This window comes from Aethalodelphis obliquidens, unplaced genomic scaffold (assembly GCF_003676395.1).
Source record: "Aethalodelphis obliquidens isolate GAN/ISIS:26980383/991018 unplaced genomic scaffold, ASM367639v1 scaffold28, whole genome shotgun sequence".
Taxonomy (NCBI): Eukaryota; Metazoa; Chordata; class Mammalia; order Artiodactyla; family Delphinidae; genus Aethalodelphis; species Aethalodelphis obliquidens.
Window position 1 is genome coordinate 9,433,715 of NW_020837972.1, and position 121,896 is coordinate 9,555,610.

At 53.5% G+C, this 121,896-nt stretch overlaps 6 protein-coding genes across 16 annotated transcripts in view; 3 read left to right on the forward strand and 3 right to left on the reverse strand.

The window, feature by feature from the left end:
• DRC10 (dynein regulatory complex subunit 10) overlaps positions 1-3,258 on the forward strand; it is an 18,329-nt gene extending 15,071 nt beyond the window's left edge. The window contains exons 4-5 of the mRNA XM_027124655.1: positions 1,388-1,459; positions 2,801-3,258. Coding sequence (XP_026980456.1) covers positions 1,388-1,459; positions 2,801-3,115 — 387 coding nt within the window. The 3' untranslated portion in view covers positions 3,116-3,258. The remainder of the gene's footprint in view (positions 1-1,387; positions 1,460-2,800) is intronic.
• Positions 1-10,292, reverse strand: part of RITA1 (RBPJ interacting and tubulin associated 1) — an 11,411-nt gene extending 1,119 nt beyond the window's left edge. Inside the window, exons 1-4 of one of the 3 annotated variants that reach the window (XM_027124653.1) lie at positions 9,890-10,292; positions 9,577-9,716; positions 8,796-9,161; positions 4,981-6,046 (exon numbers count right to left, since the gene is read on the reverse strand). In XM_027124653.1, coding sequence (XP_026980454.1) covers positions 5,539-6,046; positions 8,796-9,106 — 819 coding nt within the window. In that variant the 5' untranslated portion in view covers positions 9,107-9,161; positions 9,577-9,716; positions 9,890-10,292 and the 3' untranslated portion in view covers positions 4,981-5,538. Of the gene's footprint in view, positions 1-4,980; positions 6,047-8,795; positions 9,162-9,576; positions 9,717-9,889 lie in introns of those variants that run through there. The other 2 variants (XM_027124652.1, XM_027124654.1) reach the window with 2 other exon arrangements.
• A 124-nt stretch (positions 10,293-10,416) lies between these two features.
• On the forward strand, positions 10,417-31,609 carry DDX54 (DEAD-box helicase 54). Of its 3 annotated transcripts, none has more exons than XM_027124649.1 (20): positions 10,417-10,615; positions 13,274-13,403; positions 16,677-16,747; positions 17,349-17,537; positions 17,658-17,707; positions 18,787-18,828; positions 18,954-19,049; positions 19,737-19,858; positions 19,968-20,029; positions 20,107-20,238; positions 21,400-21,610; positions 24,002-24,136; positions 25,110-25,340; positions 25,427-25,500; positions 26,103-26,315; positions 27,449-27,591; positions 27,680-27,793; positions 28,409-28,513; positions 28,812-28,924; positions 30,997-31,609. In XM_027124649.1, exons 1-20 carry the CDS (start codon positions 10,442-10,444, stop codon positions 31,227-31,229), a joined length of 2,640 nt encoding a protein of 879 aa, XP_026980450.1. In that variant the 5' UTR covers positions 10,417-10,441; the 3' UTR covers positions 31,230-31,609. The 3 variants fall into 3 exon arrangements, with proteins under 3 accessions (XP_026980450.1, XP_026980451.1, XP_026980452.1); XM_027124650.1 differs by having other exon boundaries at positions 10,501-10,615; positions 13,274-13,351; XM_027124651.1 differs by lacking the exon at positions 13,274-13,403 and having other exon boundaries at positions 10,505-10,615.
• Positions 31,610-32,831: 1,222 nt separating this feature from the next.
• On the reverse strand, positions 32,832-42,852 carry CFAP73 (cilia and flagella associated protein 73). The gene is made up of 7 exons (XM_027124656.1): positions 42,021-42,852; positions 40,356-40,464; positions 39,345-39,449; positions 38,823-39,023; positions 38,064-38,304; positions 37,641-37,816; positions 32,832-32,909 (listed from the first exon to the last, which is right to left on the reverse strand). The coding sequence occupies exons 1-7, from the start codon at positions 42,074-42,076 to the stop codon at positions 32,832-32,834; spliced, it is 966 nt and encodes a 321-aa protein (XP_026980457.1). The 5' UTR covers positions 42,077-42,852.
• A 6,502-nt stretch (positions 42,853-49,354) lies between these two features.
• Positions 49,355-83,182, forward strand: RASAL1 (RAS protein activator like 1). 7 transcript variants are annotated; one of them, XM_027124658.1, is made up of 22 exons: positions 49,355-51,840; positions 52,333-52,522; positions 56,602-56,658; positions 59,109-59,222; positions 59,381-59,442; positions 64,488-64,617; positions 66,958-67,039; positions 67,183-67,314; positions 69,104-69,192; positions 69,452-69,569; positions 69,703-69,856; positions 70,234-70,298; positions 70,592-70,704; positions 72,766-72,958; positions 75,655-75,792; positions 76,354-76,498; positions 77,705-77,877; positions 78,976-79,113; positions 79,201-79,336; positions 80,072-80,192; positions 81,174-81,250; positions 81,511-83,182. In XM_027124658.1, exons 2-22 carry the CDS (start codon positions 52,458-52,460, stop codon positions 81,648-81,650), a joined length of 2,442 nt encoding a protein of 813 aa, XP_026980459.1. In that variant the 5' UTR covers positions 49,355-51,840; positions 52,333-52,457; the 3' UTR covers positions 81,651-83,182. The 7 variants fall into 7 exon arrangements, 6 of the variants coding, with proteins under 6 accessions (XP_026980459.1, XP_026980464.1, XP_026980458.1 ...); XM_027124657.1 differs by lacking the exon at positions 49,355-51,840 and having other exon boundaries at positions 51,870-52,522; XR_003436708.1 differs by lacking the exons at positions 49,355-51,840; positions 77,705-77,877; positions 81,511-83,182 and having other exon boundaries at positions 51,868-52,522.
• Positions 83,183-83,288: 106 nt separating this feature from the next.
• Positions 83,289-121,589, reverse strand: DTX1 (deltex E3 ubiquitin ligase 1). The gene is made up of 10 exons (XM_027124664.1): positions 121,440-121,589; positions 119,990-120,943; positions 102,177-102,855; positions 87,408-87,469; positions 86,888-87,049; positions 86,524-86,585; positions 85,736-85,894; positions 85,479-85,640; positions 85,299-85,388; positions 83,289-84,592 (listed from the first exon to the last, which is right to left on the reverse strand). The coding sequence occupies exons 2-10, from the start codon at positions 120,246-120,248 to the stop codon at positions 84,368-84,370; spliced, it is 1,860 nt and encodes a 619-aa protein (XP_026980465.1). The 5' UTR covers positions 120,249-120,943; positions 121,440-121,589; the 3' UTR covers positions 83,289-84,367.
• Positions 121,590-121,896: the final 307 nt, after the last annotated feature.

Below are 121,896 nucleotides of genomic sequence, written 5' to 3' on the forward strand. Positions count from 1 at the left end.
ATACCCACCTGTCCTGCAAAGGAAATGAAGGCGCACAGAAACCTCTGGCAAATCTCTTAACTCCCTCTGAGCCTTAGTTTTCACATTTTTAAAATGAAAGTGATTGAATAGGCCTTAATGAGTTGCTATGAGAATTAGATGGGATGATGGGTAGGCAGCTGGTAGCACCTAGTCGGTGCTCAATAAATATCCTTTTTTCATCTGCCTTCTCCATCGTCTCAGCCAGGACCCAGGCCCAGCATGCACCCAGTTTGCTTCCGAATCCCTTTCCTCACAAAGGGCACCCTTTCTAACACTTGTTCTCAGATTCGTTTTTGTTTCACTACACTTTTGAGCATCTAATGGAAGCACCGGACCTCTCCCCCATGAAAAGGCACAGAAGCACATACCCATGGTGGGGGGCAATGCTTGGGTTACAGGCCCCCTGAAGCCAGCCCATCCGTGGTGCCCAAGTTATGACCTCTTGCACTGTAGGACTAAGGAGCTGATTTTTTTTTTTTAATTGAGGTGAAATTCACATAACATAAAATATAACCGTTTAAAGTTATTCAGTGGCACTTAGTATATTCACAATGTCGGACAACCACAACCTTTATCTAGTTCCAAGATATTTTCATCACCTCCAGATAAAACCCTGTACTCATTAAGTAGCTTCTCCACCTGCCTCCCCCCAGTCCCTGGCAACCACTCATCTACTTTTTATCTCTATGGATTTGCCTATGCTGGACTCTTCACGTAAATGGAATCATACAATATGTGGTCTTTCGTGTCTGGCTTCTTTCACTTAGCCTTGCACTTTCAAGGTTCATCCACGTAGCATTTACCAATACTTCACTCCTTTTTATGGCAGAATAGCATTCCACTGTATGTACAGGAGCTGATCTTTTAAAAACAAAATTAGATCACGTTCCTCCACTGTATCTAAATCCACCCAACAGCTTCCACTCTCCCTTACGTTAGAAACCAAACTCCTTCCACTGCTGACACTCCCTCTGTGACACAGCTTCTCACTCTGAGCTCAATGGGACCATTCTCCTCCCCGGCCACGCCATTCCAGCCACACTGGCTCAGTTCCTACTCTTTAAACATCACCAGCTTGTTCCCACCGCAGGGCCTTTGCACCTGCTGCTCCCTCTGCCTACAGTGTTCTGGAGCTGGACTGCTGGCTTCAAATCCAAGCTCCACCACCCATCAGCTCTGTAATCTTGGGCCAAGTGAGTTAGCACATCTGATCCTCCGTGTCCTTGCCTGTGAAATGGAGAACATACCTTGTGATGTGGATTCAGGAGGCGAGGCGTGAGGCAGGGCCTGCTGACGCAGAGCGGGCTGAGTGCTTTTTATTGTTAATATTAGTCCATCACACAATGACTAATTGAATTTTTTTTAGAAAAAATATAAAGTGGAAACGGAAATTGAGAACTGGATCCAGAAATACGATTTGGAGATGAGTGAAAAGCAGGTATCTGTCTGCCTAAGTCTCTCTCAAGTGTGTTTCCCAAGATCCTCTAGGAATGGGGGTGAGGGGTGGAGAAGAGAAGCCCTAGTGTGGTCCATGGTCTATGCCAAGTTCTGGGCCTCTCCAGAGTGGCTTCCCTGCCCCTTCCTTAGGCTCAAGGGTTTGTCTAGCCTGGGGCAGTAAGGGGAGCCATGGGAAAGGAAGGAGCCAGAAGCTGTGAGCCACTAAGATGTGCTTGACACCAGGCCCGAAGATCCTGGCTCCATCTACTGTCAATATCCTAGACTCCCTGTTCCCTCCTGCTCAGCTCCTGCTAGCAGCCCCCTAAGCCGGGACTCATCCCCATGGGGTTCAAGCATTCACCTCCACCACTTCACTGAGGAACTTTCTACCGAGTGTTTAGATGTGCCCGGTGCTGGACTCCAGCGGTCAACAAAGTCCCCATTGTCATCTGGAGGTTCTACTCTAGTGGCACTTACTCGCTGTGTGACCCTAAGCAAGGAACTTGACCTTTCTGAGCCCATTTCTGCATGTGATCACAGTAACACCCACGCTGGAACCATGGTGGGGATTTAACGAGTCACCATTGTCACAGGTGCTTGTACAGCACAGGATCTGGCCTGGAGGAGGTGCTCCAGGGAATAGTAGCCTAAAAACGGGGTGCCCTTAAGCCTCCACCCAGCTCTGTGATAACATCGGTGGCCCACAGCCCCGACTTTGGGGCAGGGAGGCCTGGTGAGCACTGGAAGTGACATAAGCCTCTGAGTGGTCAATGTCAGGTGTGCTGTCTGATCCTGAGTGCTCTATGAAGGGGGAGACTGGAGGCTGTGCTCTTGTTTCTCTGTTCCCAATGAGGGTGGTGGGTGAATGATGGCAGAGACCGAGTCCACTTAGCTCTGTGTTTTCTGGAAGTACTTTTCTTCTGGTAGATGCCTGGTGGGAGCGGGGGGGATGGACGTTGCATCCATCCTGTCATTTAATCCTGGAAATAGCTCCCACCCCTGCTCCTGGGTTTGGAATTGTCCCCATGTTTCAGATGAGGAAAAATGACGGCTTGAAAGGTGAAGCCCCTCGAGATGTGGCTGAGCTGGGATTGGAAGCCCAGCCTGCCCAGCCCACGAGCCGTGTTCTTTCCTCCTTCCTGACCTATTTCAGCTGGGTCCCACCGCAAACTCAGATGGACCGCATCAGCTCTCCCTTTCTCATCTGGGCCTCAGATGCAGAAAGGCTTAGCGTAGGCGGTATTGCTGGGGGCGGAAGCGCCTTCGGGAAGGGTGGGAACAGAAGAGGGTGGCAGGCGGTGCTCTGTGCCTGGAGACACCTACCCCCTGCCTGTCACCCCAGGATGAGTACGAGGAGTTGGATATCATCCACAAGGAGGAGAAGCTGCAGCTGGAGGAGCTGAAGAGACGGCATGACGTGCTGGTGGAAGAGTTCTCCCAGATCCAGGCCGAGCAGGAGATCAACACCAAGAAGAGGCTGGAAGCCGAGCAGGAGATGGTGCACATGGTGCGGGCTGCCATGCTCATCCAGGCCCTGTGGAGGGGCTACCTGGTCCGCTCCATGCTCAGGTCCAAGAAGAGGAAGTGGAGCAAGAGCAGAGGGAAGAAGGACAAGGGCAAGGGCGAGGGCAAGGGCAAGGGCAAGGGCAAGAAATGAGTCCCTCCCCCCAGCCTGCCCAGACCCCTGCCCTCACCAAGATCTTACCTCTCACTCAAGAGCCGGCCTGGAAGCCCCTGGGATGTGGAGCCCTGCGATTCATGGCCTTAACACTTTTTCAAAATTAAAAACCCTTTTAAACCACAGCCTACAAATAAACTTCACTTTACCCAGGGCCATTGGGTGCGTGTCCATGCTGCAGGTGCCGTTTCCACGAGGGGAACACACAGGCTGGGTGTCAGCACGTAACCATTCCTTCCTTTAGCCTTGCTGGGAAGCTGGACCTTGGGCTGCATCTCCCTCGGTCCCAGCCCAGAAGCTGCCATGACTGCGATGGACACATCACCCACCAGGACAGCTGGGTGTGGGTCACAGCTGCCCACAGGGGAGGGCGGGGCAGGCAGAGAACTCCAGGAGGAAGAGGGAGGGTTTCAGGCTGCACTCTGCCCCTGCTCTGGATATCAATTTGCCCACAACCTCTCCCTGGTTTAGCACCGTGAAAGCTCAGGGGTCCTGAGGTCATAAACCAGCAACCTCACATTAGCCTTATTTGGTGTCCAGGTAGTTGAAGAATATATTTTTTAATTCACTACTGGTGTTTTTTTTTTTAAGTCTTTATTGAATTTGTTACAATACTGCTTCTGTTTTATGTTTTGGTTCTTTGGCCGTGAGGCATGTGAGATCTTAGCTCCCTGGCCAGGGATCCAACCCGCACTCCCTGCACTGGAAGGCAAAGTCTTAACCACTGGACCACCAGGGAAATCCCCACTGCCGGCATTTAAAAAATCAGAGGCTACTGCTTAAAAATGACTTTTCTGGAAAAATCTCATCATCCAGATAGCCCGGGCCTGCGTGTCTTCTAAAGGTGAGGAGCGCCCCCTTTGGGTGGCAGACAGGTTGTCCCAGTCGCCACCACTCCCAATTGTCTTCCAGCCATCATGGCCTCAGCGTCAGTCACCCCTTATCATCATACTTGGGCGGTTGCTTCCCTTTTTTAGTACAGTTTGGAGGAAAGAGGTATTTGTGGCCAATGTCTACTAAAACATAGGGGCAAGGGATAAAGGCAAATGAAAGCTGAATGTTTCAAGTAAAACTGAGGAGGGAGGGAACTAATTCTTTGCAAGAGTTCTAGGAAATTTAAACACCCTACATGTTTAAAATGCTGTCTGTGCCAAGAGCATGGCTCGCTTGCGTCCCTCACGGCCCACCGGAGCCGTGTAGGCGTCTGAATGTGCGCCCCTGGTCCTAGGCACTGTTGGTCCCTCCCAGACTGTTCCCCAGGAGTGTCTGCTCTTCCCTTCCCCAAAGGTGGAGGCACAGAACCAAAGATGTGGCTTCCAGCTGGCCTCTCTGGAATCCCGGTGCTTCCTGGAGGTGCAATCCACCAGGATGCTGGGATTCTGGGTGCAGCTCCATCAGAACAAAGGCTTTGCTGTTCCTCCTGAGGGGCCTGACCCAGGATGGTGCGGGGCAGAAGGCAGGCGGGCCCTGACCACTTAGGCTTCCTCCCCGAGTGCTCTCCAGGTGCCATGTGGAAATTTCTGGTCTTCTTGGACCCCTCAAAGTCCAAGCAAATCCTAGTCACTGTGGGTTTTTTTTTTTTTTTTACAGTAGGAAATGTATATCATATATATATATATATACATATGATTTCAAAACAAGTCAACTATAGCCCATATTCTGAGCTCAGGAAGAATCAGCTAACCCCCCAATTAGTGTTATTAGCTAGAAACCAACACAGGAGGATTAGTTGCCCACCTGCCACTGTCATGATTGCTATGTTATTTACCTTTGTTATTTAAATCAACTCAGACCTAACACTGGCCTTTATCCTAAGGAAAAAATTAGCAAAACTCACGGCTTCGATGAGCTGATATATTTAATACATGAAAATAAATACATGACTATTAAAATTTTAAATGTCCACCCACATATCACCTTGTGTTCCCTGCTGGTCCACATACTGTGCCTGGGAAAATTCCTGAGGCGTCCAGACTCAGCTGGAAACTCATCCTGAGCAGAAGCTTGGCTTGAAGGGAGGGAGAAGGAACCCTCCGGGTTGGCGATCATACCATTTATTCACACTTGGTGGCGAGACAATGTTGTGGGTGTGATGGAGGGAGTGGGGGGACCCTCCCGGGGGACACCCCTGGGTTGGCACTGATATGCCGTGTGGCTATGACAGAACTTGAAACAGGGATCTCCAGAGGCGGCCCTCATATCCACACCAGCGGCAAAAGCAGGGAGCAACCAGAGGTTGTCAGAAGAAAGGGCGGCACTGCCCACCCTCTCTCTGTCTGCCCCCAGGAGTGCTTTGCCAATGCCTGGTGGTCTCCCCAAAGGCCCGCCCACCAGTGCCATCCTCTGAAACTCTGCCCTTTGCTGTGACCCCATGGGCAAACCTGCAGAAAGGACCAAGAAATTCATTTCCAAGGTGGCTTTGGTTTCTGGATGGCTCCGCCTCGTCGGGGGGTAACTGGCACTGAAACACTGACTGAATGAGCCCTGGGAGTCACCAGGGGGCTCCGGAAGGTCACTCCTGACGGGGAAGGTCTGGGATCTCGAGGCCCATTTGTGCAGGGGGTACTGGTGGGTGGGTGACTCGTGCTGGGGACATTAAGGTGGGTGAGGGAATAAGAACGCTCCCGCCTCGGAGGGCGTGGAGAGTCTAACCCGTCCACGGACAACCTCCGGGAATCTGCCACCACCCGGCGCTCTGTCTTTGAGGGAGTAGCTGGGTGAATGGCTCGCACTGGAGTCTCCCTGGGGCGGGGTGAGTGGCTGCCCCTAGGGGTAGCTGGGGGTGTCCAGAAGAGGGCATGGAGCTTTGCAGCATCCCCCTTCGCCATCCACGAGGCCTCCCAGCCGGCGCCCTCAGGTCGGGAGCCAAAGAGCGACTCATCGCAGTAAGAAGGAGTGTGGCCAATCAGTCTGGCAAGGGAAGAGAAACAGTGAGCTGGGGAAATAAACCCTAAAAACCTTGCCCACCCCCACCCGCACCCCCTGCCAGGCAGCTGCAGCAGCAGAGGGTTGCCTACAGGTCCCAGAAGTCCTTGTCTCCCAGCCTGGCACCTGCAGCGAGGCCACAGCCCTCATGTACCACTACCCCCATCTCTGCTATTTTTCCCCTGCCAAGTACCCAGTCCGCCTGCATCCTGCCCCACCCCACCCCACCCCCACTCCCTGGCATGTGCCCCAGGCCAGGCCAGTTTGCATATCCCATCCTCCTGACCACACTGATTGGCTCAGGAATAACCACATGACCCATTCTGCACAATAAGGGTCTGCCTTAGGACCTTTGCAGAAACTACTAGGAGAGAAATGTTTTTCTTCCACCTAGCCCTGAAGAACTGGCAGGATATAAGGGCTAAGCGCCAGCGGCCATCTCCCCTGGGATGTGTAGGGGAAAGCTGCACTAAAACAGAGACAAAATCCCAAGAACGTTTTGAGCCCCTGTTATATGAGCCCCAAATGCCCTTTTTCTGCTGAAGCCAGTTTGGGTAAGTCTTCTGTCACTTGCAACCAAGAGTCCTGATTAATATAACCTTAGTCTTTATAGCTTTCACTTTTTCTCTTAACCCACCACTTTTCCCTTTTTGTAGTGGCCTCGTCAGCCGAACCCTCTGCAGTCATGTGGCCCTTCCAACTATATTTGAAATTGCACAGCCCAGCACCTGGCATGTAGAGGGTTCTCAGTTTGAACTTCTGTGGTCTGGCCTCACCACCAGAGCAGCTTTTAAAATTTTTGCATATTTACTCAGGGCTTTTCATGTGTAGGTCCAGGACTCAGCATGTCACTTGTGTGTCATCTCATTTCTCACAACACCCACAAGGAGGGCGATATAATCCCATTTTACAGACAAGAAAACTGAGGCATAGGGAGGGTAAAAAGGAGGGTACAGACAAGATTCAAATCCAGCGCCCTGCTCAAAGACCCAAGCTCTTGATCACTAAGTCAGACTTAAGTGCCTTCTAGGCCTCTCACCTTTAATTAGATTCATTCAGCAATTTTTTTTTTTTTTTTTTTTTGCGGTATGCAGGCCTCCCACTGCCGTGGCCTCTCCCGTTGCAGAGCACAGGCTCCGGACGCGCAGGCCCAGCGGCCATGGCTCATGGGCCCAGCCGCTCCGCGGCACGTGGGATCCTCCCGGACCGGGGCACGAACCCGCGTCCCCTGCATCGGCAGGCGGACTCCCAACCACTGTGCCACCAGGGAAGCCCAGCAATTTTTTTTTTATTAGTCCCACAAATATTCATGGCATACCTATGAGGTGTCAGGTCCATGGTTTTTGGCCAGGACTAAAAGTGCTTCCATTCCCGAACTGCAAGTCTTTGAAAAGTCACTTGATTCAGCTGTTCAAAGCCATACCTGGTTGATACCTATGTCTGTCTGGTACCAAAGTTGCTGCTCAATAGCATCTCTAACTCTTACGTACCTTCTAACTTGACACCCTCTACTTGTCAGCGTCCTGCATAAAACTCCATCCTCCAGGAGAGCATGCGGTTGACTGTTATCTGCCTTGTTTAGGAAACCATACTTCTGTTCATACAGCCTACGCTGACACCAGCGTTTTGAGCCATGTTGTAGCTGTCAGTGCCGCTAATGTCAACCTGAGCCTGCCTTGTGGTCCACGGCAATTGCCAGGTGGACATGATAATAATGGGGACTTGCTTTTATCTCTGTTGAATTTTATCTACTTAAATAAACACTATTCCCATTCTCAACTACTATATGTGCCTCTTGGCTCAGAATGGATCCTAAATATGATTGGCTAATTATTATGGACTGAATTGCATCCTCCCAAAATTCATGCTGAATTTTAAAGAGGTAATTAAGGTTAAATGAGGCCATAAAGGTGAGGTCCTAATCCAATAGGATTTGTGTCCTTATAAGAAGAGGAAGAGGCACCAGGAGTGTACATGCTCACAGAGAAAAGCCCATGTGAGTTCCCAGTGAATAGGTGGCCATCTGCAACCCAAGGATAGGTAGCCTTCAGGAGAAAGCAGCCCTGCTGGCGTCTTGACCTTGGACTTCAAGCCTCCAGAACTGTGAAAAAATAAATTTCTGTTGTTTAAGCCCCCCAGTCTATGGTATTTTGTTATAACAACCCTGATTGACTAATATACTAGTCTTCCATGTTTTAGTTCAAGACACTGATGACAATAAATAAGATAGAGCCCTGAGACCTCCCTCCAGGCTGATATTAATCGAAATAATCCAAATAATCTAACTGGAACCTACAATAACCACTGGCATTAGATCCTGTTTTTCTAAATTGTTCGTGAAAATGCAGCAAGAACCATTTTCAAAATGACTTGCTGAAGTTTGGAATCATCACATTTATGTCATTTCATGGATCAACCAAACTAATAATTTCATGCAAATTGCTGTGTGATCTTGGGCAAATCACCTGACCCCTCTGGGCCTCAGAAGCCCATTCTAAGACATTTGGGGATGGGTATTCCACCATCACAACCATTATCACTACCATTTACTGAGAGCTTCCTAAGTGTCGGGTTACCGTGCCCAGCACTGTACATGTCTCATCCCATTTAACCTTGTCAATAACCCCATCAGGTCCCACCTTCCACTGTGAGGAAACTGTGGCTCAGAGAGGTCAAAGTGCTTGCCCAAAGTCACACGGTATGTGAACAACAGGGCATCTCCCCATCCTGTTACCTGTATTTGTTCTTCTTCCTTGGTGCGAGGGTCAGGGTCTTGTCCCTGGAGGAGGTAGTCTCACAGCTCCCGTTGGCCCCTGAGGCCTGTGATGCCCCTGCACCCACACCTCTGGTTCTGTTGGCCTTCCCCATCCACGGTGGGTCAAAGGCTGGTGGTGTGGGCTGGGTGCCTGCAGGACTGCCAAACAAAGTCTCATCCACATATGACGGCCTAACCTTGACCCGGCAGCTGCCCCGGCAGCGGTGCTGAACGTGGAGGGTCTGCATCCCACTCACGGCCAGCTCCACCGGGGTCTTCACGCTGTTCATGGTCCTGGGTGACAGCAGGTGTGCTCTGCCTGCCAGCCCCTGCTTCCAGGTCTCCCTATGAAAAGTGGTCACGGTGGCAACCATCTGTCATCAGCAAAGACTGGCAATCTCTTAAGTCCCCGTCCCCAGGGCAAAAAGGTCACGTTCTCCCTCAACCAGTCCTCTTCAAAGGGGAGCTGCCAATCCCAGGGGACATTTCGGAAAATTGACTTTTTTTGAGTTGTTGTAATAACGGGGAGAAGGGTGCTACTGGCAAATATTTAGTGAGTAAATATGCATTCCTAGCATACAGTGTGTACTCAGTAGATATTTATAGAATGCTAAGGGGGTGAAGAATAGATTGGGCCTGTGCCTACTTTAGCACCAACCAGAAGACAAACTATGGTGGCGGGGGGCAGACAGGGCAGGCTCCCATATCCTGTACGTATCTATGGGGCAGGAATAATAACCTGCATAGATCCCGTGCCTACCTCCTGCAAAGATCTCTACAAGTATTCTCATTTAATCTTCTCAGCAGTCCTGTGAGGTAGCTTCCACTATGTCCATTCTACAGATGACAAAACTGAGGCTCCAAAGGATGAAGTCACAAGTTTAAGTCCCACCTATAAAGCTAAAACAGTGGAAATAGAATGTGAACCTGATAGGAGTCTAGAGCTTGTGTACTTAACCATTCTACTACTGGGGGATTACACCCAGCCCGCCCACTGCCCCACATTCACCGATCCCCAAGTCAATGTCCCGGCTGATGTTCGAGGTGCCCGCATTCTGGAGTTATTTTCCTACCTGAGCATCTTGGCTGGCTGACGTCGGCGGCCACCCACAGCACCCCCTCCCCCCAGTCCAGGCCTGGACTCCTTTGCGGGGACGTTTGGGCACCTGTGGAGCGCGGTACATCCGCGATCTGCAGCTCTGAATCCCGGGAGCACGCGACTCCTGGCAGCTCAGGCCGCCCCCAGCCCCCGCACGGGGGACCGCGCGGGCCGACCCTTCCCGGGAAACCCAGCCCTAGCTATGTATGCTCCACGCGCGCATCAAACAGCAACCCGCGAGCGGTAAGGCGGGGCGGGGCGGCCAGAACCATTCTCTCCCGGGGGGGGGATTAGGTCACCCTGTTCCGGATGCCCCCGGAGCTCCCCAAAGCCTCGGAGAGGGGTCTTCCGCGCCAATGAGGGGAGTGTGTGCGTATGCGTGCATGCATGCCAAGCCTCCGGAGGCTCCAGAAGGTGAGGGAACGCAGTCTGGGGCGCGTAGAGGCGCCCCCCCCCACGTCCTGCAACACCGTTGGTACGTACCCGCAAACTCCGCCCCCTCCCGGTTCCGTGCGCCCCGGCCCGCATGGCTGGCGGAACGCGTCCGGCGGCCGCACCGCGGTCCCGAGCTGCCATGGCCCAGTGGAGGAAGAAGAAGGGGCTCCGGAAGCGCCGGGGCGCGGCCTCTCAGTCCCGCAGCAGCGACTCGGAGGACGGCGAGTTTGAGATTCAGGCAGAAGATGACGCCCGGGCCCAGAAGGTAGTAGCGCTGGGCTTGGACATACGTCAGAGCCCGAGTCCCGGCTCCGCATAGCGTCCCGCGGCCTCAGTTTTCCCAGCTGGGGAGTGGGCACGGCTGAGGGTGGGGAGAGGTCGGCTGGCCGGGGGTCGGGGCAGGACCTCCGGCCTGAGCACGTGTTTCGGTGTCCGACACGCCCAGGGTCCTGACGTCCCGAGCCTCTGTGCTACGGAGGCTGGGGCCTGCGGGCCTTCCGGCCTTCCGGGCCGGCTCTTGGTCTCGCGCTTCTCATTGGCTACTTCCTGGCCAGGGGCGGGTCCGGTTCCCATTCGTCCAATGAAAAGTGCGGGTGATGAAGATCAGACTTTGAGAGGGGGATTCTTGGAAGGATGAATTAAGAGAAGGCTGCACCTCTTGGCTTGAGACAGTGACGCCCCCAAACCTCTGGGAAACTAAGTTAAACTTGGGTTTGTAGATAGCTTACAGTGTGCTATCCTCCGTGCTAAGAGCTTTGCAAGCCTTATCATTTAATCTCCACACCAACCCTGTGAGCTAAGTAGTCACACTCATTTTCCAGAGGAGGAAACAGAAGCCTGGAGGGGTGAAGGAACTTGACCAAGACCTCACAGCTTGTGAGTGGGAGAGCCAGGATTCAAATCCCGGACTGTATGGTTCCAGGTCCTGTGTTATTTCCACTACTGAATGCCAGCTGTATGCAAATGAGGGGGGGTCAGGTATGAGCACCAAGGGGGCAAAAGAGTTGTAGCCCATTATTTCTCACAGCCTTGTGCTTAGCGGGTACCTGGCACAGAGAAGACTCTGGGCAAGTAGATGAATGAGTGGGGCTTTATATGAAGAGAGAGGTCTACACTCCTCTGAGGCAGGGACCAGATGGGGACCTTATTCCACACCATCCGAGACTCACACAGTAGGTGCTCTGTAAATATGGACCAAGGCACAGCACTGTGTTCAAGTTCAACCCAACCTTGTACTGGCTGTGGGACATGGGAGAAGTTGCTTAACCTCTCTGTGCCTCAGTTTCCACATGTGTAGAAAGCTGTTGATTATGTATGCCTCAGAAACTGTGGAAAGGATGGAATGACAGTGTTCACACATTCTACTCTACAGTAAATATTGCTGGGGCACCAGTGTGTTCCAGGCACTTTGTTATCATGTGTCTAGAATGGGAGTTGGCAAGGTTGGCAAGCTTTTCCTGTAAAGGACCAGATGGTAAATATTTTGGCTTTGCAGGGCCATATAAGGTCGCTGTCTTCTTTGTTTGACTTTTTACAATCTTTTAAAATTTAAAAACCATTCTTATCTCACAGACTGTACAAGACAGGTGCAGCTCTGACCTAGAGGGTTGGTGGAGGACCATAGAGGGTCTCATAGGAAAGAATATAGACTCCGAAGCCAGGGTTCAAATCCCTTGCTGGCCGTGTGACTTTGGCAGGTCACTTCACCTCTTGTGCTTCAGTTTCCTTCTCTGTAAAAGGGACTAAGTAATAGCACCTACTTCACAGAGTTGTTGTGAGGATTAAGTGGGTTAATTTATTTTTTAAATTATTTTATTTTATTTTGGCTGCATTGGGTCTTTGTAGCTGCGCGGTGCTTTCTGTAGTTGTGGCGAGCAGGGGCTACTCTGTTGCAGTGCATGGACTTCTCATTGCAGTGGCTTCTCTTGTTGCGGAGCACGGGCCCTAGGCATATGGGCTTCAGTAGTTGTGCCTCGCGGGCTCAGTAGTTGTGGCTCGCGGGCGCTAGAGTGCAGGTTCAGTAGCTGTGGGGCATGGGCTTAGTTGCTCCGCGGCACGTGGGATCTTCCCGGACCAGGGCTCAAACCTGTGTCCCCTGCATTGGCAGGCAGGTTCTTAACCAGTGCGCCACCAGGGAAGCCCTAAGTGGGTTAATTTATATGAACGCTTAGCACAGCACCTGGCTTATAGTAAGTGCCAGGTAAGTTTTAGCCATTATTATGAATTAGTGCTTTTATAAATGTTATTTCTGAGAAGAAAGGGACAGCGCTGTAGTCCAAGAAGACTCCCCAGAGGCGGTGTCTGAGTTTGATTTAGCTGTGCTAGAACAAGTGGGTGGCAGAGACGAGGACAGGAATGAGAGAGACCAGAGCTGGGGAGGGATGATGGATCAGAAAGGGGACTGGGGAGAGGGGAGCTGGGCAGATTGGAAGAGTCTAGTATCTCACACATAATAGATGCTTTGATTGGCTCCCTAAAGTTTTGAGGGCTTTGAATGACAGGCCAGGATGATAATTATGATGATACCACCACGTGGGCACAGTTCTAAGCTTTACACGCACCCATTTAGTCTTCACAACATGCTATGAGGCATACACTCTTGTCATCCCCATTTTCCCAATGTGGGAACGCAGGCTCTGGGAGACGAAGTCCGTGATCTGAGGTCTCACAGCTGGAAGTGACAGAGTTGGGATTGAAACGCAGGCCGTCTATCTGCAGAGCCAGCGCTCTGACCCTGTGCCCTGTCCTGGTCCGGTCAAAGGAGAGCCCTTTAGCAGAGAAGTCATGTGATCTGGCAGGAGCATCATCACCTTGAATGGGGCAAGGTTAGGGGCGGGCACTGGCAACAGGACAGCCCCCTTCCTTGCCCCGAGTGGACTCACTCTACCTGGAATGATGCTGCCTCTCTGTTGCTCCCTCCCAGCTGGGACCCGGCAGACCCCTACCCACCTTCCCCACCTCGGAATGCACCTCGGACGTGGAGCCGGACACACGGGAGATGGTACGAGCCCAGAACAAGAAGAAGAAGAAGTCGGGAGGCTTCCAATCCATGGGTGGGTGAGCCAGGCATCCGGGGACTTTGTGTGTGGGGAGCAGTGGGGGCTTATGGCCTTCCATGCTCTGCTCTGGACCCAACGCTGTGATGGGTTTGGGGGGTTGGAGGCAGCAGATAGTCTCCAAGCCACTCACGGCCTTCTCGTGGGGGCAACGGCCCTGACACGATGAGAGAACAGTTAGGGCCGGACTCAGGGCGATGCTGGTGCAGTAACAGGCTCAGATGTCTGGGGATTGAGCGGCGTGACAGAGCCGCATTTCAGAGCCGAGGGTAAGAGATGAGATAGTTGGGTGCTGTTGGTACACCTGGCCAGCCGGAAGGAAAGCCGGACTCTTGCTTGGCTCTTTACATATCAGTAGCATCTGGAGTGAAGATTGAAACATCAAGGTGAATAGTTGTATAACCTGAAAGGAAAAGAAGCCTAAGTGTGACCTGAGCACTGTTTTATTTGACTTTTTTTCTATTTAGATGTGTGTATGCCAAAAAAACACTGTAGACTTAAGCAAACACTGTACCAGGAATATATTTGCAACTATGGGACAAAGGGCTGATAACCCTAATATACAAAAAGCTTTTACAAATCAAGAAGAAAAAGACAGACACCCGATAGAGAACTGGGCAAAGAAAATAGCTCACAAAAGGAATCTAGACAGCCAAGTGTACTAAAATTCATCAGAATCAAAGGAAAAAGCCAGAACATCTACATGTGGCTATTTTTGGCCTTTCTGAATCTCTAAGATGAAGGATTGACCAAAAAGCAGCTAAAACCATGGTGCTTTCCTGTCTCCAGGCCTCCCACTGTCCTCCCATCTCCACAAGCCCAGGTCACATGGAGGCTCCAAAGGCCTCCTTCTCCCCCTCGCAGTACCACGTGCTTCAGCTGTCACACCCGTGCCTGCACCCATCACAGGCCCTTGTCACTTAAGATCCTTTTCTTCCTCTTTCCTTCCTTCCTTCCTTTCTTTCTTTCTCCCTCCCTCCTTCTCTTTCTTTCTTCTTTCCTTCTTTCTTTCTTTCTTTCTCTCTCTCCCTCCCTCCCTCCCTCCCTCTCTCTCCCTCCCTCCCTCCCTCCCTCTCTCTCCCTCCCCCTCCCTCCCTCCCTCCCTTCCTTCCTTCCTTCCTTTCTTTCCTTCAACTTTTTTTTTCTTTTGGCCACGCTGCACAGCATGTGGGATCTTAGTTCCCCGCCCAGGGATCAAACCCGTGCCCCCTGCAGTGGAAGCATGGAGCCCTAACCACTGGACCACCGGGGACTTTCCGACACCCTTTTCTTTTAATTATGAAAAATTTCAAGCATATAAAAATTAGAAAACAGTGAGTCTCCACATACCCATCACCAGCTTCAGCAGTTTTAACCACTGGTGTTGTTTTATCCACACCCTACCCACTCATGGCCACCATCCCAGAGGATTCTGAAGCGAATCCCAGGCATCCCCTCCTTCTATCCCGAAATACTTCCCACCTGCCTCCAAGAGAGCAGGACCCTCCTACACCTAAAACAAACACAGTTCCTCAGTATAATCCAAGGTCCCATCAGCGTTCAGACTCCCATTGTCTCATGGCATTAAGAGCTTCAAATCACAGGAATAAAGACGCAGACGTAGAGAATGAACTTGAGGACACGAGGAGGGGGAAGGGGAAGCTGGGACGAAGTGAGAGAGTGGTATGGACTTATATATACTACCAAATGTAAAATAGATAGCTAGTGGGAAGCAGCCACATAGCACAGGGAGATCAGCTCGGTGCTTTGTGTCCACCTAGAGGGGTGGGATAGGGAGGGTGGGAGGGAGACGCAAGAGGGAGGAGATACAGGGAAATATGTATATGTATAGCTGATTCACTTTGTTATACAGCAGAAACTAACACACCATCGTAAAGCAATTGTACTCCAATAAAGATGTTAAAAAAGGGCTTCCCTGGTGGCGCAGTGGTTGAGAGTCCGCCTGCCGATGCAGGGGACACGGGTTCGTGCCCCGGTCCGGGAAGATCCCACATGCCGCAGAGCGGCTGGGCCCGTGAGCCATGGCCGCTGGGCCTGCGCGTCCGGAGCCTGTGCTCCGCAACAGGAGAGGCCACAGCAGTGAGAGGCCCGCGTACCACACACACACAAAAAAAAAAAAAAAAAGTTAAAAAAAATTATTAAATGACACTAAAATTTGAATATTCTAAGAAAAAAAAAGATGGGCTTTTTTTTGTGTGTGTGTGGTACACAGGCCTCTCACTGCTGTGGCCTCTCCTGTTGCGGAGCACAGGCTCCGGACGCTCAGGCTCAGCGGCCATGGCTCACGGGCCCAGCCGCTCCGTGGCATGTGGGATCTTTCCGGACCGGGGCACGAACCCGTGTCCCCTGCATCGGCAGGCGGACTCTCAACCACTGCGCCACCAGGGAAGCCCAGGCTTTTTTTTTAATGTAAACTTTTGACTTGAATATAACATACTGACAAAAAATGCACAAATCATAAGTGTCCAGCTGAATGAAGTTTTACAAAGTGAATGCACTTGTGTAACCACTATCCAGATCGAGATAAAGAGCATTACCAGCACCCCAGAGTTTCCGTGGCCCTTCCAGTTATTACTGTCCATCAAATGGAACCACTAGTTCAACTTCTGTCACCATAGATTTGTTTTGCCTATATTTGTAACTTTACATAAAATGACTCATTCAGTATGTGACAATTTACGTGTCGCGTGTCTCTTTCAAACCTAGGTTTGTGAAATCTAACCATGTTATTAGCTTTTTCAAACTGTTCAGTTTCATTGATGTATAATATTTCATTTTATGAACATAGCACAATTATTTCTCAGCACAGTGAATGAAAGTTCCAGGTGCTAATACCTAAAATTGTGATCTTTCTTCCTTTTAGCTGTTTTGCTGAGCGCATAGTGGTAGCTCATTGTGATTTTCATTTGTATTGATAGTTCTCTAGTGACTAATGATGTTGACCAGCTTTTCATATACTTATTAGCCATTTATACAGCTTCATTTGTAAAATGCTTATTAAGGTGGGTTGTTTTTGGTTTGTTTTGTCCATTAAAATTGTTATGTCAGTGAAAAAAAAAAGCTTTCAAATCAGAATCCAAATGTGGTTCATACCCCACAATCAGTAGATTTGTTTTCTAAGTCTCAGTTAACCGATCAGCTTTGCTCTGTCACTTTTCTTTTTTTCTTGCTATTTATTTGTTGATGAAACTGTCATTTGTCCTGTGTAGTTTTCTGTCATGTGTCATAGGGGCTCCTCTAGCCCCCTGGCCATTCCCATGTCTTTCCCAGGCTTGAGCTACCCAGTGTTCAAAGGCATCATGAAGAAGGGCTACAAGGTGCCAACACCCATCCAGAGGAAGGTACGGGGCGGGGAAGCTGATGCGGGTCGGGAGGTGGGGATGGCCAACCTGGCCCTCCTGCCTGGCCTCTTGACCTCCACCCCTTGTCCCATCTGTCATATCTGTCGTCCCCTCTTACTCTGGCCGAAGCCCCACGAGCCTGCCCATTTCACAGGTGGAGAAAGTCGGGCACGGCAGAGCAGAGGTTCGACCCTGTGCCTCTTTGCCACTTAAGCTGCCCACTGCTGAGTCCCTGCCCGGGCAACTCGCAGGCACCCCATCATCACCTGGGTCTCATCTTTGTTGTCCTTAGACATTTAGCCAAGAGGGAGATAACGTTTCTCTGGGATCCTGAGGAGGGTGACTAGATGGGGAGATAGAGTCTGGCTTAACCTGAAGAAGGTTGTTCCAACAGTAGAAAGAGTTGGGGGTAACAGGCTGCTCATCCCCGGAGGTGTGCAAACAGGCTTTAGCAAGAGTGGGATCAGGGCTGGGACACAGGCCCCATCCCTTTCGCTGAGATGCTCTGGTTTGCCCACTCCCTGCACACTTGAAGCTCTGGATCATGTGGTGCTTGGGTGCAGGAGCTGACCCCTCCCCTCCCCCGCTCATTCCCCTGCAGACCATCCCAGTGATCCTGGATGGCAAGGATGTGGTAGCCATGGCCCGGACAGGCAGTGGTAAGACGGCCTGCTTCCTCATCCCCATGTTCGAGAGGCTCAAGACCCGCAGCGCCCAGACCGGGGCCCGCGCCCTCATCCTCTCACCCACCCGAGAGCTGGCCCTGCAGACCATGAAGTTCACCAAGGAGGTATGTCCGGGCGCAGGGACAGGGTGGCTGGGCTGAGCTGGGACCAGTCAGTGAGGCCCGAGTGGGCTGAGTCAGCTCCCATCGTTGGCTCTCAATCTCTCTCTTTCTTTCTCTCCACAGCTGGGCAAGTTCACTGGCCTCAAGACTGCCCTGATACTGGGCGGGGACAAGTAAGAGCCCCCTCGGTGCCCTGTGCAGCAAACGTGCCCCGTGCCTCTCCATCAGATGGACTGAGCTTGCGCTGCTCATTAATAACAGCAACTTCTCTGCACATTCTTAAAGCACCAACAAGGGGAAATATACAGTAAAATACCGAAAGGAATTTCACACACAAAACTCTGACACAGGTTCTGATGCTTCTAAAAGAGAGCTGGTAGTGCACTGGGTCACCCAAATGGGTCACTTAGTTGTGTATGTTTTAATATGATTGATTTGGGGCTATTTAAAGTGGAATGCACACAGATGGAGGACGTTTGTAATAGCTCAAATCTGCAGAATACTATATTTTTCCTGATGTGCTTGCCCCATCCTTCTAAGGTAGCAGGCACCACACCTGTTTTACAGATGAGCTAAGTGATGGGCTCAGAGAGCCGCACAGTGGTCTGGTAGTAGAGCTAAGATTAGAACCCCTGCGCCCCGCCCCACAGTTTCTCCCTCAAAGCGCAGCCCCTTCCTCATTCTTTTCTCAGAATATCACTGTCACCAGTCGTTTTTGATTCTCACTGAGAGTGTTTTGTTTTTCAGTGCTCTTTTGCCTACATTATAATTCATTATCTCTATTGTTGTGACTGTCAGAAATACCTCCATAAGCTGGACCTGGCCCAGAATTCTGACTCCTGGTTCCTACAGGTGTCCCAGGGGTGTTTTCAGAGGAGAACTAAAGTTAGGGATGTGTGCTCAAACGGTTTGGGAACAAGGACACAGATCCAGGAAACCTGCTTCTAGGTGGAGCTGGCAGTTCCAGGGTTAGTTGCTAGGTGGTGCTGTGGGTCAAAGTATGAACGGAGTGAATGAGATGGTTCCGTGGCTGAGTCTATCTTTGGAGAACTTTGTTGTTATCAGTCCTTTTGTGTGTTTGAACTTGTAGTTCTTGTCAGGGCAATGCTTTTGCCTAGTAGCTCAGCAATAGCTTTTCCCCATTTCTGAGCCTGGGGTCAAGGTGTGGGACTCAGCTGAGCATTTGGAGATGGGAAGGGAGAGAGATAAAAGAGACCTGTTCTATCAAGCTAACACCTCTTCTTATTCCTAGGATGGAAGACCAATTTGCAGCCCTGCACGAAAATCCCGACATGTGAGTGTGTGGATTGGGGAAGATGCTCTGGGGTCCCTTCCCAGATGGCCAGGGTCTGGGGAGTGAGAGGAGGGCTACGCTGGTGCCCTGGCCCTGGGTGACCTGGCCTGCACAATCACTTCCAGAATCATTGCTACCCCTGGGCGCTTGGTGCATGTGGCTGTGGAGATGAACCTAAAGCTGCAGAGCGTGGAATATGTGGTATTTGATGAGGCTGACAGGTAAGGCTGCAGGTGCATCCCCGGGCACTTGTGTCAGGGTTGGCCAGGAGGAAGGGCTCTGCCAGAAGAGACCTATGCAGTCGAGATCAAAGCAGCGTTTCCCCAAAGAGGGCCACAGACTGTAGGCAGTGCCAGAGCTGATGGGGCTCCCTGGACCAACAGTTTTTTTCTTTTGTATTACTTTTAGGAATATTGAAAAGAATAGTAAAACAACAAACACATGATTTGAAAGAGATAAAAAATAGCACAAGATTGAAAGCACAGACTGGAGCCAGACAGGTGGGATCAAATCCCAGCTCTATGAACTTGGGTAAATCCCTGAGGGTCTGCGGGCCTTGGTGGCCTCACCTACAAAGTGGGGATAAAATAGCATGTACCTCACAGGGCTGCCGTGAGGACTAAAGGGGTTGATATTTTATAAAGTGCTTAGAACCATGCCTGACCCAGAGTGAGGGCTGCTGTCATTTATTTCAACATGAATTTGTAAGAAACATAACTGAGACCAGACCTAAGATTTCAAGGTCATTATTGCTTAGGATGAGGTTGTTGAATAGCGAAAAAGTGAGCTGAGTTTAGGAAGCACTTGTCCACGTAACAGAAAGTGTGATGGGGGCAAGGATGACAGGTTTGGAACTCATTGGAATGGAAGCCCCTCTCCTGACCCTGTGCTGCCCTCTGCCCTCCCAGGCTCTTTGAAATGGGGTTTGCAGAGCAGCTGCAGGAAATCATTGCCCGCCTCCCTGGGGGCCACCAGACTGTCCTGTTCTCTGCCACGCTGCCCAAGCTGCTGGTGGAGTTCGCCCGGGCTGGTGAGGGAGCCACAGGAGTGGGGCCGGGGGCTGGGACGCGTGTCGGCGCCTGGGAGGGGCTTGTCCCTCAGCGACTCCCCCTCCCATCCTCCTCTCTTGCCCACTTCAGGCCTCATGGAGCCCGTGCTCATCCGGCTAGACGTGGACTCCAAACTCAACGAGCAGCTTAAGGTGAGGCTCCACCCGTGCCCCTTCCCGGCCCATGGCCTGGACCCCGTGAGCCAACCGAGTGACCCTTCTCCCTGCAGACCTCCTTCTTCCTCGTGCGGGAGGATGCCAAGGCTGCTGTGCTGCTCCACCTGCTGCGCAGCCTGGTGCGGCCCCAGGACCAGACAGTGGTATTTGTGGCCACCAAGCACCACGCGGAGTATCTCAGTGAGGTGAGCTGGGGGAGGCCCGCACCTGCCCCGGGCCTGGGGACCAGCACGGACTGCATCACCACCTCTGAGCTGCGGTTCCATGCTCAGCCACCAGAGAGCAGCACCAGAGCAGGGCTGAGGCCTGGCCAGCGCTCTGTGCTTTTTTATTCTGTTAAGTTTTTCTTATAAAAAATTTCAGACATGTAGCAAAGTCAGAAGACAGCATAATGAGCTCTCAGGTACTCAGTTATCAACTCACATCCAGTCTTGATTCATCTAATATTCCCCGTTCCATGCAGGGTATTTTGAAGTGTATCCCAGCCGTCCTGTCATTTTTCTGTAGATATTTAGTGTCCCATGTGTTTCACGTTTTTCAATTGAGGAATAGCCTGCACGCTGTAACCTGTGTAAAGTGCCCTGATCTTACATGAGCAGCTCGATGAGCTTTTCCACACATGTATATCTGTGACCCTCCTGGGAAGAGGTCCACGAACCCCCAAGGCTGCCAGGGCCCCTCCTGAGTCAATGCGGCTGCCTTGGGTCAACCACACCTGAGTTCTGTTATCTGAGGACACAGTTCACTGGGTTTCACTTATATGACACACATTTACCGGTGCTTCCTCTGTGTAGCTGCTGGGGTCACTGATGAATAAAACCAAAGTAGTAGTTTTTAAAGAGCAGTTAACGCTTTCACGGTGCTTCCTGTTTTCCGGGCCCTGTTCTCAGCACTGTATGTGTATTGGCTCATTTAATTCTCATAACAAAGCTACAGAGAGGCAACTGTTATTCTCCCTGTTCTACCGACAAGGAAAGTGAAGGCACAGAGAGGTTAGGGAACTTGGGCAAGGTCACAAAGCCTGTTAGTGGCAGAGTCAGGATGAGACTTGTGTCTTGGGGTGGCACTTGCAGCCTCCCTGAGGGAGACCTCTGCACGTGCCATCTTTTTTTGACATTCAGACAACCCTGCAGAGGTGAGAGGTGATATGAGCCCCATTTATACTGATGAAGACCAAACCGAGGTCACCCAGCTGAGCTGGGGTTTATATTGAGGGCGCCCAACTCCAGAGCCCGTGGTCTTACCGCCATGTCATGGCGCCCACTGCCACGGCCCAGCCTCCTGTCCTCTCCCCTGTCCGTCTCCTCCTCACCCCTTTCCCTCCCTCTGGTCTTCACTCTGGGCAGCTGCTGACGGCCCAGCGGGTGAGCTGCGCCCACATCTACAGTGCCCTGGACCAGACGGCCCGCAAGATCAACCTGGCCAAGTTCATGCACGGCAAGTGCTCGGCCCTCATCGTGACTGACCTGGCAGCCCGGGGCCTGGACATCCCACTGCTGGACAACGTCATCAACTACAGCTTCCCCGCCAAGGGCAAGCTCTTCTTGCACCGCGTGGGTAAGGAGCCTGTGGCTGCACTGGGCACCGGGGGGGGGTCCCAGCGGGAGCTGAGGGCACAGGGCTCAACTCCTGCCACTGCAGGTGGGGAACTGAGGCCCAGGGAGGGCACCAGTAAATCGGAGTCTCTGGGGAGCGTGGCCCAGGCCCGCTCTAGTGGGCAGCCCTAGACTCTAAGGAGGGGATGCTCCCGCTTTCTGGGTTCCCCAGGCTGGTGCTTAGCTTTCCCATCAGGACCTTGATGACGCGGCCCCTCCTCCCCACAGTCGTCTCCCTACAGCTCGCTCTTTCTAGCTCCTCTCCTGGGAGCAGCCTTTAAACAGCATCCCGACCCCCCTCTGCCTCCTGCTCCATCAACTGCAGACAGTTTCCTGACTCCCGGCCTTGTCCCGTCAGCCTGTCGGGCCCCACCTTCCCCTCAGCCCACCCAGGCCAGCTCACTCCATTTAATTTTTCAGTTATAAAAGTAAGGCCCGGGCTTCCCTGGTGGCGCAGTGGTTGAGAGCCTGCCTGCCGATGCAGGGGACACGGGTTCGTGCCCCAGTCCAGGAAGATCCCACATGCCGCAGAGCGGCTGGGCCCGTGAGCCATGGCCGCTGAGCCTGCGCGTCCGGAGCCTGTTGGCTCCGCAACAGGAGAGGCCACAACAGTGAGAGGCCCGCGTACCTCTAAAAAAAAAAAAAAAGTAAGGCCCGCACGTAGTAGGAAAATTTGAAAGTGCAGCAAAGCACCGAGAAGGCAGGAAGTCACCCTCCCCTCACTGGTGATGTGACGGCCACAGGTGCTCACCCAGCACTCCTGGTGGGCCCTGGTCCACGTGTTCTACTTGCTCCACTGGTCTTCACAACAACCCTGTGCAGTGGGTATCAGCAGCATCAGCTCCATTTTACAGATGAGGAAACCAAAGCAGGGAGGTTACGAACTGGTCAGGTGTCTCAGACGTAGCAAAGTGGGGCCACTGGCATTCTTTTCTTCAATTGTGGTGAAATATACATAACATACAGTTACCATTTTTACCACTTACAGGTGTAAGTTCAGTGGCATTTAGTACATTCATACTAATGTGCAACCATCACCCAGCTTCCACCTCTAGAACATTTTCGTCTTGACAAACTGAAACCCTGGACCCATTAAACTCATTCCCTCTTCCACCTCCCCCAGCCCCTGGTAACCACCAGTCTACTTTCTTTGTCTTTTTTTAACTCATAAATGCGCGTGCCATGTTTATAAATACAAGTAAGTTAAATAAGTGCATGTGAGAGAAGCATCTGGCGGGCAAGTTCCTTGGAATTGTTCTGCGGATGATTGAACATCGTCAAATGAGTAAATTCTGGCTGCCCACAGTGGGCTGGCCGTGGGCAGACCTTCGGGGTGCGAGGGAGGCCTCCACCTGGGTCTCCAGCCTCTTCTCCCTGTTGGCAGCTGCATGCTGTGCCCTGAATTCTGTTGCTTTGGGAGGGCTGGCCCTGCACATCCCCTGAGGCGTCCTCAGAACCCCCAAAGGGAATTTCTCATGTGCCGCGTGACCAGCAGTGTGAATCGGACTACCGCAAACGAATCTTCCGAATGTGGTGACACTTGGTTTCTGCAAGATGCAGAAACAAGCCAAAGCGTAATGCTATTCATGGACTGACTGACCACAAAATTAGAATCACTCTGGACATTCTTCTTGCCTCTGTATACATCATGCATGTTTTTCATTCACCATTTAAGCATCATTCTGTAACAGGGGTCAGCAAATTGTTTCTGTAAAGGGCCAGATGGTAAATATTTTAGGCTTTGGAACCATTTAGTCTCTTAGAGATCTCAGCCCTGGGAGCATGAAAGCAGCCACAGGCAATATGTAAATGAAGGAGCACAGCCGTGTGCCAATAAAACTTTATTTACACAGGCTTGCGGGGGCGGGGGGGGGGGGGCGCTGGATTTGGCCAGGGGCCACAGCTCGCAACTCCTTTGCTCAGCTGTGTAATTCCCACCATGTGGTCATCAGCTAATTAACTAATGCTCTGTCCTTAAGTCTTTAAGTGGTTTCCATTTGGGGGCTGTTCTGGGCAGAGCTGGAGTAGGTGTCCTGTGGGTGAATCTTTGCACCCTGGGTTATTTCTGTGGGTAAAAATCCCCCAAAGTGGGGCTGCTGAAACTTGTGATGCTGATAAAGAGCAGTGTCTTGCCTCTATTCCTGCTAACCTCCCAGAGCACCATGTGGGCTCACGTACTCTCAGGCAGGTAGCCCTGGTGACTGTCACTGCCTTGCCCTCTTTTGTAGGTGGGACACTGCTCAAGAAGGTGGGGCTGTGGCCTGGCTTGCACCTTTAGGGTCTGGCACGTGGGACTCGTGCTGGGCTGTGGGGTCCTTTGCCTTTGCTCCTGCTTGACTACCTTCTCCCGCAGGCCGTGTGGCCCGGGCTGGCCGAAGCGGCACGGCCTACTCCTTGGTGGCCCCAGATGAGGTCCCCTACCTACTGGACCTGCACCTGTTCCTGGGCCGTGCCCTGACCCTCGCCCGTCCCCACGAGGAGCTCTCCGGTGAGTGGAGGCTGGGGAGGGGCTGGGGTCCCCCCTGGAGTTCATGGTATGGATGGGGGTTGGAGGTGGGCCAAGCTGTCCTGGCTTGGGAACTTGACCCCAGGGGAAGATCCCTGTTGTTTTTTTTTTAAATTTATTTATTTTATTCATTTATTTTTGGCTGCATTGTGTCTTTGTTGCTATGCATGCAGGCTTTCTCTAGTTGCGGTGAGCGGGGGCTACTCTTCGTTGCGGTGCGCGGCCTTCTTATTGCGGTGGCTTCTCTTGTTGCAGAGCATGGGCTCTAGGCGCGTGGGCTTCAGGAGTTGTGGCTGGCGGTTTCTGGAGCGCAGGCTCAGTGGTTGTGGCTCACGGGCTTAGTTGCTCCGTGGCATGTGGGATCTTCCTGGACCAGGGCTCGAACCCGTGTCCCCTGCATTGGCAGGCGGATTCTTTTATTTATTTATTTGTGGTACGCGGGCCTCTCACTGTTGTGGCCTCTCCCGCTGCGGAGCACAGGCTCTGGATGCGTAGGCTCAGCGGCCATGGCTCACGGGCCCAGCCGCTCTGCGGCACGTGGGATCTTCCCGGACCGGGGCACGAACCCGTGTCCCCTGCATCGGCAGGTGGGCTCTCAACCACTGCACCACCAGAGAAGCCCAAGATTCCTGTAATTTAAAGTCAGTAAAGAGCCAGATAGTAAATATCTTAGGCTCTGCAGATCACATGATCCATGGCAGCTCCTCACCCGTGCCCTTGTAGTGCAAAATTAGTCATAGACAACACAGAAATGAGTAGATGGGGCCATGTTCCATAAAACTGTACTTGTAAAAACAGTAGGAGCTGCTCAGTAAGTGATGGTTTCTGTTGTGGGGATTATTTTGTAATTCAGGACCCAGAGTGGGGCTGGGGAGGGGAGGTGGGGCCCTGGGCAGGTGGCTGGGCCGGAAGGCCTCTGACCAGGCCTCTGACCGAGCTCCTGGCGTGGAGGCAGGCGCGGGTGGCGGGGACGGCGTGCTGGGCCGGGTGCCGCAGAGCGTGGTGGACGATGAAGACTGCGGTCTGCGGACCAGCCTGGAGACGTCGCTGGAGCTTCGGGGCCTGGGCCGCGTGGCCGACAACGCCCAGCAGCAGTATGTGCGCTCACGGCCGGCGCCCTCACCCGAGTCCATCAAGAGGGCCAAGGAGCTGGACCTCTCGGGCCTGGGCCTGCACCCCCTCTTCAGTGAGTCCCTGCGTCGGGCGGGCGGGGGCTGGCGGCAGGCCCCGTGGAGCCCACTGCAGCTTCACGTGTCCCTCCGTCCCCCCCAGGCTCGTGCTTCCAGGAGGAGGAGCTGCAGCAGCTGCGGCTGGTGGACAGCATCAGGAACTACCGCTCCCGGGCGGTGAGTGCGGGGCCTCGGGGCTCCGGTTGAGCTCCTGACCCCCTGCAGGTCCCCAGCAGGGATTTTCTCAACCCGCGGCTCTGGCCGTATCAGCACCTCTGTAGCCACCCCTTGTTCTGGAACCATCCCTGCTGGTCCACAGCAGGTTTCCCACCCCTTCCATACAGTTGGGTAGACTGAGGCTCACAGAGGGCAATGACACACCCTAGGCTGTCAGAGGCCTGAGGAGCTGGCTTTCGATAGCCTCTCCTCTCCTCCTGATTCCTATCGGGTGCCCCATCTTGTGCCTCTGGGAGGTGTACCCAAAAGCAGGAAAGGCCTGCCAGCCAGCGTCAGGAAGAAGGGGCTGGAGCCTGTTGTGGTTAAGGGCACTGGTTTTGGAGCCAATGAACCTGGGTTGAAATCCCAAATCTGGCTTGTCCCAGCTGTGTGACCTTAGGCAGGCTACTCGCCTTCTCTGGGCCTCCCTTTGTAATTGTGAAAAGCAGGTAACTAGTGTAAGGGAATTGGGAGGAATGCTGGACAGAGCACACCAAGCTGGGGAGGGTAGAGTTGGGGAAGAAGCGGCCAGTGGGTGAAGGCCTTGGGTGTCCCCTCCACAGACCATATTTGAGATCAACGCTTCCAGCCGGGACCTGAGCAGCCAGGTGATGCGTGCCAAGCGGCAGAAGGATCGTAAATGCATCGCCAGCTTCCGGCAGAAGCGGCAGAAGCGGCAGGAGCAGCAGGAGGGCCCGGCCATCCCAGCCCCGAGCCTCCCAGCACCGCAGGAGGAGCAGCCTGAGAAGGAGGAGGCGGCAGGAGACAGTGTGGAGGTGCAGGCCCCACCCTGGGGACCCTGGAGTCTGGCCTGGGGCTGGGGGAGCAGTGGGTCAAGTCCCAGCAGCCCATGGGGCAGACCTCAGGGCTCTGAGCAGTCACTGGGGGTGGATGCAGTGATTCCAGTCCCATCTCCGATGCTTGTGGAAATCAGTGACCCAGCCTCAGCCTCCCCATCTGCGGAATGGGATCATAGTCTCGTCCACCATTCCTTGCCTGAAGCCCTGGGGGCCAGATGTGATTCGGGATTCAGAATCTTTACGGTGGGTCCACTGTGTATGATGTAACACCCTCAGCAGGGTCTGGGGTGTCACGGTTGTCAAATGCATCAGTTTCCACAGTGAGACCCACACCGAGAGGATGGACAAAGCCTCTTTTCAGCTCAGGTCAGCTTTTGCCACCAAGTGAATCTCAGGAAAGTTTGTTTTCAGAATGTTGTGGACTAGGGCTTTGCAGCCAAGTGATTGTGGTACCCGCTCCTGGGTCCGCTGGGCAGATTCAGGATGGTACGTGGAGGATTCCCACAAGCCTAGGTAGCCCTGTCATTGTCATCATCATCGCCTTGCCTCAGCTTGGGGTCCGGCAGGTGGGAAGGGGCAGAGCCGGGACTGTTGGTGGCAGTGGGGGCATGACTCAGGCAGGGTCAGGCACTGGGTCTTCATGGCGAAAAGCAGGGCTGGGGGGCCAGAGTGTCCCGTTCGCCTGGTGGGTAGGGCCCTGGGCCTGCTCGTCTTATGTTTGATTTGGACAGAGGGTACAGTAGGCAAAAAAATGCACTTGAAAACCCCTGGACTAGTCCACGTCATAGAGAGCAAGTCCAGACCCAGAGAGGGACAGGGCCTTGCCTTGGTCAGATGATCTGGGGGACCAAGCTGGGACTGGAACGTGGTGGGTCTCATCCTAGTTGGCACTCTGCCCTCCCCCACTCCCACCTGTCCTGCCTCTGCTGGTGCTTGAGGCAGGGGTTGTTGTGCTGCATGTGCAGATGAGGAAACGGAGGGTCTCAATGGCAACACCAAGCTTTCAAAGTCCCAGCAGCCCCTGACCCTCAACCCTAGCTGGGCTGGTGGGTGGGGAGGCCAGTCCACTCCCTGGGGCCTACAGGTGACACTGGGCCCCGGTCCACCAGGACCTCTTCACAGAGGTTGTGGGCCGGAAGCGGCAGCAGCCAGGACCCAACCGAGGAGCCAAGAGGCGGAGGGAGGAGGCCCGGCAGCGGGACCAGGTGTTCTACATCCCCTACCGGCCCAAGGACTTCGACAGCGAGCGGGGGTGAGTGGCCGCTGGTCCCGGGTGGGGCAGGCGGGCCTGATGGGCCCCCCTCCCAACCCCGTGGTGTCTCCCCACCCTCCCTCTGCAGCCTGAGCATCGGTGGGGACGGGGGTGCCTTCGAGCAGCAGGTGGCTGGCGCTGTCTTGGACCTGATGGGGGACGAAGGCCAGAGCCTGACCAAGGGCCAGCAGCAGCTCAAGTGGTGAGTGAGCCAGTGGGCACACCTCTTCCATGCCCGCCTGTCTGCTGCTTGGTCCCCACAAAAGGTGACCCCCTCCTATCCTAACTCCTGTTTGATCCCCTAGAGCAGGAATTATGACATCCTCACCCCTCATTTGGTCCTCAGCACAGATTATGACGCCCACCCTGTCCTGTCCCCATGTGGTCATACACAACAGGGATCTTGACCCCATCTGTCCTTTTGGGGGGCTAGTCTTGCTAGACAGGGGCTCATGACCCAGTTTGCCCATTTGGACTCTGGTTCTGGAGGAGTGATGTGGCTCAACCCAGGGTCACAGAGCCAGGAGGCGGCCAGGTGGGGGTTGGGAACCCTCCAGGGTCCCTCGTCCCTGACCCAGGCCCCCAGGTTGGAGCTAATCCCCTGACTGCCACACTGCCTTTTGAGACCTGGGCTGCCAGGGAGTGGTGAGGAGGGCCAGGGAACGGGCCTTTATGGGGCACCTGCTGCCTGCCAGACGCCCGGCACGCTGCTTTCCTTGAATCTTCCAACAACCCAATGAGAGGGTCAGGGGGAAACAGGCCCGGAGGGGAAGTGGGCCACCTCCCTCCACAGCACACCTCCCAACTCTTCCCACAGGGACCGGAAGAAGAAGCGGTTTGTGGGACAGTCGGGACAGGAGGACAAGAAAAAGATCAAGACGGAGAGTGGCCGCTATATCAGCAGCTCCTACAAGAGGGACCTGTATCCTGGAGTGGGGTGGGGGGCAGAGGGGGTGGAGCCAAGCGCCTTCTATATCCACATCTATTGTGGGTGGGGGGCGGGGTCAGGAAGGGGCGTGGTCTGGCTCCTCAACCACCCCAGCTCCTACAGGTGGGGGCTAGAGGGGGGGCGGGGTTGAGCGGATTCAGCCACCAGACCCCCTATAGGTAAGGCCTATATCCTCTGGGGGGTGGGCGGGGGGGCCCTGCTCCCAGCCCACGGTTGTCTAGGGCATCTTTCTCTGGATGCTGCACGCAGCTTCCTTAATGCAGCCTCCCAGCTACCAAAAGTGGAAACAGAAGCAGAAAATTGATGATCGTGACTCAGAAGAAGAAGGGACATTTGAACGGCGTGGCCCAGAGCGAAGAGGTGGTAAGCGCGGCCGAGGGCAAGGTGAGAGCCGGGGTAGGATCGTCCTTAAAACGCAGGTTGCCAAGTAGCACATTTGGTCATCTTGGGGGCTTGGTCCTCTTGATCTGGCCTGGGTCCCTCAGTGGGTGACACGCTAAGGTGGGATTTGAACTCAGCTCTGCTGCAGGAGCTTGTGCTCAGTGACCTCGGCTTGGGCCAGCTGCCCCGCGTGCCAGGACCTCGGTCAGCCCCTCAGGGCAGAGGAGCACCTGGGGAGTGGTGACACTCGTGACTCTGAAGGGAGGAGACTGGAGCCTGGGCCCGTCCCACTGCAGCCCCACCTTTGGGGCCAAGCTTGCTGTCAGAGGGGCTCCCGCTTGCTGTCTGGGGCCAGGCTGCGTGCTGGAGCCTCGCCGCACGTGACCTGGGGGCGAGAAGACTTGAGAATGGCCGGCTTTCAGGCCAGGAAACAAGTCGCAGTGACTGGCCCTGGGTCCCCCGCTTGCCTGCTGCCTCCCCCGGCCACCCCCGCCAGGGTTGGGGAGCTTGAACCTGTCCTGGGCCTCTTTCCGCTGGGCCCTGGCCCTGCTTGTCTCCCCCGAGCCCGCAGGGCTGCTCACTGCCTCTTCAGCATCCGAGTCTGTGTCCTTCAGCCTGGGGACGCTGTCTGTCACGGCTCCAGGTGGCCCTCTGCTCTGCCTCTCCCAGGGCCTCCTCTGTTCTCTGCACGTTCCCCCTGTCCTCGTTGACATTTCCTCTGACGGTGGATACCTCTTCTGTTTCTCCCTGTTTCTGTCTTGGATTTTCTCCGATGCATCCTCTCTCTGTTGTTCTATAGGTGTCTTTCTCTCCAGGTCTCTGTTTCTCTTTTTGCCTCTGACTCTGTATCCCTGTCCATCTCTCTGTCTCTTTCTTTGTCTCTGTTTCTCCCCATCTGTCTCTGTCTTTCTGTATCTCTCTCCATCTCTCTCATTGTTCCTGTTCCTTTCTCTCCACGCACACACGCACACGCACACACATGCACGCACACACACACCCCTCCCAGTCTCTGTCTCTCCTCCTCTCTTTGTCTTTCTGTGGGCGTGTCCCTGCCTCCCCCGGACCCCCTCATCCCTCAGTCCTCAGCTCCCAGTTTTATCTGGAGTGAAGCCGGCTGCTGCTGTGGGCTTGCTGGACCCGGGGTGGTGAGGATGGCCTGTGAGCTTCGGGAAAAAGCAGCTGTTCTCCCCCTGTGCTTTGTCCTCACTGTGTGTGTGTGGGGGTCCCTGACAGGTGGCCTGGCCCCTGTGGAGACATCTGGGGCCGCCTTAATGGCCATCTGTGTGGGAGCCCTGCAAGGCCACTGCTGTGGGAGGGGAGGAGCTGGGTGAGGCAAGTGAGTACAGAAGAGGAGGGGCCAGGCCTTAGTGGGGAGCCAGGGGCTGGGGGGCAGACCTGCCCGCCCAGAGAGCCGGGAGGTGGCGGGCGGGGCCACCAACCACTGCTGCTGCTGCTGGTGCCGCTTTGCTGGGTGACCTTGGATAAGTCCCTTCCCCTCGCTGGCCTTCTCTGATTTCTCTCCTGCCAGAGGGAGGTTAAGCTACAGCCTGTTTTCATCTAACAAGCCTAGAGCATGTAGTCCAGAGAGACAGGGTTTAGAGTCTGTCTGGGTCCCCAGTGCCTGGCATAGAGGAGGCACTGAAAAGCCTTTGTTGAATGATATATGATTGTAATAGTTACACTTAGGAGGCCATACTGTGGGCTAGGCCTTGTTCTGAACCCTGCACACATAGTAACCCATTTACTCCACATTAGGACTTATAAGGTAGGTGTTCTTATTCGTAATTCATAGGAGAGGAAACTGAGGCACAGAGAAGTAAGGTAGTTGGCCCCAGGTCCAAGAGGTCACAGCTGGGACTTGATCCCTGGCAGTTTGGGCTAGAGGGTCCATGCTATTGCCCATTACAGTAGACTACTTAAGCTTTATTAAGCACTTACCATCTGCCACATGTTGGGGCCACAGCAGTGAACACAGAACGAGAGCGGGGACAGGGGAGCATCCCGGAGGCTTCTGGGAGGAGGAGACATTGGGAGTCGACCCAAAGCCTGAACTCCCTGAATCTCCATCCTGGCAGGTGCATCCCAGCCCCGCACCCCTGGTGCCCCCACAGGCCGCGTGCGCTCAGAGCTCAAGACCAAGCAGCAGATCCTGAAGCAGCGGTGCCGAGCCCAGAAGCTGCGCTTCCTGCAGCGTGGAGGCCTCAAGCAGCTCTCTGCCCGCAACCGGCGCCGCGCCCGGGAGCTGCAGCAGGGCGCCTTCGGCCGGGGCGCCCACTCCAAGAAGGGCAAGATGAGGAAGAGCCTGTAAGGAAGGTGATACAGCCCCGTGGTTCCTCACCTGGTCCAAGCGTGGACATAAGCAATGTTCCCCGTGTACCACTGTGTGCCTGGCCCTGAGCTGGATGCTGGGGGGCTCCCTGCAGAAGCCGTGGTCCATGCAAAGGAGTGCTTGCTATACGGCCGCAAAGGGGCAGCAGCTGCCTCTGCCTAAGACAGGGCACGTTTGAGCAGGGTGTTGAAGGGTTCATAGGAGTTTGCCAGCAAGGCCAGGCAGGCCACGATCTGAGTTGGCAACTCGGCTGCTGCTGCTGTGTTCTGGATTCAGAGGTGGTGGCCACATGGGTGTGAGCCCTGAGTGCCTGAGGCCTAGTGATGTATTTTTAATGTAATAAACCTTTATTGAGCGCCTCCAGTGGACCAGGAGCATTGAGTTGGAAGGGACAGACCCGGGTACTAGAGTCCCAGCTAGTGTGCGGATGAGCCGAGAGCATGTGGGCAAGTCCCGAGTGGGTTCTGCTGGAATCTCCATTTTGCAGATGAGGAAAGTTAGGCTCAGAGGGTGGGTCGGTTGCTCAGATGGGAACGCCCCAAAGCTGGCAGTCAGTCCCCTTCCTCCCACCAGGACAGGCTTGCAGCTGGGACTGGACGGTGGGAGGGAGACAGCACGTAGAGTCTGGGTGCAGAGGGTGCAGTGCGCTTCCTGGATGTGAAGGAATTCACACTGTCCCCACACACCCAGAGGTCAAAACCTGTCCTGGCCTCTGTCCTGCTTTAAGCCCTGTTCTCCTCAGCCCCTGTTGGGGGTCCTGGGAAGGTCAAGGGCAGCCTCCAGTAGCTGGATTCTCAGAATGGCCATCACTCAGCGCCAGTCCACGACGGAGGAGCCTTTGTGAGCAAGCGCCCCAGGATTGGGTGTCTGCCGTGTGACCCTCTTGCTGGTCCTCCTTTATTTTACTTTACTTACCAAACACCCATCTAAAATTTACCAGAAATTTTGCACCAGGCCCCATTTCAAGCATCTGACAAACATCAGCTTGTTTAAATACCCCCAACTGGGACCTCCCTGGTGGCGCAGTGGTTAAGAATCCGCCTGCCAATGCAGGGGACATGGGTTTGATCCCTGGTCCAGGAAGATCCCACATGCCGCAGAGCAACTGAGCCTGTGTGCCACAGCTACTGAGCCTGGGCTCTAGAGCCTGTGAGCGACAACTACTGAAGCTCGTGCACCTAGAGCCCGTGCTCCACAACAAGAGAAGCCACTGCAATGAGAAGCCTGCATACCGCAACAAAGAGTAGCCCCTGCTCGCCACAACTAGAGAAAGCCTGTGCAGCAACAAAGACCCAATGCAGCCAGAAATAAATAAGTAAATAAATTTATTAAGAGGAAAAAAATCCCCCATCTGCCCTGGGTGGGAGGACCAGGTCCCAGGTCCCATGGGGGATGTGGGATTGGTGCCCTCCATGTAGTCCACATTCACTTAGTATTTGCTGTGTGCTCCTCATGCCCACCCCACTGCAATCTGAGCGGGCACAGCCCTCCTGTCTTTCTGGTGAGAGCCACTCAGCCCGTACCCCGCAGGAATTGTGTACCTCCTGGGGGCCCCTCCCCCACTGCTCACCTGGGTCAGGGTCAGGAGGCAGGGACGGCGGGCTTGGCCTGATGGAGGCCGGCCAGCATGGCGGAGAGGTCCAGGATGAAGAGCTTCACCTGGGGGTTCCAACACAGCCAGAGTCAAATCCCAGCCTCTTGAGTGTCCAGTACCCACCCCCCCCCCAAAACCCCAGAGGCTGCAAAGCAGGGGTGGGGGATAGAGACCCTTATTAGACAGCAATGATGGTGGTTCCCTGGGGCAGTGAACCTGGCCTAAACCATTCTGGGTTTTTTTGTTTTTGTTTTTTTTGGCGGTACGCAGGCCTCTCACTGTTGTGGCCTCTCCTGTCGCGGAGCACAGGCTCCGGACGCGCAGGCTCAGCGGCCATGGCTCATGGGCCCAGCCGCTCCACGGCATGTGGGATCTTCCTGGACCGGGGCACGAACCCGTGTCCTCTGCATCGGCAGGCGGACTCCCAACCACTGCGCCACCAGGGAAGCCCCCATTCTGGGTTTTTGAAGCCTCAGTCCAAGCTTCCCAAACAGTTGATTCGCGGGCACCTTCAGTTTTCTAGATGGCTATCACCTGTACTATAGTTGAATTAGTATTTTCACTTGCATCAATTTTTTTTCCTTTTAATTGGATTAGTCGTGTTCACTGGTATATGACCTACTCTTATCTTCTCCATGGGGCACCCTCCTTTATTTTAATTAACCTATTTATTGGTACAAACTTAGTGAACACCCACGGATCCACTGCCAAGACCTAGAACTTGATGCAAACTTATCCTTGGGCTCTTCCTTCACATTTGTCACCGAAATAAACATCTGACAAGGAAACTCTATCTCTACCAAAAGTGGAAAGAGATTAAATTACTCCTTGCCGTAAGTAAGGGGTAACTGGAAAAATAACGAAATGAAAATGAAGCCTGGTTACTCAATTCTGGCAGCTACCATTACCCACAGAGGGTGTGAGCCCCCAGGCCCTGGAGACCAGGGAGTATTATGAGGTTAAAGGCATAGTTGCTGCCCCCCCGCCGCCATTGAACCTTTCTCCTTGGTAAGATCAGATGGTTGGTTCAAAAAGCACTGGCTTTCCATCACTCTGATACCAAAACCAGAAAAAGATATCACAAAAAAAATTATAGACCAATATCACTGATGAACACAGACGCAAAAATCCTGAACAAAATACTAGCAAACAGAATCCAACAGCACATTGAAAGGATCATACACCATGATCAAGAGGGATTTATCCCAGGGATGCAAGGATTCTTCAATATACACAAATCAATCAATGTGATACACCACATTAACAAATTAAGGAATAAAACCCAAATGATCCTCTCAATAGATACAGAAAAAGCTTTTGACAAAGTTCAACACCCATTTATGATAAAAACTCTCCAGAAAGTGGGCATAGAGGGAACCTACCTCAACATAATGAAGGCCACATATGACAAACCCACAGCAAGCATCGTACTCAATGGTGAAAAAGCATTTCCACTAAGATCAGGAACAAGACAAGGCTGTCCACTCTCACCACTCTTATACAACATAGTTTTTGAAGTCCTATTCACAGCAATCAGAGAAGAAAAAGAAATAAAAGGAATACAAATTGGGAAAGAAGAAGTAAAACTGTCACTGTTTGCTGATGACATGTTACTATACATAGAAAATCCTAAAGATGCCACCAGAAAACTACTAGAGCTAATCAATGAATTTGGTAAGGTTGCAGAGCACAAAATTAATGCACAGAAATCTCTGGCATTCCCATACACCAACAACGAAAAATCAGAAAGAGAAGTTATGGAAACATTCCCATTTACCATTGCAACAAAAAGAATAAAATACCTAGGAATAAACCTGCCGAAAGACGTGAAAGACTTGTACTCAGAAAACTATAAAACACTGATGAAAGAAATCAAAGATGACATAAACAGATGGAGAAATACACCATGTTCTTGGATTGGAAGAATCAATATTGTGAAAATGACTATACTGCCCAAAGCAATCTACAGATTCAATGCAATCCCTAGCAAACTACCAATGACATCCTTCACAGAATTAGAACAAAAAATTTTACAATTCGTATGGAAACACAAAAGACCCCGAATAGCCAAAGCACTCTTGGGAAAGGAAAATGGAGTTGGAGGAATCAGGCTCCCCAACTTCAAACTATACCACAAAGCTACAGTAATCAAGACAGTATGGTACTGGCACAAAAACAGAAATATAGATCAATGGTACAGGATAGAACGCCCAGAGATAAATCCACGCACATATGGCCACCTAATTTATGACAAATTACAAGAACATACAGTGGAGAAAAGACAGCCTCTTTGATAAGTGGTGCTGGGAAAACTTGGACAGCTACATGTAAAAGAATGAAATTAGAACAATAAACATAAACAAAAATAAACCTCCAAATGGATTAAAGACTTAAATGTAAGACCAGACACTATAAAACTCTTAGAGGAAAACATAGGAAAAACACTCTTTGACATAAACCGCAGCAAGATCTTTTTGACCCACCTCCTAGAGTAACGGAAATAAAAACAAAAATAAACAAATGGGACTTAATTAAACTTAAGAGCTTTTGCACAGCAAAGGAAACCATAAACAAGACAAAAAGACAATCCTCAGAATGGGAGAAAATATTTGCAAATGAAACAATAGACAAAGGATTAATCTCCAAAATATACAAACAGCATATGGAGCTCAATATCAAAAAAACAAACAATCCAGTTAAAAAATGGGCAGAAGACCTGAATAGACATTTCACCAAGGAAGACATACATGAAAAGATGCTCAACATCACTAATTATTAGAGAAATGCAAATCAAAACTACAATGAGAAACCCCCTCATGCCAGTCAGAATAGCCATTATCAAAAAATCTAGAAACAATAAATGCTGGAGGGCTTCCCTGGTGGCGCAGTGGTTGAGAGTCCGCCTGCCGATGCAGGGGACATGGGTTCATGACCCGGTCCGGGAAGATCCCACATGCCGTGGAGCGGCTGGGCCTGTGAGCCATGGCTGCTGAACCTGCGCGTCCGGAGCCTGTGCTCCACAACGGGAGAGGCCACAACAGTGAGAGGCCCGCGTACCGGTTAAAAAAAAAAAAAAAAATGCTGGAAAGGGTGTGGTGAAAAGGGAACCCTCTTGCACTGTTGGTGGGAATGTAAATTGATACAGCCACTATGGAAAACAGTATGGAGGTTCCTTAAAAAACTAAAAATAGAACTACCATATGACCCAGCAATCCCACTACTGGGCATATACCCTGAGAAAACCATAATTCAAAAAGAGTCATGTACCAAAATGTTCACTGCAGCACTATTTACAATAGCCAGGACATGGAACCAACCTAAATGTCCATCAACAGATGAATGGATAAAGAAGATGTGGCACATACATACAATGGAATATTACTCAGCCATAAAAAAAACCGAAATTGAGTTATTTGTAGTGAGGTGGATGGACCTAGAGTCTGTCATACAGAGTGAAGTAAGTCAGAAAGAGAAAAAGAAATGCCATATGCTAATGGATATATATGGAATCTAAAAAAAAAAAAAAAAGGTACTGATGAACCTAGTTGCAAGGCAGGAATAAAGAGGTAGACATAGAAAGTGGACTTGAGGACATGGGGTGGGAGGGCGAAGCTGGGGCGAAGTGAGAGTGGCATTGACATATACACACTATGGAATGTAAAATAGTTGGCTGGTGGGAAGCAGCAGCATAGCACAGGGAAATCGGTGCTTTGCGATGACCTAGAGGGGTGGGATAGGGAGGATGGGAGGGAGGCTCAAGAGGGAGGGGATATGGGGACATGTGTAGGCATATGGCTGATTCGCTTTGTTGTGCAACAGAAACTAACACAGTATTGCAATTATACTCCAATTATGCTCCAATAAAGCAATTATACTCCAATAAAGATTATACTCCAATAAAGCAATTATACTCCATAAAGCTCTATTAAAATAAAATAAGATAAAAAGGACTGGCTTTTGCCTGTTGCTTCATATCAAGCCTCTGTCCCTCCTAGAGTCGTCTTTTGTACCTTGGGGTACCCGGGCAACACTTGAGAGAACAGTGGTGTACATACGAATCCACCCGACTCAGGATGTGGCACAAAGGTAGGCTCTGGGGACCCAGTTCTTGGCATTTGGTTGGAATTCTGGCTGCAGGACAGGAGTGGGATGGGATGGGTTAAAGGCAGGGGTGTTTCCTCCACTTCTCAAAGGGGCCATGCTTTGGGAACCCACTAGAATCAACAGAAGTGTCCAAAGTCAGAAACCCCCTGCCTCTGTTGTAAACCATGTCACATGTTCTACCACCTTGCAAACCCGAGTGAATAGAAAAGCCGGGCATACTTGGTACACAATGACATTTGTAATGCCATCGTACAGAAAGAAAAACCACTGTACAACGCTGCCCTCACGCTTCCCAGGGAAGCCAAGGCCTGACTGTGTGGGAGCCAGAGGGTCAGGGACTAATTAAAGGTGAGTCTCCATCTCCTGGTTTCTTGTTGATGTCATGTTTGTGCTTTTGATCCTGAGACAGAAGAACTCTTGGCATAACTGTATTGTACCCATCAGTATATACCCCGGCCTCCTGCACAGTGAGGGCACTGAGACCCAGAGAAGATCTTCTGACCTCATAGCAGGTGACCAGCAGAGCCGAGACCAACCCAGGACTCCCGGGCAGGGGCCCGGGCGGCCACGGAGCTAGGAGACTGGGCTCTGATCGCAGAGGGTCATGCTTAACCCAGAGAAGGCGGGATTTCAGGCACCATGATGTTCCCAACCCTTAGGGGGCAGGAGGTGACATAAAGAGAGATCCTCACCTGCTCCAGCTGCCCCTCGGTGTCCTCGATGTCCAGGGCAGGTGGGCGCCTCTGGTGCTGGCACACTAGCTGGAACAGGTTGAGTGCGGCCATCCTGGTGCGTCCCAGGAGCAGGGTCTTCTCAGCCGCGGTGTTCTGGATCTGAATATACTTGGATTCCTGGAAAACACCGCCCCCTTCCCCATTAAGGTGTGAGCTGGCCTGAGGAGGGCTGGGACCACATTCGCGTCCACTTCCCACCAGTCATAGATGCCCCTAGGTGCTATCAGGGAGAGGAGTGCTGGACTCGGGTGTCAAGTTCTCATAGGAAGGGCCTCCTGCGCCCTAAAGTGCTTTCCGATGCCTGAAACCTGCCCATGAGCGTAGCGTTGCCCCATATGGCACTCCTCCCGGCGGTGGGAGGCTGGGGTCCCGGGCGCCCACCTCCTCCCGGCGGCGGTACCCAGTGCAGCGTGCGCTCCCGCGCCGCCTCCAGTTGCTCCAGCAGTTGCGCTCGCCGCTGGCCCTGCCGCAGCAGCTCGTCCTGCCAGGTGTCCCGCAGCCGCCGCAGCCGCGCGCGCGCCTCCTCCAGCTCCGCGAGCCGCTGGCGCTCCGTGAGCCTCAGCGCCGCCTGCGTGTCGGCCAGGCCGTCGAAGCGCGCCATCAGCTCGGGGACCTCTTGGAACTGGGATGGGGTCGGGAGGGGGACTCACCGGGACTGCAGCCCCCCTGCCCTTCCTCGCCCTACCACCCCCCGCGCCTCCTCATCCCAACTGTGAAATGGGGGCATCACACAGCCCCTGCCCCAGAAGTGTGATTACTCCGGCCCCTCCCCACCTCCACCATCAAACCTAGCTAAGCTTCACTGCCTGTGATTAATACTAAGTCACTGTTTCATTCAACTAATACTGAGTGTTTGGATTCCCCCTCCCCCCACCTGCCTGTGTGTCCTTGAGTAAGTTATCTTTCTGAGCCTCAGTTGCCCATCTGTAAAATGGGGTTGGCAATAACAAGACTCACTTCACTGGACCTTGGAGAGAATTCAAGAACAAAGCGTGTTCCTGACATACAGTTAGTGCTCAATAAGTGGTGACTCCTGGCATACAGTTAGCGCTCCAGTAGTGCACACTTCCAAAGCCGTCCCTGAGGCTGCCTGGGGCTGCACGTGGCGCTGAACACCAAAACCTCCTGTAGGGCGCTCACCTCGGGCAGCTGCTCCAGTACTTGCCCCAGCAGGCGCGCGCAAGGCTCGAGGCGCCAAAGCAGGCGCTGCAGCCGCGCGCGCTCCCGCTGCAGCTCCTCCAGCTGAGCCCGAAGCCGCAGCGCCTCCGCCTCCCGGCGGCCCGCCAGTTGCCGCTCCTCCGCCGCCCTCCGCAGTGCGCGGCTGCCCCGGGCCTCCGCATCCTGGGAAGGAGGGATGGAGAGGAGGCGACGACCCCCAGGACTTGGGAGCCTGCGGAGCTTGTCGCATCCACTCCACCCCAACATTCGCACGCTGAGTCACGGGTTGCAAATAGATGGCCCACGGGCCAAATCCAGCCAGAATCTCTGATTTTGGTCCCTCACTCCTCTCCCACGCTTTTTAAAATGCTTCAGGCAGTAGTGTGTATTTCCCACCACTCCCTTTTGTATTGGTAAGCCCACTTTTTAAGTTTACGTCTGGCTCCTTTAGGATTGTGACTTTGTGACCCTCTGCCCTGCCTCCCCCCAGCAGGCTCCACCTACCTGCAAAAATTTTTCAAAGCGGACAAAGGACCCCTTTAACTCCTGCTCTTTCTGTTCCAATTGTTCCCACTGCTGTTTCAGGGATGCCTGCATAGTCTGGAACACCTGGGGGGTAAGGAGTGGGTGTCTGTGTTTGTTTGGGGTTTCAAGTCATCCAGCGCCTTCACGCTCACACTTAACCTCGCTCACCTTTTGCCCTTAATCTTTTTTTTTTTTTTTGGCTGCTGCCTTGCCGCGTGTGGCATCTTAGTTCCCATGCCCCCTGTGGAAGCGCGGAGTCCTAACCACTGGACCACCAGGGAAGTCCCTTTTGCCCTTAATCTTGTCACTGCACCCTTGCTCAAATCCACCCGTGGCTCTCACCACCCACGATGAAACCCAAATTCCCTCCTGTAGCCCCTGCGTGTCAGCATGCCTGCTCTTCCTTGGGGCCTCATCTTACCCTCTCTCCTCTGACACTGTCTTCTAGCCTCTTACCCACCTGTGTTTTGTCCTTGCCTTCCTGTCTTTGTATATGTTGCTCCCTCTGCCTGTTTCTCCCTCCTCACCCTGTCCCCCTTTGCTGGATAAGCCGACTTGCCCTTCAGCATTCCCTAAGACATCACTTCCTCCAGGAAGTCCTCCATGACCACCCCTGTGTAGAGATAGGGGCTTTCTCTGGGCTCCCACAGCCCTTGCTCAGTGCTTCCCCCCTCACAGCCATCACCACCTGGACACTTGTCTGTCCGCTTCTCTAAGCTGTGAGCCCATGAGGGCAGGGACTGTGGTGAGACCTCTAGATCCCAGCGCAGTGCCCTGCATGCAGTAGCTGCTCAGTGCATATTTATTTGCACAAACCACTGATCTCATTTGATCCCCCGTTTGACAGACGAGGAAACCAAGGCTCAGGACGGTGATTTGTCTCAGACCTTGTAGGAATAAGTTGGCTCCATCACTTTCCCATCTTTTTCTTCCCATCTTTTTTTAACTTTTTGTCCCCAAAAGTTTCAGGGACTGCATTGAGTGGCTCACCTCCTTCTGGGCCTGAAGGCCCTGGTCCGCATCCACCAGTTCCTGCCTCTTCTCCAAGAGACGCAGCAGTGGCGGTGGGACGTGGTCCACATTCTGCCCCTGGATCTTCCTGGAGGGGCTCGAGGAAGAGGTGAGGGTGAAGGAGGCAAGAGTCAGGGCCCCCAAACTCCCCACTGGTGCCTGACATACCCCAACTAGCTACCTCCTGGCTGTTGAATTTTTCATTCATTCAACAAATTGTCCCGAGCACCTACTCTGTACCAGGCACTGTTCTGGGCACTGGGGATGCAGCCCTGATCAAGACAGACAGATCCCTGCCCTCCAGGAGCTGCCGTCCTGCTGGGGACCGCAGAAAAAAAGCTAGCAAATAATAATAAATAATGCTAGGACATGGCAGGTGCTAAGATGAAAAATTCAGCAGACTGAAGGGACTCTCTCAATAGGAAGATAGAAAAGTCTCTGTGGGGGGGACATCTGAGCAGAAGCTTGAAGGGGAAGAGGGAGGGAGCCATGAGGATACCGCAGGGAACAGATTCTAGGCCGAGGGAATGGCCTATGACAAACCCCGAGGGAAGGACCTTGGTGTGTAGAAGGAGCTGCCAGGAGGCCAGTGCAGTTGGAGGGGAGGAAGGAGCAGAGAGACGGGAACTGAGATCAGGGAAGTTGTGAGGGTGACTGCGGTGGGCCGTGATGAGGGGGTACTTTGGCCTTGACTCTGAGTGAGGTGGGAGGCCTGGGAGGGTTTGGAGCAGAGGAGGGAATCCCCTCTGGCTCCTGTGGGGAGCAAGAACAACAGGAGGGGCAGGGCAGCTGCAGGGGACCAGGGACGGGTCACAGGATAATGCGGAGAGGATGGGGCTCTGATCTGGGTGGGTGCAGTAGAGAGGTAAGGAGGGGGCGGTTCTGGATACCACTGGAGAGCAGAGCTGATGGGGTGACGAGAGGGGGAGAAAGGAGTCGAAGGGGAACCTAGATGCTGGAAGGTTGTTGCTGATAGCGGGCTGAGTGGGAAGCAGGGAGATCAGCTCTTCGCTAAGGCCAAGTTGAGACTGAGCTGCCTATTGACCTCTGCGGGAAGGATCCAGGGGGAGGCTGGGATCTGGAGCCAGGCTCACAGGGGAGAGGAGGGGCTGGACACAGCTCCGCAGGGTCGGCCCTGTAGGGAGCAGAAGGGATGCACTGCCATTCCACTAGGCAAGGCTCTCCCAGCTCTGGTCCAGGGGAAACCCTCCCATTTTACTGATTCTGAGACTGAAGATGGGACCCCCGGCCACACTGCTGAAACAAGGCAGGCACCGGACAAGCTTCCTCCACTCTTCCTTTAAAATGCAGTTTGCAGTGAGAGGGGGCAAGAGCTCGAAGAGTAATTCCTTCCCACCTTGGATCAAATGATATAATCTCAGCTGGATATCAACTAGGGATGGGGATCGAGAACAGGTTAGAGACCTGGGCCTTTGACCCAGCTCTGCCCTAACTACCCCTGAGACCTTGAGGAAATTGCCATTTCCTTCGGAGCTTCAGTTTCTTCCTCTATGAAGTGGGGGCAATAATCCCCCACCAAGAACTGCCCGAGGAAGCCAGAACCCAGGGGTAGGGGGAAGGGAGGGATCTTCCCACCTGCTCCTGCCCTCCTTTCAGCCCCCCCTGCCACCCCACGCCACTCACGTAGACAGTTTCTCTTGCAAGGCCAGTCGGAAATATTTCTCCCAGGGCACTGCCATTCTCCTGGCAATTGCCCCAGGCTTGCTTTCTTTCTGGAGTTTGCACTAGCCTAGAGGAGGCCCTGGAGGGTTCTGATGGAGGGTTTGCACGCTCAGTATTCCCGGAAGGCAGCCACCCAGCCAGCCTCGGTCGCCCGGGCAACCAACGACACAACATTCCATTGCCTGCCTGAGGCCTGGAGAATCCACCCGGAGAGGGAGAGAGAGGGGGCTGCAGGGAGGGGAGCATCTTCTGCCCGGTCTGGAGGAGGCTTGAACTCCCAATCTAAATTGGGGTGCAGTGAACAGGACGTGGGTCTCTTGGCCAATAATTTGCCCCTCGGTGCCCCATGTCTGGTCAAACCTCTTCCTGGATGGGTGGGATGGGGCCTCACTAATGTGGCTGTGTGCTCAGATGTCTGTTCAAATGAGTAATTTTTGGACACCCACTGTTTGCCAGGTCCTTGGGGGGCAGGCATTCACTCCCTGGCAAGGTGCTGAGGTCCTACTATGTTCCAGCCCTTTGATGGTCCACTCCCATTGCTGGCTACCCTAGCCTTGTCTCACGGAGCCCCCCGCCTGGTTAGGGAGATAAAGCAGAGGGGCCATCAGCACTACCCTGTGGAAACCAGCTTGGAGGGACCCAGAATCTGCATTTGGAGGATGGGGGGTAGGGGAGGAGGTGACATAGCTTGCGCAATTACAGTGGGTCAGACACTGTCCTGAGTACTCTACTTACGGTATCTAATTTAATCTTTAAAACAGCACTGCCGGGAGTGGTAATAGAGAAAAGTACCCAGAGTAATATTACAAATACTCATGCGTCCGCCAACTGGAAATAACAAACACGAGCGTCTTGTCCTCTTTGCTTCCAAGCGTCTTATTTTTCCTTTTTAAATAATTTGTTTTTTCATGTAAGGAAATGTATTTTCTTTTTGTAGAGTAACACTATTTAAAAAAAAATTTTATTGAGGTATAAGTGATTTATACTGTTGTGTTAATTTTTCTGTACAGCAAAGTGATTCAGTTATATATGATTCAGTTGTACATATATATGTATACTTTTTCATACTCTTTTCCATTATGGTTTATCACAGGATATTGAATATAGTTCCCTGTGGTAGGGGAACAAAGTAGGACTTTGTTGTTTATCCATTCTATATATAATTGTTTGCATCTGCTAATCCCAAACTTCCAATCCATCCCTCCCCTACCCCCCTCCCCTTTGGCAACCATAAGTCTGTTCTCTATATCTGTGGGTCTGTTTCTGTTTCTTGGATAAGTTCATTTGTGTCATATTTTAGATTCCACATATATGTGATATCATATGGTATTTGTCTTTCCCTTTCTGACTTATTTCACTTAGTGTGATAGTCTCTACGTTCATCCATGTTGCTGCAAATGGCATTATTTCATTCTTTTTTATGGCTGAGTAGTATTCCACTGTATATATGTACACCACATCTTCTTTATCCATTCATCTGCTGATGAACATTTAGTTTGTTTCCATGTCTTGACTATTGTAAATAGTGCTGCTATGAACACTGGAGTGCATGTATTTTTCAAATTAGAGTTTTGTCCGGGTATATGCCCAGGAGTAGAATTGCTGGATCATTTGGTAACTCTATTTTTAGTTTTTTGAGGACTCTCCATACTGTTTTCCATAGTGACTGCACCAATTTACGTTCCTACCAACAGTGTAGGAGGGTTCCCTCTTCTCCAGACCCTCTCCAGCGTTTGTTTCGGTTTTTTTCCATAAATTTTATTTATTTATTTTTGGCTGCATTGGGTCTTCATTGCTGCGTGCGGCCTTTCTCTAGTTGCAGCGAGCAGGGGTACTCTTCATTGTGGCGCACGGGCTTCTCATTGCGGTGGCTTCTCTTGTTGCAGAGCATGGGCTCTAGGCATGCAAGCTTCAGTAGTTGTGGCACTCTGGCTCAGTAGTTGTGGTGTGCGGGCTTAGTTGCTCCGCAGCATGTGAGATCTTCCCAGACCAGGGCTCGAACACATGTCCTCTGCATTGGCAGGTGGATTCTTAACCACTGTGCCACCAGGGAAGCCCCAGCTTTTTTATTTACAGATAATTGTAGATTCCTGTGCAGTTTAAGAAATAAAAAGAGAGATTCCATACTGCTTCACCCAGTTTCCCCCAGTGGTGACATCTTGCACAGCAACGGTCCAGATCACAATAAGGATATTGACATTGATACAATCCCCCCACCTTATTCAAAATGCTTAGTTTTATAATCACTCGTGTGTGTGTGTGTGTGTGTGTGTGTGTGTATTTAGTTCTATGCAATTTTTACAATTTTATTTATTTATTTGGCCATATAGCTGGCTTATGGGATCTTAGTTCCCTGACAAGGGATCAAACCTGGGCCCCTGGCAGTGGAAGACCGGAGTCCTAACCACTGGACCGCCAGGGAATTCCCTCATTCTATGCAATTTTATCACATGTCCATTCCTATGACTGCCACAGTCCAGATACAGAGCATTCATCACGAGGATACTTCAAGCTAACCTTATATAGCCACACCCATCCCCTCCCTCCTGCCTTCCTAACACCTGGCAACCATTCATCTGTTCTCCATCTGTATTACTTTGTCATGTCAGGGGTGTTGTATAGTAATTGGAATCATATACTATGTAACCTTCTGAGATTGGCTTTTTTCAACTCAGCATCATTCTCTCTCTTTTTTTCATGGATGAAGAAATTTTATTTTTTTAAAAATATTTATTTATTTATTATGGCTGCACTGGGTCTTCACTGTGGCACGTGGAATCTTCACTGCAGCACGTGGAATCTTCACTGCAGCATGTGGGACCTTTTAGTTGTGGCATGTGGACTCTTAGTTGCGGCATGCATGTGGGATCTAGTTCCTCGACCAGGGAATGAACCTGGAGCCCTTGCATTGGGGGGCATGGAGTCACCCACTGGACCACCAGGGAAGTCCCTCAACATCATTCTCTTGAGATCCATGCTGGTTGTTACAGGTGTTTGTTTTTTTGATTGCTGAGTAGCATTCCATGGGATGGATATGCCTCAGTTTGTTTAATCACTCATGTTGGAGGATATTTGGGTTGTTTCCTATCTTTGGCTATTATGAATACGGCCACTGTGAAGATTCCTCTCCTGGTTTTTGAGTGAACATAAGTTTTCATTTCTCTGGTATAGAAGCCCAAGGGCACAATTGCTGGGTCATATGGTAAGTGCCTGTTTAGGGTTTTTGTTTTTGTTTTAAATTAAGAACCTGCCGTATTCTTTTCCAGAATGGCTGTCCCATTTTATATTCCCACTAGCAATGTATAAGTGATCCAGTTTTTTCCTACATCCTCGCTGCCATCACTATTTTTTGTTTTAGCCATTCTGATCGGTGTGTAGCGATATCTTTGTGGTTTTATGTTGCATCTCTCTACTGGCTAATGATGATGAACATATTTTTATGTGCTTATTTGCCATCTGTATATCCTCTTCAGCAAAATATCTGTTCGAGTCTGTTGCCTATGTTCTAACTGGATTTTTTTTAACTGTTGAGTTTTGAGACTTCTCTGAGTATTCTAGATACGGGTCTGGGTGTTCGAGATAGCCCTTTCTTGGATATTTTCTCCCAGTCTGTAGCTTCTCTTTTTATTCTCTTCACATGGTCTTTTGCAAAGTTTGAAATTGTGATGAGATCCAACTTGCCACTTTTTCCTTTGTGGATTGTGCTTTTGGTGTCAAGTCTAAGGTGGGTTTTGAACTCAGTCCATCCGGGTGTGGAGTCCACCCTCTTAACCACAACACTCCACATAGAGTTGAGCCCTTTTTGGATCTTGTCCTCCTTAGACCCATTCCCTTCCTTCCATCCCTAGAGAATACCATCATCTTGAAGCTGGTGTGAATCTTCCCTTCTTAATTTCTCTTCTTTTAGAGGTGGTTTTTTTTAACAGTGTTTATTGAGCACCTTCTATGTGCCAGGCACTGTGTGAGGATACAGCAGTGGATAAGACAAAACCTGTCTTCATGGGTCTTAGAGGCTAATGGGGATGCCAGATGAATCAAATCGCCCTGCAAATATGTCATTACATGCTGACAGGATTGCCAGGGGAGGTGCAGAAGTGCAAGGAGGGAGTCAGGGAGGCCTCCTTGAGGAAGTGACATGTAAACCCTGAAGGGTGAGGAGGGGTGAGTAGAGGAGAGGAGGGGTATTCCAAGTATTGGGAACAGCATGTACAAAGGCCCTGAGGCAAGAGGATATGGCCCCTCCTAGGAGAGAACAAAGGTCTGTAGGTTGGTGTGCAGAATTCTAGGATGAGGGTGCAGGTCAGGACTGCACAGGGCCAAGGAAGGGCAATACCTGGGCTAGAAGTGACAAACAGGGGATGGAGGTTCAGGGGGGATAAGTGACTCCTCCGAGAGCACACAGGCTGAGAGGTGCTGGGCCCTGGAGTTTGTTTATATAGAGATAACCCATCCCTGCTTTGGAACTGCTCATGGCTTGGAGGAGGTGAGGTCCCTACACACTTGTCTTCAGAGGCTGGAGCTGTGGCTTTAGCTCTGCGGCCAGTGGATCTACCTCCCCACCCCAGGCCACAGCATTCCTCTCTGTTAAATGGGGCATTGCTTCCAAACGCTTCCGGGGCTCCCCTGCCAAGCTGCTGAGGCAGGCCTCCCCCCTGTCTCTGTCTCCATGTCCTGGGGGATGGGGTGGGTGGAGCTGCTGAGTGACAGCAAGACACAACTTCTCAGCTGGCCTTGCCCTTGGCCACAAAGCCACAAGCTCTGGAAATATCCACTCTCCCCACCCCCGCATTCCCCCAACCCCCAGTCTCACGCTTGGGCAGCTTCCCCCTTCCTACTTCTCCATTCCAAAGCGGGGGCAGGGGAGGGCACTTTGTGGAGTAGGGCTGAGGAAGGAGGAAGCCGGGGCGCAGCCTGCAGACGCACACCTTGTCTTCAGGCTGTGGGAGGAGGGGACTTACAGGCCCTGCTTCCTGGCAGCCAGCCCGCAAGAGGGGCTTTGGAAATCCTGCCCACTCCTCCCACCGCCACCTCCTGTCCCACGTGGCTTCCTGCCCGGAATCGTGCCTGGCACTCACCAACGAGGCTTTGTGTTCCCGAGATAAAGAACACGCTCCTCACCCCCAAACTGGTCCCGGGTTGGTCTGTCTTGTCCCGATCTTGGTGGTCTCAGAAGGGATGGTGCCACTTCCCAGCAGGGGAAACCGACGTCTAGAGATGCACAGGTCTGCGGAGCCAGAGGAGGGGTCTGTCTCCCGCTTTGGGGGTGAAGGTGTAGCTGAGAGGTGGTGAGTTGGCAGTGTTAGGGCGCCGTGGGGAGAAAGGAAGTAAAAAGGAATATGACCATTGCCACAAGGAGAGAGGTCAGATTCCAGCCCTCGAGGGGAATTGGATACTATGCAACCCAGAGAGTGTCTTTTGAGTCCTTCTTATGTGCCAACTGGTGTGGGAGGCACTGCATGAATCAGTCATTGTCCCTGACATTTAGGAGATAAGACAAGCATGTAAATCCCCACAAAACAAGAGAACAAGAGACGAAGGTCACAGAGAGGTGCCAACAGGCGGGCAGTGGGGGGTGGCCATCACTGCCTTCCCTGCCACCTTCCAGGCTTCCCGGAGGCTGTGAGCAGAGCCTCAAAGCAAGGGCAGCGGGGCTTTCAGAGACCAGAGGAAGTACGAATTATTTTCTGATTATAATTTCTGATTAAAAAGAAGCACATGCCATTATGTCAGAGAAAGCCCTCCAGTTCTGTGCTTGCTGTATTGTCTACATATCACTTCGTACTTCCCACTGAGAGTCTGTTCCTAGCTGCCCATTACTTTTGTCTGTATCACCCTCCTGAGAGCCCATGAGAGCAGGGCTGGGCTCTGTGTACCTCATTGTATCCCCACTGCCTAGTACATAGTAGGTGCTCAATACACACCTGTTAAATAAGAAGAGAATTTTCTATATAATATGTAAACATTTTATATATATGGAAGGAATAATACAAGAAAAGAATTTTATATATATATGTGACACTTTATGGCATCAGTATCATGCCTATACAAGGTTGTATATGCTGTGTTTTTCCCACGACTTGCATTTCTTTTTGGCTGCACCACTCTGCTAGTGGGATCTGAGTTCCCAGACCAGGGATCAAACCCATGCCCTTGGCAGTGAAAGCACGGAGTCCTAACCACTGAACCACCAGGGAATTCCCTATGACGTGCTTTTTTCTTTTTTTAAAGCACTTTTCCTGTTATTAAATAGTGTTCAAGAACATAATGCCATTTGCAGCTATATATAGCTGGGACTTCCCTGGTGGTCTAAGACTCTGTGCTCCCAATGCAGAGGGCCCGGGTTCGATGCCTGGTCAGGGAACTAGATCCTGCATGCCGCAACTAAAGATCCTGCATGCCGCAACGAAGATCCCACGTGCCACAAGTAAGACCTGGCGCAGCCAAATAAATAAACAGATATTGAAAACAACCCACACAGCTATCTAGTGTTCCATGGCACTGCTCTTACATTATCTGCACTTTATTTCACCCCACCCGTCCTAATTTTTATTTAATTGTATCTGTGGGACTTAAACCAGGAAATAGATAGATAAAGGGATGTAAAGGCTTTCCTGGTGGAAGGATAGGGCAAAGGTAGGATCAGGGGGTGGGCTGGGGGTAATATGAATAAAATCTTGAAGGTGTTGAATTCAGGAATGGGGTCGAGAGGGCCATGCGGCCGGGGAATCCTGGACCCAGTGGTGTGTTGTTAAATTGCCTCTCCAAAACAAATCGTAGTGTTTATTTGCTGATTTCCATGGTGCAAATTCTCCTCCTGTGGTTGATTTCAATTTCCTGATGCGGCATTGCTGAATACGGGGTTGGAAGGGCGTGGGCGCAGCCGGCTCTCAGGGACCAGTAGGCGCAAGCTTCAGCACAGCCCTGTCAGTGCCCAGGCCTGATCCCCACTCCGGTATGAGGAGGCCTCTCCACTCTGTGTCTGTGAGCCCTCCCTGGGCCCCAGGCCCAGCATCTCAGACGAAGGGGGTGGGACTCGTCCTGGGTAGTGAGGCCCATCGGGGTGCAGGAGCCCAATCTTGAGATCTTGCTATCAGATTTCACAGCTGGGATGCAAACCCCCAGATTCCCCCAGCTCAGCAACTTGGAGCCGCACTGGCTCCACTGAAGTGTGGCTGCTCCATCCATCCCTGGAATTTAGGGCTGGGCCTGGTGCTCTGCCCCAGCCACAGAGTCCTTAGGACCCAGCCTCAGAGCTCAGTCACCCAGTGGGGCTCAAGGTCAGGCACAGTAGTGGGATCTGGATGTTCCATTATGGCCGTGACACTTATGAGCACTTGCTGTATGCCAGGCTGTGCTGAACGTTTGACGTTTCATTCATCGCATCTTCACACCCAGCCTATGAGGTGGGCGCTGGTTTTATTCCCAATTTACTGATGAGGAAACTGAGGCACTGAGAGGGTAACTCACTTGCCCAAGAGCATCCAGCTCATACCTGTAGGTGCCAGGATTCAATCCCAGGTTGGCTGAACGCTAAAACCTCTGCTCTTAAATCCTCAGCCCAGTATCTCCTCCCACTTGGCTTTACGAAGCACCTGCTCTGTGCATCCCGTGGGCGGTAGACTGTACAGAGTTGACAAGAAGATGATAGTGGGTTTGTCTTGAAGAGGCTTAGAGGATGGGGAAGGGGAGGCAGCTAACCATTTCTTGAGCACCTACTATGTGCCAGGAAAGATGCCAGGTGCTTTACACAGCCGTCTTGATTAACTCTACAACAATCTCACGAGAAAGGTGAGACCCTTTCCACGTGGCAGCCCAGGCCTGGGCTCTCAGGAGCCTGTCTTCTTCTTTCCCAAATGGCCTCTAGCAGGTCACACTCCTCTGGGCCACATTTCCCCCTCTGGTTCCTTGACAGGAACTGCCCTAGGAGACCTCAAACCCTCTGCCAGTTACAGGTCAAAGCTTCTCAGAACAACAGGAGGTAGCCAGGCCATTTGGAAAGTATGGAGACTGTGGCCACAACTCCAGGCAAATTGCAGGGCCAGACGCTGGATATTGGATAGGTGACAGAGCTAGCTCCCTGGAGGCCTGGCTGGCACAGTCCATAGCCTTTGTAACCCCCCTGGGAGCCTGGGGAGGGGCGTCTGGGAATGTGGCTTCCTGCTCAGCTCCGGAAGTTGGGCCAAGATGGCTGGTGGTGGTTTGGTTGGCATCCCAGGTGGCCCTAGGACAAGGCCCCCAGGTTCCATCAAGGGTCCCTGGGGGCTGGATAGCCTATCTGAGGTCTCTTTTTAAGAAGAAAAGATTTCGCCACAAGCTCCCACCTAGGTGAGTGGGGGCGGGGAGAGGCAGGACACCTGTCTTGAAGTAGCAGTCGCATAACAAGTACCATTTTCCCCTCCTGAGGATCTGGGGTAACTGATAAAGATTATGGGAGGGCTTTAACTACTCCCTCAGGGCTACCACTGCTCTGGAATCAATGGTGCATCACCCCTCATACCCTGTTGAAGGATGTTGCAATACTTCTAAGCCTTGGGGCCAGCCGTGCTAGGCCCATTTCCCAGACAGGGTAACTGAGGCCCAGACTTTGGAAGGACTCACCAGATGGAGGCCAGCCAGGGAAAGAGTTCCAGGGATCTGAATTCCTCACCAGCCTGGCTGGGGTGCTGGGTGGGAAGTCAAGGAGGGAGATGGGGAAGCAGATCACGGGGCTACTCCTGTGGCTGGGCAGGGCCCTTCCGGAATTGCCAGTCTGGGCGTTGACTCCTGAAATCAGTAAGTAGAGCCTTCGCGTTGGTGCCCAGCCCTGGGTTGACCTGACCGGAAAGAGTCCCTTCTGAGAACTCTTAGACAGGTAAACAACAAACTCATGGGGAGAGATAGTGTGTGTGTATCTGTCCGGGACAGGCCTTTCCAGTCACATTATCACATTTAAAACTCGAAAACTGTGCAAACCTGGAGCTGTGGGAGCAGAGAAAAAGGGGAGAAAACCTCTGCCTGGCATGGGAGGACATCCCGGAAGACTTCCTTGGAGAGGTGATATTTGAACTATGCCTTGAAGAACAATAATAATAATAGCAAACACTTTCTGAAAACTTCTTATGTGCCTGTCCGTGTTCTGAGATCTGTATCTGCTTCCTTCATATCTGTTTTATCTCATCTAATTCTCTCAAAACCCTGTGAGCGAGATACTATAATAACATATGAACCGATGAGAAAACCAAACCAGGGCACAGAGAGGTTAAGAGACTTGCCCAAGACCACACAGCTACCAATGGCAGAGTCAGCATTCAAATCCAGAGAGGCAAATCAATGACTGACTGTAAGACCTTCCGAGTGCTATTTAATCCCTCTGAACCTCAGTTTGTGTATCCATACAAGGGGGGGGACTAGTACAATAGTAAGTAATGCATAGAATTATTGTGAGGACGAAGGTGAGCTAATCCTTGTAAAACGCTTAGAACAGTGCCCGGCACACAGTAAGCGTTCAAACAATTGTAGATGACTTTTATCATTGCCGTGGTGATCTTCAAGTCCTCCCCTCCCCCTCCGGCCGCGGCTTCCTCCCCCGCAGTGCCAGCCAGTGACGCGGGATCTGCCACACGCACAGTCTGGGTTTAATTGGAAACTAAAAGAGATGGAAGGGGATGTTCGCGGCCCCTCCCTTGACTCTGAAAAGGACCCCCAGGGAGGGTGTGACTCTCTCTAGCGACGCCTCCCGCCATCTCCGATACTGCTCCGGGATGGGACAACGAGGTCGGACCGAGAAGGCGGCGCCGGGATGGTAGGCAGGGGAGAGCCGGGGAGGTGTGAACGTGCTGGAGGCAGGGCAGGCAGGGGACATACTGTGTCTTCTGAGCCCGATGCCAACTCACTAGGAGCCTGCGGCCACGCCCATCATGGCCGTGGGCGGCTCTCCACCTGGCAGTCCCAGCCTCCAGGCGCCCGGGGCTCCGAGGCCGGTGCGCTCTGGCACGCTTGGCTGGGGTGCCGGCAGAGGGCGCGCGAGGGGGCCCGGGAACTGGCGGGCGGGGTGCCCCGCGGGAGGCGGGATTGCGGGGAGGGCCCTGGGCCGCCCCTCCCGCCCCCTGTCCTCCCCGCCTGCCCACCGGGAGCGCTGGACTAGGAGGCAAGGGCTGGCGGTGTCCCCCGCGCGCTCAGCCGGCTCGGCGCCCAGCTCCTACCTGTAGAGTCTGGCGGGGGCGCCCCCTCCCCGGACACCTATCCTTTCTCCTCCTTCGGAAACCACTCGCTCAGCTACCCGCGTGTCGGACAGGCGGCGCTGGGATCCCGGGACAGGGTGCCAGGCTCGCTGTTTGTGACACGTAGACGCCCTCCCCGCCGCGGTACAGCCTCGGAACCTGGACGTCCTCCTGGCCGGAAAGTTTGGGGCTGGGCGCCATGGCCAAGAGCAGCTCCCTGAATGTCCGTGTCGTGGAGGGCCGGGCGCTGCCCGCCAAGGACGTGTGAGTACCCCCGGGGCCAGTCGGGGATGGGGGGCGTTCCAGGCATGGGATGGGGCGGGGGTCGCTCATTCCGCGTGCCAGGGAAGGTCGGTGAAGTGGGCGGGGGTTCTTGTCTGAGACCGAGTATTGAGGCAGATCCACCTTCATGGGGCGAGAGGCCCCACGCCTATCGCTTCATGGTGGGAGGGGACACCAAGACTTAGCAGATGCCCCGCCCCGCCCCCAGGAAAGGGGTGTCTTTGTTCCTGGGACGTGCTAAAGGGGCTCTTCCAGGGCTTCAGCCCTGGGGATTAGAGGGTCGGATTCTGTCAGGGCTGGGGAGGGGCTTTAGGGGTGGGGGGCTCTCTTTCTTAGTCCAGGCAGATGTTGGAGGTGGGGTTTCTCCAGGCCTGGGTGGGCACCTGTTAAGAGAACCCTGGGGAGGAGCCCCAGAGGGCCTGGGATCCAGGTGGCCCCAGGATTCCTCTGTGTGCATCTGGTATTTAGGTTTGCAGAGTGTCACCAAGTGGCCCACCGGCCAGGCCTGGGGGAAACTGGGGTCCTCTTGACCCAAAACCCTAAGCTCCCCAGCCAGCAGCTCCCAGCCCAATGGGGACCTTCCCTGGATGCTAAGCCGCTTGAAGAGCCAACTTCCCCCTGCAGCCCCCTCCCTAGCCAGGTGTGATGGGGCTGGAGGACCCTCAGGTTCCCCTTAGTACCAGTCCTCGCTGTGCTTCCCTCAGGGCTAAGTCAGCAGTTGCCGAGTCAGCAGAATGGGGGGAGGGGGCCCCCTCCTGCCTGGCCTGGAGCCCAGAAGGGGCTCTAAGGGTGTCAGCACCTGAAACAGGTGTGGGATCCTTGGCAGGACATTGGCTGTATGACCTTGAACCTAGTCCTGTTTGGGTTTGGATTTCCCATCTGGGCAATGAAAACCCTGGACAGGAGTCTCCAAGCCGCATGCAGCTGACGGTGGAGAACCTCTTAGCATTTACCTGCTGGCCAGGTGAGCAGGACCGTGGATTCTGAGCCTTCGCACAGGCTGGGGCTTAGCTGTGCTCTGACTCCCCCAGCTGTGGGCCCCCAGTGAGGAGTATCCTACCTTTGACTTCATGAACATCCCCCCTCCCCAACCCTGCAGCTATGTCAAGGGGGAAGCTGCAGAGAGCAGTTCTAGCTCCCCGCATCCTCATCAGCGACCTCAAGAAAACACGCACCTGGGGAAGGCAGAGAGCTCGCTTGCTGTGCAAATGCAGCATCTGGACGAGCCCCCTGATTCCCCTCTTATGAGATGCCCTCTCAGAGCACCCGACAATTAGTAATTCTGGAACTGTCGAGGCAGTGAGGTCAGGACTGGGGACCTGCCAGCTGCTGACCTGGCCAGCTGCTCCGGCCCCTCCACCAGTCCCGGGTGAGGGCCATGAGGGAGTGACGGATGTTGTCCTTGGACCCGGCCATGGCTCGCAGGGCTCCCTCTGCCTCTTCTGCGGAGGGAGTTGACTCATACCTGGTCCCTGCGTCTCTTGGCCACCCCTCCTCCCCCAAGTTCCCGGGCCAAGGTGAGCTCTGAGGTGGGCCATGCCCCAGAACCAGAGAGGAGAGTGACTAAGCCCCAGTGGGGGATCCAGCCACACTGCCTCAGTTTCCCTGGCTGTTGGTGCCCTTCAGAGGGGCTCCCTCAGAGTGTGCTGGGATCTCCATGCCTGTGGGGACTCTTAGATGGATATGTCCTCTCTTCTCTCTCCTAAGGGAGAGGGCCCAGATTCTTCCTGAAGCCTCACCCGGTTTGAGGGGGTTTGGGCCTGGCTTGGGAGGAGGCCTCAGCTGATAATTTGAGAGTTATTTCTGTCATTAATAATAGCAGCTGTTATGTCTTTGACGGCTTCCTATGGGCCAGGTCCTGTGTTTAACACTTCCAGTAGTCCTATTAGCATTTCCATTTTACGAATGGGCAAACCGAGGCTCAGAGAGGCAAAGTCACTTGCCCAAGGTCACAGAGCTGGGATTTGAACCCTGACTGCCCCCATGCCCCAACCAGACTGGGCAGGCAAAGGCAGATGGGCCTGCTTTCCCATGCTTGAGGTGGGGCAGGAGCTGTGGGAGAGGCCAAGGGTCTAGAGAGATTGAGGGTCTGGAAGGGGCAGCTCCCTTCCGCCACTGTTGCCCCTGCCTGATAGGAGCCTGATAAGGCCCTTGTGCGTCAGAGTCCTGGAGCTGACGTGCTTGGCTCCCATGAGGGACCCAGGGGTCAGGCCGGGTAGACGGGAGGAGGCGTGGCTCCCAGCCCTTTTCTATGGATCCCAGCCCATTTGCCCCACATCTGCTGCTGGGGAAACTGAGGGATTGGAGCCCGCCTAAAAGAAGCTCAGGGAGAGAGGACCCAGAGAGAGAAATGAGATAGAGGGGGTTACCAGCCACGGGCATCCAGGGGGGTGGAGCCCGATGGGAAAACTGAGGCTCGCAGGGTTACTCCGCCCAATGGGTTTGGGATAGATCAGATGGGAAAACTGAGGCCTGGGGCACTATGCAGAAGGGAGGTCAGAGGTAGAACCCAGAGAGGAGTTCAGGGACACAGGACACCAACCAGTCTGAGGTGTGCAGGGATGGAGAGCAGATGGGGAAATGAAGGTACACCCGGCGGAGGGAACTAGAGGAAGGAGTCCACAGAGGGAACCGAGGCCTGGGGAGGGCTCAGCCAGCAGACGAGGTTGGAGCAGCTCCCGGTGCCAGCGGCCCTCTTCCTGGGAATCCCCGAGGCCTTTGTGGATCAGTGACAAACGGAGCTGAGAGAGGGGGCAGAGAGAGGTCGGGGGCTGGGGTGTCAGGGGAGGGGGCCATAGGGACAAGGGATCATGAGCTGGGGTGCAGGCATCGGTGAAGAACATGTGTGCCGAACCCCACAGACCTGGGTTCGAATTCTGACTCTGCGGTGGTGGGAGGAGGTGAGGGTGGGGAAATATAGCTCCTACCCCAGGAAATCAGATTTCGGAAGTTGCAGGTAGCCATGGAGACAGACACTAAATGGAGAGAAACGGAGCAAGATGATTTCACGTGCTCAGAGGGATCGGAGATCAATTTTACACTGTCTACTGTTGGAGGACAGTGGTGATCAAGGACCACCTCTCTGAGGCGGTGATTTTTGGGCTGAGGTTTGAATAATAGGATGGAGCCAGCCATGACAAGATCAGGAACAGAGCGGGTGTCTTAGTTAGGTGGAACAGCAAGTGCAAAGGCCCTGAGGCTGGACTGAGCTTAGTGGAAGACAAAGGAAGCCTGTGCGATGGGAAGGGGGCGGGGGTCGGGGAAAGAGATGAGGGCCCCTGGTCGATAGCTTGGGATGGACTAGTAACTCTTACTATGAAGCGGGGCTGGAACTGGCTTTGGTTGGCCTATGGCTCATGGCTACTCAAGGGGATGCAGCCCATTTCTCCTACCGGTTGAGTTTTGAGGTCTGGGTGCCCTGGTCTGTGCCTGCAGTGAGAGCAGCTGTCCATCCTCGCTGAAGGCTGAGCTATGGCGAGTCCCGTCCCAGGGAAACTCCCAATGGAGAGGGCAATGCTTACCCTGAGGGTGGCGTTCAGGCAGCTGTGGGGAAAGCTCTGGGGTCGCCCATGATGCATCGCACCGTGCAGTAGCTTCTTTAGCTCCTCCAACCGCCCTAGGGGGTATGTGAAAATATTACACCCGACTTACAGAGCAGAGAAACTGAGGCCCACAGAGGGAAGGGGTCTTGCCAGGGTTCCACAGTTAGTAAACTTGGGGCCAGGGATGATTCCCCAGCAGAGCACGTGCTCTGGACCACCGCTTCGGGCTTCCTGCGACCGGGACTCCAAATTTTCTGGCTTCACGTCTCAATGTTCTATTTCTTTGGGTGGAAGCCCAGGGCCCATTCAAGGAGGTCCGCAGTGGGTGGGCTGGACAGCCATGACATCGTCTGCTGGTCCCCAGAGGTCCTGCCTCCACCGAACTTGCTGTGTGACCCTGGGCAAATCCCCTCCCCTCTCTGGGCCTTAGTTGCCCCCATCTGTAAAATGAAGGCAGATTGGGATCCCCACCCAGGGCTGCTCCCCCAAGCCCGCTCCCCAAACCTCCTCCTTCCACAGGTCTGGGAGCAGTGACCCCTACTGCATAGTGAAAGTGGACGACGAAGTGGTGGCCAGGTAAGGAGGGGAGGGCAAAGGGAGCAGGGCCAGGGGACGGGGCTCCATCTTGACCTGGGGAGTCCAGGCACAAGAATTCACGTTGAAAAGAGGACCTGGGGGAGGGCAACATTTACCCCAAGGGGGTACCCGCGGGCCTGATGGTGGGTGCTTTGTACCCTGGCCATGGGCCCAGACAGAGGGGGCGCCGGCTCCCCTCTCCATCTGGTCCCACCAACTGGCCGACATCTTCCCCCTTCCCCCTTGTCCTGATGATGTCCCTGCTGGCGTCCTGGGGCTGACTCAGTGGCGGCCAGATTGTACCTTCCGCAGTGGCCTCCCCGGGGATGGGCATCTCACGCTTGGCTGGGCTGGCTGGTTCCGGGCCTGCTGGGTGCTGTGGGCACCGGGGTGTGTACGTGTGTGTGCGGGGGCGGGGGGCGTGCATGTGCGCCCGGCTGGGCCTGCTTGTGAGTGTGTGTCGGGGTGTCGGAGGGTTGGTGTGAATGCCTGCGACCACTGGTGCGTGTCCCTGGGGGTGTGCAGGCTCAGAGGTTCATGTTGTGTACCAGCGTGGGGGGGTATACGTGTGTGTGCACACGTGGGCTGCCGTGTACATGCACGTGTGCACCAATGCCTGCTTATTTGGGTACACAGGCGCCACTGTGAACACATGTGAGGACGTGAAGATGTTTGGTGTGTGTGAGCGAGTCTCGGGCTGGGGAGACATCGGGCTGTGCTGTGCTGGGCTGGGCTGAAGGACGGCTCTCAGCCCCCGCAGGCCTGAAGGGTGTGGGTGGGCCGGCGGCTGAGGCCTCGGTTCCTATGGAGACAGCAGGATTCAGCATCCTCCTGGCACCAGTTCTGGTCCAGATGGGCCGGGAGCTGGGGGCAGGGAGCCCGTGTGGAGAAGGGTAGCCTGCAGCGCACCAGCCGACCAACCCCCATCATTCTCTCTGTGCTTGTGTTGCCCCTTATCACATGCTGTGACCCCACCCCCAAACCCACAGACTGACTTTCCGTGTGACCCCAGGCTCTCACCCGCTCTGGGCTCTGAGGAGCTTCTCAGCTCGGGGGCTGGGGAGCCTGAGGGGCCTTCCAGCCGGGAAGAGGTCAGGGTAGCGGGAAGAGGGTGTTTGGAGAGAAGAGTCCGTCTGATGGTGGGGCCCTGGGCCGTGTGTGTGTGTCCACGTTCATACTCTTTGCTGGGGAAGGGTGTGTGGAAGGAAGGAGGAAGACAGTGGCAGGTGTGCAGACCAAATTTTGCAACCGTAAATTTTGGTGTGTCTTCACTGGGCAAAGTAGGTTCTTTTTTCCCCATTGTGTAAAGGGAAGTGCATCTGCAGAGGTGTTGGGGTGAAGATGTATGTGTGTCTGTTTCTGGTTTTGTCTTGGTCCCCGACCCTCCCGGGGTTCCCCTTGCTTACTGAGTGCTCTGGCCTCTGCTGACTTCATGGTCTCCTGGCCCCTCACACATCCCTGCCTCCCAACCACCATCTTCTTGTTCCTCAAACTCACCATTCCTGCCTCAGGGCCTTTGCATGTGCTCGTGCTCTTCCAGCCATGCGGAATACTTGTTCTCATCCTTTCTCCCTGCTTTGCCTGGTTAGCTCCTGCAGGAAGCCTTTCCTGACCCCTCCTGTCCTCACCCCAGTGGGCACCACTGAGCTAGCCCATCACAGAACTTCTTTCACTGTGTCACAAGGGCTGACACAAGGGTGTCACTGGAGGGAACACCAGTCTGCTGAGCCAGGCTCTGTGGGGGTGGGGACCTTGGCACCTCTTCCTCTGATTCTCCATAGCCCCCAAGACTTGGCACATAGGTCAGGGTGAGTGTTTATGGAGTGAATGAATGAATGGATGGATGGAATTGTGTGTCTTGTCAGTTACTGTGTGACAGTGTGATTCTGCATGTGTATCTCTGCTGCATATCACCCTCTGTATGTGAGTGTGTGTCTGTGGGTCTATGTGTGTCTCCATGTTCGGGCATTTCTTTTCTCTGTGTCTCTGTGTGAATGTTTCTGTTTTCTCTCTGTGCGTCTGCACGTGTCTATATGTAGAAACACACAGATATGTGTTTCTAGAAAATTTTGAGGATGCATATGTATATCTGTATATGTGTGAATGTGTCTCTTTGTGTCTCTGGCTTCCTTGGTATATCTGTGAATATTTCTGTTTCAGTGTGTATCCCCATGGGAGTGTGTGGTGTGTTTGTGTGTGTGTGTGTGTGTGTGTGTGTGTGTTGAGGTCCCTGGGTGTGTGAGGGTCAGGGTTTGTGTGTGTATTTGTGTGTGTTTCCATGCCTGGATTCTTGAGTGTATGAGTGTGTGTGTTTGTAGCTGTATTTGAGTGTATTTGAGTAGCTCTGGGTGTGTATGTGTCTGGATCCCTGTGTGTGTGTGTGTGTGTCCCCAGGTATCTGCTGCCTGTGTGGCCTGAAGGCCCCCAGCCCCCCATGTCCCCTTTTGCAGGACAGCAACCATCTGGCGAAGCCTGAGCCCCTTCTGGGGGGAGGAGTACACAGTGCACCTGCCCCTGGATTTCCACCATCTGGCCTTCTATGTGCTGGACGAGGATACCGTGGGGTGTGTGTGCTGGGGACCCAAGCCTGGGCATCTGAGGGAAGGCGGGACACCCCAATACACAGTACCCACCCACCCAGCCGTTGATGCCTTGCCTCCACCTCTCCACGGGCGGGGCAGGGGTCGCTAAGTTGGACCCTCATCTGCCTGCCTTTCTGCAGGCACGACGACATCATAGGCAAGATCTCACTGAGCAGGGAGGCCATTACAGCTGACCCCCGAGGTGGGTGAGGGGCACTGGCCCCCAGCCGGGCAGAGGGCAGAGCGGGTGGCAGTTGTAAGGGCGTAGCCAGCAGCACGGGGCAACACAGAGCCTTCAGGGGAAAATTATTTTGGTTGTTGCTTTTGTTTTTCATTTTAATTTAGTTCATGTATTGAGCGGTTAGCTTATTTACATAGGTCAATATTCAGAAGATACAATTAGCCATGAAACTGTCCCTCTTACCCCAGCTACTCCATTCTTTTTTTTTTTTTTTTGGCCACACTGCACGGCATGCCGGATCTTAGTTCCCCAACCAGGGATCCAGCCCACACCCCCTGCAGTGGAAGCGGGGAGTCTTAACCACTGGACTGCCGGGGAAGTCCCCCCAGCTACTCCATTCTCATCCTCAGTGTTGTCAGTTTCTTGTATGTCCTTCTAGGGACGTTTTAAATATATGCAAGCAAGTAACAATAGTAATAGCAGCAAACACTTATATAGTGCTTACTGTATGCTGAACACTTTCTAAGTGCTTTACACGTATCAATTCACTTAATTATCGTGATAACCCTAAGACATAGGTACTCTTGTTATGCCCACTCTATAGGTGAACAAACTGAGGCACAGGGGGTTAAATAACTTGCCCAAGATCACAAAGTTATTAAGTGGGACAGCTGGGATTTGAACAAAGTTGTCTAGTTCCAGAGTCTGTGATCTTAATTTTAATTTATTTATTTATTTTGGCTGTGCTGGGTCTTCGTTTCTGTGCGAGGGCTTTCTCTAATTGTGGCAAGCGGGGGCCACTCTTCATCACGGTGCGCGGGCCTCTCACTATTGTGGCCTATCTTGTTGCGGAGCACAGGCTCCAGACGCGCAGGCTCCAGACGCGCAGGCTCAGCAGTTGTGGCTCACGGGCCTAGTTGCTCCGCGGCATGTGGGATCCTCCCAGACCAGGGCTCGAACCCGTGTCCCCTGCATTAGCAGGCAGATTCTCAACCACTGCGCCACCAGGGAAGACCCAGAGTCTGTGATCTTAACACTATACTGTATGTGTTTTTATTCTCTGCTTATAGGAATGGTAGCCTATTAAACTCATCTGTTCTGTACCCTGTCTTTTTACTTCACCATGTACCTTGGAGATCTTTCCCTAATGGTGTCCCCAGAGCTTCCGCATTCTTTGATCTTCGTATGACTCCGTGGCGCTCCATTGTGCCACCCAGTGCTGGCTGTGCCATCATTTATTTGTCTGGTCCCCTCGTGATGGACACTTGGGTTGTTGACAGTCTTTTCCTAGTTCAAACAATGCTGCAATGACTAGCCTTGTACAAACGTGACTGCACACATATATGCAAGTTACATCAATCAGCTTGATAAATTCCTAGAGGTGGATTTGCTGGATCAAAGCGTACCCACATTAGCACATTTGATAGTTATTATAGTAATTAAGTTATCCTCCCTGGAGGAGTTAACAGTTTAACCCATCCTGTACCCTTGCCAACAAATACCAAACGCTTGGATCTTGTATCTGATAGGTAAAAAAAAGTTGCCTCTTAGCGTGGGTTATTTTGCATTTCTCTATGAGTGAGATTTTTTTTTTATTCAAACAGAAAGTCACAGAAATTATAATCATCCTCATCAGTTCACTCAGTCCCATGTAATTAATTTTTTTTTCATCTTGACCTTTTGTTAGCACTTTTATGAATTCATCAGTTTTCCATTAGAGTTCTGAATCTATGAGTGAGATTGAAGACCTTTTTATATATTCAAGAGTCACTTTATTTCCTTTTGTGTCTATTGTCTATTCACATTGTATGTGTATTGTTCACCCACTGAGTTGTTGCCTTTTCTTACTGATTTGTAGGAGCCCTTTACATGTGAGGAAAATTAACTTTGTCATATTAGCTGCAAAATGTTTTTCTCCCTTGTGGCTTATATTTTGACTTTGATTACAATTTTTTCCAGAAGAAAATTTGTTTCTTTTTTTGTAGTCAACAATTTTTTTTGGCTTTTGATTTTCTGTGATACCTAAAAGGCTTTCTCAACCCTAAGATTAAGACAATTATTTTTTACATGATTCTTTCAAGCAACAATTTGTTTCCATTTTTTTTTTTTTGCAGTTAAGTCTTTCATCTATTTGGAATTTACCCAGATACAAAGTATGGGGTAGGGATTAAACTTTTTACTATTTTTTGTCTAGATGACTACTACTTGTCTTGACACCATTTATTGAATAATATAATAATATATTTTTTCATTAGTGAGCGTTAGTTGACAGCCTATGTGCCAATCATCATAATCATCACTCCTATTTAATGAGGGCTTATTATGTGCCAGGCACAATGCTAAGTACTTTACATTTAGTCCTCACAACACCAAATGAAGTATGCACCAGAATGATCTCAAATTCACAGCTGATGGGAAGTGAGGCTTGGAGAGGTGGGGTGACTTGTCCCTCCTAGATGTTGCAGAGGTGGGAATTGACACCAGTCTGTGCCTGCCTCGTAAGTCTGTGTTCTTAACCTGTCCACTGAGCTGTCCCCAGTGTGCCTCAAACATCCACCCAAGGGGGTGGAATTAAATTAATGACATATAAGGCTTAACTTCAAGGAACTTATGGACAGATAGAAAAATAAAACACATTTACCCAGAACAGGGAGGAAGAAAAAATCGAAACTGTCTTGTGTCTGTGGGTGCCTTTTATTTTTTAAAACGACTGCAATGTGGGGTGGAGGTATGTGAGGCATCACTGGCATGATAGAGGGCAGTGAGGGCTAGTGTGGTCAAGGAAGGCTTCCTGGAGGAAGGGGAATGAGTTAGTTCTTAAAGATGCTTTGGCAAAGATGCTAAGGCACATCTCCATGGATCCTCTTCTAATGTCAGGTGTAAGCCAGGCCAGATGGAATACTCGATGGGGGTTGATTGGGGAGGAGGCCAGAGTCTGGACTTTCTTCTAGAGACACTAGGGAGTCATCGATGGTCCCTGAGTAAGACAGTGAAGAGATTGGAGCCATAATATCAGAGGATGCACTGACAGAAGAGATTAGATACATTTTCAGAAGGTTTCTGTGCTGCTGTGTGGATATTGGATCACAGTGGGACAGGAGTAGATGTGGGAGATCAATTAGGTATCTGTTGCAATAATCAAGTGAGAAAAACTGATGGCATCCTGGACTTGGGGGTAGCGGTGGAGCTAGAGAGGTGAGATGCAACTTACACTTCCAGCAGCATGAGGGAACTAGATCCTCAGAAGGGCCCTCCTGCCACATAACAGTGAGATCCGGAATTACATGCAATTCCTAATACATTGTTGGAAGGATGTAAAGAAGGAAAAAACCCTCAGCGTTCCTCCCCCCACCTCCTGCAAATCATGAGCTAAAACCTAACGGGGAGTGGTGAGCAACAAGAAGGGAAATCAGGAAGGATTTCCCTGAAAGTAAATGTCAATATCAAACGCACAGTCAACAAACAGACTGAATCTTAGGCTAGGGGGAAGGCAGATATTACTGAATCTGAGAATTCCCCATTAGATTGAGACCCTTAAAAGTTTCCAGAATAAGCAACCACCACTGCCCTCCAGGGATAAGCATCTTCACGTTGAATTTCCCACAGAGTGAGCTCCAACAAGCATGGCTTCACAATCAAAGAACACCACACACTCAAGGAAGTGTGCCATGCCACCATGAGCGAGAGTCAGCAGAGACAATGGCCCTCAGATCTAGACCCATAAAGACTTTAGATTTTGTATTTATGATTATAGAAATTTAAAAAATTCAATAAATTAATCACCAGAAAGGGCCAGCAATAACCATGATAAATTAAAGCAATACCTTAAAAAAATAGACTGACTTGGAAAAGAACCAAATCAAACTTGTAGAGATAAAAAGTACAGTTGTTGACACTGAAAACTGAGTGGCTGAGTTCAACAGCAGATCGTTCATTCAGAAAGAAATTATTTAAACCTTAGCGCAGAGAAATGAGAAGGAAAGTCTAAAAGAGAAGTTGAAGGCATAGAAAATAACTGAGAAGGTCTAACATTCATTTAATTGGAGTCCTAGAAGCAGAAGATAGAAAAAGCTGGGGAGAGGAAATGATAAAAAAAAATTGACCACCTGGAATTTTCCAAAACTCAAGGAAGGGCATGAGTCCATAAGCAGGAGAAGCACAACCTGTACTAAGCAGGATAAAAAAAAAAAAAAAAAAATCCTTACCTAGACACATTGTGGGGAAACTGCAGCAAACATCAAAGCCGTAGTCCTTAAACTTGGAAAAGATAGACTATTCACACAAGATCAAGTATTAGGCTGAAATGACTTCCCAATAACTACAATCAAAGCTGGAAGTCAGTGAACAATATCTCTAAAGTGTTGAGAGAAATGAGGGAGAGGGAGAAGGAGAGAGGGAGAGGTTAAGACTGAGACTAAGATTGACTTGATTGATTCAAGCAGAGAGCCTGAATGAAGGCTCAGAGATAGGAATGTCCAAGTTTTTTTTTGTTTTTTGTTTTTTTCCGTGGTACACCGGCCTCTCACTGTTGCAGCCTCTCCCGTTGCGGAGCACAGGCTCCGGATGCACAGGCTCTGGACGCGCAGGCTCAGCGGCCATGGCTCGCGGGCCTAGCCACTCCGCGGCATGTGGGATCTTCCCGGACCGGGGCACGAACCCGTGTTCCCTGCATCGGCAGGCAGACTCTCAACCACTGCGCCACCAGGGAAGCCCCCAAGGTTTTTATTGAGGGGGGAGTATATTGGGACTAAATGATGCGGGGCTTTATGTATCAGGATGAAGAGTGTGATAGTACATGGTTAGGGGCATTGGCCCTAGAACTATACTGCCTGTGTTTAAATCCTAGCTCTGCTGTTTACTAGCTGTGGGATCATGGGCAAAGCTCCTTCCTCGCTGTGCCTCATTTTCCTCATCTGGAAGTAGGGATAATTACAGTACCTACAACAGAAAGCTAACATGAGAGGTCCAAGACTCAATACCTTTTTAATGTTAATTGAATTTTTAAGTTAATGCACTGTCTAGACCACGGTAGGTGCTTAATGAATGTTAGTGCCTGCGCCCTCCAGGAATTGATAACTGGATCAACCTGAGCCATGTGGACCCTGATGCAGAGGTGCAGGGTGAGATCTGCCTGGCCGTGCAGATGCTGGAGGATGTGAGGGGCCGTTGTCTTCGCTGTCACGTGCTCCAGGCCAGGTATGGTCATGATGGGGGATTGGATGGGAGGATGGTCTGGGATTGAGCAGAAATCCACTGGGTCCTCCTGCCTTGAGACCACCTCTCTCCTGGCACACTTCTGGGCTCACAACCAGGATCCTTGGCAGGCAAACGGTCCAAGCTCACCAGGTTGCAAATTTCTTGGGTTAAAGCACAAACAAAATCTTTGTTGGGGCCCCAGTGACTAGCAACCAAAGGCCAGATACTCAGGATGACCAGACAGATGAGTGTGGAGGTGTATTAATCAAATTGTAAGTGATAGACACCCAGTTCATACTGGCTTAAGCAGATTGGCTTGTATGAATGGCATGTAGCTTCAGGCATGGCTGGATCCAGGTGCTCCAACAGTGACATCAGGACTCTGTAGAAATAGATTCCTTGGATGTCTTTTGTATTAACTTCATCCTCAGACAGTCTCTCCCCCAGGTAGGGGCAAAGATGACCCCAGAAGCCCCAGACTGGCATGCTATCAACTTGGCAGCTCCAATGGAGAAAGAACTTCTGTCTTTCACCATTTCCAACCAATATCCTGGGACTAATTCTTATTGACCCAATCTGGGGTACATGCCTATCACTAAACCAATTACACTGACTCTGACTGGTCAGGCCTGAGTTCCAAGCCCATTCCTGCAGTGGAAGGAGGGATCAACTCACATAAGTCATGTGGACTGGGAGAGAGGGAGGGATAGGTCCTGTCCCAAAGAAACATAAGAAGGAAGACGGATGCAGGACTAGTAAAACCCACAGATGAACCTCCAGGGGCAGCAGCTTCTGGGATATTCATCTTCTTGCCTATTTATCACTCCTCTCTGTTTCTCAGCTCCCCCATTCCTCTATTTCCTTAAATACTTCCACTCCTCTTTTCCCTCCCATCTCCTATCTTGTTTTCTGCCTTTTATTTCAACACCTTACTCCCTCGACCCTTACTTTTAGGCCAGTCCTTGCCCAGGTTGGGCTGGATCTCTGTTTCTAGTTTGCTCTGTGACCTTAAAGCCCTATCTTGCCCTCTCTGTGCCTCTCCTACAACCTCCAGATTTCTGTCCCCAGCTGGGGCTCCCTGGAGTCTGGATGAAGTAGCAGGCAGGCATAGGACAAACAAAAGGACTCAGTATGGGGCAGGGACACCTCATCTGCTGTGTGCCTATGACCTCCTCCCCAGCCACAAAGCTGTGCAGGATCCTTGCAAGCAGGAGAGGGACTGATTGCAGTCGCTTAGCAACTAGGCTGGCTCCTAGGAAACCAAAGAAGGCTTTGGATGCCGAGCAGGGGTGGGAGAGGAGCAGCGGGAGGAAACAAGCAGCCCCTGGGTGTGTGTGTGTGGGAATGTCCCTGGATTTGGGGGACCTTGGGAAGGAGGGGTGGGAGAGGCTGACTGGGGTGAGCCTTTGAGTTGTCATGGCAACCAGAGGCAGGCGGTCCCTGCTTCATGCCTTTTCTTCGTCCTAGGCACAGTGTGGGCATGAGTGTTTGTTGAGTGAATGAGTGAGCTGAGCACTTACCACCTGCCGGCTGCTATGCTGAGCCCTTTACACATATTGTCACATTTAACCCTTGGCCCTGTGACGTTGGTCTGTTATTACTCCGATTTTCCAGATGAAGAAACTGAGGCTCAGGGAGGTGAAGTAAATTTTCCCAGTGTCACCCAGCCAGTGAATGGGAGAGTCAGGTTTTGAACCCTGGCATCTGGCATCTGGTCTCCCATCCAGGGGCTCCAGGGAAACTGAGGCTCCCTTCCCCCTCCTCACTGCACCTTCACCTGCTGCTTTGTGATGTTCAACTTGACCTTTCGGTGCCTCAGTTTCCTTCCCTAGAAAATAGGGGCGTAGTAGTGTGTCCTCGTAGGGTAGCATTAGTCAATAGGGAGATACAAGGGGCATAGTAGTGTGTCCTCGTAGGGTAGCATTAGTCAATAGGAAGATACTAGGGGCATAGTAGTGTGTCCTCATAGGGTAGCATTAGTCAATAGGGAGATACTAGGGGCATAGTAGTGTGTCCTCGTAGGGTAGCATTAGTCAATAGGAAGATACTAGGGGCATAGTAGTGTGTCCTCGTAGGGTAGCATTAGTCAATAGGGAGATACTAGGGGCATAGTAGTGTGTCCTCGTAGGGTAGCATTAGTCAATAGGAAGATACTGGGCTTGGATGGCTCTGGTGAGGGATGCTCCTCACTGGATCCCTACAATGGGGTAGTTCGTTGCCTTGGAAACCAGCAGCCTTTGAATGGTCTACCCTGAAGCCCCTTTCCAAGGTCCAGCTTGGGTCTTGCTCCTCAAGGGTCCTGTGACCCCCCCCCCAACCCCTTACTTCATCTGTCCCCAGGGACCTGGCCCCTCGAGACATCTCCGGCACATCTGACCCATTTGCACGTGTGTTTTGGGGCAGCCAGAGCTTGGAGACTTCGGTAAGTGGTGTAGCGGAGCTGGGAGAGTGGGGCATCAGGTGACCTTGGGAAAGCCACTTAACCTCTCTGAAGCTCAGTTTTACCATCTGTAAAATGGGGACAGTGGTCGCATTAGCTCTCTCTCTCACTCCCTCCTTTCCCAGACCATCAAGAAGACTCGCTTCCCACACTGGGATGAGGTGCTGGAGCTGCGGGAGATGCCAGGTCCCCCATCCCCGCTGCGGGTGGAGCTCTGGGACTGGGACATGGTTGGCAAGAATGACTTCTTGGGCATGGTGAGCACGCCCCCCCCCAACACCCCCCTCCCCTGACACCCTCCATGGCTTCCCATTGCCTCCAGTGGGGAAGGGGGAGATGGACTGGGCATCTTCGGGCTTGCTTGGAAGGGTAGATGTGAAGGCTGCCTCATCAGGTCCCCTGGCCAGGCCTGGGTGATGGAGTGCCATTGTTCCATTGGTGCAGGAACCTGTCCAAGGTCACAGGGTGGGCCCAGATTCTTATTCTGGGATGAGAGTACCCAGGATGACTGTGTGCTAGCCCTGTGCTAAGTGCTTCTCCAGCATCACCTCATTGGTCATCATCACCTGATGGCCACTGTTAAGAGGCTAGGACCATTGTTGTCCCCGTTTTACAGATGGGAAAATGAAGGTTCAGAGAGGTTAAGTGGCTTTCCCAAGGTCATATGATTAAGAAATGGCAGAGTCAAGATTTGAGTTCAGGTCTCTCTGATTCCAGAATCTAAGACTAACTCTTACTCCTGGAAGCACTGGGCTCAAGGTCTTTCTCTTGGAACCTCAGTCTCCCCATCTGTAAAATGCGTGATTTTTCTTGCCTCTCAGTAGTAGTGGATGTATACTCAGACTTGACAGTTTTTGGGTTTTTTTCAGCCGCACTGCGTAATCAGGGGTTGAACCTGGGCTGCGGCAGTGAAAACACTAAATCCTAACCACTAGGCCACCAGGGAACTCCAAAGGCTGACAGTTTTTAAAAGGAGGCAATATTAGAGCAAATAAGAGGAAGACTTGGTTATGCACTCCTGGTGGGACTATAAAATGGTGCAGCGGCTTTGGAAAATGGTCTGGCAATTCCTCAAATGATTAAAGATAGAGTTACCACATGACCCAGCAGTTCTACTCCTAGGTGTGTACCAAAGAGAAATGAAAATTTATATCCACACCAAATAGGTTACATTAATGTTCATAGCAGCATCGTTCATAATAACCAAAAGTAGAAACAGCCCAAATGTCTATCAACAGATGAACGAATAAACAAAATGTAGTATATCTACACAATGGAATATTATTCAGCCATAAAAAGGAACAAAGTACTGACACATGCTACAACGTGGATGAACTTTGAAAACACAATGCTAAGTGAAAGAAGTCAGTCCCAAACCTCCCACATCTTATATGATTTAATTTATATGAGATGTCTAATACGAGCGAATCTATAAAGACATAAAGTAGATAAGTCGTTGCCAGGGGCTGGGGGATGGGGAGTGATTGCTAATGGGTATAGGCCTTTTTTTGGTGGGGGAACTGATAGAAAGCGGACTGAAATTAGTGGTGATGGTCACACAACTCTGTGAATATACTAAAAACCACTGAATTACACGCTTTAAATCAGTGAATTGTATGGGATGTGAATTATATCTCCGTAAAGTTGTTATTTAAAAAGAGAGGGAGGTGGGGCTTGCGGGCCTTCTGGACTGTCTTTATTATTTATTTAGTTACCTTTGGCCGCGCCACTGGACCACCAGGGAATTCCCTTTATGCCTTTTGATAGATGCAAGTTTCGTCCCTAAACAGAGCTGAAAATACACTCAGTCCAGACATGCTGTCTCTAGCAGCTGTGTAACCTCGGGCAAGTCACTCCACTTCTCTGAACCTCAGTTTCCTCAACTGTAAATTAAGTGTCCCCTGGAGGCCCTCAGGATACGGTATGGGAGGAGGAGGTAGCCCTTGGCGGGCTTTGCCGCCCCTCCTTGGGTGGGCAGCCCGACCTCTTCTTCCAGGGCTGGGTGGGGCAGAGCTCTGCTGAGGGTCTGTGTGTCCCCCCCCACAGGTGGAGTTCCCCCCGCAGGTCCTACAGCAGAATCCGCCCAATGGCTGGTTCCACCTCCTGCCCTTTCCCAGAGCGGAGGAGGATTCTGGGTAAACGTGGGTGCAGAGGGAGGAGGCTGGGCTGGAACCATGTTGGGTACCACCTTCAGCTTGTATTATTACAGTATTTATACCGGTTGATATCTGTTCACACCTGTTTATACTGGCCACACCTGCCCACACCTGTCCACACCTGTCTTGTTTTACAAATATCTATGCTCTTTACCTGTACTCACACCTGACTATCTTGGCTCACCGCGCTGGCCCATACATACTTACGTTCCTTCACCTGTGATCTGGCCCTGGCCAGGGGGAGCCTGGGTGCTCTTCGGCTGAAGGTGCGCCTGACCGAGGACCGCGTCCTGCCCTCCCAGTACTACCAGCCACTCAGGGAGTTGCTCATGGAGTCTGTGCTGGGGCCAGCAGAGGTGGGTGCATCACTGCGGGTGGGCAGGGATCTGGATCATGGCCTCCCCTTGCTTCAGGGATGTCTAGCTGGGCTTTTCTGCTTTGGGGTCCCAGGGCCCCAGGCCACCTCTCCTGCCTCCTGTCCTTGTGCAGGAAGATGCTGCCAGCCCCCTGGCTGTCCTGGAGGAGCTGACCTCGGGGGACTGCCGCCAGGAGCTTGCCACCAAGCTGGTGAAGCTCTTTCTTGGCCAGGGCCTGGCTGGGCCCTTTCTGGACTATCTCACCCGGCGTGAGGTGGCACGGACCAGTGAGTTGCCTGCATGACCCTCATGCATCACTCCCCAAGGATGAGTCTGCAGCGCGTCTCTGGGAGAGAAATGGGGGGGCCTCAGGCAGAGGGCAGGGGCTGCTGTGTCTGTATGTGTCGGAGGTGGCACGGGCTGTGCACTCCCAGTCAGCTGGGAGCATGGTCCTGGGTTCAGGCCCTGGTTTTGCTACTCATGAGCTGTGTGACCCTAGGCAGCTCACTTAACCACTCTGGGCCTTTGTACTGTGAACGGAGTTGACGTTGCAAATCTCCTCAATTCCTGAGGCTGGAAGAATCATGACCCCCACCTTGGGTGGGTGGGGTGAGGTGGATTCAGCCACCCAAATCCCAGCAAACACTTCCCTCTGTCCTCCCAGCTGACCCCAACACCCTCTTCCGTTCTAACTCCCTGGCATCCAAGTCAATGGAACAGTTTCTGAAGGTGAGTTGGTGAAGGCCTAGGGGGGCCCGACAGCAGCTTCCTCAAGGGAACTCCCTTCCCAGTGCTTACTCGGACCCCAGAGCTTGGCCAGCCTCAGGTAGCACTGGGTGACTGAGCTGCGGTGCTGGTGGCTGGTGGCTGGCCTAGCCCTGAGTCGCACCCCAACCCCAGCCCTTGGGCAGGCCCCCGCCTCGCTCTGAACCTCTCCCTGCGTGGTCCCCCTGACCCTCGCTCACGGGCACACCCTGGCCTCGCCCTCAGCCCCGCCCCGTGTGGTGCCCCCCTGCCCCCAGCTCGTGGGCATGCCCTACCTGCACGAGGTCCTGAGGCCAGTGATTAACCGCGTCTTCGAGGAGAAGAAGTACATGGAGCTGGACCCGTGCAAGATGGACCTGGGCCGCACCAGGTGAGCCAAGCCTGAGGGGTGAACCGTCCACGGGCCCCTTGTCTGCCTGCAGCCTTGTCAGGCCGGGTCTCTGCCGACTGCCCCCCACCCCTCCCTCCAGCACGACTGCTCAGGAGCCCCGCATTCTACCTCAAAGCCTCCCCTGCAAGCGCCCAGCCCCTCAGACGGTGTCATGCAGTGGTTATGGGCAGGACTCTGAGACATGAGCTCCCGGGGTCCAAATCCCAGCTCTGCCACACCTGCTGGGCAAGTTACTTAAACCCCCGTGAATATCTACCTGATGGATTGTCATGAGAATTAACTGAGTTATATACACAAAGCCCAGCATTAACTAATACTCCATAAGTACTAGTTATTTCTATTATCGTGGTGGTGGTGGCTGAGGCCCTTGGGGGAGGGCCCCGCGTGGGTCTGCGAGCAGAGGTGGCATCCTGCAGCGCTCGATGACATGGGGTTAGGGAGCAGGGCAGTGACGGGGTCAGGGGAGTCAGTTCATGCCTCCCTGGGCTCCTCCTTTCTTTTTTTGTTTTGGCCGTGCCGTGCAGCATACGGGATCTTAGTTCCCTGACCAGGGATCGAACCAGCGCCCCCTGCAGTGCAAGTGCAGAGTCTTAACCAGTGGACCGCCAGGGAAGCCCATGGGCTCCTCCTTTATTGCCAGGACTTTCCTCCTCCAGCTAGGGTGGGCGGGCTTGTTCCTGCCAAGCCATCCGAGCCGGTTGCTGGGCAGTCCATTGGGGACCATGGTGGAGGCAGGAGAGGGTCTTTCCTTCACTTTGGGCCTTGCCCAACAAGTGCTGCCCTCACCTTCCGACCACCCCGGAGGCAGGTATTAGGACCCTTTTCACAGATGAGGAAACTGAGGCTCAGAGAGGGGAGGTCACCTGCCTAAGCTTGCACAGTTGGGAAGTTGCAAAGTGGGGATTTGAATCCAGGCCCTGAGCAGAAGGGCAGAGTCCATCTGTGAAACCCCTAGGCCAGGGCTTTTCCCAGCACCCCTGGCAAGGATGGTGGGAGTCAGTGGGCGCCCGCAGGGAGCTGGAGCATCCAGGAAACTGGGCAGACTCTGGAACCGGCAGTCTTGAGTTATAATCTCTGTTCTGCCACCTATTTGCAAGGGGACCTCTCTGAGCCTCAGTTTCCTCATCTGTTAAATGGGAACAATCAGCCTACTTAATCTAACATTGGGTTGCCATTAGGATTAAATGATTCAATGCCAGAGACAATTAGTTCAGGGCTTAGCTTGTTGGGTCCAGGGCACAGTGGGGCTGAGAACCCCCAGTCTGGCTTCCATGGAATTCACAATCTGAGGGTAGACAAGACAGACCCTAAACCTGCATGGGGACAGGAAGGAAGGGAGCAAGATCATTGCAGGTAGAAAAGTGCTATTCCATCGTCTATTCAACGAAACAATTGTTAAGCACCTACTATGTGCCAGGCACTGGGCTGAAAGCTGAGTTCGTAGCAGGGAGAAAATGGACACAAGTCCCTCTTCTCGGGGGAGACAGATAATAAACTAAAGAAGAAGGTTATTGCAGGCGATCAGTGGAAAGGAGGGAGATAAAGTGAGGGAGGGTCCTGGCAAGAGCCAGGAGCAGGGGAGGGGCTTGCGATATTCCGTAGGGTGTCACAGGGACAGCCTCCCAGAGAAGGGGACATGGAAGCAAAGACTTGGAGGAGTTGAGGGAGGGAGTCGTGCACAGATCTGCTGGAAGAGTGTTCCAGGCAAGGGGAACCGCAAGTGCAAAGGCCCTGGGGCAGGAGTGTGTGTCTGGCAGGTCCATGCTGAAAATGCACTGAACCAGGGTCCGTGATGATGAGCAGTGGGGGAAGGATGGCCTCTTTGAGGAGGTGATTCCCAGCAGGGGGATCAGCAGGTACAAAGGCCCCAAGACAGAAATAAGCTCCATGTGTTGAAGCAGCTGCAGTGGATGGTAGGAGGGGAGGCCATGGAGATGGGATGGGAAGGTGGGTGCTCTCTGAGCTCAGTTGGGGCCCATGGAGGGTTTTGAGCAGGCAGATGCCAGGCTCTGAGGCGGAGCCCTCCACTTGCTCCCCCAGGAGAATCTCCTTCAAGGGTGCGCCCTCCGAGGAGCACGTGCGGGAGGCCAGCCTGGGACTGCTGACGGGCTACCTGGAGCCCATCGTGGATACCATTGTGGGCTCCGTGGGGCGCTGCCCGCCCGCCATCCGTCTCGCCTTCAAGCAGCTGCGCCAGTGCGTGGAGGAGCGCTTTCCCCAGGCAGAGCACAAGGTGGGCCAGGCACTCCCATTGGGCAGATGGGGAGACTGAGGCTGGGGAGGGGCAGTAGCTTGTCCAGGGTCACAGGGAGAGGAAGGGCAGGGGCGGGACAAAACCTGAGCTGCCTACGCTGAAGTGCTGTGTGTCTTGGCAGAAGTGGGGACAGTGTTCTGATAGGATCTGGGACCCAGGGGTGATGATGATGATGATGATGATGATGATGATGATGATGATAGCAGTTAACACTATATATAGCCCTTTCTAGGAGTCAGACCTTGTTTTACATATTTATTACCTCGTCTAGTCTTCGCTTCCACCCTACGAGCCGGGTGCCAGTATTATTCCATTTTACAGAGGAGGAAACTGAGGCCCAGAGAGGTTAAGTTACACAGCTAGGAGGGGGTAGTGATGGGATAGGCACCCACCCAGGCAGACTCCTGAACCTGTGCTCATAACCACCAAATGATACAGTCTGGCGCAAAGCAAGTGCTTCTTAAATTCCAGCTATTAGGGAGACAGAGAGACAGAGAGACAGAGATGGCTGGCACACAGTACTCAGTAGCAGACACCTAAAATAAAGTCTAAAAAGAAATCCCTGCACATGCTAGTGCTTTTCTAATACTGATACAAAATTGAACTCTAGGTGCTGTAGGGTTCAGGCAGGTGAGGTAAATGAACAGAGCAGTCAAGGTGTTGTACAGTAGGGAGTGGTAGGGACTGTGGCAAACTGGAGCTCCCACAGCTTGTCTTAAAGGGGCAGATCCAGACAATCAATTATTGCCATGTAGGAATGGGGACCCAATATTGCCTGATCTTCAGAGTTTTTTTGTTTTTTAATCCAACAGTCTGGATTTTATGTGTGGAATCTTATTTTTTTAATTTTGGCACTAGTTTACCTAACAACAATAACACAACAATAATACTTTGAGCCAATCATTACACGTTTGCAGCTGGACTGGCCTGTGGGTTGCCAGTTTGAGACCCCCAGGTTTAATGCTCAGCATGCCTTCCGAGGTGGCAGTCACGGTCCTTGCTTACAAATGACACCGAGTGAGGCTAGGTCTTACACAGCACTGACATAATACAAATGCAGACTGGGGTTCGCTTTGCAGAAAGGTCTAGGACCCGCTAAATGTTGGAGATGTAATGGCCCAACCCCTAGAGCCTGGGTTAAGAGGTCCTGATTTATGCCACACCTCTCCCCACTTACAGATGGGGAAACCGAGGCCCAGAGAGGTGAGGCACCTTGGCCAAGAGTCGTGGACTCAAGGCTAGGCCTCCAGACTCGCAGTGGGAACCTCTTCCTTCTTCCCTCATCCCCACCTGAGGATTGAGCTCTGGGCCTCCAAACTGGGACATGGGTGATTTACCCCACAGCTGCAGGGCTCTTGCCTGGGTTGCCAGTGGAGGTGCTAAGTGGGACACAGCCAAGGCAGGGAGGAAGGGAGGGAAGCGGGAGGCCAGCGCCCCAGACAGCCTGGCCCTTGTGGGAGGAACCAAGATCAATGACACCCAAGTGTCCCCCAGTTTTCAGCCTCCATGGTAGGCAGAGGCCACGGGCAGGGAGCAGGGACTTCCTCAGGCCCACGAGGATGGGTGGGGTCGCAGGAACCCAAGGGAGCCCCTTTCTTTGCCGCTCTGATACTTGTTCCTCCTTCTTAAGAAAGGAGGAAGTTGATGAGCTGATATCAAAGGCTAAAATTACCCTGGAACATGGTGGGCTGTGGGGGCAGCCTTGGGGGCAGTTCAGGGTTCCAGATGAGTGGGACCTCCACCCTCACCTCTGGGCAGCTCCAGGTGCCCAGCTCCTGTCAGGGCTCACTGTCAACTCAGAGGTGCCCCCGGGAAGTTGGCACACACCCAGAGAGGGTATTGTCTTATGTGTGAATACAACCCCTAAATAAACACTGCAGCACATTCTCGGGCTAAATATAGCTTGGTGAGTGTGAGGGGTAGGTGAGGAGCCCCCTGGGGGGAGCTTGCACCCAGGATAGAGAGACACCTTCTCCCCAAGTCCCCTCTGCTGGAGCTGGGGGCACCAGCCTTACGTGCATGCAGGTGGGCCAGGCCTGGGTCTCACACAGAGGGGCGCCATGCTTTACAGTTTGCAGGGGGCAGAGGCTGGCAAGGGAGCCAGCTGAACTGGGTTCACCACTGAGCCTCAGTTTCCTCATCTGGAAAACAGAGATAATAGTATCTACCCCCATGGGATTGCTTTAGGAGTAAAGGTGACAGTTCAGGCTTAGTTTTTGACACTCCGTAGCTAGTGTTGAATGCAGGAGAGTGTGGTGAAGAGCAGAGTTCAAATCCTGCCTGGGTTCAAATCCTGGCTCTGCCACTTATAGCTGTGTGGCCTTGGGCAAGTCACCTGACACCTCTGAGCCTCTGGTTCCTCAGCTGTAAACTGGGAATAATGATGATGCCTCTTTCATAGGGCTGTGCCCGTAGCACAGTGCTTGGCACAAAGCAGACTCTGAGGCTGTTTGGCTAATTCTGATCGTGCAGGATTGGTATTATTACTCCATTTTCCACGTGGGGAAACTGAGGCCCAGAGAGGAAAAGCCTCCTCGGCAGACCAGGATGGCCTCCTGACCTGTCTCCCATTCTACTTCCCCTTGTACCACCAATCTTTAGTCCTTGCTGCCTCAGTTTCCCCAGCTGAGAAGTGGATTTGAGGGGCCCCTCTCACCTGCCGCTCCTCTCCGCAGGATGTGAAGAACCTGGCCATAAGTGGCTTTCTCTTCCTGCGATTCTTCGCTCCTGCCATCCTCACCCCGAAGCTGTTTGACCTTCGGGACCAGCACGCAGATCCCCAGACCAGACGCTCACTGCTGCTGCTTGCCAAGGTGCCGGCAGTGGAGCCCCCCCATCTCGGGTGCCCTTAGCCAGTGAGAAGCATGGGAGGAACAGAGTGGAGGCCGGACCCATGGAAGACCCAAATGAGGCCCAGAGAAACCTCTGTTTGAAACGGCACCATTAGCTTTCCATCCTGAATGTGAAAGCATTCATTTCTCTTTCTAATTCCCTCTTTGGAACAAAACCCCTACCCTTCCAGGGGGAAAGCGGGAAGCAGGCTAGCAGTCATTTATGCCTTAGTATGAATTAGACCATCCTTTGCAAAGGGGCCACATTCTGAGGTTCTGATGGTCTCGAGTATGCATGATGGCATCAAGCAGTCCTGAATGGGGTTATCTGGGTTCAGGAGGGGACAAAATAAAAGCACTGGGGATACATATCTGTGCACAGAGAGGGACAGATATCGTCTAAAGCAGGTGCTGCTAGGAGTTTTCTCCTTTTATTGAGCACTGATTTGGGAGCCAGGACTCTGGGGCTCTGTTCTGGATCTACAGAGGGCCTTCCTCACTGCAGTGACCTTGGTGCTGGCATCCCCTGCTTCTTTGCTCCAGGCTGTGCAGAGCATTGGAAACCTGGGCCAGCAGCTGGGCCAGGGCAAGGAGCTGTGGATGGCTCCCCTACACCCCTTCCTGCTGCAGAGTATTTCACGTGTGAGAGACTTCCTGGACCAGCTGGTGGATGTGGATGGGAAGGAGGGTGAGTTCCTGTGGCCCTGCCACAGCCAGCTTGTCATTCCACTGGACCCTCGGGACCTGCCCTTCTACCACCCCTCCCCCACCCCTCGCACTGAGACCGTGGACCTGTGGGTCAGCTAGTCAGTCAACAAACATTTCCTGGCACATACCGTGCTAGGTCCCACAGACGAACAGACTCAGGCCCTCCAGACCATTCCAGCCCGTGTGGAGATGTGAGTGGGAATCGTGGCATGGTACTCATGCAATTGACAAATATCTATTAAGGGCCTACTTTGTAATAGCCACTGTTCCAGGTGCTGGGGAAACAGCAGTGGACGAAACAGAAGAAAGTCCTGCTCTCGTGGAAGTTTTATTCTAGTGGAGACAACAAGCTGTGAACAAGATTAATTACCAAATCACATGTGTTAATGGAGTGATAAGTGCTTAGGAGAAAAAATAAAAGAGGGAAGGGAATATTGGGCTGGGGGTGGCAGGTCATTCTTTTAGAGAGGGTGGCCAGGAATGGCCTCACTAGGGTGATATTAGAATAAAGACCTGAAAGAGGACAGAGAGCAAGCCATGAGGATCCTGGGGAAGTGTTCCAGGCTGGGCACAGCATGTGCAAAGGCCCTGAGGTGGGGACAGAGAGTGACAGTGAGGGGGCCAGTGAAGAAGAATGAATGAGAGGGAGTGAAAGAGAGGTGAGGGGGGCAGATCATGTGGGGTTGCTGGAAGGATTTTGGCTTTCACCTGGAGTGAAATGGAACTACGGGATAGTTTTAAGCAGAGGAGTTGGGGGTGAGTCTGTATCAGAGTGTGGGGCCCGGGTTATGAGACAGTTGGGTCCAAGTCACATAGGAGCAGCCTGTCAAAATGTGGAGGCCTGGTTGTGGCCTGATGAGGTCCCTGTGTGCTGGGGAGGGCCTGTGTCTGGACCCCTAAGGGTGGCTAGATCCAGGGCACTCCCTGGATTGACTCCATAAGGCGTGGCTCCCCCTGCCGGCTGCCTGCACATCCCTCAAGCTGGAAAGGGATCGCCAAGGCCAGCTTTGGGCCCCCCACTCCCTGACACCCCCAGCCCCCATTCCCTATGGAGAAAGTGGAGTCCAAAGTCATCTTCTCCATCCTCCTGCCTCTAGGGGAGCCAAGAATCACGCTCCTCCATGAGGCCCTCGGCAGGTTGAGCCTGGGTGGGAAGGGTTCACAGTCCCCCCTCCCCATTTCCCAGAGCCTGGGGGCCCAGCCAGGGCCCTGGTCCCGCCCTCGGTGACCGTTCGAGAAGGCTACCTGCTCAAGCGCAAGGAAGAGCCCGCCGGCCTGGCCACACGCTTTGCGTTCAAGAAGCGCTACTTCCGGCTCAGCGGGGAGATGCTCTCCTACTCTAGGAGTCCTGAGTGTCAGGTGGGGCTCCAGCCCACTGTGGAGGGTTTTCCAGGGGTGGCCTCACTCATAGAGCTGCCTCTTTGTACCCAGGGAGATACTGAGGTCCAGGAGGGGACAAGGACTGCCCAAGGCCCCGTGGCAGCTTAGCAAGTCCAAACTCTGAGGCCAGGCTCTGCTCATATCTTTGGGTCAGTGTGGGCACAGGACACGGACAGGCAAACGCCTACACATAGCATCAGACATTCTTCAGAACATGCACCTCTGGTGGCTGGGACGTATCCTCCCAGATGTGGACATGCACAGGGCATGGACACTGCTGAACCCCACTCAGATGTGACCACCCAGGTCTCTGCCCGCATACCATAGAGACTCACAATTGGATCTGTTCACCCAGAGGTACATGCCCGGCTGGACAGGCACTCACATCCAGACATTTGTTCACTCATTCATTCATCCATCAAGCATTTATTCGAGCACCTACTGTGTACCATGCAGTGTTCTGGTCACTGGAGATACCACAGTAAACAAGACATAAACTCCCTGCCCTCATGGGGCTGCCATTCAAGCCAGCACAAACTGAGACACACACTGGATCTACCCATTTCTGTGTCTGCACAGCTACAGACCATAATAGCTAACACTGGAGAGGGTGCCCACAACTTATTCCTTCTACTTTATCAGCAGAGTGTAGATTCTAGAGTTCAACTCTCTGGGTTTCAATTCTGGCTCCACCAGCTGAGTGACCACAGGAGGGTCCTTTAATCCTCCTGTGCCTCAGTTTCCTCATCTATAAGTTGGGAGGAATAATAGACCCAGCCTCAGAAATGTGTTGTAATGATGAAATAAGTGGAGAAATGTATCGTGCTTAAACTACATCTCAAGTGCTGTGTCGGGGTTGCGATGGTGGAAACTGATGTCCAGAGACGTTGTCACTTAGAGAGTGATGGGCCGGGACTGCAGGACTCACGGAACTGCCAAGTGGACACGCACATAGCACAGATGCGCGGGGTGAATGTCCCCACGCCAAGGCACACACCCACAGGAAAGCTGTCCCTGGGCACAGCCACGCCAGCCCCAGCCCCCGGCCCGCCCGGCAGCGACAGTCCTCTCTCACAGACGCGATCCTCCATGCCGGTGTCGCACATCCGCGCCGTGGAGCGCGTGGACGAGGGCGCCTTCCAGCTGCCGCACGTGATGCAGGTGGTGACGCAGGACGGCGCGGGAGCGCTGCACACCACCTACCTCCAGTGCAAGGTGAGGCGCTGCGAATATGAGGGAGGAGCGGAGGGAGCCCCTTGGGTCAAACCCCACCTCTGACCGCCCCCCACCAACTCCCTGAAGAACGTGAACGAGCTCAACCAGTGGCTATCGGCCCTGCGCAAGGCCAGCGCCCCCAATCCGGACAAGCTGGCCGCTTGGCACCCCGGTGCGTTCCGCAGCGCGCACTGGACCTGCTGCCTCCAGGCCGAGCGCTCAGGTGAGGGGGCGGGGAGGGGCGGACTCAGGCCCCGCCCTCCACACCTGTCAATCAGAGAGTGTCCCACCTCATCCTGGGTTGGCGCTGCAACTTTGGGCGAGTTCCTTAACCTCTCTCTTGCCTTGAAGTCTCCCCAAGTGTGAAATGGGGTTGATAATAGTGTCCACCTTGTAGGGCTGCTGTGAGGAGTAAATAAGTTGACATATGCAAAGCGATTAGAACACTGCCTGGCACACAGATACCTTTCAAGCACCCACTAAACACCGGGCGTCTAGTGGTACACAGACATCAGGCTTGCTCTCAAGGAAAACAAGTGAATAACCAGACCATTGTAATACAGTGTTACAAGTGCCAAGGTGTGGCTTTTGAGACTCCAGAGAACACCTCTGACCCAGCCCCAGGGTAGGACAGCAAGAAGGGCTTCCTGGAGTAGGTGCCACTTAAATGTGACCTGAGAAGGATAAGAGTTAAGTAGTGAAGTTGGAGGAAGGAAGAGTGTTCCAGGCAGAGCAAACGTGGGCTGAAGGATTGAAAAAGGTCTGTGGCTAGAGCGTAGAATGTGGGAGGGGGATGGAGAGAAGTGAGACTATGGCTCTTCTGGGCGAAGGTTGAGGCGGTGGGGCTGAGGGAAGTAGTAGGTTTGAAGGGTGATTTTAGAGGCAGAGGGGCAGGGCTTGGCCATGGGGCTTCTGAAAGGGGAATGGGAGGTTAATGATGATGCCGTGTTCCCCTCAGCTGCCGGTTGCAGCCGCACACACTCAGCCGTCACCCTGGGGGACTGGAGTGACCCGCTGGATCCCGACGCTGAGACCCAAATGGTGTATCGGCAGTTGCTTCTAGGGCGGGACCGGCTCAGGTGGGTCCTCCCCACCACCCAACCCACTTCACTATGCCCTGCTGGGGCAGCTACCCACTGTGCCCTCCCACGTCCACATGTTCTTTCTTTCCATGTGCATCTGATGAGCTTCCGGGGGCGCAGGCTCCAGGGAAGGACGGGGAAGCATCCTCAGGCGGACCCTAATGTGGAACTGGATCTTGGGATCTTTTTTTTTTTTTTTTAAATTTTTACTTTTTGGTCATGCTACGCAGCATGTGGGGTCTTAGTTCCCTGACGAGGGATCGAACCCGCACCCACTGCATTGGACGCACAGAATCTTAACCACTGGACCGCCAGGGAAGTCCCATGGATCTTGGGATCTTTTGATACCCAGGACTCCAGAGACACAGGGCACAGAGCTTGGATGTGTCCCTCCACCTTGCTGGCTGGCCTCAGGATCACTGTCATTCAGTGACGGAGATGTGTTCCAACTCATAGTGTGGATTCTGAAGCTGGCCTGCCTGGGTTCAAATCCTGGACTGGCTACTCACTGGCTGTGTGATCTCGGGCGAGTTGCTTACCTTCTCTACCTCAGTTTCCTCATCTGGAAAATAAGGGTACCAACTGTACATACCTCATGGGGTTGTCCTAAGGAACAAATGAGTTAATACAGGTAAAGCACTTTGTAGGTGCCTGGCCACATAATAAGCTTTCAATAAAGGGTAACAATTATTATTATGCTCTGTGACCTTAGGTAAGTTACATTACTTCTCTGTGTCTCAGTGATCACCTGTATAACGGAGCTAACAGTAAGTACCTACATGTGTTTTGTGCTAATTAAATGAGTTTAAACATGTAAAGGGCTTAGAATAGGATCTGACATGCTATAAATGTTTGCTGTGATGATGAGGATGGTTTAGTGGGAACCTGTAATGTCTCCGTCAACCAGCAGAATCTCTGGGTTCGAGAGCAGCATTGGGACTCAGGAACCAGCTTGCTTTTCCCCCTCTTAACTTTCAGGATGAAATTCCTGGAGGATTCCACCCTGGATACGACTCCCGAGGCAGACACAGAGAAGGGCTCCAGTGCCACAGAAGGTAAGGGGATAAGGAGGTCCCTTTTCTTTGCCCTCTCTGATACCTCCCACAACTTGCTCAGCACCCCGCCCTGTCCTCCCCTCCCACTCTCCTCTTTCCAGTCCACGAGCAGGCCAGTGGCTGTGTGTATGCGGCCCGGGCACATTTTAGGATCTCAGGGCACCAGGCACATATGGGGCCTGAGGAAGCCACTGGATCTGAATTACAGCAGCCTGCCCTGGCCTCGCTGAGCCCCTGTGGCCTCCTTTTCTTTCTCCCAGGGGCCTGTCCTGCTGCCCTGGCTCACCAGAGAGAGGCAGCTGCCCGTCTGCTGGAGGTGCTCGCAGACCTGAATCAAGCCCACGAGGAGTTCCAGCCTCAGGAGCAGCGGAAGGTGGCCCCGGGCCCCCTGAGGCCCTGAGGACACGCCAGAGCCAGCCTGAAAGGAGGCGAAAAGAGCCGGTGGGCCCTTCTCAGCGTCCCCTGGCCCAGGAGTCTCCTCGTGGCTGTCTGGTACCTCGTGGCTGCTGTGGCTTGCAGGCTCCTGGAGATATCCTAATCCCATGTGTCCTAAGCTGAGAACCCAGGCATGGAAACCCTTTGGCAGGGGACCATCCTTGCACTGAATGAGCCTTACCCTCTGGGTTGAGGCACTCTGGAGTGGATGGAATAAGGAACCTGACCCACTTGTCTCAGCCTGAGGTTTCTGCTTCACAGGACTGGCCTCTACCCACACTGACATGGCCAGCCTGGCCCTGAGCTGCTGGATACGGCTGTACCTGAATCCCTGATGCCCATGTGGCCTTGTTGGCCCAGATAGGCACTAAACAGGCTCAGCCCTTCTGTTTTCATGTCTGCCAATCCCTGTAGCCACATTGATCCTCCTGAACCCTGTCCTTGGCCGAGAATCCTAACCACAAGCCTCCAGAATCAGGTGCCCTCAGGAATAACTGAGGCCGAGAGCCCAGCGTGCGTGACTCAGACCCTTGGGAGACTTTGGGCCAGGCCCTTTCCCTCTCTTTGAGCCTCAGTTTACCCTGTATAAAATGAGGAGGGAGTGAGTCTAGATGTGTGGTTTTCAAAATGGGTTCCATGGGGATAGCGTGGGAGCCAGGGAGGGATTTCTCAGACTGTGGTTCAAAGCCCACCCTCAGGTTGTCTGCTAGAAATGCAGATTCCTGGGACCGCCCCCAGATCTTCTGAATCAGCATCTGAGGGAGCGTGAGGGCAGGAATCAGGGTTTGAAACAGGTTCCACAGGTGATGTGGTTGTACATGAGATTTGAGGACCATGGGGCTGGGTGGTTTTGTACATTGAGGTGAGATTTTGTTTGAGAATTAATCACAGAAGGTAAAGTGTTTGGGAACACCCAACTGGCAGAATTGGAAGGGCCTCCAAAGACTCATTTCCAGTTTTGTGTGACTAGAGGGTAGGACAGAAACCTAAGCCTATCTGGCTGGGGGAGTGGGGTGTGGTGGCGGTAACATGGACCAGATGCAGTGCTATCCTGAGCGTGGCCGGAAGGGGTCGCCTGGAGCCGTGGCGTCCACCACAGCTTCCTAGCATCCTGGGATGTTGCAGAGACTGACAGGAGACTTGCGGCAGATCCCGGGATACGTCCCTGTCTCTCCCTAGACAGAACCTGGTCCTCCTCCCTGAGGGCAGAGGCTGGGGCGCTGAGGTTCCAACGAGCCGATCACGGCGTCTCCCAGCTCCTCCATATTTTCCAGGAGGCTGGCAGCTCCCAGCCTGAGTTCCTGGTTCCTAGTAATTGTACCAGGGAGCAGCTGTGTGCATTGCCGTGCGCGTGCTTGAGAGCAGAGCTTTCACCTGTGCCCTCTTGGGGACTAGGATTGGGAGGGTCTGCCTCTGCCACCATCACACCCCCTGCCTGCCCCAGGACAAGAGAAGTATGGGGACCCTCCATCTCCAGCTGCCCAAGGCTGACGGGGCAATGGTCCTGGGTCATTTTGTTGCAAGCGCCCCCATGGGATGGACCGAAAGCCCCCAGAAACAGAGCCACGCACACCCCTTCTTGACAGGAAAAGACCCAGCGGAGGAGGAGAAAGACCATTTATTTCTCCACCCACAGTGGGACTGGTAGATTTTCAAAAGAGCAATCACTGGCGTCCCTTTAAATCTTGGCTGACTTCCGCCGTGGCAGCCAATCAACAGAGGCAGAGCTGGTGAGTTGCCTGGGCAACAGGCCCCTGGTTGGCCGAGACCATCAGCCACCCCGCTGCCCACTTCCAAGGCAAGGGAAATGGACTCTTTGCTGTCCGGTCTGCTTTTTAAACCTGCTGGCCTAAGCCAGGCCCTCCTCGTCTCACTCCTGAAGCCAGATGCTCCAGCCTTTGGATCTTGACATTGGGAGCGATTTGGTGGAGAGAATGGGGTGGGGAGGAAAGGAAAACAGTGCCTTTATCAGGGACAGACATAAGGCCTGGGGATTGCAGGGGAGAAGAAGGAGGTCAGGGTCGCAGAAGGATGAAGAGACACAAGCACAAAATAAGATTCTCCTCGTCTGTCTCCCTGGCCCGCCCCTTTGCAAAACTGCTGAATATTCTGGGAGCTTCCACCCTGTGGGCCCACAACTGCCCATCAGCGGGTGGCAGAGATGGGGGGGGCTGAGGCTCCCAAGTGCCCCCTTTTCTCCCGGACCCTCACCAGGCCCCCAAGTGCTTGACCCGAGTCCTTTTGTTTGCAGACAAGCCTGTACAGATGCGTTAGAGACACAGATGGGAATCCACATGGAGTATCATCACAGGGGTCTTTCTGTCTCTTCCCCCCCAGTCTGGGGGTAAGTAGAGGCACGTGGGTGTGCGTGCATGTGTTCAACAGGACACGTGTGTTTGCGTGAGGGGGTGGGGCTCTCTGTCTTTTTGGTAGGGAGGTTGCTGTGGTTTCCGGTACACCCTTGCGACCCTCTCAGGTAGCTAGGGTCGAAGCCGGCTGGCCCGCCATCCTCCCATCATCCCAACTGCTACCAGCCAAATCCCGGGAACGCTTCTGGTTCCTCCTGCAGGCTCCTCCCCAGCCCTGAACCTGGGCCGCCAGGACACACCTGGCAGAGGGAGGCATGTGCTGCATGTGCTGGACCAGGGGCAAAGCAGGAGGGAAGGTGGACAGCCTTGGGCCTCAGGCCTTGGCCACAGCCTCGGACACACCCTGGGCTGTGAGCTCTGCCAGCACGTTGTCTAGGTAGCTAGCGTCTGGGTAGCCGTGGCCCGTGAGGTTGGATCCAAACTCGGTCTTGTGGTGGATCTCGTTCCACACCACGGTGTCCGACTCGCCCGTGGTGTTGGATGTGCCGATGGTGAAGATAAGTCTCCGCTCCCAGGCGGTGATGAGCAGCCTCAGCACCTGGAGGGCGGGGCAGGCAAGGGTCACAGCCAGCCCCACCCACAGCCGGAGTCCCTCCCTGACCACACTGTGGCTCCCCTGCAGGATTCCCTGCGGCTGCCCGGCTTGGCCACTTCCTTCCCTAGACTGGCTCCCACTCTGAGCTCCCTCAGTAAAAGCACTTTCCATGTTATCAGCCTGTTTCTCTGGGGCGAAGGGTCTCAAACTGATGGCCCTCAGCTGTGTTTGGTTTGGACCTCATGCTGTATCAAAGAGCCACTTTGTGACTTCGTTGGCAATATTCAAAAACCCGGGGATTTCACGTGAAAATCAGAATTTCTGGCTCCTCTTGAAAAACAAAAAGTAAAAGCAGACAGTCTCTAGCGTGGCAGTGAAGAACCTAGACTGCTTGGGTTCAAATCCAGGCTCCACTGTTTGCTAGCTGTGTGACCTTGGGCAAGTTACTTGCCCTCTCTGAGGCTTCGTTTCTTTATCTCTAAAAGGAGGTCAAGACCTTGACTTCAGCGGGCTGGTGAATGAGATGAGGTGTGTGAGGCGACTGGCAGGGCTAGACACACAAACACAGACACACAGACACACAGACACACACTGGGTGGTTATAGTCAGTGCTGGTGCAGGGACTGGGGAGAACGGGGACCACAGGTCCAGCTGATGGCGGCTGGGGGCCCAGCCTGCTCCCACATCCCCGCGCCCTCACAGCACCCACCTTCCGGCCCTTCTCGTTGTTGGGCAGATAGCAGTGGCGTGGGAAGCCTCTTGCAGTGAACTTCTTGCCTGGGTTGGGGTGCTCGGGGCCCTGTGGGAGAGGCAGCAGGGGCTTGAACCGCAGACAGCGGCGGTGGCGGTGGCCTCGGGAGGGCTCAAAGCTAGGGGCCTGGGGGCTTACCTGGATGCCTGTGGGGATGTCGTAGACGATGCGGATGGTCTGGGTGTCAGCGAAGCCAGGCAGCGAGTGGGGGATGAGGTGAAACTCCATCTTCCCGGGTGGCTGAGTGCCCGTCTTCTCCCCATAGATGGCCTTGCAGGTGGGGCACTGCAGGCTGCCATCCTGGGGTGGGGGAGAGTGGCCGTGAAGTCCCCAGGTGTCCTAGCCCCGCCCGGCCCCCCCTGCCTACTCCCCACCCACTGCCCCACCCAGCCCACCTTGTTGCCATTGGAGTACATGGCCACGAGGCACAGCAGGTGGTACATGTGGCCACAGCGACCCAGGCGGCCCACGAGCTCAGGTCGCACGCCCTTGTGCCGAAGCACGCCCTCGTAGCCGGAGGCTGTGACCAGCCGCTCCATGCAGATGGTACAGTCCTGGGGGAGGGGGCACAGACGGGAGACTGAGGACTGGGGAGGGCGGGACACCCTTCCCCAGTCAGCGCTGCTGCTGGGCAGGGGCCAGACCCCCTATCCCCCAAGGGCAAGAGACCGCCCCCTCTCTGGTCCCCATCTATCAAAAGGAGAGGACACCCCCAGGTACTGAATTCAGACACATGCAGAGGAAGAGATGGCTTGCTCACACGCCCCTCCAGAAGGATTAAAGGCTTAACGATCAAAAGCAAAACTTAAACACATTTGGTGGAAAATATGGGTAAAAATAAGCTGCAAACAGGAGGGGCTGCTGCGGTGAGAGGCCTGCGTGCCGAGGCAGGAGTGGCCCCCGCTCGCTGCGGCTGGAAAGGACCCACGCGCAGCAACGAAGACCCAACGCAGCCAAAAAAAAAAAAAAAAAGCTGCAAAACTAAGATTGATCAGTGTGATTCTGTTAAACGTAGCATTTCTGTTCATCAAAAGACGCTGTAAGAAAGTGAGAAGGCAAACCCACAAACTGGGAGAAGAGACTGTAACACCTAGAACCAGGTGAGGAGGTGAGTGCTGGGCTCTCCATCTCTGGAGGTGAGGCTGCCTGTCCCCCGCACAGGTACCCTCCCCTAGGGGCTCACCTCATCAGGTGGGTTCTTCACCTTCTGCATGTACCTTCGGACCACATCCTCAGGGTTCTTACCTGCAAGGACAGAGTGGGGGTGGGCTTGAGGGTACCCAGAGTCTAGTCCTGAGGGCTTGGCCGAGGACAGGGTCACGGGTCAGAGGGGTGGGGTCAGAAGCTGTAAGGGTTGGCAGGAGTCACATGTCAAGGGCTGCTCGAGGTTTGATGTAGTCGGAGTTGGTGGCGAATGGGGTCAGGGAACCAGAACTGAGATGGGGTCACAAGTCTTTAGACCAAATTGGAGTTGAAGGGCCAGAGGGGTTGCGGTCAAAGGTTAGTGGGGTCAAGTTCGGGGTCAGGATCGGGCGCGGGAGGCATACTCTTCTTGAGGTGCTTCTTCTTGGTCTTGCGGCACACCCCGGGCACGCCTGGCACGGGCTTCACGTCGCTCTTGCTCACGGGCGGTGGGTGCAGGATGGGCTTGGGGGCCCGCGTCAGGCACACGGGCAGCCCCGCAGCGCAGAGCAGGATCCCGGTCATCCCTGGGGAGCGGCGGCGACAGTCAGGGGGCGGGATGCTCATCCGGGTCCCGCCCGCCCTGCTCTCCCAACATCGCGTGGACCCATGGGGTCTCTCCCCAGACTCCGCCCATCTGGTAAGCCCAGGAATCCTCAGATGGGTGGGTGGGGTGCCCGATGGGCCCCGCCCACTTAGCTCCCACCCAAGGTTGAAGCCGAGTGGAGTCCCTTCTGCGGGCCCCATGGACCCCAGTGTTATGGCCCAAAGGCAGGGGGTGTGTGCTCTTGGCCACGCCCTCCAAGGGGACGGGCCAAGGGGCCGAGAGGTGGGGCTGCCACCTTGTGGGCCCCGCCCTTCTTTCCCGTCCTGGACTGGACTCACCTGCCAGGGCCGGGTGGACTGGCCCCGTACCATTCAAGTTCTTCACCGGGAGCGCAGGGACCCTGAGGGGAGAAGAGAAGAGGCTGCAGCCCCCCCCGCCCCGCACCAGAAGATCAGGGGACTCTGCTTTGCCTTCTGGCTCTGGCTCGTGGCCATACTCTGACCCGTTTGTGCCTGTCCCAGTTATCTAGAACGACCACCAGGGAACTCCATTCCTACTCTGACATCCTTCTATTATGGAGTTCGGTGTGAGCAGGACCTCCGCGCCTGTGATAACGGAATGAACCCCTAGACTTAGTACTGACCCTCCCCTACTCCACAGCTGGCCTCCTCCCTGGTGAGAGCACTTGGCTCCCAACTGCTCCCTTTCATTGGCCACTGTGCCTGAAACCCAACTATTTGTGATTTAGCCATTCTATGCTCTCAAACTTTGCTATATGGAGCACTGATCCCCATAAAAGGTTCTGGGAAAGGAGGATTTAGGGATCAGTTAGGAAACACTTCACTGTCCCACTTGGAAATTCACAACACATATGGGCATATTAAAGGCTCTGATAAGTCCTGCATAAGGAAATATGGTTAGCAATGGTAAATCCAGGTTTCCCAAAGACATTTGATGATGAACATTTCCCCCCTCTGGAATATTTACTGATGTCAGTTCCTGTGACTAAGGCACTGTCACCTCTTCAAATGAAGAGGCCCTAGGAAAATGTAGCCTGCTTCCCCTCTTTGCCCTTCCCTCCAAAGAGGCCTGGCTTTTGGAATCATCCAGAGCTACTTTCATATTTCAGCTCGACCGTTAAGCAGCTGGATGACACGTCATCACACCTCTCATAAACCTGTTTCCCCATCAGTAAAATGGCGATAATGTGGCGCCTTCCTTAAGTTTGCTGTGAAGAGTCAATGAAATTCTGCATGTCAAGGGCTGAGCACAATTCCTGGTACCTAATAAAGACTCTAATAGCTTTAACCATCATCACCACCATCATCACTATCGCTGCGTAATCCTGGCTAATTTCACCTCTCTTGCACCTGAAACCAGTTAAGTTACAGTGTAACTTCTCTCCATCTTGGATAGGAAACCATGAAAGTATTGCAGTGATAAGCTTGGGAGAGTCACTTAACCTCTGTGATCCTCTGTTTTCTTATCTGTAAAATGGGGATGACAATAAAGGAGAAATCTTGTTGTGATCTGTACAGTGTGCCCGCCTGAGTCTAGACTTCAGGGCTTAGTTTTGTGGATGAACTGGTATCTTCCTGTTGATGGGCATGGAAGGGTAAGTTTTGATGAAGAGAAGGAGTGTAATAAAAGCCACAGGGCAGCCTGAGGGACTTGGGGATGTGCCAGGAGGAAGTGCAGGAAGGGATGCGGGCAGTGACAGCTGGGGAAGGAGCTGCTGCAGCCCCCTTTGCCTGCCTGCTCAGGTCTGAGCCTGGCCAGTGCTGCCTGGACACCTGCCCCAGCAGGTACAGTCGGCACCAGGAAGCTGGCTGGAAAGTGTCTTTAAGCAAATAGTACGTTTGGCAGGTTTTCATGCTGCTGCAGTGGCTCCAGAAACACACACACACATACCCCTGGGGAACATGGGCTATATATACATGCACACGTACACTTGGAGAACACGCCAGATGCACAAGGACACACACACACACATACACACACACACAAACACAGACGGAGAACACTGCTCAAACAGGCACACACTCCTGAAAACATGCCCCCCATGCATGTACACACATGCTCCAGGGAACACACGATAGATACACGCACACACAGGCATGCACACACAATCCAGGACGCCCCCTCCCTGTACACAGATACAGACACAGGCACACATATACTTCGGGAGCGTGTCACACACGCTTGCATGCAAACACACACACACACCAGGCAGTACACACCATGCATGCATACATACAGACGTACACAGAGACACACCTCAGGGAACACACCCCATGAACACACACAGGTTCATACAGATACACACACCTCTGCATGGAGAACACCATACAAACATGTACACACACACTCCAGGGAACAGCACACACAGAGATACCACGTGCACACACCATGAAGACAATGAACTGGACAGGGGAAGAGTCAATGGACTCTTCTCGTGCCACAGCCGCCCCTCCCCCAAATTCAGGGTAAAGGCACCTTGGTCCTCACAAGCACCCAGCAGTCTGCAGCCTGCAAAGGGACCCTGCCACCTGCATGTGGGGACACACAGACACCATGACCCATGCTCCCCAACAATGACAGGTAGACGCTCGGCTGGGGGACTTCCACTTTACACACACAGTAACACACGCACACGCACTACACACAGCCGTCCACTCTGTGGCTGCCCAGCGGCACGGGCTTACACCTGGTCGGCCAGGGCACTCCTCCCAGACCCCTCTTACTGGGGGTGGCAGCATCTGGAGCAGACATCAGGGTCACCAAACACTCTGGTGACCCAGAGTTGTGAGGGAGGTGCAGCGGAGGGTAAGTACCCCTGGGGGCCCCCAGGGGCTGGACAGCTGAGGTGTGGGAGGGGGGAAAGATGCTGTGCCTCGGTTTCCCCATCTGTAATGGGGATAGAGTCTTGTGGAGGTTCAATGAGTTAAAACACATAAAGTTCATAGTTTGGTGCAGGGGTGAGAGTGGAGGTGTCCTAATTTTCTCCTTCAGCAGCCTGCTGGGACCCAAGGGATGGGGGCTGAGTACCCATCTGCCCCTTCACAGGGTTCGTCATAATCCCCCAGGACCTTCCTTGCAGGGGCATTACCACCCTAGTCTCATCCCTCCCCGTCCTCTTACAGGAAAGCGTGGAGGCACCTCCAGCTTCTCCTCCTCCTGAACTGTCCTTCAAAACACTACTAGTGTATTATTATTTTATTTATTTTTAAAATTTATTTATTTTTGGCTGTGTTGGGTCTTCGTTTCTGTGCGAGGGCTTTCTTTAGTTGCGGCAAGTGGGGGCCACTCTTCATCGCGGTTCGCGGGCCTCTCACTGTCGTGGCCTCTCTTGTTGCGGAGCACAGGCTCCAGATGTGCAGGCTCAGTAGTTGTGGCTCACGGGCCTAGCTGCTCCGCAGCATGTGGGATCTTCCCAGACCAGGGCTTAGAATCCGTGTCCCCTGCATTGGCAGGCAGACTCTCAACCACTGTGCCACCAGGGAAGCCCTTCTAGTGTATTATTATTATTATTAGGCATGCAGGATCTTAGTTCCCTGACCAGGGTTTGAACCCATGCCCCCTGCGGTGGAAATGCATAGTCCTAACCACTGGACCACCAGGGAAGTCCCTAAAACACTTCTAGTGTAGACACACTGTTAAGGTCCTCTACATATCCAGGTCTTCCCATCCCCTTCCTTCTTTCATGTCTATCTCATGAGAAAACATCCTTCCTTCTCTCCAGGGCTATCTGTAAAATGGTGGAAAGAAAAGTATTTGGCACAAGTACCACCACTTCTTGTCTCCTACCTGTGGCAGGCATCACTAATCCATCACAGCACTTTCTCAAGCCAAGCAGAATCATCAGCACAGCTCTCCAGGCAGCCTCTACCAATCAGCAAGGACAGTTGGCTACCCCAGGTCTATATAATGCCCGAAGTCTGGTCCAGCTCATGACACTGGTCTTGCTGAGCCTTTGCCAGGGAGTTAGGCAGGAGGGACCCCAGAAGGGGAATATTTTAGATCTTAGCAGCCCTTCAATCTCAGGCACACTTTAAAAACCACGGAGCCCTGGGTTACAAAAGTCAGTCTTGCTCCTGGGAGGAGGGTTGTGAGTGGGGCGTGATGGTGGGGCTGTTTTTTATTTACCCGTCGGCAAGCTGGGGGACAGTCCCCAGGTGGCCCCCAGCCTCTCTCAATCTGCGGGCCCCCTGCGAGAACCCAGGGTTGCTGGGTTCCCACGATGCCAGAGCGTGGGAGCCACCCAGGCCCCTTTTTGATGTGGGATGCGCTGTTTCCTCCGAGTCAGTGAGAACATCCTCCTGCCCTGGACAGGAGACTGCTGCCCACAGGCCTCCCGGAAGGGGGGCCGGCCTTCACTCTCTGCTCCGCCCTCTTGAGGCCCTGCCTGGCAAAGGGTCAGAGGAATCCTTCAGGCCTTGAAATCTGCTCTGACCAGAAGCCAGCCCTGGCTGCCCCAGGGCAGGGATGGGTCCCGCTGCCTTGCCCACCCCTGCATCAGATCCTGTTCCTCCCGCTGCCCTCAATCCCCTGTGGCTCTTACCTTGCTTAGAGTGAAATCCAACCTCTTTACCATATGCAGTATAGCCAGTACCTACCCCTTGAACTCTGTTTCTCCTGTGCTCACCCCTCACCCACTCCACCCCAGCCTCCCTGGTCCCCCTGCCATTCTGCAAACATACCAGGCCCATCCTCACCCCAGGGCCTTTGCACTCGCTGATTCCTCTCCCAGAATGCTCTCCCCCAGATTATCCTCATGCTCTGCTCCCTCACTTAACACAGGTTTCTGCTCAAATGTCACCCTATCCGAGATCTTCCCTTCCACTTTATTCTAGAGAAGCCCTCTGCCTTTGCCCTTACCTTACTTAATGTTTTTTGTCATTGCATTAATCACAGCCTGATATTATAAAGTCTTCAGCATGACCAGGCCCTCCCTGTCTCTGTGACCTCATCTCCACCCCCTCCATCTCTCTACTCCACACACCTCTGCTCTAAAATGCTGAGCCCTTTCAAGGCCTTTTCACTTGCTGTGCCCTCCGCCTGAAGGCTTTTCCCGCAGATGCTGAGTGGCTCCCTGAGGTCTGCTTCAGCGCTGCCTCGGTAGAAAGACCTTCCTCACCACCTGCCATCGCCGCGAGTACATGGCACATAGTAGATTGTCAAGAAACACTTGTTGCACGAAGGAAGGAAGGAAGACTGGATTTTGCGGGGATGTTCCAAGCCGATGACTCACGCTCACGTGCTCGGGCGCCGTCTCCCCGTGCATTTTTTGCACACGTTGGAAGTGAGCCTTGAAGCAGCTGCCCCAGAGAAGCCCCTCTGAAGCCTTTAGCCCTCGGAGACTCTGTGCCAACTTTCATTCTGAAGTGAGCACACTAAGTGGGCATCCGTGGGAACAGCACGAGCAAAGTTTCTCTAAGAAGTTCCCAGAAATGCTCCCCATCCCACTCAAGGCAGAGCTTCCATGGCAAGGTTTGGGGGAACCCAGACATTTCCCGGAAACTGTCTCAGTGAACATGCCACACAGAGATGGGCCAGGGGTCAAAAATTCCAAGAGCTCGCTATGTCCCAGACTCTGTTGTAGACCTTCCCTCCCTCATCTAATTGTCCCAATAAGTCTGTGATATCCCATTCTACAGAGGGGGAGACTGAGGCCCAGAGAGATGAAGTAACTTGCCAGTAAGTGGTAGAGCCCAAATGTGAGCCCAGGATGTCACACTCCAGAGTCTATTTTCTCAGCCATGTGACACGAAACCAAGTTCTCTCACCCTGGCTCAGAGACTGAGGCAGGAGGCTGTTATCTGAGGAAAAAAATCTCCCCAGGACGAGTTTGGGGAAGAGGGTTAGGGTGTTTGGCTTCCCTCTCTTTCCTCTGCCACAGAAGAGCAAACAGAGATGCCTCATGCCTGCCCTGGCTGGGAGGCAATGTTCAAAGGCAGGATGAGATAACTTGGGGAGATTTTCCTAGTTGCTGTTCCTCACACTGTTCCCTGCCCTTTCCTGTCTGCGTACCTTTGTCACACTGTTTCCCCTGCCTGTCCATACTGTCTATTCCCAATTCACATCTTCCCTTTGAAGACAGGTTCAAAGGTCACTGTCTTCATGAGGCTTTTTCTGATCGACCTCAAGCAAATACATAACCACTCCTTCTTTGAATTCCCAGGGGACTGTGTTTATCTTTTGTTTTTTTGAGGACACATTTCCTGTCTTGCTTCCTAGTTGTGGGGTTCCACTCTTATCTCTTCCACCAGACTGTGAGCTTCTGACCCAGTCCTGTGACCCCAGGATTGAGGATGAAACGTGGTGCAAATCGGTACTCAGTAAGCACTGAATAGAGGAGTTGAGCCAATTAAGGAATCGGTCTACTAGTTCTCTGGTCTCTTCAGAGGGGTGCCTGGTGTCCTTAGAAACAGTAGTTCTTAAAAATAGAACTACCATATGACCCAGCAATCCCACTACTGGGCGTATATCCAGAGAAAACCATAATTCAAAAAAACAAGAGAAGCCACTGCAATGAGAAGCCCACGCACTGCAACGAAGAGTAGCCCCCGCTTGCCACAACTAGAGAAAGCCCGTGCGCAGCAACGAAGACCCAATGCAGCCAAAAATAAATAAATAAATAAATAAATTTATTTATTTATTTTTTAAAAAAACAAAACACATGCACCCCAATGTTCATAGCAGCACTACTTACAATAGCCAGGACATGGAAGCAACCTAAACGTCCATCAACAGAGGAATGGATAAAGAAGATTTGGCACATATATACAACGGGTATTACTCAGCCATAAAAAGGAATGAAATTGGGTAATTTGCAGAGATGTGGATGGACCTAGAAAGCGTCATACAGAGTGAAGTAAGTCAGAAAGAGAAAAGCAAATATTGTATAATAATGCATAAATGTGGAATCTAGAAAAATGATACAGATGATCTTATTTGCAAAGCAGAAATAGAGACTCAGATGTACAGAACAAATGTATGGATACCAAGGGGGAAACGGGTGGGATGGGAGGAGGAATTGGGAGACTGGGATTGACACATATACATTATTGATACTATGTATAAAATAGACAACTGATGGGAACATACTGTATAGAACTACCTAATGCACTGTGGTAACATAAATGGGAGGGAAGTCCAAAAGGGAGGGGATATCTGTACTCGTATGGTTGATTCATTTTGTTGTGCAGTGGAGGCTAACACAACATTGTAAAGCAACCATACTCCAATAAAAATTAATTTAAAAAAAAGAAAAAAAGGAAAAGAAAAAGAATCAGTAGTTCTAACACCAAATGTGCCCCCAGAGACAAGGTTGGAGCAGGAATGGCAAATACATGACATAGATACCATTACTGCCTATCTAGCACCCATGGCAGGCATCACCAATCAATCCTAGCATTCCTTTCCACTAAGCTAAAACGCAACTTCAGAATCCTTGTCAAGAGTGCTCCAGGAAGTCATTTCCATTCAAGCAGAGCCAGCCCATGAACTGAAATCTGTTTGTCATTTATCTTGCAAATGATCGGAATGAGGCCCAGAGAGGGGAAGTGGCTTCACGATGGTCAACCAGCTGGTTAGTGGTCCTGGAGTTTCTGAGTCAGAGGCCAGAGCTGAGCCCACCAGGCGGATCTGTGGGGTCACCTGGAGTTGAGCCAGCCTTCTGAGCCCTCTGTGCCCTAGAGGTGGGCCAAAGCCTTTGACCTGGACCCTGGAGCTGGCTCAGGTTTGGGGGGCCTGCATTGAGGGCTTCACGAGTGGATACATTTGCCTGCTCTGGCCACTCCTCTCTGTCCCAAGCAACAAGGGGGTTCAGGACCCCAGAAATGCAGGAAGTCACAACCTAGGCTGGCCTCCCTGTCCTCTCCCTCTCCTCCATGCCCCTGGCAGGCCCCAGGCATGTCACATTCTCTGATGGTGGTTTCAGGTCCTCTGATTGGCCTCAGATGCTCTCCAGACACCTGGCACTTACCCCATGGCCCCTTGGGGAGCCTCTGGAGGGTCATGCCTCAGTCATATGGGTCCAAGTGGGTGAGGAGGGGGCAGAAGTGAGAGCGCCATGTCATGGGGAGAAGGAAGTTGAATAGTGCATGGGCCCCCCCTCCCCTGTTCCTTGGGCCTGCTCCTGTCACCTGCCCCCATTCAGTGCCCACTCGTCCTGTACCTGAACCCCTGACCCCCACAGTCCGGGGTCAGCCTGGTCTGCACCCCCAACCCCTCTGCAGAGCCTGAGAACATCACGGCAAGCTCCAGGGAGACAGGGTGCCCCATGGGTCCAGCAAAAGCCACAAACCATCAAGCGGCCTGGCTCGCTTCCCCTTTCCTCGCTCCAGCCATCCCCGCCCACCCCCTGCCTGAACAAGCTGCTGAGCTTCTATGGGCCTCAGTTTCCCCTCTGTCAACTGGGACCTCTCACCCCTGACCCCGTCCACTCCTAGGGGTTCAACGGTACTAAAGTCCCCCTAGAGCGATATTTTGAGGGGTGGCTGTCATTTAGGGCCCAGGTTTATCCAGAGGCCTGGGGGCTCCGTGTCACCCTCCCCCACCCTCCTGGTCTCCCTGCTCCGTAGGCGCGGCCCGGGGTGGAGCCCAGGCAAGGGAAGGGAGGGGAGGGGCGGGCTGTCGGTTGGTTCCCACGGCCGGGCCGGGGGCAGACACGTAGACAGGAGTGTGTGGTTTGGCCTCCCAGGGAGCAGGGCAGGAAGTGCTTCAGGTCTGGGGGGCGGGGGAATGGGGCAGTTTGGTTTGACCTTGCGGTGAGGCGCTGGGGGAGCCCAGCGAGAGGAGAGGCAGGGTGACAACCAAGGCACTCCAGCCAGGACAGGAAAAGGGGGAGGGTGGGCAGGCCAGGGGCCCCCTGAGGACATGGTGAGGGTGAGACTTTTCATGTTGTGCCTTTCGGGACTTTGTTACTTTTGAAGCATTTAAAAGTAATACCCAGGAAAGAGCCGGAGAAACAAAATGTGGATTCTTTAGAACATACATGTAAAATCACTGCAGGAAATAAAAAGAAGGAAAACACCCAAACACTCCCACCACATCAAAGCCCACCTCCCCACCTATTCTCTACATCCAGACTGAACCTGTGACAACAGAGTCACGCCAGTCTGGCTCCAGCTCCCAACCCCACTGGCTACCATCCCACGCAGAGTGAAAGCCGAAGTCCTCAGCACAGCCTTCGGGGCCCTGCAGGACTGGCCCCATTTCATCTTTGGCCTCTTCTCCCACCCCACATCCCCTGTAGCCTCTCCAGCCACACTGGCCTCCTCGAACATACCAGGCCTGCTCCTGCCTCAGGGCCTTTGCACAAGCTGTCCCCTCTGTCTGCAATGCTCTCCCCCCAGTTCTCTGCGTGGCTTGCTTCTCAACCTCCTTCAATCCTTTCTCAAATGTTATATTCTCAGTGAGGCCTTTTCTGACCTCTTTGTTTACAATTGCATCCCTCCCACCACCCCCTACACCCCTTCCTTTCTTTATTTTACCTCTGTAATCATTACTACTCTCTACCATATTCTAGAATTTATTTATTTTGTTTATTGTTTGTCTCTCACTAGAATGTGAGCTCCAGGAGGGCAAGGATTGTCTGTTTTGCTCATGGTTGTATCTCCAGGGCTCCAAACAGTGCCTGGCGCACAGTAGTTGCTGAACATAAAAAAATTAACTAATTAAAAAGCAAACATAGGCTATAAAGAAGATAAAAAGAAATAGCAAACTGGGGAAAGATGACAGTTAAAGGGTTAATACCCTTAATGCAGGAGAAGCGCTTGTAAATCAATAAGGAAGTAATAAAGAGCCCAAGAGAAGGAGACGCAAAAGAAAGAAACAAGTGATTGGTAAAAGAAGGAATCACTGGTGGCCAGTAAACAGGAAGAGGCTCTCAGGCTAAGAACCAGAGGTATGAAAACTCAAATGGCAGGACTTCCCTGCTGGTCCAGTGGTTAAGAATCCGCCTTCCAATGCAGGGGACGCGGGTTCGATCCCTGGTCGGGGAACTAAGATCCCATATGCCGTGGGGCAACTGAGCCCATGCGCCACAACGAGTGAGCCCACGTGCTGCAACTACAGAGCCCATGCGCTCTGGAGCCTGCGCACCGCAACCAAGAGCCCATGCACCAGAACGAAAGATCCCACATGCTGCGACTAAGATCCGACGCGGCCAAAAATAAAATAAATAAATAAATAAATAAATATTTAAAAAAACGAAACAAAACTCAAATGGCATCTTGATGGCGCTGATTAGGGTGGCAACACTGTAGTCTGATAGGGACGTACGGGCAGGGCCAGATTTGAAAATGCAGGCGCTCTGATATCTGCCCCCACGTTGGTCTTTGTTGCCAGCCCCACTCCATAGGTGCAAAGACAGGTCCAGAGAGGGCGATAAGCTCCACTGGGGTCACACAGTGAGAGGAGACACAGAAGCTGGGCCCAAACTCAGCCTCTGTGGGTCCATCTACTCCCTGGACTCCACAACACCTTGTAGAATCAGGGCCAGGTCTCTCTGGGACCCTGGCTGGAAACTTGGAGTGGGCAGACAGCGGGGTGGGGTATCCCAGTACCGTGGCCGACTGGGGTTTTTGAATCAGAGTCCTAATCACGTGACCTTGATCAAGGGCCAGCCTTTCAGAGCCTCAGTTTCCTCATCTGAAAAATGGGGATAATAGGACCTGCCACCTTGGGTTTCTGTGCACATCAAGAGAGGCGATGCATGTAGAAGCCGTGAGATGGAGCCTGGGACGCACTGAGCGCTCAGTAAATGGAAACAGGCCTGCAGCTGTCCCCCTCCCTTTCCCCTCCACCACGTGGGCTGGAAACTCTGAGTCTGTCCCACAGCTGTGTTCCGAAGTGCTGGATGCTGCCCTCTCAGGTGACAGGGTGGATCTTTCCCACCCCTCTGTGTCTGTCCCCCAGGCCCCGGCTGCCAGCTGGCTTCTCGCCCCGTCACAGGGGGAGTGGAAAAAAAACCTGGCCAGGCGGACACTCTGGCCCCACTGGCTGTGTGGCCTGGGGGCAAGTCAGTGCCCCTCTCTGGACCTCTGTCCTGAGATGAGGATGGGAGGTAAGAAGGATGACAAAGAATGATGTCAGAGTTCACCCCTCCCTTGCACACGGATCATGTGCGGTGATTTGAAATGCATTTGCACGCGCATCAGCTCTGCTGAGCCAGCACGTGTGGATTGGGGCGATTTTAGCTCCGTTTGGCAGATGGGGAAACTGAGGCCAGGGAGGGTGAAGCCATGCACCTCTCTCGGCAGGAGAGAGGTAGGGTGGAGAGAAGGGAGCAGGGGAGGGAGAGAGCTGATGAGAGGGAAAGAAAAAGGCAGGAGAGAAGGAACAAGAGACAGAGACAGACAGAGACAGGGAGACACAGTCACAGGGAGAAAGAGAGAGACTGAAAGGGAGGCTGAGACTCAGAAAGTGTAACAGCAAAGTCACAGACACACGGCTGTGGCTTGAATTGTGTTCACCCCAGAACTCAGGTGTTGAAGTCCTAACGCCCCCCAAGCCCCCAGACACTTTGGAGACAGGATCTCTGAAGAGGTGATCAAGTTATGAACAAGGTCATTAGGTTGGGCCCTAATCAGTATGGCTGGTGTCCTTATAAAGAGGAAATTTGGACACAGGTACAGAGGGTAGGTGACATGAAGACACAGGGAGAAGGGGCCCATCTGTAAGCCGAAGGAGAGAGGCCCCACCAGAAACCCACCCTACTGACACCTTGATCTCAGACCTCCAGCCCCCAGAGTGCGAGACAATACATTTCTGTTGTTTGGGCCCCCCAGTCTGTGGCAGCCCAGGCACAGTGACAGACAAACACAGAGGCAGAGAGACCGTGAGAAGGGCCATGAGGGGCTCTGTGGGGTTTGGGGATCAGGGTGGAGTGGGGGGTCTGGCTGCCTAGCTCCTCAGAGACCCCATCCCTTTCCCATCATAGGCTGCGCCAGGGCCTCAGTTGCCTTGGCAACGGGAAGCTTGGGTCTGCCATCCCCATGCCTCCTTCCTCCCACTCCCCTCACTCAGCAGGAGACTCCACGTGTCCTGTACCTACCCCCCCACTCTGAACCAGGGGTATTTTTAGCTGGAGTTCCTTGGAGATGAGGGTTGGGGGGCCTCCACCCAGGCTTGTCTGGCTGGGGAGGGTCTGTTAGAGGGGCAGGGGTGAGACTGGGCAGGGTCTACATGGCCAGGGAGGGATGAGGGAGCCCCATCAGTCCCCCATGTCCCCTTTCCAGGCCAATGTCTGGTCTCAGAGAGGGTCAGAAAGAGCTCCCAGGAAGGGGAGGGGGAGTGATACAGACTGGGTAGGGGGCACATGGCTGGGGAGAGCAGGGTGCTGGCAGGTCAGAGGAGGACATGTTTAATGATCAGCAACCCCAGGGAGAAATGTTTCTTCTCTCCAGAGCCCTCGTGAGCTCAAGCACACTCTATAGCTCCCTCCTGCTGGCAGCACCAAGCCCAGGCCCCACCTCAGGCCCTGCCATCTGGCTCCGTACTCCCAACATGGAAAAAATCTCAGCCCCTGCCGTTCCACCTCTATCCCTGCGCAGTCTCCAGAACCTGCTGGATTCATTCTCACCCCCACCCCTTTGCACTTGCACTGCCCCTGCCTGGGATGCCCTTTTCTGTTCTCACTGGCATCTCACACTCCAGGCCTCCCCACACCTCTAGCTCTTCTCTAAACGTGCCGTGTCCTCTAAGCCCCATTGAAGCTGTGCTTGCTGTTCCCTCTGTCTGGAACGGCCTTTCTCCAGGCCCGGCTGCCTACCTCCTCGGTGGGGTCTGCCTTGACTATCCCGTTCCCTCTCAACCACACCACCCCATCCCACCACCTTCCCCAGCACTTCCCTCTCTCTCCAGCAATTGTGTTCATTTACTCGTTTGCTGGCTGTATGTCTGGCAGTTTGGACCCTGTTTGTCTTGTTGGTCTCTGTAAACATGCACCCACAGTACACATTTGGAGAACCAATACTGAGCAATTAAAACTGAGCAATTCCCAGCTTGCCCTAAGACAGTGGCTTTCAAAAGTTTCATCAGTGACTAAGAAATTCATTTCACCTGGCGACCCATTAAACACATGTAGAAATCATGCGAAAGGTTCACGGAACAATTCTTACTGTTACTATGTATGACACATGCCAATATTTTCTTTTCTATTCTATTCTATTCCATTCCATTGCCAGAAGATTCTGGTTACAACCTTCTGATTTCATAATCCACTAGTGGGTTTCAACAATATAGCCCCAGAGAGAAGGTTCTTGAATTCTTGCTGCAAAGGCCCCTGGGACTTTCCCGCTTCTGCCCCCTCCTGCATCTACTCCAACTTGCTGTTCTACTCTTCTTGTCATTCTGGGGCCCTCCAACCCCCTCTTTTCATAAGGGAGCCAGAGCCAGGTCGCAATTTACAAGGAGCCGCAGTGAAAACCTGTCTGTGATCCCCAGATGGGTGAGTCCCTCCCGCACTGCTTCCCCAAGATGCTTTCCCTGACCTCCTCAGGGCTCCTCTCTGTGGGCACTGGGACGGTCGGGCCATAGAGGAATGACCTGGAGGGGAAGGTGGCGAGGAGGGGAAGGGAGGGCGAGGCTGGCAGGCGGTGGTTGCTGTAGTCCTTCCCATGGAAAATCACAGCTCCCCTGCCCCCCACACCAGCCCTCCTCCTGGATAACAATGGTAGTCTTGGCTGCCACTGCAGGACTATTGCGACACAGGTGCTACGATCAGGCACACAGCTTCCATTTCACAGATGAGGAAACCGAGGCTCAGTGAAGGGGAGGGACTTACCCCAGACCTCACAGCTCGTAAGTGGCTGTCAAGAGGGGATCTGAACCCAAGCAGTCAGATTCTCAAAGGTTCAGAAGGGCAGCCTAATTCAGAGTCCCTTCCCTTCCCCAGGCCTCAGTTTCTGTTGGTGAAAGGGGAGACCTGGATACGGTGACCTCAAAGGTTGTCTCCATGCCTGACCTTTGCTGAGGTCAGATCAGCACGGTCGCTCTCCTGGGCCGTGCCAGAGGAATTAGAGCAGAGCTGACTTTTGGTGCCCGTTCCGCCTTTTGGGCACCACGACCCACACCCCAGCTGCTCTTTTCCCTCTGGTCTATCTCAAGATCGAGGTCTTTGCCCCTCCCTCTCTCTCCCACCACTTCAGGGTCTGGCCCTCTGCTGAGATCAACTGAACCTGGGCTCCAGGGTGGGGAGCTGACAGGCTCGCTGGGTCCCCATCCCGGGGCCTGGATGCCTTAACCCAGGGACTTCCAAAGTTGGTGTGAGCCGGGTTCCCTTCCTCAGTGAAATCCTGCTGGGAAAGCCAGTTCACAAAAGAGATTCCAAAAAGGGCTGCTCTGGTTAAAACAAGAGCAGAGAGGCTGGCTCTTGTGTGCCTGACCTCTTAACCACCACCCTCTCCTGCCACTATCTCGGGTCACCCCAGGAGTCCCTAAAGCCCAGCTTGAAAATCACAGTATTAGCCCCAAGTGATGGTGATATTTAGACGTGGCCTATAGGGGAAATGTTTCGGACAAGGGCCTAATGCTTGCTTTGAGCCTCCACATGAGATGGGTATGGACTGGGGCAGGGGTGGAAACCCTCCAAAAATTCGAAGACAACACAGCACAGAATCCTGGAATTGGTGTGAATTCCAATCCCTGCTCTCCACCTGGGTGGCCCTCAGAAGGCGCCGTACCTCTCCCAGCCTCAGCCTCTCCATCTGTAGCAGGGGCATGGTGGAATTTTGGGGTGTGTGTGTGTGTAATAAGTGAGGTGGTGTAGATAAGGAGTTTAGTAAATAATAAACATGGACTGTACACCATTATAGTTGCTGCTATGGACCCATCACTGTGAATTGTGCGATCTGGGAAATGTTACTAACTCTCCCCGTGCTTCAGTTTCCTCATCTGTAAATCGGGGATGATGACTCTCCCTACCTCACAGGGTCCTTACGCCTGGAGATAAATGAGCGTTAAGGTGCTTAGTTAACGCTTGGCACAAAGTGAATACTTAATAGATGCTAGATATTACTTGTGGTTATTATAATTATTATTGTAATTCTTTGTTCCTAGCCCCAGTGGGCAGCTACCCCTGCGCCCAGGGCCCGGCTTACCCCGGCGGGATGGAGGCGCGTGCGCTCACGCTGGTGGCGCGCTGGGGCCCGGGCCGGTTGAGGTTGTTCTGCCCCGGGGTGGGCGCGCCGCTGGGGGCGCTCGGGCTCCGCGGGGACGCGCTGAGGGGCTGCGCGGGCTCGGCGGGGCCGGCGGCGGGCGCGGCCCAGAGCGCGGCGCCTGCGAAGGTGGCGCTGGGGCGCACGGCGAGCGTGCCCGCTGGTCCTCCGGGCGGCGGCTGGGGCGGCGGGGGCGCGGGGGGCGCCTTGCGGCGCTGCGAAGCCAAGATGGCGTTGGAAGCGGCGCGCGTGCTGTTGACCAGCAGGCACTGCTGGCACGAGCAGGGCTGGCCCGAGCTGGCGCCCACGGGCCACGACTGCGACTTGGGGATGGAGCCGACGGTGAGCGGGTAGGCGAGGTCCAGGCGGCGGCGCAGGCGGCGGCGCCGGCGCGTCTGGCGGTTCATCTGCGACATGCTGTTGAAGTAGATGAGGTAGCAGAAGCCGAGCGACGAGAGGTCGAGCCACGGGTGCTGCTTCTCGTAGGCGTTCTGGATGGTGATGCAGATGTCCATGTCGTAGGCCGTCCACGCGCCGCCGTCGTTCTCCCACTCCCACACGATGCCCTTGCCCGGCGCCGACGACGGGTCGTAGAAGTTGCGCCGCACCGGCCGCATGGTGCCTGTGCTCACAAGGGGGACGGGAGTCAGGACCGGAGGGCCGTTAACATCCGCGGCCAGGGGGATCGGGACAGGCCGGAGGGGCGGGGGACAACACCGGGGTCAGTACGGGCAGGGGCGAGCTTGAGGGTCAGCACATATGGGTTGGGGCGAGAGGAGAGCGGGCCCGGGGAGGGGGGCGTGGAGGGCAAGGAAGCGGGGTGTCAGGACGGGGGGCAGGGGTCGCAAGCTGCCCCCACCACTGAAGGGTCAACACAGGCACTGAAGCAGTGGCCCATCACAGGCCCTGGGGGAGGAGAAGGGAGAAGGGGGTGTGGGCTGTTTAGACAAGGAGGGGGTGGGAAGCAGAGTCAGAGCCTGGGGTGGGAGCCGGGATCCACAGAGGCCACGACCGTGCCGACACTGACGGTCCTTCTTTCCTTCATTAGTTCACTCATTCAGTAATCCGTTCATCAGCCCATCCATTCATTAATTACTTCAAGCACAAGTTCATTTACGCATTCCTTAATTCTTTCATTCGTGCATTCCTTTATTCATGCCTTCCTCAGTTCATTCATTCAATAATTCTCTCAGCTCATTCACCCGTGCCTGCCACCATTCATACCTGCACTTATTCTCCTTCAGCAACTTTATCCATGATTTCAATCATTCCTTCACTTACGACCATCCTATATAAAAATGTGCACCCTTCCACATTCCTACTTTCCCTTCTCTCCTTCCCTGTTCCATCTGGTATACTTTATATGTTACATATATATCTTGCTTTCTGTCTGTCTCCTCCCACTAGAATGTCACTGCCACAAGGCAAGGACTTCGTTTTATTCACTGCTGTATCCCCAGCGCCTGCACACAGTAGGTGTTCACTGGATATTTGCTGAATGTGTGAATGAATTCATTCGTTCAGATATCGATCCATTCTGAGTTCGGTTATTTTATTCTTTCATGCCTTTTGCTATCCTTGCATTGGTCCATTCCTTCATCCACTTATTTATTCCTTTTTTCATGCATCTGTTTGTTTATTTGTTCCTTCTTTTAGCAAACATGCTGCCTCTCTGCTCTGTGGAGGGCTTCGCGCTGAGCGGTCATTCAAAATGAACATAACCACGTGACAGCCCCAGCCAGGTGGGTAATCATGCTCCCATTTTAAAAACAGGGGCCCTGAAATTTGGCTCCCAGCCTCTGCTCCGTGCTTCCCAATTCTAGATGCTTTCTGAGAGCAAGGCTCCATGGACACTGGGTTAAAAAGAGATGAACAAGGTCCAGGCTGCAAGACTTTTCAGTGCCTTTAGGCTGCCCTGTGCCTTGGGGCCAGCGTGGAGAGATTCTTTTGGTTCACGTGGCACACCGGCAGGAAGGCTGCACGCTTGACTGCTCCTCAACTGTGGGCAAGTCCCTTAAGTCTCCCTAAGTCTCGGTGGCTCCATCTAGAAAATGAAGGTGATGGTAATGCATGAGCCACCCCTCCCCTCTCACACGGGGCTGCTGGGAGGATTTGGTGAGAAGAGCCACAGAGCACAGGGTCTGGGTGGGGCACCAGGGCTGGGAGGCAGACAGACCTCATTTCAAGCCCCAACTGCCCAACTTTCCAGCTGTGTGTCTGTGATCAGGCAACTCAATGGCTCTGAGCCTCAGTTTTATCATCTCTAAAATGGGCACAAGGTTGCTAAAAGGATCCATCAAGACAAATAGTGTCTCTACTCTGATGATTCCAATGTCCTCTCCCCTTAGAGCCAGACTTGTGTATCCAAGTGCTCCCTCTGCACCTTCCGATGCAGGTCCAATGGGGCTTCCCCATTGAGCAGAGCTGTGGTCTTCCTCCGCCCCAAACCTGCTCCTCCTGAAGCCTCCCTTGTTGCAGTTACTGGCAGCTCCATCCTTCCTTTTGCGCAAGCCCCAAACCCCCAATCCTTGGACCCATCCCTGACTTCTCATGTCATACCCCACGTCCAGTCTATCAGTAAATCCAGTGGTCTCTATCTTCAAATACATCCCACATCTGACCACTTCTCCCTCTCCCCATCGCACCAAATCTACCTGGTCCAAGCCACTGTGTTTCTCTCGCCTGGACTATTGCAGTAGACTCATTACTGGTCACTGCTTCTGTCCTTGCCTTCTGTCGTCTCTTCCCCACACAGCAGCCAGAGGGATCTCATTCAGTGCAAGTCAGATCACGTTCTTCTTTGACTCAAAATTCTCCCATGGTTCCCTGCTTACTTGGAGTCAAAGTCAAAGTCCTGGCCATGACCTACAAAGCACCACATTGTCTATAAAGCCTCTACAAAGTCCCACGGGTCTATAGAGCCCACCTCTCACTCACTCCCTGGCCCCATTGCTGTTCCTCAAACAACTGAAGCAATGTCCAGCCTCAGGCCCTTTGCATTTGCTGTCCCCTCCCCCTGGAATATGACCTAGCCACTCCCAGACGTTCTCACAGTTTTCCCCCTCCTTTCTTTTAGGTCTCTGTTCAAACGTCCCCTCATTGGAAACGCCACCCTTCCATGGCCCTCCACTGCCACCCTCTTCCCTTGCTCTATCTCTCTTCCTGGCACTCAGTGCTACCTGCATGATACATGCATCTGCAGACTTGCTTTACTCTCTGTCTCCCCCGTACAAGCTCAGGGATCTTGCCTGCTTTACTCCTGGCTCTATCCCTTGCGCCTAGCACAGTGCCTAGCATGCAGTGGGCCCTCCCTACGTGGGGAGTGTTTCCACTGTCAACTGGCACAACCCCAGGATGCCTGGCCCTGGAATCTGCAGCCAGATGGATGAGGACCCATCATGGTCCATCCTGAGGACGCCCTCCTTCCCCTGCCTTGCTTAAGCTTCTCTCTCCTGGGCACAGACTCTATCTGACCTTCACTTGGGGCCTGACCCAGGGCGGAAACAGCTAGTCCTCTGCTCTCTCTGTTTGAATCCCAAGGGCTATGGGCTACCCCCTGCTCTCTGTCAACCTCCCAGACTCCGAGAGCTGGGGAAGTCGAGGCGCAGAGCTGTAGCTGTCATGAGAGAGGTGTGGTGGGCATGGAGTCCCCGGGCTCCTGTGCCAGTCAGTCGTATGAAAACTCCCCCCTCCCAGGCCTCCAGGGCAGCCTCATTCTCCAGTCTGTTTATCGTTTTAATTTAGCGTGTGCATATTGACTTTTTCCTTGACGACGGTGTTCTTCCAGGGCAGGCCTGAGAGGGGATTAGTTAGAGGGAAAATCTGGGATCCTGTTCCCATCTGCTCCCAAGTCCTGGTCTTCCCCTCTCAGAGCCTCAGTTTCCTCATCTGCAAAATGAGGGCTCGTGACAGATGATCTTCAGGTCCGATGTGTCCAAAGTACCACCATTAGCCTCCCAGTTAAGGGTTGGGGTGCTGTGTTACATGGAAGGTGTGACCCCTGAATGGGAAGGCAGGGGGTGGGAACTTGCTGTATTTAATCACCTCCGTGTGCCAGGTCTTGAGCTGGGCAGGGCAGGGTCAGGGGTGGGAGGGGCAGAGTGAAGTGGTTGAGAGAAATAACTCAGAAGTCTCACAGGCCATGTGCCAGTCCTGGCTCCACATTTAGCCTCAGTGTCCTCATCTGTCAAATGGGGTAGTAATACCCACCCCCAAGGGATGACTGTGGGGCAAAGTAAGATAATGCACATCACAGGTGCTTGGCGGAGCGCTTGGCTACGGTAAGTGCTCGAGGAATGTTAGCGAAGACGCTGTTATTAGTATATACATTACCCACATTCACCTTTTCCCAGCCCTTGGTCACTTGGCAAACTCCTATTCACCCGAAAAAACCCTCTACATGCCCACCTCCTCCAGGAAGCGCTTTTCCGTTCTGCTGCTATAGCTAGCACATGCTGCTTTTTACTGCATGTATATCTTTGCACTATCAATAAGTGATTTGTTTTTGTTCTTAATCTCCCTCACTGGTTGATGACTTTCAGGAGGACAAGGACCAGGTCAGATCTATGTTTTTGTTCCCAGCACTAGGCACAAGGCGCAAATGAGGCATCTGCAACTGAAACAGGCAACCTACTTGGCATAGGTCGGGGCTCAGAGGGAGTGGGAAAGAGGAGGGGTTGGTCTTTTTTTTTTTTCTTTTCTTTTTGCGGTACGCGGGCCTCTTACTGTTGTGGCCTCTCCCATTGCGGAGCACAGGCTCCGGACATGCAGGCCCAGCGGCCATGGCTCATGGGCCCAGCCGCTCTGCGGCATGTGGGATCTTCCCGGACTGGGGCACGTACCTGCGTCCCCTGCAGCGGCAGGCGGACTCTCAACCACTGCGCCACCAGGGAAGCCCAGAGGGGTTGGTCTTGCTAGAGAGGGAGTGCAGACTGGAGCAGAGGCCAAAGTGCACAAGGGGTCCCCAGGGAAGGAGGGACAGGGTTCCTAAGGTCAGCATTGGCCAGCTCTGTAACAAAGGACTCTGGGAGCTCCTCCCAGCCAGCTCAGGGCCAACCAGCCCAGGCGTCCCTCTCTCCAGGGCTCTATTTAGCTGGTATTGATTTTCCTGCCTGTTTACTGGTAGTTATTAAAGGCTGCGTCCCTGGGGTCCTTTTCAAACCAGATCGGAACCTGGCGAGCTGGAGTAATTAGGGCAGCTGCCGTCCTCCCCGCTGGGCCCTGCACCCTGAAGCGCCCAGTGTTGCCTGCCTGCCTGTCCGTCCACCTCCCAGCTCACGCTGGCCGTGGACCAGGCCGAGGGGGGCCAGCTGGTTCCCTGGTGACCTGCCTGGGCTGCGATTTCAAGATTTCCAAGGGAGCAGCAGCGGAAACACTCTTTCTCTTCCCCAGTGGCCCTGGCCTAGATTTTTGGCCAGAACAATGGGTCTAAGATGAGGCTGGAGGTTCCTCAGCCTGGGAGATGGGAAGGGCCTCAGACTGGTGGCCTGAATGCACGGCTGGTCTTTCTAACATGGACCGGCTCTGCTGGGTCCACTCCCCTTCTCTGGCCTCACGGGTACCCAGCTGCACTGGCCACCAGGGTCCGTGTCCCCATGGCAGTTAGGAACCTGTGTCAAGCACGTACTATTTCTGGGCCTGATTCTGTGTCTGCTTTTGTTCCCTGTCCCCCCACCCCCTCCTTCGCTTCTTAGGAATGTTTGGTTGAAAAATTCCAATCTTGTTCCAGATGAACTGAGGGGAAAGGGGCTTTGGCCAAATGTCAGCTGGAGGATTGCAGGAGCTGGGCCCCTGGAGACCGGGTGTGGGGACGGCCGCGGCCACTGCAGCCAGTGACCAGTTCGTGCCTGGGGCAGAGACAGCCAAAGAGAGATCGAGACACAGGTGGGGAGAGCAAGAGACAGGGAGAGAGGGGACTTCCCTGGCGGTCCAGTGGTTAAGACTTCACCTTCCAATGCAGGGGGTGCGGGTTCGATCCCTGGTCAGGGAGCTAAGATCCCACATGCCTCGCAGCCAAAAAAACCAAAGCATAAAACAGAAACAATATTGTAACAAATTCAATAAAGACTTAAAAAAAATGGTCCACATTAAAAAAAAAATCTTAAAAAAAAAAAAGAGAGGGAGAGAAAGGCACAGAGACAGAGAGAGACACACGTGCACAGAGGGCCGAGATCAAAATGGGAAATGCTAAGGCAGATACAGGAGAGTGGGGGGCAGAGAGACTTAAAGAACCAGAATCCTAGGACTTCCCTGGTGGTCCGGTGGGTAAGACTCCACGCTTCCAGTGCAGGGGGCCCAGGTTCGATCCCTGGTTGGGGAACTAGATCCGGCATGCTGCAACTAAGACCCAGTGCAACCAGAATAAATACATAAATAAATATTAAAACAAAGAAACAGAATCCTGAAGCCTAGAGACTGAGACAGTCAGGGACAGTCAGGGAGAACGAGAGAGCTAGGCCAGGAAACGGAGGAGCAGAGAGGGGGGACGGGGTGGGGGGGAAGACCGCAGCTACAGCAATACCAATAAAGCTAACGTTTACTGAGTCCCCACTCTGTGCCAGAGGCTGTGTTCAGCACTTTCCTTGCACTAACTATTTTATCCTCACACGGTTCCTTCTAGGGAGGGACCAGAATTATTCCCATTTTACAGGAGACAACTGAGGTCCCAGAAGAGTGAAATCTTGGGAGGGTTGGGGATAATGCTTTATTCACGGAGCAAAGGAAAGGCCAGGTTAGACTGGTTCTAAGGGGTTTAATTCAGCCAAGTGGTAGCCCAGCCTAGGATACCTCCAGCAACGGGGAACTCACTACCTCAGCTTTGCCCTCAGTTGTTTCGCTGTGAGAGGTTTCTGGCTGGAGAACGTGGCCCTGATCTGACCCCTCTGCCTGAAGGCGGGGTGTGTGGGTGTCTCAGCCCTCCAGCTTTTGGCTTTAAGAAAAAGCTGACTCTGTAGAGAGACGGGAGGGTTCTGAGCCCTCCTGTCTGCCTCTCTAGTCTCCAAAGTGTTCCTCCCTGGGCTGAGCCAGTCCTAAGGCCCAGCAACAAACCACTCCCTCTGAGGGTGGCTTCCCGGAGGGAAGTGACCTCAGTTTGGGGGCACCCAGACCCTGACGGGAAAGGGGGCCCGTGGGAGGCAGTCATGGGACATCCTGTCAGGTGGGGGGAGTCCCGCTGCTGGCTGAGGCCTGTGACTGGGGGTTGGGCAGTGGGTTAAGCATGAGTTCAACACCCACTGGATGCCAGGCCCCAATGGGGTAGTTTCCTGATTCCTCCCCCAACCCAGAAGTCATCATAACCATCATTCTCAGAGAACACACTTTTGTGGCCCAGGCTCGTGTGAACTCATTTAATCCTCACAGTGGCCCTATGAGGTAGGGGTATTACCATCCCATTTTATTTTTTTTGGCCGCGCTGCGGAGCGTGAGGGATCTTGGTTCCCTGACAAGGGATGGAACTTAGGCCCCGGCAGTGAAAGCGCCGAGTCTTAACCACTGGACTATCAGGGAATTTACCATCCCATTTTAGAGGCAAAGAAATAGAGGCACAGAGCAGGGTAGGAACATGTCCAAGGTTATCTGCAAGGAAGTGGTCCAGCCAGAAGCCATCCCAAGACCATTCGGTTCCAGACGTTCCCTTCACTGCTCCACTTGTACTAGCCCATGTTCCAGGGGAGGAAACTGAGGCACGGAGGTTACACAGTAAGTAAGGGACACAGCTGAGGTTCAAACCCAGACTGTTATATGGCCTTCTGGAATAGCGGCCCTCTCCCTTAACCCCTCGACAGATTATCTGCGTGGCTGGCCAACTCCCTGACAGCAATAACAGTAACCATCCTGCTTTATCGAATTCTTCTGTGCCAGCTACTGTGCTAAGGGCTTAAGTGCGCCCTCCAGTCCTCGCAATAGCCCTAGAGGTTGTGTGCACTACTGTTAGCCCCATTTGGCAGATGGGGAAACTGAGGCTCCTTGGGAGGACTTGGAGGTCCACCTGGGGGTGGTGGCTGGGCTGGGATTCGAACTGCAGTCTGCGGACCTGGGGCACCTCCCTCTCCCTCCCGCCCTGTGATCAATAATCCCGCAGTGTTCTGTTTCCCTCCAGACTCTCCCAGGGGACTTGTCAACAGAGCCACGGCCCATTAGCGGTTTCTGCACATTTGAAGCTGGCCCAGGCTCCCTAGGGTCTGCTGGCAGCTGGGCAGGCGAGGGGAGGGGGTCTCCAGCCCTGCCTGGGGAAGGCTGAGGGGCTGCACGGCACTTGGAGAGGCTACCACCTTCAACTTGGTTTCAAAAGGCCCTCGCTCTGGAGGCTGCTGGCAGCTGCAAGCTGGCTTCGCCCACTTTATGGGCTGTGTGTGTGTCTTCCCAGTCACCTGGCTTCCAACACACTCGGGTTCAGACCCCCAGGCATGGCAGCAGCAGCTGAGAGACGGAAACGAGAGGGTAGGAAGCAGAAGGAGAAGAGAGTCCTCTATCCCCTGGAGCCCTCATGGTGTTGGGCAGCTGCCCTGACCCTGCCAAGCCTCTGCTTCCTCATCTGTGAAACAGACATCCTCACCATCATGATGGTAAACACTCACAGAGGGTCTGCTCTGTGCCAGGTACTGAGCTAAGTGTTTCACATGTTAAGTCTTTTTTTTTTTTTTTCGGTACGCAGGCCTCTCACTGCTGTGGCCTCTCCCGTTACGGCGCACAGGCTCCGGACGCGCAGGCTCAGCGGCCATGGCTCACGGGCCCAGCCGCTCTGCGGCATGTGGGATCTTCCCGGACCGGGGCACGAACCCGTGTCCCCTGCATCGGCAGGTGGACTCCCAACCACTGCACCACCAGGGAAGCCCCACATGTTAATTCTTAATCCACATGACACTCTACAGAACAGGTACCATTATTATCATTGCCTTGTACAATTGCCAAAACAGAGAGGTGAAGTGATTTACCCAAATCACACAGCTAAGTTACTAAGCCAGGATTCAACCCAGCCAGATTTGAACTTCTCCCCGCTTCCACTGCCACCACCCTGGTCCAAGCCACCATGACTGCCTGCATAGACTACTGCAGCAGCCTCCGTCCTGTGTCCCGGTTTCCACCTTTCGCACCCCGTAATGCATTCTCCCAAGGCAGCCAGAGGATCTTCCACAGACTCAGGTCTGACCACATCACTCCTCTGCCCAACACCCATCAATAGCTCCCTAGTGCCCTTAGGAATGAATCAGTCTAAGCTCTTTAGCTCATCTTCAAGGCCCATTACAAGCTGTCCGCACAGCCTCGCACTCTAACGACACCAAACTTCTCGTTATTCTCTGAACACATCACGCATGGCTATGCCTCGGTGTATCTGCACATGCTGTTCCCTCTGTCTGGAATGTCCTGCAACCCACACCACCCCACTTCCCTCCCTGCCGAGTTCCTACACACTTGTCATGGTTCAGCTCAAGCACTGGCCTCTTAAAATCGTCTCTGCCATCCTCAGGGAGAATCACTTCCTCCTTGGGACTCACACAGCACCTTCCACCTACAGTACCGCCGTTAAAGCACAGAGCTCACTAAGTGTTGAGGCGTCCGTGCCCTCCAACTTGGAAGCCTCTCAAAGGTTGGGCTGGCTTTCAGCCACCTTAGCATCCCTTTATAGCCAGGAGCACAGGGAAGTAGGTACTTGGGAAATGCTAGCTGAATGAATGAATGAGTCAGTGAATGAATGAATGACCGAATACACACAAGTGAAGCTGCCTGAGGACTGCAAATGACTAGGCTGGAGATTGCAAGTTGAGGGGGAATTTGATATTGTCTTGGGCGCCACGCTATTTGCATCTTGTAAATATAATGACCAGGCATTTAAAAACTGGGGTGGACTCACTCAAGTCTGGATTTCAAAAATCACCAAGTATCCAAAGAGGCAGCCCCACGGCAACAGTTAGCAGAAGCTGAGTCACAGTCACTCCGTTCATGTTTTCAAGTATTTACTGAGTGGCTACTGTGTACCAGGCACTAGAGAACAACAGTTGAACGCCGTTGCCTTCCCAGCCACGGCACACACTTCTATTGGCTGCCCGGGTCCTGGAAGCATCTGAATTTTCAGCCTCTTTCTAGATGGAGAAATTGGAACCCAGAGAGCGAAAGCGGATTTGTCCACATCACCTACAACTTAGAGATAGATGTTGACCCCAGGCTCCTTGACTCTTATTTTCACAGCCCCAGGTGACTAACGCCTTGGCATGAATGAACCTTTGTTCCCTAGAAGAGAGGAACCTGGGGAGGGCTCCATAACGTGCAATTTCAGGCGAACCCTACACTTCCCCTGGCGTGCCCTGCTTGCTCTGCTTGCAGTGGGCAAGAGAGGGCACAAAGGCTCAGTGGCGGCGGGGCCCAGCCTGTCATCGGCAGAAGAGGTGGCTACGCTGCAGCTGCTGGCAGGACTGTCCCGGTCACCAGCGCTGCCGCCTTTGATTGCTTCCTCCTTTGTTCTGCATTTCAGGGCATTCAGCTCCACGGCCCAGTGCCAGACTCCTTCCCATTGCCCATCACCCGCCTGCCACTCCTATTCAGGCAGGTGGAGGTGGCAGCCTGGAGCAGCTCCAGAGGGACGATGGGAGGAACCCAGAGAGGGAGAGGTGCTTGGCCAGGGTGACAGAGCAGGGATGCAGCTACACAGGACCTGGGGGAGACTCAGTCTCCAGCCTGCCTGCTCCTGGAGCCCGAAGGTCAGGAACAGCCCCATATCCCGGACCTCCTCGGCGTCTGGCCACCTGTATCGTGCCCATCACCCCTACCAAAACACAAGGGCTTTGAGGCCAGCGATTTGTATGTGTCCTGTTCACCGCTGCATCCCTAGCGCCTAGGACGGTGTCTGGCCCATAGTAGGTACTCATTAAATTCCTGTTGAATGAATGAACAAATTAGTACTGACCACAATCCCATGAGAGAGTCCTGTTGTTGGACCCATATTTCAGAGGAGGAAACTGAGGCTCATGGAGAGAGTGTGGTTTACCCAGAGTCAAAAGCCAGCACCCCCTCACACCCTCACCCCACCCCACAGTTACCAGAGGGCTGCGAAGGAGGGAATCTAGAGCCTGGGCCGCACCAACAAGGCCCCCTGAGGCAGCCAGTTCCAGATTTGGGGCCCCCTGTTCTCAGCTGGTATCAGCAAGGGCAGCTGGTGGGGTGCCTCTGTGGACTGGGAGGCCAGGGGGACTCATGGTGGGGGCAACTGTCTTGGGACCTGGAGGCTGTCCTGCAGAGTGGCTACCACTGGGTGTGATGCAGGAGTGAGAGGAAGGAGGGAGGCCCAGGGAGACACAGGTGTGCGGGGAGGGACGCGTGGGAGGGCTCTGGGCACCTTCCATACCCTGAGAATACCACACTGAGGAGGGAGCTAGGGATCCCACTGCCCACAGCCTGAATGGGCAGCTCCACTGTGACCAGTCCCGCCCCATCACCTCCCCATCCTGGCCCCTCCTCATTACCCTCTCATCACATCCCCCGTCACCCCCTCTGTAGAACCCCCATGCCTCCCCCTTCACTCTCCTCCATCACAGCCGTTATTACCCTCCCCATCACGGTCCCCTTTATCACACCCCCAACTCCACCCCACCATCAATAGCCCCAGTCATGGTCCCCAACGCCTCCCCGGCCCCTCCCCCCTCCACGGCTCTCATCACCTTCCCTATCACCTCGCCTACTCCAGCCCCACACTTCCGCATCACAGCTTCCGTCACCTCCTTCATCTCTAGGTCAGACCCTAGCTCCCTTGGACCGATGCGGGGGGAGGCGTTGGAGAGAGCAGGAAAGGATGGAGAGGGGAGGCAGGGTACATGAGAGGAGAGAGAAGAGGCTATGGGGAGGATTTGACCCAGGATCTCTCACACCCACACCCCACAGGACTGGTCCAGCTGTGGGTGGGCGCTGTCCAAGGTGCTGGGGCAGCCAGGCCTGGCGCAGGGTGGGCACTGCAGACCACCTAGATCTGAATCTCTGATCCATCTCTTCCTAGCTTGGGCAGGTGGCTCCCCACCCTCTGAGCCTCACCTTTGCTATGTATAAAATGGGTCAGGAAGGGCCTACGTCAGCCCCTGCCCAGCCTGCTTCAGCTCTGGCCTCCAAGGGCCCATGATTAACGAGGCTGGTCCTGCAGTGTGACTCTGGGTCCCCTGGGGCCTGGCCGCTAAAGGGTGACAGCTGGCAGCCCGGCCATGCCCGGTGGGACTCAAGAGGCCTCCCTTCCACTCCTTACCTCTTCCCACTTCTGTCACTGCCTTCGTTTTCCACTCAGGCCTGGGTATCCTCTAGCCAGAAGTGTTCCTCAAACCATACAAAGTCTTGGAGGATTCCTCCTCCAGGAAGTCCTCCCTATCAGAGGCCCCAGGCACACACTGCCCACATCACTTGGCCAAGGGTGGTGTACCTCTCCTATGAGGTATTTAGATCTTTTTCCTACTTCAGCATGAGTACTACGAGCAAAGCACTATTCCCCATGCTTTTACCTACATTACCGCATTCAGTCCTCACGGTAATAATCCTCTCAGGTAGGAACTGTTCTTATTCCCATTTTACAGAGCAGGAATCTGAGGCTCAGAGAGGTTAAGGGGCTTGCGCATGGTCACACAGCCAGCAAGGGGCCAGGCTGGAATTCAGATCTATATCTGAATCCAAGAGTTCAACTGCCGTTCCCATGATATGTGTTGATATTTGTCTTTGCCTTCACTAGCCCCTGAAATCAGTTTGGCGGGGGCCTTGTCCTTCTTTCTGAGTTCCTAGGAACCAGCCCAGGGCCTGGTACTGAGCAGGCACCAATGACTGTCAAATAAAAGTGATGATGAATTTATGGTACTAGAAGAGACTCCAGGAGCCAGACAAGCAGCCAGAGGCAACAGGATGGATCTGTAAGGGTGGAGATGCAGGCAGTGTGACAGGTGGTGGTGGGAGACACCCACGTACGGACTAGTTGGACCTGCGGCCACCAGTGGACGGACCCTTCCCAGTCCAAACGCACATCCTTCTTGCCCCTGGTGTCAGGCCCGGCCTCCTGGGGCCCTCCAGGTTGTCTGCGAGAGGGTCCCAAGGGGTCCTGTAACCGGGTAGCTGGGCCCTGGAGGCCTCTGGGGTTGCACAGGCTGTTTCTGCTTTGGTACAGAATCCGGCAACAAGCCAGAGCTCTCAAGGGAGAAGGCGGAGGGGACTCTCTCAGCTGGCTCGTTGAATGTCACCTTATTCTCCACCTTGAGACCTGTCTGAGAGGCCTGGGTTCCAGAAGAGTGATCGACTGTGTGACTTTGGGCAAGTCACTCACCCTCTCTGGGCCTCTATCTCTCCATCGATACAACGACCTGCCTAGGAGTCTGAGTTCTGGCGGTGCCTTCCCCAGTGATGGCTGCTCTTCCCACTGGGTGGCCCCACCTGGTCTCCAGCAGCCTACGTGTGTCTTCAGACAGGATGTTCCCATAAGGGCACCAGGGCTGAGTGGTGCTCCAGCTACCCAGAGAAGGGATGATGTAGGCTTGGAAGATGCTGAAACCAGCCGCCACCTGTGACTCCAGCCTGACAGCTTGGGAGTGCCAGGCACAGCTGTGCTTTGAGTCGTGGGGACAGTAGTTGTGGATGGTCCCCAGCCTGGCCTCACCCAGCCTCAGCTGTCCCATCTACAGAATGGGCAGAAGGCTGCCATAAGTGCCCCCAGCAGCAGTGGGAGAAGAGAATGGGCGTCGCCAGTCAGTCGGAAAGGTGGCCCTCCCTCTGCCCCCAGCCGTGTGAGCTCAGGGAGAAATCGGGAAATTGCCTAGGAATTGGTTAGGTCATATGCCTGTGAAAGGAACACCAGGGTCCCAGCATCCCTGCCACTTGGGTTCCAGACCTGCTGGGCTTCAAAGGGAACCTCACCCCCTGTAGAGAGTGATGAAAACAGCCCAGCAGGGGAGAGGTGACGGGGCACCAGCTGAACAAACAGCAGCCCCCATGGGAGCAGGCCTGGCCCTTCCCTTGTGGTCCAAGCCTGACATCTGGGCTTTCTTCCGCTGGCCACATGACAGGCATATAGACAGGGCATTTGTGGGTCAAGCAGATTGGCGCTGTGTGCGTGTATGCACACACGTGTGCACCTCGGCACACGCCACGAGGCGAGTATTTCTGTACAGGCCACACTGGGCATGCCGTGGGACCACTGCTGTCCTACCCCATGGGCAGCTTAAAAACGTATTAGGGCAGGGGTTGGTGAACTGCAGCCCGCGGGTCAAATCCACCCGCTGCCTGCCTTTGCACAGCTCACGAGCTGAGTGGTTTTTACATTTTCAAATGTTTGGGAAAAAAAAAAAGAGTTCATGACCCGTGAAAATGATATGAAATTCAAATGTCAGCGGCTGCAACTAGTTTTATCAGGACACAGACACATTCATTCATTTGCATACTGTCTGGCTGCTTTCAAACTACAGCAGGAGAGTTAAGCTATAGCAGCAGTTACAATAGAGACTGTAGGGCCCACAGAGGCTAAACTATTTACTATCTGACCTTATCAGAAAGTCTGCAGCTCCAAAGTCAGGGCACTGGGGCATGCTGCTACCTCCCACAAAAACTTAAAGTTTGGCTTCAATGAACCTATCAAGAATTTTACAATTAGAAAATCTAGAGAGAGGTTGTGTCCATTTCAGTACATGCATGTGAGCTTTGGGTTTTACAACGTTATATTGTTTGTGCGTGTGTGTGTCTGTGTACCATGATCTTCAAGATGCAGGATCTCCGACTCATCTTTCACGCATCTGTAGTGTTCAGCACATGCTAGGCTCATGGTGGGTAATTAGTTAAGGTCTGTGGGATAAAATAACGTGTGGTTCTCTCCATCAACTCAACAGTCCTGCTAGCAAAGCGATACTCTTGCCCATTTCACAGATGTGGAAACTGAGGTCTGGACAGGTGACAACGCCTGTTTGAGGCTCTTTCCTGGACCATTAACTATGAGGAAAAGATGTCCTTCCTTGACTTTGTATTGCTCCTGGGAGAACTGGGCGATCACGTTATTACACGCCTGGTGGGAGACATCTTGCCCCTCCCTCTAGCAGTTTTCCAGGCATCCTAGGTCCCCTGCCGGCCCCATAGGTTTCCAGGCCTTCCTCCCTTGTTGGGGGTCTTGGCAGGCTCCCAGGGGCCTGTGGAGGGATGAGTATTTTTTTTCCCTTTTCCGGCAAACAGGGGGCAGGTGTGGAGTGAGCAGCTCCCGGAGGGGGCAGTGGGAAGACGACTGAAGCTGAACTTCTGGGGGATCCGGCGAGGCTGACCCATAAGAGGGGTGCCATTGAGAGTAAGGGACCTGCTGAAAGGGGGAATGGAGGGAGTTTGGGGCGTTAGGAGCCCAAGTGGGGGTGTGGGGATAGAAAAGGAGCCCCGAACAGGAGTGTGGAGATCAAAGGCAAAGTGGCCAAGTTGGCAACCTTGGGTGGGGCTTTCGCTGCTTCTGAGGGACCATAAGTCACGCCCTGGAAAATCCGCCCCCGCCCCCCCAATAGCTTTGAACCTACAGAACGCAGACCACCGAGCCAAGGAGAAGACACACTCCTTCTGCTGTCAGACCGCTGCCCTCCACCAGAGACGGTTCCAGGATAAACCAGAGAGAATGGGGCAGGGGACGCCTAGCAATTCGCCACCAGGGACTCTGCCTCTCTGGAAGGATTGGCACCAGGATTCAATGGTGACTTCCTCTACTCTCAGGATAAAATCCAAAGCCCTTTTCACGGCTGTCCAGTGCTGTACGTCTGATCCCTGCCCCAGCCTCATCTTGTACCACCTTTCCCTCATCCACTGCACTCCAAACGCAATGGATTTGAACGTACTCTGCTCCTTCCCACCACAGGGCCTTTGCACTGGCTTTTCCCTCTGCTGGGAACACTGTCTCCCACACTCATTCCGTAGATTTCTATTCAAACCTGACTTCCTCAGATTAGCCTTTCTGACCACTCCTAGACCAAGTTTATTTCATGTTCTCAGACCTGCAACTGATTACCTGTGTGGTTATGTGTTTGCCTGCTTGCCGACTACATTGGAATCGCCAGCATAAGTCCTCCCCAAATAGACCTCTACTAAGGACGCTGGCTGTCTTTTTTTTTTCTTTTTTCTTTTGGCCGTGCTGCGTGGCTTGCAGGATCTTAGTTCCTTGACCAGGGATCGAACCGGGGCCACGGCAGTGAAAGCACCAAGTCCTAACCGCTGGACCACCAGGGAATTCCCTGACCTTGGCTGTCTTGCTCCTTGCAGTATTCTAGGGCTTAGCACGGGGTCGAACACACAACAGGAGGTCAGTAAATCGATGATGGCATGAATGAACGATTGGTACCACCAGTGACTGCTGCCAATACCTGGTGTTTTGGAACACAGACGTACTGACAAGTAACATCAACAAACCATCTGTTATGATTTTGCCTGTGTTTCCACACTTGGTGACCACCCTGTAGGCACCAAGCAATGTTCTACAGCAGAGCTATCTACTAGAGCTTTCTTCGGTGATGGTGATGTTCTGGATCTATGCTGTCCAATACAGTAGCCACGAGACACACGCAGCTATTGAGCACTTGAAATGTGGCTAGTGGGACCGAGGAATTAAATTTTACTTAATTTTAATTAATGTAAATTTAAATTGCCACATGGGCTTAGTGGCTACCATATTGGACAGCCCAGCTCTAAGAGAGAAGGAAAGTGTCCTCCTGTCCTCAAGGTTGCTACATGCAGTTTTGTCATCTAGGGATTCACTGTAATTCCCTCAAACCTCCATCAGCTGGTCCTTGGGGGTGAACATGCCAAGGATTCCTTGGTAGCTTCCATGAGGCAGGACCTCACCATTCCCCACTGCCCACCGAGCTTGTCGTAGAGACCACCAGGCAACAATGACTAGGGAGATCTCTGCAGTGGGGGCAAACAAAAATGCTGAGAGTGGGACATCCCCATTTTTACCACCATCATCACCTATCACACAGCACCAAGACTGCCACCAACCTCATCCTCTCCATCATTACCATCACACCACTCCCAAGACCACCACCAACACAGCCATCAACACCACCACCACAAATTTCACAATCAATACTACCACTGACACTATCTTCTCCAACATTACCCGTCCCCCCCATCAACACCACCAACACCCTCACCCCCCCATCATTACAACCACCATCACATCACCCCAACAATACCAATACTTAGAGCCAATATAAGATACCAGTTAAGAGTTTCGGTTCTGGAAATCAGTTGGGCTTAAATCCCAGCTTTAAGTTTAAATCACTCAATTTCTGTGAGACTCAGTTTCTTCATCTATAAAATGGGATGGCTACTACTACCACTACTACCACGAACATAATAGTGAGACTGGCTGTAACAGTTGGAAAAAATCAAATGAGGAAGTGCATGAAAAGCCTTTTTACTATGATTGAGCGCTAATGATCTTCTAGGTTCTTTGCTCAGTGAGCACAATTTTATTGAACCCTCACACAGCTGTGAGAGACACTGACCCATCCATCTTGCAGATGAGGAAACTGAGGCTCAGAGAGGTGATGTAACTTGCCAACAGTCCCACTCCTAATATGAGAGGCTGGACTGGAACCCAGGTCTTCAACAGGACTTTGCTAGACTGTCCCTTTTGGGGGGAAGGGGTCGGATCAGCAGATTGGCCTTCCGCAGTTCTGTGCTCCCTCTTCAGGGATGCTGGGGGGCATTTCAGCATCCCGTCATGAAAAGTGGCATTGTGGTGGTGATGGTGGTGGTGGGGTGGGGAGGGTAGCGAGTCCACTCACCTGTGTCCTGGCGAAACTGGTGCATGGACTGTAGGTCGATGATGTAGGGCACCAGCTGGGCATCCACTTGCCCCAGGACCACAGAACCACGGGCATCCTCCTTGAGCACGTTCTCGATGTGGTGGCACACGGTGGCTGTGTAGGGCCGCCAGCGGCTGTGCTCATTCAGCCACTCCCACACCACCACCCGGGCTACATTCTGCGGTGGGAAGCCCAGCCCGTTCACAGGCATCATCACACCCTGGCCTGGTCGTGACATGGCCGCTGCTGCCTCAGGGGCCAGGACCCTACTGTTACTGGCTCAGCTCCTCCTGGGCCTGGGAGCAGGTGGGGAACTTCCTCTCTCCCCAGGGCGGCGGCAAGGACTCTCCGGCCTCCTTTCTAACTGCTGGCCCTCTCTGAGGCCCAGAGGCCTCAGTTAAAGGCGTGTGGGCTGGTGTTCCGGGCGCCAAGACCCCTTCCCGCAGAGCCGTCTCAGGTAAAGGTGCTGCTCCGGAGAGCGAGTGTCTTTCTTACGATGGGAAAACGGTGCTCTAGATTCCTCGGTTCCCTGGGCTCCGATAGGGGAGTGAAGCAGCCGCCTCTACTCTAGGTCCGGGCTCTGTACTGCTGGTCTCCCGTTCTTCCTGGCCGAGCAGGGCCTGTCACCAGGCGGCCCGGCCCCGGCCCTCTGCGCTCCCCACTGCGTCCCAGACCCTGCGCCTGGCTCCAGTGGGGCTGCTTGCCTTGTCTCAGGTCCGCCCCCCCCGACGGCTCCCGCTGAAGGGGGCGTCCCTGTCCCCGTTGTCCCCGATCCACGGCGTCCTGGAAGGCCTGGGTGGCTGAAGAACGCACGGGGGAGGGATGCGGCGCGTACTCCCTGCCCTCCGGCCGGGGCTGCGGCTCCGGAGCTGGGCTGGGGGAAGAGGGGGGCGGGGGCCCGTGGGCACGCCCCACCCCACTCGTGCTCGCGACCTGCCAGGAGACAAGAAGGGGAGAGGGCCCTTTAAGAATAGAGCGCGGCACCCCCTCCCCCCTTCCCGGGAGAGCGATGGGTTGAGAACAATGGGGAACAGATGGGGGGGGCAGCAAGGGGGGCTAAAGGGGGTCGCCTGGTCGCGCTCCCTTGGGGCAGGCCTGAAGGGAGGGCTGGGGCCGGGGGCGCGATTTCCCGAAACTCCTCGCCTGCTGCGCCCCCTCCTCAGTTCCCTGAGCGCTCCCCTCCCCCGGGGCCCGCTCCTGGCCGAGGGATGCAGGGTGCGCGGGGATGTGCCAGGATGCGCGGCGCTGCAGGCTCGGCCCAGGGCCCCTCGGGGGTCGCGTCACCGAGGAGGCGAAGCCGGGAGCTGGATCGTCTATGCCTCCCTCCCTGGGGGAACAGCCCTCCTTCCCCAGCCCAGACCTCCCCAGAGCGCGCGCGGGCCTCCCAAAGGAGCCGGGGGTGGGGTCCCTAAGCGCCCCGCGCTCTCACCGCCTCTCCTCTGCTCTGCCTCGTTCTCCGGTTCACGCTTCAGCACCGCCGCCTCCTGGGCTCCCCCCGGAGTGGGAGGGAGCCGCTGTCCCCCCTCCGTGCCCTTTGCCTCCCAGGCCGCGCGCCGGGGCGCTGGGCTTTCCGCACGCTTACAGACTACCCCGCCGACCGACGGACGCGTGAGCCTGCTGCCGGCCGCCGGGATCCCGCGGGTGGGAGGCGGCCTCGGCAGTGCTCAGGGGAGGGAAGGGGGAGGGGGCGGAGAAGGAGGAAGGGGAGGAGACAGATCGCGGCCCTAAGCGCCAGCGGCGCTGACACGCGAGTCGCCGGGCGCCCCATATCCTCGGCTAGGCCCACCTGGGACCCCGCGAGGCCTCCTGACCCAAGCAGGATGCAAGGCATGGAGTGGGGTGTCCACTGGAACGCCTGCTTGAATCTTAGTCATCTTTACATTCTA

Excerpts from the sequence above, each read along its gene's own strand:
- DTX1 (XM_027124664.1), bottom strand. The coding sequence starts at position 120,248 with ATGTCACGACCAGGCCAGGGTGTGATGATGCCTGTGAACGGGCTGGGC. Across the intron at positions 102,856-119,989 it reads CCAGTTTCGCCAGGACACAG|GCACCATGCGGCCGGTGCGG; the intron begins GTGAGTGGACTC and ends TTGTGAGCACAG. Across the intron at positions 87,470-102,176 it reads CGCGCCTCCATCCCGCCGGG|GGTCCCTGCGCTCCCGGTGA; the intron begins GTAAGCCGGGCC and ends TTCTCCCCTCAG.
- DDX54 (XM_027124649.1), top strand. The coding sequence starts at position 10,442 with ATGGCTGGCGGAACGCGTCCGGCGGCCGCACCGCGGTCCCGAGCTGCC. Across the intron at positions 13,404-16,676 it reads GGGAGGCTTCCAATCCATGG|GCTTGAGCTACCCAGTGTTC; the intron begins GTGGGTGAGCCA and ends TGTCTTTCCCAG. Across the intron at positions 21,611-24,001 it reads GCTCTTCTTGCACCGCGTGG|GCCGTGTGGCCCGGGCTGGC; the intron begins GTAAGGAGCCTG and ends CTTCTCCCGCAG.
- RASAL1 (XM_027124658.1), top strand. The coding sequence starts at position 52,458 with ATGGCCAAGAGCAGCTCCCTGAATGTCCGTGTCGTGGAGGGCCGGGCG. Across the intron at positions 67,315-69,103 it reads AGAATGACTTCTTGGGCATG|GTGGAGTTCCCCCCGCAGGT; the intron begins GTGAGCACGCCC and ends CCCCCCCCACAG. Across the intron at positions 72,959-75,654 it reads TTCCCCAGGCAGAGCACAAG|GATGTGAAGAACCTGGCCAT; the intron begins GTGGGCCAGGCA and ends TCCTCTCCGCAG.
- CFAP73 (XM_027124656.1), bottom strand. The coding sequence starts at position 42,076 with ATGGCAGTGCCCTGGGAGAAATATTTCCGACTGGCCTTGCAAGAGAAA. Across the intron at positions 39,450-40,355 it reads GCCTTCAGGCCCAGAAGGAG|GTGTTCCAGACTATGCAGGC; the intron begins GTGAGCCACTCA and ends CTTACCCCCCAG. Across the intron at positions 38,305-38,822 it reads TACTGGAGCAGCTGCCCGAG|TTCCAAGAGGTCCCCGAGCT; the intron begins GTGAGCGCCCTA and ends ACCCCATCCCAG.